The sequence below is a fragment of the Oxyura jamaicensis genome, chromosome 2 (assembly GCF_011077185.1).
Source record: "Oxyura jamaicensis isolate SHBP4307 breed ruddy duck chromosome 2, BPBGC_Ojam_1.0, whole genome shotgun sequence".
NCBI lineage: Eukaryota > Metazoa > Chordata > Aves > Anseriformes > Anatidae > Oxyura > Oxyura jamaicensis.
The window spans coordinates 133,950,760-134,094,938 of NC_048894.1; the positions used below are offsets into that span (position 1 = coordinate 133,950,760).

At 39.7% G+C, this 144,179-nt stretch overlaps 1 protein-coding gene and 1 non-coding gene across 3 annotated transcripts; one reads left to right on the top strand and one right to left on the bottom strand.

The window, feature by feature from the left end:
• Positions 1–21,385: 21,385 nt before the first annotated feature.
• Positions 21,386–83,972, bottom strand: TRIQK (triple QxxK/R motif containing). 2 transcript variants are annotated; one of them, XM_035317833.1, is made up of 4 exons: positions 83,950–83,972; positions 66,639–66,719; positions 35,898–35,983; positions 21,386–26,596 (listed from the first exon to the last, which is right to left on the bottom strand). In XM_035317833.1, exons 2-4 carry the CDS (start codon positions 66,697–66,699, stop codon positions 26,483–26,485), a joined length of 261 nt encoding a protein of 86 aa, XP_035173724.1. In that variant the 5' UTR covers positions 66,700–66,719; positions 83,950–83,972; the 3' UTR covers positions 21,386–26,482. The 2 variants fall into 2 exon arrangements, with proteins under 2 accessions (XP_035173724.1, XP_035173723.1); XM_035317832.1 differs by lacking the exon at positions 83,950–83,972 and adding an exon at positions 83,662–83,813.
• A 36,028-nt stretch (positions 83,973–120,000) lies between these two features.
• Positions 120,001–120,082, top strand: TRNAS-AGA. Its single transcript has one exon. It is a non-coding gene; the product is annotated as a tRNA-Ser (tRNA).
• The last annotated feature ends 24,097 nt before the right edge of the window (positions 120,083–144,179 follow it).

The following is a 144,179-nucleotide window of genomic DNA, read 5'->3' on the forward strand; positions in this document are numbered from 1 at the left end:
ATTTTCGAATATGACTACATATTCAAGGCATTTTTGACATGAGTCTGTTTATTCTCGACCCTTTCTTAATGATTTCAGAGGTATCTAGGCACAGAATTTCCCCCACCCCCCAAAAAAAAAAACAAACAAAAAAAAACAAACAACAACAACAAAAAACAACTGTCAGGCTAATGGAGAAAAAAAAGTGAAAAACAGGTGCTTTATATGACCAGTATTTCAAGCTAAGAAACAGTTGGTAATGCAAACTGTAAAACAAAGTTTCCAGCCTTCTGAAACATTTTTTTAAGGCTCCAGTTGCAGCCTATTCAGGAAGCATAGGCCTGCTGTAATTATAGATGAAATTCTAGCTGTCTCATCTGAAAAAGTGCACAACTAGTTCATTCTAAAGTGATATAAAAGACAAGTCCATGAAAAAAAAAAATAGTATTTTGATGTAATAAAATGATGGCTGCAGTGTTCTTAAGAGAATGCTCAAAAGCAAACAAAAGGTGCTTGGAAATTGGATTTATTTTAATGAGCTTCCAGGATCATTTATGACATATCTACCCGTGACCACAGGTGGATATCTCTGCTGGGTAACACTTGGCTGCTCCTGAATAAGACAGGAGAGAGCAAACAAACAGAAGAAAAGAAAGAAAAAAAGGAAGAGATTTATGCCAGGGTACACTTAATGAACACCTGCACTTCACAGGCCTGGCTAACTATTTACCACCTTCTTCCCTTCAGATAAATATCTACTAGGAAAATGCTCCTCTTTCTCTATCACTGACAAATCAAATGAACCCCCTGAACAGTGCTTGGAGACAACCTATGCATAGGTTAATTTTCTCTTTTTGTAAGCCAGGAAAATAATCATCATGGGAAGACCTAATTAAAAAGGACTTGATTCTTTGTATGTGGTCATGCTGCTTGCCTCATAACAGACTGACTATTGATCTGAACATGGAGAACGCAGAGTTAAACAGCACTTCCAAATTCAGTGGTCCAGCTGCTTGGGATCAGAGCACCTGATCAGTTATCCATCAGGATTTAACCTGTATAGAATTCAAAGTGGATACAGTGAGAGACATGACAAAGTATTTTTACACATTATAGAAATTTCTCAACATCATTTGCCTTACTGACAGATGAGAGACTTGTCCCAGTTGTCCATATTGGCCTTCCTTTCTCTCCTTGTTTGTGATGAGGCATGGGCATGCTGAACCTGTGTGAGACATTTAAAAGCCTAAAGCAAGCTACCTAAAGAGGCAAGTAGCCTACAGCCATTCTCCATTGCATCCTGCAAACCATCTGGTAGCAGTTCGGCAAGGTGAGGCAATAACTTCATCCAGAGCTGTACAGACCAGAAGCTGCAATTCTGGCATATCCAGCATGCTATCGTTCACATTTGGCACAAGCCAAACCTGTCCACAGGACAATGTGCTATCAAATAGTGCTGTAAACCATCAGTGTCTTTGTGGTATGAGAAACATATACGCCAACGAAGGGTGACCTTTTTTCACAGGTGCTCACCAAGGACTGACAGGAATCTGGAATACCTGAAAAAATGAAATTTAATGGCTTAAGGCTGGATTTTAATTAGGTATCTAATCCAAATTATTCATCTGGATATGTCAGGAAATTTATCCCATAGCTTGGAGTCCTGACCACAAGCTGGGATGCCAGTTCCTCTGGAGATGACTTGTTGTTCAATTAGCATAAATGGAAATTAAATATTAGTTTGGAATAGCCATGGAGTAGCAGACTCTTTTCGATTAAGACACTTGCATTTAGGCACCTAAACGTGCATGTATTTATCTCAAACTGAATCCTGCCCTTTCTGGCCTAGTCTAGGAAAATATTGTCTTCATGGGCTGAGGATAAGCTACACCAGGAAGAATCTTCCACAAGATCTGCAACCAAGCAGAAGTCTGTGCAGTAATATATTATATCTTCCTCAGGTGTTAAAATTCTAATATATTTTGTTTTGTTTTACAGAGGAAATAATTTATTTCTGGCAATATTAATGCAATTTCCTTCATTTTTCCATTCTTTTCAGTCCCCTCTTTACTTTCTGCTATACTAAATGATATCATTTTTCTTTATCTTCTCTCCCAGTTTCACAGCCTCAAATAACAACTCCTTTTATGAGTGGTTACACAATCTCCTGCTACATTGCCCTGGATGTGAACAAAACAGACTTTGCATTCTTGATTTTAAAGGCTAAGCAAGGAAAGGATGGAAAAAAAAAAAAAAAAAAAAAAAAGAAAAAGAAAAAAAAAAGAGAGAGAGAGAGAGATGAAAATTATATTTGCAAAAGATTCCTTAGTCAGATTTCTGTATTCTAACTACCAAACACGCATTCACATTTTTTTACATTCACAGCTTTTTGCTACATAGGGTTGGGAGTAAGAGCAAAATACTAAAATAGTAGCACTAGCAATATCACATTAATGTCAAAACAAATGTTCCCTGCTCTGATGGCAAGAAAGTCAGTCCATCACCAAGGGTCAATTGCTTTTGCTAAAGGTGGCTTAGTTGTCATTAAAACAAATACACTGTTGTGACAAAAGCATCATAGGAATTATGCTCTGTGCCCCTTACAAAAGGAGCCTTGACATCCTACAACAAAACTGGACCTTTAGTACAAAAGGCCAGAAGCTTCAAATACTCTGTGTATGACAGAAGAGAACAGGAGAGGTCAAAGTGCACCTCCTGGTGTCTTATGTCCTCATAATAGCAGCTAGTGAAGAAATGGATTATCCTAGGAAATGGACCATATACTACAAAGGCAAAAAAAAAGGCTCTCAATGTTTTTTTGCCAGCCTGACCAAGGGAAACCCTGACCACAAGTCCTGAGTCTGTGAGCAGCTGGGTACCTCCTGTGCCCAGCCCAACTTCCCCCTCTGACTCTGACTGCTGCCAAACTCCAGCAGTGCTGGGAGGCATGTTCAGGAATGTGGGATTCTGTCTTGTCTGAGAAGTGAGAATTTACAAAATCTCAGCAAACATTTTTCAAGATGTTTATCTTACAGTGTGTTGATACCAAAAGATACCCACTGTACCATAGTTTTCATAAACAAGAGAATATATTGCCTCAAACTGAAAAGAAGACAGTAATTCAATAGAGAAATTTATAGACAGCATATAACACTTGAATTCATTTTAAAGACTGCACTTACAGTCCCCTTGGGTTAAAGCTTTTCTAACACATTGGGGAGAATCAAGCAAACAAAGTCTATATTTTTGCATAGAGTGTTTTATGTTCAATAATTCAATATTTATGTGTAGCATTATTTACCCTACACAAAAATATAGGTTTTGTATCTTTCATTTAATCAACACTTCAGAATTGCCAATACCCATGGGTATATTACACCCACAGGTTTATTCCTCTGACAATCCTTACCTCAGGAAAATGAATTTTTTACATTTTAAATTAAAGCTAACTCTAATTTGCAATTGTAATGTACAGTAAGAGATTATTATACAGTATGTGTGCCAAAGGAGCTGCCTTATGCTAGTAAGGTACACTATAGCAAGGGCTGCTGTGAATGAATGTGACACATGAGAACAAGAAAAAAATAAAACAAGTAACTCAGGTTACTAGCTCTAACTCCATGCTGCTAAAGTAATTTCAGATGTGGTTGATAATCTGCTAGAACCCACTAATCTCCCCAGCCTGGCAAGGAAACCTCACACACACACTACTCACCTGCAAAACAAACAATGCCTTTGCATCTATGCAGAAAAAGCCATGCCCACATAGCATCTCTCCTTTTTTATTGCCTTGGCAGTAGCTCTTCTGTTGTAGTCTGTCATATCTAGGACTCCTTGGGGATATATTGCATAACAGAAAATCCTCAGTGCATCAGCTACAAATGTGCACCTTCCTACTCAGCCTAAGTTGATTCTAGGTGTCAATGTCAATGCTTTTTCTTCCAAGAAACCACCCCAAAGCAAAACAGCAAATGCAGCTTCCCAGGTACCTCTGAAGCGCTGACCTGCCAGGCTACCTTTGTGTAATCCCTCTCCCTCACCAAGGAAACTCCTACTTCTCTACAATCCTTCTTTTCCTTCAGCTAGAAGTGGGACACCCAGGTATAGGTTGGTTGTGCCATCTTCAAGACACACTTCTATACTGGGTGATGAAAAAAGAATTCACTGTGGATGACACCGTTCTACCTTATGTAGAGCTGTCTGATATGTATTAAATCTAAATTACTTGTTCCCTGCATCACATTGCTCTACAGCCCTGCCACAGGACACAAGTTAATAAATCTTCAGAGTCCCACCACTTCTCAAGGTGTGGTTGGCTGTCCATAAAGCCACAGGAATGACAGAGCTTGTGCGCCTTGATACTTTAGGAGCCCTACAGTCAGGAACTGCACATCCCTCATAGGGCTTGTGGTCTGAAACGGGCCAGATGTTCACACAGAGCTCTTCCAGGGGCTGGAGGAAGGGGTGCCAAGCTTCCCCTTACACAGGGTATGTGCATCAGCTGGTCTTGCATTAGAAGAGTATCTTAAAAGCCATGTATGAGAACAGAGCCCTTTGCCATCCTACATTTTATTGACAGCCAGTGACTGTACTTTCGAGTTAGTCTCCCTGATGTGGTCTATCAAGTGTAGATAGAACTGTTTAAAACCAATAAGCTGTGAGAGTGTTATTTGTTCCCCCACCTCCCACTTTTTTTAATTTTCACTGCAAACACAGCTTATTTACACTCTGTCTCTTTTAAAAATCAAGTGTCAACCAAGTGCTAAACTGCTGCTATTTGCCAATGTTTCATTAACACCTTATTAGCTTCCAACAGCTGAAGGTGACTGGACCCTCACCTCTGTTTATTTCCTCAAAGTAACAGTTAACTGAAGCATCAGGATAGAGGCACCCCTGTAAATATGACTGAAAACAAATATGCATGCAGAATATAATCACGCACAATTTCAGCCAGATCTGCTAACAGACACATCTAGTTAATTTTATGCACAGTCACATACTATGAAGTTTGGAGCTCAGATTCTCATTAGAGATGATAATAAAGATCTCTGCATTTTTTTTTCTTTTTTTCTTTTTTTCTTTTTTCTTTTCCGTTGTCCATATCAGGCATGGGCTAAAACAGGAATGAAAACCCTGTGCAAATTATGCCACCAGTAGCTTGCTATTTCAGTTTAACTACCAGGTAGGAAGGTGTGATCCTCTTGTCATGCAAATCAGCACAGCTCCACTGCATCACATGAAGCTGTAGTGGTTTACCCAGCAAACCCTCCAGCAAGTGTGTATATACGTTCTTCTGTATTTAATCCCAGTCCATGTAGATAGAAACATATAAATAAATAAATAAATAAATAAATAGTAAGAATAAACATAAATCAGTCCCCTGCATTGTGACTCCCAGGGCAGGAAAACTGGAACAACTTCCCCGCCCCCCCAGCAGGTATCACTGAGGGATTAAAAACTTCCTTTATTTTTCTCCATTCCCTATTCCCCTGCCCTACTCTTTCTCTTTCTCCCCCTGCCCCCCCCCCCCCCCTTTCCGGTTTAATTTGAAAGGAAAGGGACAGGACAGCTTACATATATACATGTTTACTATAGCCCTCCTTCTGTTATTAATTTAATGACAAAAAAAAAATAAAAATCCGCTGCTTTCTTCTCCCACACTTCCAGACTAGCATTCTGCACACGTGGAAAAAGGAACCAACTTGGTGGAGGGCAATTTATAGAGGTTTCTGCTCCCCTGCCCCAATGGGCAGGGTATTTTAAGCTATAAACTGCCAGTTTTTGCTAATGCTGGAGCTATTCTGGTTGTTCTTCAGTTCATACTTCTGTTTTTGATGGTCCATTTCTACAACTGCATTACAAATTCATTATTTAACAATAGGAGTTGGCTGTCAGAGCAGTAGTTACCGCTTTTCACCATCCAAACAGGAACAATTCAAATGTTTCCAATAAACAGCAAATTAAGGGGGGGGGGGGGGAAGTCTCTTCTGTCATAAGAAGCATTCAAGAACTCAAACCAATTTTTTCTGATTTCTGTAATCATTCTCATAACTATAACATTTTTCAATAGTTTTTTTTTTTTCACAAATATAATGAAAAAATGATTTCTGCAATATTATCTTAAAAAATGACAAACCATGAAGAAGCTAAGATTGAAATAGTAAAAAGAAGGAATTGATAAGTATTTAGGAATGCAAGTACAAAGACTCTTATGGGTGATTAAAAACACAAATAAAATAATTGGGATATCACTACCACTAAAACAAGTTAATATACCCCAGTTTTTGCAAGGCTCTGACCTTGAATGATCCTTCTCATCTGAAAATATTGTGTTAAACTAGAACATTTTAAAAGCAATTATTAACTCATCACTTGAGCATTCATGTAGCTCATCTGAAATAATCAGTATTTTTTGCATCTGCCCAGGAATATTTGCAGGATTTACTAGTTTTGGAATTGGTTAGAGGATAAATTTTAATCTGTAATTCTTTTAGTGTACTTTCTGTTTATTCTTATTGTTATGCACAGACAATATTCAAAGATTTAAAAAAGGCTGCAGGGTGGTATATTTTACTCGAGGAATGAAATGAAGCCTTTGCTCTGAGTTCTATCTCTGCCAGTATATTGGACCAGATTTTGGTCTCATTAGCACCAATATAAATCTGGAATAGTTCCACTAGTCTCTGTAATGTTACTCCCAATATGTGCTGATTTAACTGAGATCACAAGCTGGTCCATTGACCTAAGTGGTGTCAGTGGGGATGTACTGAGAAGAAAATTTGATCTACTAAATTCAAATCCTTGAGGTGTTGTTCTAGCAGCCAAGTTATTTAGAAAGAAAACACTGAACTTGAATGTTGACCCTCCATCCCAGCTGGATCTCCATGTAAACTGTGCTCCTGCTGTAGCCTTTTAAATAGATCAGCAATTTACATTTTAAATAGATGAGCAATTCAAATTAGTGAAATGCCAGAATGTAGGTAGCATGGAGATGGGGGGGGGGGGGGGGGGGGGGGGCGGGATTTAGCACTGCCTGAAATTTCATCAGCATTCAACAGTGTAACCCTCCTAACATTTTCTGAGAACAGAGACTGGATGAGCTGTAAGGATTCAATTACTAAATGTTTGTACAAAGCCTGATGGAAGGAAGTGGCTGTTATGTAAAGGATGAGCAGAAGTTCAAACTGACCAAATCTTCAGATCAACTTAGGACACCTGATTTAGGTGTTATAGCATCTAAAAAGCAGGTGTCTTCTCCTTGCTATCCCCAATCTGCTGTTCAAACCCAACAGCAAGAATTGGGCCTGAAGAGGCCCATACAAGCACCTGTAATTAGTATAGATGGCAAGTGTTTTCTTGTTCTTTTTGTTGTTGGTATTATTATTCCTAATTGGGGGGGGGGGGGGGGGGATAAAAGGGAAACACCTGTGAGAGGAGGCCAGGGTCTGCCTTGTGACAGACATAGATGGTTCTAGGCAGCTCTGCAATAGACCCGCCACAGCTGAGCCCATCAGAGGAGTTTGTGATAACTCTGTGAAATCATTTTAAAGAAAAGTAAAATGAATACTGAGAGAAAAGGAACAAGGCCAGAGCAATAGGTTGTGTGCTCCATGATGGAGTAGGTATACCCCAAAAGAAACACATGGACCCATGATGGAGAAGAGAAAAAAGAAGGAAGAAAAGAATGCTAAATAAAGACCAACAGAAAGAATCCTCTACGGACTACTTGTTGCCTTACCAGAAGGACTGAGTGTAACCTGCAGGGGTAATGAGTTGGATAGAGAGTAGGAAGGGGTGAGGAGAGCTGTCTGGAGTAGAGCTGAGCCTGGAAAAGAGGAGGAAAGCTGTTTTCCCTAAGTATTTAGATATTTCCTTCTCTGGTTCCCAATGTCTGAATCAGTAATTGAATATTTGAATTCAATCAAGTTTCCCAAGTCAAGTCTGTTTTCCCTGTAGCAGTAATTGGTAATTTCCTTGTTTTTATTTTGACCTAAAAGTTCTTTCACTCTCATTGTCCCTGTTTTCTCCCCTGTCCCATGGGGAAAGTAGGAGTAGGTGAGCTGCTGAGTAGGTGCTTTTCTGCCAGCCAGGGCCAACCCGGCACAGTATCAGCACAGATATCAGAAAGCAGCCCAAAACCAGAAAATGAGCAGCAAGAGGGATAGATGCACTTGGACTATGGTGAAGGCAGGTTGAAGGAATGTCTCTGCTCTTTCAGTCTCTTCTGAGGCCTTACATCAGGATGCATTACTTAAGATTACATAAGATTACTTAAATAAATCAAGCCATTTTTGGTTTGGTTTGGTTTTTGGCCTGAGGGCAAGTACTGCCATGTAGCTTGTGTCCATTTCAACTCAGCCATCTTCCTATCCAAAAGAGCAGCTTCACCCATAGCATCTGCTGGACATAGCATGTGACTTGTGCCATTCCCAGGCCTTGACCAGACCTTGCCCACCCATAACTGGTGGGCTTGGGCCTAAACCTTGCTGAGGTTTAGGATCCTGCCAAGGAATCAGTCCAGACAACTGTGGCAGGTTCTACCATGCTCTGCCCTGGTCTCGCTTGCTAGCACAAACGTGGTGGCCTACAAGTCCCTGTCCTGGGATTACCTGGGGGGAGCACAGTACAGGGAGCAGGGACACAACAACCTTACTGCTGGTGCTGGGCCCCGAGCCAGCACAAGCTCATGGGTCATTCACACTTCAGTTGCCCTCTGGCAGCTGTGCACAAGCACAAGGTGATGGCTTTGTGATCTGATTGTTGCTCCTTTAAATGCCCAAATGTTTCTGAGAGCAGGAGCTGTTAGTTCCTGTGAGCTCTGTGGTCCAACATGTATGCAGGTGCCTCTAGGGTTAAACAGTGATGGACTGTAGGTTTCTAAATTTGATTCTTGGACTTTAGCACCAAAGTAGGTGGTCTGAATCTCACTAAAGATAAATTACTGGCAGTGAAAGCAAAGTGTAAACATAGGAAAATGTAAAGGCCAGTGTAAAACTGTATGAGTGCATGGCATTTTCTTCTGGAAGCCCTTGTCTAAGTCAATCTATCATACAGTGGCTCATAGGCACTGTCAGACAGATGTCTGTCTTTCCATCTTCCTGTGGAACTGCAAACACAAGAATAGAGTAATTTGTTAATGTGGACCCAAAATATGCTTGTTTCAATGGGTTTGTGGGGTTATTCAGATGCTAGAAGCACCCAGCCTTTCTGAACCGGTTGCAGGAAAATACAAGACCAGCATAATGAGTGAGATTTTAATGAGGGGTTTTGTTTGTTTGTTTGTTTGCTGCCTTTTCTTCTTCTTTTTTTTTTTTTTTTTCTGTGTTTCCTCATTTCTTTTGTCTCTCCATTCAGGTATTTAACCATTGCCACTGGCTACTAAAATGACTTTCAGCTACATTATTTCTACCTTTGACCTTCAGAGGTGGCCTTACTCCAAATTTGTTTTTTTTGAGTGATAAAACACTGCTCTGGTTCCCATGCATGGGATCATTTCCCTCTTAAGCAACAGCAAAGCCACAGTGCTTATGTTCATCTACATCAATTGTTTCACACACACAAGCAGTCTTTAATTGCTGCCACCAATTAAAAACGTGTAACACAGGCATACTCACTTCGTCCCCGCAGTGCTGGGCTCGGCCTCCCTTTCAGCTGCAGCTTGAAGGAATACCACTCTATTTATCTCCCTGACACACAGCAAACGGCAGTGTCACACAGTTCAGTGTGTGCGTGAAAAAGCATCTGCACCGATCACAATGCTATTACTCTTAATCCCTCCGGCCCTGATATTTGTTCACCTCATGCCAGGAGGAAGAATAGGGGGCAGTTGCTCTGGATAAACAGGAACGACCATGGGAGATGCCCTCAGGAGAAGCTCTGTCTTGATGGACCTTCCCCGCTCTGACAGTGCCGTGCAGCCTGTCGGCTCGGCTGCTGCTCCCTGCAAGGGAAGTGGCAGCTTGGCAGGCTGCTAAAGGTGTGATTGATGGGTGCTGTCGGTCCCTACCTGTCACCTCATTGCACTGACAGGGGTGAGCTGCACCCCTGGGAGACAGACTTACATTGTAAAGCCCACCCGTTCCTTGCAGTGAGACCCTAATGTCCTGCTGCAGTGCTCCTTGCAGGTGGCGATCTACTCCATGGGTTGGGGAGGGTTGAGCAAAGAGCTGGAAACCTTGTTTTTGCTGGCAAGGGCAGTGATATATCTCTCAGAAGTACCTGGAGACACTGGAGGAGTGCTGGCTGCTGCTGAGGGCTGGTTCAGCCTGGGGTTAGGATGGATTCAGCCACAGCTGTGGGGACGTCAGTGAGAGAAACTTGTGGGATGCTGGCACAGCTCCACAGCCGTGCATGTGCAACTTTGAACACGTGCAGAGGGTTTGCAGTGTCTGCCCCTGAGCCCAAGGGATGACAGAGGTGACACAACCGTTCACCCCTGCCTGGGGGAGTCCCTTGTGTGTGCACGTGGCCACACTGGCACATGCAGGTGTGAATTCCTCACCCCGCAGGAGCAAGCCTGAACGCCATCTGACTATGTCTCTGGTTTTGCATCAACCTAAATAAAAGCATCCAGTCAGAATAACAATCTTCCCTGGGAATCAGTTGTGTTTTTATTTATTTATTTATTTATTTATTTATTGGGGGGGTGGGGTGTGTGTGTGTATGAGTGTGTTTGCTAGCAGGAGGTTTAAAGCAACTTTTTCCACATTGCAATTTACAGAGGATCATTCTAGCCACAAAGATTATCTAAATCAAACCCCAGACCATTCAGCCAGCATCAACACAAGGAACCAACAGCAGACAAATCCAGCTGCCTTCCAGCAGCCCCTTCCCTCTCTCACTGTCCTGTTCCCCTCTGCCGCAGGCAGCCCCTGATTGACACCTGGGCAGCCCGATGTACCTCTCCTTCCATCTGGCTCACTGCAGCACTGGGGCTATCAGGCCACGACACCCCAGCGGGCCCACCCAAAACCCACTGACGTCAGTGGAAAGGCTCCCACTGATTTCAGGGAAGGTTTCATCGGACCCTGGCTGAAGCTGAGCCATCCCTTCCAAACTTCCACTTGGTAGCTCATAGGCTGGCACTGGTGGCGCATGAAGACTTTGGGGGAAAAACATGCTGCTCCGCTGCCTGCAAGGAGAGCTCTGATGCCACTGCTGGATCATTCCTTTCATCTGATGCCTTGGATAAGAGTGCGTCTCACAGCTTCCCTTTCCCCTCCAAATCAAAGGCAGCGACTGCAGCTGCACAGCCCGGCGGGTCTGTTTAGTTTCTGTGGGCCAACAGCCACCAGCTGTAGAGGCTGCTGTGCTTTTTGCTGGATGGGAGCTTTTAATTCCAGTAGACAATGTGTACAAATATTTCCCATATCAAAATTGTTCCATATCTTCCAAAGTTAATTAAATGCTAATTTTCTAATGAGGTGACAACAATGGCAACAACCTGTTATCTGCATGCTAGCTAGTGCCCGTAACCAACGGGTGAGCACAGAAACCCTGTGCCATTATTAAACTGAATTCCTATATTAATTAATTACTTTTGTGGCTGTATTATTCTAAAGCTGGTCAGAAATGCAGATAGCAATTAAATGTAAAAAAAAAAATTACATTATTTTTGAGATTGCAGAGTTTCTTTGTGGTATTTATTATTTCATGGTGTTGTTATAGAAACCTCTTACACGTTTTCATGCTCATTGCTTGTTAGTTTAGCAAGAAATGCTGGAAGGAAAACTCAGGATAAAAGTGCTGTTCAACATACCTTGAGCACAAATTAAGACATAACAGTTTCCTGAGTTGTGGAATAAAAAGGAAAAAGCCGCTTGGAATTCATATTAAAGGGTGACCATATAGCTGTCTTCACACCCAGAAAATGACTTTGGCACTCAAAATCTCACAGAGGTTGAATTTATGTGCCTACATCCAAAACAGAGATTTTGTTGTCTAATCCAGGAGGTTTCTGAACTCCCCCCAACTTCAGCTGCCAGTTCAGAAGATCCCAGACATCTTAAATCCTGATGATACCCAAGAGCTCCTCAATCTTAAAAAGGTCAATTTGCCAAACATCCAATTCATGCACCAGATTACTTGGGACCCCAAAAATATGTTCCTCCACTTATCTTTCCCCAGGACTGCTTCAAATCCTCTGAAAATTCCTACCAAACAACTCTGAAATTGGATTTTACATAAAACACAATGACAGCTATAAATTTCCTTTGAAATATGCTGGAGTCAAATACTGCAATATTTGAACAGGATATGAGAGATACCTTCAATGCATTACTCTGTCTGGTCAAAACTCATTCCTCTTGTAATACACCCTAGCCAGGAGGCTTCATTTCTCTGGAAGTTGGTGTGAGATTTTCCCATCCCTTTTCAGAGAAAAGTCATGGCAATTTGCATCAGGACTGTGATTTTAGAGACGTGACAGCCACTCCACCTTTGACAGAAAAGGTTTAGGCACCTACCATCGAGAGAGTGTTCAGATGGTGGGGAAAAGGACAAATCCTCATGATGGCATAGAAATTCAAAAGCCATATTGGGGAAGGGGAGGGCATGTGATTTCAGACAGGCTCCTGGCTTCCACTTCTCCCTGTCCTTTGACTGAAATAAGGCACCGGGCTCTGTCCTTGTGAATCTGACATTCCCCATGTGTTGTTCATGGAGTGTGGGCAACCAACCAAAGATCAGGGAACTGAGATACTGAATAGTGTAATGCTAGAGTGTGGCGATAGATGAAACCTTCACTGGACTTGAATCTTCTTAAAATCTGGTGTTTTGTATTTAGGAACTTCCGAATGTTTTTCTGCCATCAGCCAGTACGGTTCAAAAGTACAAAGGACACTTTCCCCCACATTGGAGTACAGATTCTGCTAATGAAGACTGCTCCAGATTTGAGTTGGAATAAGTTGTATACACCATATTTTGATAAACATGTAGCAGAGTTCCATGTAGATAATTTTGTAGCTATTTTTAAATGGTATAAATCTTTTCACAATGAGTAACAGGTGAGATGCACCTGTAAGCCATTTCTCTCAGTGCTTCAACAGGAGGATGTCCTACAAATGAATGATAAAGTCTGCCAGGAAAATGAAGCCATAATGTGAAATTCATGCTCAAAAGTGTTTAAAACAATTTGTTTACTGAATTCAGACAAATACCTCCGAACTGTTTTCATTACATCTAGTGCTAACTGAGCCAAGGCAAAAAATACAACACTGATAATAAGCTACAAGTCCATTCACATTAAGCATTAAGGTAGATAAATACCTTTACTCTATTCCTGTGAGCTTCTTTCTATTCCAAATCTGGACAAATAAATCCTTATTATCCATTCCTAGCATTAGATAATGATGATAATAATAATAATAATAATAATTTACATTTAAATAGAATATTTAATTCATTCCACCTCTGGAATGAATCACAACATCTGCTTAAACACAGATAGTATCATTGTTGTGTGATAGATTAGAATCAGGAGAAGGGGAAACGGTGTAAATAATTTTCCTTTTATTATTATTTAATAGTAAATGGAAAATTATTTGAGTTGAGGTCTGTAGGAAAACAACAGCTAAAAATGCTCACCTTTCAGAAAAGTTCTATAGGGAGTTTTTGGAGATTTGCCTCAACTGAAAGACAAAGTCTTACTCTGTATAGCTATCCAGATACCATAATTAGGAAGGGACTGGGGATGGAAAAACTGCCCATGATGGACCAAACTGTGCAGCTTCCCAGTGACTGTGAAATATGTTCTGAGCAAATCTCAGGATGAAGCCTGCTGTCACCACAAAGTGAGCAAAGTGAACTGCTGTTTAAGATGCCTATGTTCATCCCAACCTATCACATTTATCTTAACGAATTTAGTAGCATTCTGCATCATGGACTTAATTAAAATAAATAAAAGTATTTTAATTATTAAAATATTTAAAATTATTTTAATTATTAAAATATTTAAAATTATTTTAATTATTTATTATTTAATCATTAGAAATAAGTATTTTAGTCTGTGACTGAATAGCATATACAACTGTTCAGTTATTTTTTGGCAATGAGTGCCTAGGTTTCTTTTCCCCACTATAATTTCAATTTAGGACTATTCAGTAGTTGCAGCACCATCTTGGTTTTCTGTGAAAAGCAGCAAATGCATTCCACTTTTTTAATGCAGCACAAGGAAACACCTGTGTGGGAGACAGCAAGTGATACGGCCTTCTGAAGTTCTGCTTAGATCTTGGTCACGATTAGAGATACATCAGTATCTCTACTGATACAGAGATATATCAGTAAAACAAACAAACAAACAAACAAAAAAAACAACACAAATGAACAAACAAACAAAACTCTTGTTGTAATACCCACAACAGCTGATGAATTGCACAATATTATAAATGTTGGGGAATTACAACATTTTTATCCTTGTTTATGTATTATCAAAGTTCTATTTTCCCATTTGCTTCAGGAATTCCTAATCCATTTATTCAACACTCAAAGCAAAGTTCTGTCATGCTTTCAATGCAGGCTGCTTCTCCCTGGGTAGAGCTCTCTCTTCTTCAGCAGGGGTTGCACGCTGTACTGGACATTTCCCCATGTCTTCACTGGCTTCAGAAAATGTTTTGTCAGCAGAATGGGCCCATGCTGTCACCACATGTGATAGAGCTGAGGGTGATGTGAGAGCTTGGCTGAGCCTTGCAGTCCCACTGAGCCCTCCTCAGTGTCCAGGCCTTTGTAACTCTTCCCCTGGGGAAAAGTCTTTGGCTTCTGATTTATCCCCCAAACCTCATTTGTCCTATGCTAGTCCAAAACTACACTTTTTTGCTGGATTGTTTGTGAAAAGCTGGGCTAATGTTTCAGTTGTAAATTTGCCCCCCAGGAGGCTCCCCCTGAGCACCAGGAGCCCTTCTGTGCTGTGCGGGTGATGGAGCCCTGGCACAGGCTGCCCAGAGGCTGTGGGGTCTCCTCCTTGGAGCCCTTCAGAAGCTGCCTGGACGTGGTGCTGGGCACCCTGCTCTGGGTGTCCCTGCTTGGGCACGGGTGGCACTGGGTGGCTCCCAGAAGGTTCTGCCGGCCTCAGACACTCTGGGATTCTGTTACAGCACAAACTTAGATTAACAGAAAATGAATTTATATGGGAACATTGTGGGCTTTGGAAGGAAAGATGGCTTGCTCACTTACTACAAGGCTAGTTCTCCAGTCAGGCTTTATAATGAACATGATGGGGCTACGGTAATGTCATTCATATGTATGTTGCTAATGTATTGCTTTAGGTTCTTAAGTTCTCCTTAAGTCATAGACAAAAAAGATAAAACTATGCTACAGCAAATTTAGAACATTTACATAAAAAGTTGAATTTGTTTGAACAGGCCCAGAGTCTTTCTCAAAACCCTGTACCACCATACAGACAACAGCCACAAGCCACCCTAAGAGCAGTCGGTGGCAGCCCTTCAGAGATCACAGTCCCACAATCCTGCACACACCCAGAAGCAAATTTAGTACTGGCGTGATGTGAAGTGGGCCAGCCTGTCACCAGGTTGTTCCAAAAGTTACCCATGAGGTCCCAACACAGACAAGGGGCAGACAAGCTGGGAGGGCAGCCATCCTTTAACAGCAGGGTCACACATCTACAGCTCCAGACTGTCTTCTACTCCCTAGTGACTTCTGGTGTGGGCAGCTGTCCACTGTACATCCAGATCAGCCAAAAATCAACCCTAAACCAACCCAACGTCTAAGTTCCCTTCATTTGTGACTAGAGTTGGATTTAGACACCATCCTCCTGACAAGTTAGCATACAGGCTTTGTGTCCCTCGAGGCTTCTGCTCATCCTCCCACCTGCATTCCTGTCTCGGTTTTGCCTCCAGGGTATTGCTTGCTCAGGAGTGCTTCAGGGATAAGCCCTGTCAATGCTTAAACAGCTTGGAGGGCTGATGCGACAGCAGGGAGCATCATCAGCCACCCTGGCCCTGCGGGGACTGAGGAATCCCAGAGCAGGCAATACTGTGGGGAGAAGTGTCCTGAGGGCATAACCATGAGCAGACCACTGCCTTCTGTAACATAAACTGCCCTGCCAGAGGTGCTGCATCCATCCCTGTGAGCAACAGCGATCTGCATCAGCCAGAGTGAATCAAGCTACCATCTGTGTGGGCATTTTTTTTTTTTTTTTAATGCAGCTGCCACATATATATAGAAAGCAAATCATTAGGAACATTACGATATTAGACAAATCAGCTTTGTTTTTCAGAGGGATGAAAGCTAGATATGTAATTCACAAATAGTGGGTGTTGGTGGGTAGTAGCATTACACAGAGGCTTTCAAGCTCTTTTCTCCTGTGTGAGCAAGTTTTCATTATTGGAGAGGCATAATGTGTAACTGCTGCTAAGTGGCCATGCAAAGTTTGTTTTTCCCGAGCTCTCAGGTAGGGTGAGCTCGCCAAAGGCTTGGTCTTTGGATGGAGAGGCAGAGCTGCTCCTTTGGGCCATGACACTGCTGTGGATTTGAGGTTCTGCAAGAACCAGGTGATTGCTGGTTGCTGCCCTCATTTCAGGACTGCATATTCAGCCTTACACTTCACTGATTATTCTTCCACTGGGACATACAAGGCCCAAACATTTTTCCATTGTGCTTTCCAAACAGGCACAAGAGCATCTTTTCTGGAGTACTTTATACCAGTTCCACCTTCAAGGACATCTGTGATGTCTGCCTCTAAATGATTAAGACTAGCATACAGCAGAGCTTTTGCAGAATATCCTCCTTTTCTTCCTCATTAGTCTGCAAACTTCAGCTTACAGCCTATGCTAAGGTCAAGGAACACGTTGTGAGAGGAGCAACATAAGACAGAAACTCTCACACATGTGACAGTCTCTGTATTCCTCAAGACTTCTGAGACACAGACCAACTTGACAGCACAAGAAAATGTTGCTGGTGGATCTGTTTTTGATATTTGTCTGTGAGGCACGTAATAGTGGGGTATCTATATAAGCTATAATTTAATGAACTGAGATCTTTATTTCTGCAGCTCTCCAAACTGGGGCAGCTAGGTAGCCTGGTGTTTTGTAATCCTGTTTTACTTAATTAAAGTCTTTGTGTTGGCTGCGTGGAAAGATGTTACCCTGTTACTAGCAGATGATGAAAGGAGGCAGACATCATTAGTGTACATTACTCTTTCCTCAGCCTCCATCAGAGCTGGGGCCTCTGTAGTTCCTCTGGAACAGAATTAACATATTTCTCATTGAAATGTTTCTATTCTCTCTTGTTCAGCTGCATACATTCCCCGTAACAAGTATTAAATTGTTTGGTTATCTGTAATGTGCCCAGACTTTCACAAAGGTTCATTCACAAATGAACTCCTGCTGTTAGGTCAAGAAAGGTCTATTTTAGCACTTGCAGCTCCTATAATATTAAGTTGTTAATGAATTGACCAACTTTTCATCATACTTAGCATGAGGGATGCTTCTTACGGCCTCAACTCTGACTCCTGAAGAGCAAGATTTCACTGGGGTCCTCTCATAAGTTTTCTTGGGTTTATGCCATCGCAGGAGGGAGTGCATAAGAAGTAGCATCTGGCAGTACATCTGCATCCAGTCCCTGATGGCATCCTGAGATCCATCTGCCCAGGCGCGATCCTCCTTTCGTACAGAGCTTGACATATCTGGTACCCCACTGCCAGACAACCTCAGCACATACATCTTGCTCCAAGGGAGGCTGAGTCACTTTTTCAGTGTCTTCATCTTTTGTTGACCTCCTTGCTAACCTGATGTAAGAGTATGTGGTCTCTTTTCAAATTGCTCACCGCTCTCTGGAAGGAATCTGCTGAAGAGCCTTGACCTGAGCAAACAGACCAATGACCCTAAAGTCTTAATTCTTTACAGAAGACACAAAAACTATGATGGTAACTGAAATAAATGTTGATGAGTGTGTGTGACAAAACCCCAGGCTTTGCAAGGAAGCAGCAAGGAAGCAAGGAGGGCCCGTAGGCCTGCTCCACAGTTAGCTGATAAGCTGAAAGTCAGTTGTCATTTCTTTGTTATTGTAAACCATGATGCATTTTACATTATTGTACATATCATCCAGTAGACCCTTTCAGAGAAACCAAATAATTGAATACTTAACAGGGATGCATTAATTTTCTTCACTTCTTGGAAATAAAAAATCATTTTTTATTCTGAGTTGGCAATGAAGGTCCCCAAACTAGTGGCGGAATAGGAGGGATAACAGCTTTGCGGAAGCTAATCTACAGATTTGTAATGTAAGGCAGTGAGTATATGACAAAGGAGTAAGACCTACATTTATCCTATATACATGTGCATTGTAATGAAAACTTCCTTTCAGTATTATATTACTGTTTAAATTTAACACATTTTATGCCCATGCATGTCTCCTGTGCTGCAGCAATGATTACTGTTTCCAAATGCCCTTGCTCACAGGGAGTATTTTTCTTTCTCCTTATGTGTACATTTTACATGAAGATGTACAAAACAGAAGCTATCTTCTGCTGCACACAGTATTCATTTAGTGACATGTCTCTTCTGTGTCTAGGAGCATGATATAGTGTAGCAGAATCAATTGCCACCCAGAGTTCAGGGTGCAGCAATCAAAGGAAACTTTGCAGGTTGTCTCAGATGCATTGCCTCTCCATCACCCTGTACCACCAATACAGTCCAGTCATAGCAGTTTGTATAAAAGAGATTAAACAATCTATGTGAAGAGTCTCATACATATTTATTTTTTTTTTCAGTTGTTTTTCAGGAATTACCCACTCCAACATGATATCAAGCTGAAAATTTCCTATACAGAAGGTAAAATTAGCAGTCAAGGAATAATTTCAAAACCTTTGCTCTTGTTAGAGTTATAGATCTGAATTTTCCAAGAAGAAATTATCAAATTTCAGCATTACAATCTTTGGAAAAAATCATACAGATGACAAGTAATTCCTATTTTGATGCAACCCTTAAGCAAAGAGAGGTAAATTACCATTGTGTAACATTTCAAATAAGATGCTACATTTGACCAAACTGTATCAAACCAAAACAAAACAGCTTTTCTATTAATTAAAGATGATGAATGCCTATGAGAAATAAACAAATAAATAAATCTGCAGTATTGTCATGAATAATACAATCATGTTTTTAGCTTGTCTTACTTTAATGTGAACTCACAATTCTTCATGTATAAGTGTGAAGACTGTTAAATAACATTCACAGGAATACAGCAGGTTTTAAAGGGCTGCTTTTCATACTTGAAATCTGGGAAAAAATAAAAAAATAAAAAAATTTCTAACATAGGTTGCCCAACTTTAAGTGAATTTGTGGCTTTGGTAATAATAGAATCAAGGAATGGTTTGGGTTGGAAGGGACCTTTCAAAGCCCACCCAGTTCCACCCCCTGCCATGGGCAGGGACACCTCCCACCAGCCCAGGTTGCCCAAAGCCCCATTCAGCCTGGCCTTGAGCACCTCCAGGGATGGGGCATCCACAGCTTCTCTGGGCAACCTGTGCCAGGGCCTCACCACCCCCAGAGTGACAAATTGCCTCCTAGCCTCTAATCTAGATCTCCCCTCTTCTAGTTTAAAGCATGTCTAGTTTAAAGCCCCTTGTCCTATCACTATCTGCCTGAATAAAAAGTTGCTCTCCAAGTAAAAGTTACTCTTCAAAGATCTGAAAAAGCCTCTCTACCGTCTCCAACAATCTGAAGAAGCCCCTCTACTGTCTTCTCTGTTCAGCAGGTTCTATTATTATTTGAAGGGCAGAGACACAGTGGCACAATGGTAAAGTAGTGCCTGAGATCAGCAGATTGAGAATAGCTACAGTTAATGAACAAATAAACACAGATACGACCATCTGACTTCTAAGAAGGGACAGTCACAAGCTCATTTGGGCAGCGAGAACCGATGCTACAGTTATTAAAACAGCCCTGCTTTAATTAGAAAACTATAGCACCTTAGCTCATCTTTTTAAATGAGAAGCTAAAGGAAGCCACCAAAAGACAAGAAAGAAGATAATGATATAAGAACTCTTAACTATGTGGGCCAGTGTGAAGGATCCTGAGGTAAGAAAGGCTAAATAAAACCTCCCTGACTTCAGATTTTGCTGTCCTTCCCAAAGCAGAGCAGGTCTTTCTGTATTATAGAGTAATAACTACTTGAGGTCTCTTCAGTTTCAGCCAGGTGAGAGCAGGGCAGGTGGCAGGTCATCCTGCCCTTGCAAAAGGATAATGTCTACAGCTTTCCTACCAAAAGCAGTAGGCATGAGCCTGGCACCCTTTTACTGGAAAGCACTCCCACACTGAGTAAGGCAAACAAATGTGCAGAAACTAGTTTCAAATGGACAACAACAACAACAAAAATAATAAAAAAATAAAATTAAATTAAAAAAAAAAAAAAAAACAAACTTTTTTTCTGGCACCTCCCTGAGAACCCAATAAATAAAAGTATAAAGCCTCAACCTCTCAGCTTCTCTTTATTGTGGTAACAAATCAGGCTCCAGTGATGGTAGGAGACTTGCCCTCTAGGTTAAGCACTGCTCTGTTCTTTTCTGTAGCCTGTCCAAAGCAATCCAGGAGCGCAGTCCACTCCAAACACCAGCAGCTCCCCGCTGAGCAGGGGTGATGCTTGAGGAGTGCAGAATCAGCAAAAGGGTTCCCCGGACATTTCCCTCCCTGTCTGTCCTCTCTGCTGTTCAGATCACAAGAGAAGAAAGTGTCTCCAGAGAAATGAAGACATTGCCAATATCAGTAAGAACATTTACATTTAACTCAGTAGCAGACACACAGAGCTACTCTAGCTTGGCTTTGTTGTTCGTGGTGGTGTATTTAATGTGAAGGTAGTAACAATTAGCCAGGTGTAAATTTACCAAACCCTGCTTATTCCTTACTTAAATATATGAACCATTGAACCTCCGAGAAGCTGTTTCATTTCAGATATCTTCATTTCCTCCTGCTGCCCCCACCCCCCTTTTTTTTTTTCCCTACAAAAAATAAAAAGTTGAGTGAGCTCTGATTTGACATCAGAATTAGCATTTCTTCTACCCTCTTCTCTAGCAACATGGTGACTTGCATGGTGGCTGTCTTTTGGAAGAACTGGCCATTTTCATTGTTTCCTTCCACTCTCATTCCCAGGAGGGCTGTGATAGGACAAAGGCATCAGTTTGTCACTGTACTCCATGCTCACCTCCCGTGCGTCTGCTTTATAAATTCCTACAATTTCCTTTTGAAATGGCAGGCTCCCAAAAATATGTATGCTGATCAGTTTTTCCAAGGTTCAGCAAAATGTAGCTCTTCATATCTCATAATATCTACATCTATAACTAACCAGAACAAACACCTCTTGGGAAGAATTTGGGCAAGACACGAACTATAAACTACAGGGCTGCCAGCTCTTATCTGCTTTTCAGTGACTAAGAATAAGACAAGGGAATCAGGACTCTCGTTTGACTAGTCATGTATTTATTTGTGGCTTTAACATGCAAAACCAGTATAACAATTATAGAAGTTAGAAAAAATATATAGCACTGGAAAAAGTACTCATGCAAAATGAGGCTTCTACTTGAACTATTCTTCACAATCACCAGTTAGTTGATTTGTCCCAATATTTATAGTTCATCGTTAAAACTGCCAAAACTGGCAACCACCAGGATTGTTGTCTCAATTAAGGACAGTAAACAGATTGTCCCATTTTTTTAAATGAAAAAATCCAAAATGTAATACTTCACAGTTTAACATGTTTATTCATTTAAACGAGCTAAAAAATAGTGGTGTGACATCTGCTTGAGAGACACTGGTACCTAACATTTTGGCTGTCTCCCCACCAATTTGGTTCTGATTAAGGAGGGGTGGGGGTGGAAGAAGAGTAGAGGATTCTGTCAGTTAAATGCATTGATAAACTACAAAAAATATTTCTTCACTCTTGGAAAAGTGTAGAAATGCATCTACAAAAGAATGTATTACAGCAAACTAAGAGGATGATGGGGAAAAGGGCTGCGATATATCTGCGTCGGCTCTTTCAGGGAAAAATATTGTAAGCATATGATCACAGACAATCTTTGCCAGTTTATTTATCTCATGGATTCATTTCCCAAAGTGCAGGCATAATCCACCACAAAATCTTTTAAGAAGCAGTTCCAACGTCACATTTCTGCTGTCTTATTGATGTGCCATATTGTTATTTTCTTAGTCATAAGCATCGCTAATTATTATGCTACTGTAAGTAAAACTTGAAATGTGATCAAGATCTGTAGTATCCTGTTTGTTGGCACTCTAACTTGCATAGTCTGCATTTCAAGTACAGTACTTTACAGAAAATTGTCCCAAATACATTTGACCTTCACCAGTTGGCTCAGTTGTGCCTTTTATAGGCACAATCCCATACATCAGAGCAAAATGAATCATCACTCTACTGGGAGCTGCTAGCAACGGTTTCCTCTCCGAAGGGGCAGCATTCAAAACTTGGCCCTAATTCAGCAGAAAAGCCTCTTCCTTGGTAGCAGTTTTCATGGACATGGGATGGGTGGTTTTGTAGGGCTTCTACTGTGCCTTCGTTTAGAAGTTGTTTAGAAGTTGCCTCCAAATATAGCTTGTTAGGTCAACTACTCTAGATTATACCGAAATGAAAGGATGAGTTTGCTGGTGTTGCGCATCTTCGCAGTTATGTACGTGCTGTCCCTGCTACAAACTGGTCTGATGAATGGAAGGAGCTATGACATACCCTGAATCACATGATGTCCATATGATATGCAACAGTGAACTTTAAATAAAGCGTTCTTCAACAAAAGTTTAAATACATCTCTAGGGTCCATTAGGGAAATGCTTAACATGCCTCCTAAGCTTCCAGTAAAATATATTTATGGACTCTAGGAAATGGAGTTAAAGCCTTTCCTTGGCAATGCTCACCAGCAGCACTAGTAAAACTGCTATACTGAGGCTTCTGTCCTGAGATGGTCTACATGCTGGTTCTGCCTCTGTGGGATCAAAGGGAGAAGAAAAAACTGCTGAGGAAATATTTACTGAGCAAAATCACTGCTGGAAGGCTGTCGTGCCTTCCGAGCCAGAGACTCTTCCAGATGGGACATCCACTCCCACCCACCACGCGAGGGCCCAGTATAGGCATCTCCACCACAGCCTCTGCCTGAAAGAAACTCTGTTTACTCCACAAGCAGACTGAAGTCTACTCTGTTCCCAGAGGTAAATATCCTTGAAAAAACCTACTCAGTCAAGCCAGGGCTGCAGTGTAAGTGATTTGAACAGCAATCTTTCTTTGAAGCAAGCGTATAAAAACATTACTTTTATAATAAAGTCATGCTGTCTGAAGTTGATGGGAGCTACACGGAACAAATTTGTCTGCAGAAGATCTGCTGTATTGGTTGGATAAGATGCTAAGGGAAGTCCTCTTTATTGTCTTTTAAGTAGGCTACACTTAATTTGAATATGAGCTCAGAGATTAGAAAGGTATAGAATAATACAAATATTCTAAAGCTGGTGAATATCACTGAGCACACTTGAACATTGTGCTGTCTAGATTGCTTTAGTGTCCTTTAAAATGTATATGTAATTCAATGTGACACCTCCAACATTAATAAGAGCACAAAGATAATACAAATACATTTATTATTAACATAGGCACTAAGCAACTCATACAAAGATAGATGGTCCAAAAATGAGGAGACATATTTCAATCTGAGATATACTTAAGAGCAAAATAAGCCACCTGTTTGCAAGACTCAAATCGGTTCCTATTCTAAATTACCAGGTATGGTCTCTACAGTGCTCTAGAAAGTAAAAATAACTTCAGGTTAGATTACGATCTCCTTTAAGTAAATCAACAGTAATTTCAGTGGATTCATAAATGAGTAAGCTCATAATCCAAACTCATTGTTAATATTGTTGTGCTTGTGCCTTTTAGAAAACCAGGGATGAAAAATTTTATGAAAGGTGGAGGCTTTTAGCTTTAAAAACATATTGACATGGTTCCATTAGAAATTATTGTGCTGATAAGAGAAACAGTGTGCTTGCTGCAATATTTACCAGTTATTTCTGTGTACACTGAACAGAACTCTATCCAGTTTATCTAAGCAACAGAAAATCTTCTCATTACATGACAATATCTTTCATGTAAATGAAATGGCCTAACCTTAACGAAGCCAACAGGCAAACTGGCACTTGTGGGCAATATGGACTGATAAGCCACAAAACAGGAAAGTTGCTTCAGTCACACATTTATGCACTTCAGATTTTGTCTGTGAGTCATAATTACGGGAAATGAGATCTTCATGTTCTAAGAACTTCACGTTCATAAATTTGACAGTAAGAATAGCATGCTTTTTAATGTAACCAATTCAGAAAGCAAGTTACGAGACAACTTGCATGATGGGGATAACCACACATCATTCTGAGACCACATACCTCCCGGGGAGCTACATACACACATTAAGAAAGCAATCCTTCCAGCATTTTATGGAACAAGAAAATTGCTCATGCAAAGTAAAAGGAGAGGTCTGTAGGTTCTGTGACATGTGGTGTGGCACTGGTGAAATGAACGGCATGTCACATCCAAGAAGACAGATTGTGATATGCTTTTCTCTACACTGAAAGGCGGGCCATGTGTCAGAAAATTTTTCACCATAAATTCAACGTGTTGGTAAGCGTTTGGTCACGTATAAGAGTATTAGCCACCTATAAGTCACATGAATGTATAAATGGTAAGATTTTGTGTCTGTAACAGTCATAATTAGAAAATGAGAAATATTTGCATGTATGTATTTTTCCCTTTCGTATTCTTGGAAGACAGTTGTACTCTGAATTTCTAGAGGAGTTGTTTTGCACTGCATAAAGTGAATAAGGAGTGCGAGAGATAAGAAGTGTATCCTTAGAGAGTCATAACGTATATGGTCATAGTTACTGTATGGTTTAAAAATTAACTGCATCGATCTGAGTTCCTTAAGTGGTGATAATGGGACTGTGTCAATTTAAAATAAATATATTTTCCATTATAATAGTTGCTAGGATTTGGTACGCCTTTGTCTTCAAAATCAGCGTATGGAATCTTAATCAGGCATTTCTGGAACAAGTCAGTAAATGTCTCATTTACAGTTAAACCTAACCTTCAGCCCACAAACTGGTATCAAAGATACAACCAAGCTAGTTTGCTAACAAAATTTCAGAATTATAGTATCTTTTCTGGAAGTTAATCTGCCTAACTCATTTGCACATTCAGTACTAATGGCTCCATGCTCTTCTTGGTTTCAAAACGAAACCAAACTAGAGAAAGACTGACCACAAATTTAAAGGATCAAACCAAAACCTTTACAACCATAAGCTCAGTAATATGCTGAAGCTGAAGCAGAACAGTGTAAAAGTAGAATTTAACAGCTCCCTGCATACCAACTTCTTCAAGTTGCTTGTGGTTATCAAAGGCATCAGAAATGTTACCTACACTTCATATTCTGAAAGAGACCTTGTGAAAATTAAAGGATGACACAGAGCCAGGATTTTCCCAATTATTGGAAGTGTACATAAAAAAAAAAAAAAAAAAAAAAAGCCTCTTAATACTTACAACTTCACACATTAGTTTGATTATAAAAATGATTGCATAACCAGAAAGAATTTTTTTACAACATCCCCCTCACAGGTAGAGCCAGTTGATACCACAGACAACAGGAAGAGTATAATTAAAATATAACTTTGACTTTATATTAATAATAGAGCAATACACTAATTAAACCCAACATCGACTGAACTTTCTATTTACACTAGTTCAGACAGCACAGGAGGCAAAGAACTGTGTTTCAGAGGCATATGCGAATGCTAGAGCTTCTGTCATCCAGGTGCCATTTCTGACAGAACACATGTGTGCTGAACAGTTGGCAAAAGAATGAAAAAGATTACTGTAGATATATGGGCACACAGAATCTGGGATGACATAAAATTAAGTCCATATAGGAGGTGACAGACTGCTTCTAAAAAGATAATTTTTTCCTACAATTTCTTCCATCTTTGTGTGTGCATGTGTGCACACACATTTACAAGAAAGATAAAAAAGGAGAGAAAGACTCAGGGTTTTTTGATATACTTTAAATATAAAACAATAAAAGATTATTTTATTTGGTATTTCTGCTTCCTCTTGGGAAAGGGAAAGGAACTTAATTTGGCTATTAGGAAGCTTTGATTCCTAAATTTACTCAAGGCAGATTCTTCTCCTGTGAAGTCAGTATCAATACCCATGATAATAATAGCACCTGTCTTTTGACATCAAAGTTCTCTGCCTGAGAAAAAATAATGTAAACAATAAACTTCATGTGTTGTACTGCAGCTCCTGGCTTCGGTGTTAACCAAATATACTTGCCGGGCATGAGTGTTCTTCCTTTATTTTGGAGATCTGGAATGTAGAAGTAACTGATGTATTGCAAAACTTACTAATTTGGACTGCAAGAAATGGCATTGTTTACTGTCTCACAGTGAAGAGACTGTGTTCCTACGTAGTCTTGGTTCAAGCTGAAGAAATCTTGATGATAGATTCATTGCATCTGCTAGTTTTCATCTGGATCCAGATCAAGGTCAACTTCATTGGAAATGTTAAGATAAAAGAAAGCATAGAAAGCCAACAAAAATACCAATATAGCTGCAAGGACAAGGGCAACTTCCTGTAGAAATAAATAAAAAAAAAAAAGTAAAACAGAAACTGTTAGGAACACTATTATAATTTAAGATAAATAAGAAATAAATGTTACTTCCCTTCTATAACACACATCAAAATAACACCAGATGTAGACTCTACATAACATATCAATACTTTAATGATTTCTTCTTTTTGATTACTGATTCAGAGTGTTATAAAATACATTCACTTAATAAAGATTTTGGTGAGTTTGATACGCTGCCAGAAATAATATACTTGGCTTAAAGATCTTTGGTCTGACCTAGAAATAGGAGCTTTATGTCCTTTTATTATTCATCCCTTCCTTTTTACAAGAAAACAGAATTCATGAACCACAGTTTTGAACACAAATTTAAGTTATGAATTTACACTGTGAATTTTGATGTTTTCTAGCAATATGTTACTGCTTTTTGCCAACAAATTTGTAATTTTTTAATGAAGCAAACAAAGTATGGTGGAAGTCAATGAAAATTGCTACCTCTACCTCCCAACCTCCTGGCATGCATTACAATATGGATCTACAAAATCCCTCAGAATTGGATGAAACTTTTCTTCTTTCCCCTCTTCAATAAGGCAAAAAGCACAACAATTCACACTTGCACTTGCCTCTCTTCCCATAAAATATTGCAACTTGCTGCATCTTCCTTAATTAACATAAAAGAGTCTTCCAAAGTATACATGATTTATAGCAGCTTTCAGAATCAGAAAAAATGTTTTTCTACTAAACGTCATATTCACTATGTGACTGCCTATCATCATATTCTGTCTTAAGGCTGGACTCTGTTAAGCTCCAGCTTTAGCTCTTGGATATAACAAATCCGAATGTGATCATCCTTTTTATAACACTACTTGCAAAGTTGCAGTGTTTCAGCTTTTTAAGTTTTTACTTTCCAGGAAAGCACAGCACACTCCCTTTAGTGTTGACTCCCATTTTGTTAGACAATAAAAGAAGAAATACAAATTTGAGAAAAACCCTTACATTCCTCCAGCTCAGAGTAAGTACCACTTCCACAGCTAACAGCATGCTCATCATCATGAAGGATTTTTAAAATCATGTACTGGGGTACTCATAAGGAACGTGTAAGTTTGCCCACCCCCACAAACCACCTACCCCCTACAAAAAGAAGCAATAATCTCCCCTCAGAATCTCAGCTTCATGTTAACCTACAAATCATCTGTATCAGAGCAACCTACCCATACACTTAAAAGGAGAGAAATACTTTAATACTTTTATAGCAACTAATCTGAATTGATACAGAAGATGCTTACAACAAACTTAACCTGCCAGTGGGACAGAAAGGAGATGCCTACACGTCACCTAGACAATCAGGCAACCTTTTCAGGTGAAAGAGAGGATCTGACCCTCTTCAGTGTAAGATTCCTTGTGTCCTAAACAAGAAATCTAAACGAGGTCACAGGGACACCTAAAAAATACCTATTTCTCCCCTTAGACTATGAGGGGAGTGTAGATGATGGGTCAGGTGCAGAGACCTATACTGCAGGACAAATCCCATGAGGGATTTCCAGATTCGTGGTAGCTTTGTCGCTGACTTTGCATGTCCACTGCCATGAAGGAGTTAAAAGTGTGTTAGCTTCACTCTTTAAAGTCTAGCCCATAATCTGGCATTCTTCTATAGAACAGCATTTCATTTGCATTTACATGAATGCATTATATAGTTTATCAGAATGTTGGATCAATAATTCAACATATGCCATCTAATAAACTTTGAAATACTACTGCCTAGTTGGTGTACGCTTTATACGAGTCTTTGTTCTGTAGAAACCTTTGCTTTACATTTTATATGGATGATTAATTGATATGCACTTTAAATTTATTTTGCATTAAAATCATTCCTGTAAATTTGCTGAGGCTGTTTGCTAAGGATTTCAGCTACATTTTCCTCTTACAGTTATCCCATTCTCTGAGCCTTACCCTCCTGTTTTTATATGATTTGATTAAAAAAAAAATACATCTAATTCACTAATATATTAAAGGAAAGTGATTTTTGCTTTGTTGCAGTTACAACACGTCAGTATCTCACAAAAGGGCATGGCAGCATCAGACAGGTTTCATTTATTTCCTTGTATCCACAGCTGTGCTCCCAGACCCATCTGGCCACACAGCTACTAATCTTAAGAGGATGTAATAAACAAGTGACATACAACTGCAAGCTCCATCTGCTCAGGAGAGTGGACAACAAAACCGTACAATGCAGGCACCGTTCACACTTGACACAGACAGCAAATTCATTCCAGTATTAAAAGTTTTTTCCCTTGTTTGGATGTCACTCTTGCCATGTTTCCTGCTCTACAATCAGGCCACCTTCCCTGTCCCTTCTCCCCAGACTCCCTTATGAAATACTGTGGTAGCAGCAGCAAAACTGGGGGGAATGTTTGCGTTAAAGATTTGTTTTCTGGGATGCGAAACTGGGAAAATCTTGATTTTATTCTCAGGCTGCCCAATAACTTCTTGGGAGCAGATCTTTAATTTCTCTCTGCCTAAGTTTTACAGCAAATAACACCAAGATAACATTACTTTCCTTACACAGGCATTAGAAAGTAGGTGAATAGATCAGTATTTATTAACCCTGGGAATGACAAGCCTTATTGAAATTCCAGACTTGAGAATTATGCAAGCACCTTAATTCTGAGTTACTGAAGAAAGCCAAGTAACAAAAATCTAAAAGAAATGGTCTAACAAAGGATGCCTGGCTCTCAGCTAGGGATATGCAGTCTCCTAAGAATTGTATCCAGTTTATGAACTTTTATAAACATAAATTTTGCAATGTAAGTAGCAAATGAGATGCTACACCACTACACTGTCTTTGCAACAACAGTACATATTGTCATTCTAATTTGTTTTATACTTATCAGGCTTCGCTATTTGTATTTTAAGCCATGCATAGAAATGAAATGTTAAAATACTCCCCGCTTGGCATATATAGCTCCCTTTCTCTTGCACTTTATGGATCATCCCTATCATCCCTCTGCGAAATCCTTTTACTCAGAGGATTTCACCATGAATAATTAACCAATAAGAAGAAGTCTTACAGAAATAAACTTAAAATGATCACAGGGCTTTTTCTCCTTTTTTCTTTTTTCTTTTATAAGATGGTACAGAACACTAGGAAATAAAATCCCTGCTCTCAAATTCCAAAATACAGTCAAAGAAGCTTTAAAAAGGAACACAATTTTCTACTATATTCTCTCAAATTTAGAATAATTTCTGCAGAAATCTATTGATTTCAGCTTAGTTAAATTTCTCAGAAACTTCTCCATAAAGGAAACACATGCCATTGCAGAGTACCGTAGATTTAATTCTATCATTTTTGTCCGTTTTATGTCTCTCATGCCAAAATACTCCAGTAACGTGCTCAGATTCAACCTGATGGAATAAGTTGCAGAGCTGGGATCTAAATGAGATTAATCAGGATACAAAAAAAAAATGGAGGACTAGGTGAGGAAAATATGTTGAAAATAGTTGCACAGATTTGGACACGGTGTATAACAGTATCTTATACCACATATATAACAAAATACCATACTCAGGAAATTTTAAATTTTTTACATGTTAACTTCTTTGTCTATTGTCCTCCAAAAAGAAGTGTGTATATATATATATATATATATATATATATATCTGACAGCATCTTAATCTAGGTGAAAGAGTACCACAAATTTATGTCGTTGAAATTGTAAACTATTCCTAGATATTTTTGAAAAGGGATAAAAAGAAAATCACATGGACCAAGGATATTTGTCTTTTTAGAAATAAAACTTACATGGACTTAAAAATAAATCTTCTTATCCTATATAATTTCTAAGTGGAAGACTTTAGCTGGGCATTCACTGTGACCATTTTTTAGAATTTCAAAAAATAATAATTAAATATGAGGGTTTGCTTGTTAACAAGGCATTTAACATCTAGTCCAAAGTAACAAAAGTAATTTACTGACTTTTATCAGTAATTTTTATGTTATAAACTTTGAACATTAAAATTTTCAGATAGCACAAAAACCATTATGGCCTCAAATAAAGAAAACAAGGTACTACTACAAAGTCATCTAAAACAGATGGTTATATGATCACAAAGCAGGATTCATTTTAACATAGCTAAACGCAAGATAATATATTAGTTATAATTGTAATGCTGTAGTACTACAAAGACACTACTAGATAATATTGTAGCACTTACAAAGGCAGTACTTACAAAGTGGAAGGAAAGCCTATGACTCTAAAAAGGTCTTTCCAATTAAGAGGTGACCACTCCCTCAGCGTGATCTCTAGATGTGGAAGGGGGGATTTCCAGTAAGGAGATGATGGTTATTTATGTTATCATAGAGAAGAATGAGAGGTAGCTTGGTTACAGCATTTAACAATATGGCATATACCTGTATTTAAGTAAGATGCTTCACAGTGTGGGGTCCTTCTACCTTGTTTACAAGAACCTCTCGAGGTCCTGCCGAGGTTAGATAAACTCGGTCTTGAAATAAGATGTAATTTCCTAGGAACAAGAATGAATGAACATTCGTAACCTCTTGGGGAGAATATTGACTTCCATGGCTGAGTCTTTTATAGCAAGGTTTCTCAAAAAATAAATAAATAATAATAATTAGCCATTGGGAAGAATACTTCAACTTGGGCATGTGTGAAAGGAGGTCCTGGCTGCTAGCCCTGGATTTGGTGAACAAAATCCTCCAGACTGCTCCCTTCCTTCAGGGCCTGGGAAGGCTGGAATTGCTTTCATGATCACTGCTACATTCTGAATCCCTGGAGTACCAGATTGTCAAAAATAATGACAGTTCATGCTTCTGTGCTTCAGACTTTTCTATATAGGATCAGAGTAGGAGTTTCCTTCCTTTTCAATAAATTTCCCTTCAATTATATTGATTCCATTACCAGGATATGATGTTTTATTGTTGGACTTCCTTTCTTTCAACTATCCTTTGAAGTGTTAGAGCTTGGTCATAGCCAGATACTAAAGCCTGAGAAAGATGGACTTCTGCTCCAAGATGGTACAGAAAATCCTCCTAAGCTCCTGCCTGGTGCATCTTGTTCACATGCTGAAAGTCACCACAATTATTGTGCTTAAATGTACAGGTCAGGCCAGGGTCAGATGGGAGCAATCTGATTTTGTTTTTCACTTTGTATGCTTTTTTCCCTCTCCCTTCCATTTCAAGGTCAGGGATCAAAACCTGACTGCTGGGAGCTCTGGGAATATATCACACTGTTCACTGGTGTTACATTAAGCTGCCCCGCTCTTTTTGTGAGGCATATAAACTGGTTTGAAGACCCAGTACGTTGGGCCTACAAAAGTGCTTGGATTTCCTAGAAGGTATCTGGATGAAATTTTATGATCTGTAGTATATAGGAGGCCAGATCAAATGATCTAATAGTCCCTTGTGGCCTTAATTTCTGCAAAGCTATGAAACTGTATTCCCAACATATCTTGGCAAACAGACTCCACTAACTTAGCAGATTATGAGCAGCATGAAATCAAAGAACACCCTTTGCCAAAATACACTAGGAATGTTTTGTTATCTCTTCATACATAACTTATTCCAGATGAGATAAACTCTTAATAGACAGCTAGCTAGCTAAACAATAGATTAGGCAGATGTGCGGAAGAATGAAAGACAGTGAGCTTCCACTTCTCTAAGAAACCTCTTTTTCTTAGCTCAATCAATGTGCTATGCTGCTAATAATTCTCTATGGAGTGGTATTCTGCAGCTGATTACATCTTTGCAAGTGGGTGTAAAACGCTACTGTTCAGATTTGTGTCTGCTTTTCAACAAGAGAGAAAAATGTCATCATCTATCCCATGGACCACAGATTCATTCTTGCAGCCTGTGAAAAAAAATATCTCCTGAACAATTCCCATTACTTTTGGCCTCATACAAAATCCAGCTATCTGGGGCTGAACTTGAACACTCCTCAAACCATTTTCCCCTTGCCACCCTCCCACTGGCACCTCCAGGTGGGCTTCCATCAGCATGACCTCTGGGGGCAACAAAACAACCACAAAGAGAAAATTCAGAGGCTCCCTTTTTGGTACTGCTATAAAGAATCTTGTCTTATCCAAAAACCGAGAGACATCCAACATATTGCTTTCTTGAGACAGGGGTCCTGCTTGTCCAAGACACACCATGTATTTTGGCACTGTCTACATTAGTGTCATGTATACAAACAGAGCCAGCACAATAGCTCTTTTACAATATTTAATTTAAAAACATGTTTAAAGAGCAAATATTACACCGAGTACTAGCATGGTCACCCTGCTTGAACTAACTTTTGATAGTTATTAGTGCTTAGCTACTTCTCTGACATTATCAACACGGATAAAATCTCTCATTGGGGAAATTAAAAAGTACTAAATGGCAGTGACTGAAAGAAACTTTGTTACTTTAAACCTTGCATTAAAATGACAAGGCAATCAAAGTTTGACAAGACAAGCTAATTAGTATGCCAGCGATGAAATGTGAAGGATCTCCAGGGGATCAGTTCTCGAAAGTTTTATGTCATTTATAAGGCTTTTTTTTTTTAAAGCAAATGTTGTCAGCTTTTATGGTGAAATACACAACAGTGGGATTTCATTATCTTCATAGATATTGAGGACTACCTCCCTTCTCTGTTTTTCAGTCCTCCTCTTTCCCTAAATACTGTAGTCTATATCTAGTGGTTGTTCTTCCCATGAATTGGACCCCAGTGCAAAACAATGCTAGATGTATCACTGAGTACTCAAAAAAAAACCTATTGTCGTAAATGGCATTTTCATAGATGTATACAAAAGTTCCTCTTTCCTTGGGAGGTTGTACTTCCGTAAGTATGATAAGGTTATATCTCCTCTACTGTATCTTTATTATCTGCAACTTAGCTTTTATAGGAAAGTGTTAATATATTTTGAAGTGCTGCATACTATATCGTGTATTGAAACCTGGATAAACAAATAAATGGAGAGTACACATATGTATGTTTTTTCTCAAACATTTAACAAGAGCCTTGGCCATTTCTATTTAAAGTGCTGCCTACTTATTGCATTGCACTGTAATTGCACCACTTTTCTTTCAACACAAAATGAAGTTAGTCAACTGTCACAGTACAGAATCGGAGCCTACAATTGTATAAAAACACTAAAGCCTCACCCTTAGGAAGGTGAACCATGCTGTTTATCAGCATCAGAAAACTTTGCTAATACGAAGTGACAGCTGTGACAACACCTTCCCAAATGAAGAGCTCAGGCACGCGCAAAGCGCTGAATATTAGGAAACAAACAATTAATGTGCACTTAGCCTCTAAATAGTTTCAGAATTGTACATAGCCTGGTGGGTTATATAAGCTCAGCGAGAAGGATGTATACAAAGGCCTTGCCTTCCTTGCCCCACAAGCACATCCCTGTAGGGAGAAGTGTCCACCTTCCCTTCCCTTTTGCTTAAGCTCTGCCAGCTTTTGTCAGCAATTAGGAAGCAAGGGAAATGACTGAGATCTGTTTGGGGGCAATCAGGATCAGATTTTATAGCCCATGTGTGCAAGAAATGTAACAGCCAGAAGACAATATTTTAAAGTTTTTGTTGTTGTTTTGTTTGCTTGCTTGTTTGTATAAAAGGCAGAGGCAGAATTGCAAACCTCAGACACCTAAGACATTGCAACTAGCAGAACCCCAGGACACAGAACACCCTGTGACCTGGAGAGCACGTGTGCACTTTGATGGCAAAAGTCTTTCCAAACTGCAACAAAGCTGGCATTCTTCAAAAATATTCAGGAACACATTTGTACAGTATAAACTGTTCTCCTTATTCACTAATATTTGGTATTCATTATACATGTGATTACACATATGCTTTTCTATTCTCCATCATTTTAAAGTAATAATTACTCAAGATAAAAATGAAACAAAACATGGTTTGAAGGACATATTTTTCTCACTTGTAAGAGATACACGTAAAACTTGTACATTTCTAAAGAACTAGGCTGTACAGCAAAAGTCTCCAGGTAGAACATCACTTTTAAAAGGTCATGTCATTGAAAGTATAATGAAAAGAAAAAGTAAAATTTAATAAGAAGGGAAGGAAAAAACATCGAACTCAAAAGGTTAATAATCTATCCTTTAAACAAAAAAGGCAATCTACTTTTTCTCATTAAAACCTGACACACAGCACTAACTGAGGAGATTATGTTGTGAAAACATACTGCATCGCACAGTAATGCTTGATCGAGATCAGCAATCAGGAGCAAAAAGAAAGCACTGTTTCGTGATTATAATAGCAAATTCTGGAAGACAACCAAATACATCATCTGGCAGCTCAACAGCTGTTACAGCTTGGTAGTAATACCTTGGCATTTGCTATAAGCTATAACTTGAAAAAATTGATTTCTCATCTGCCAGAAACAAAAAAATGTTCTCCTTTTAACATTTCTAAAGTTCCTTTCACTAGAATACTCAGGTGTCTGATCTTTTAAAAACAAAACAAACAAACAAACAAATAAAAGCACAACATTTTTTAACCTTCCTGCTAAGCTAATTGTATATCACTTTGATTCAAAAATAAGTATGATGGAAAAATACTGGATGCCACCTAAATAAACAATGTACATTCAGCCAAACTCCATTCTGATGGCACAGGATAGAACATAATAGTCCTGATTGCCTTCCTTCTTCATATTCACAGCCATGATCAGCCAGCCATCATTATACTTCATACCAGCCTGGAACAGGGACATTACCAAAACATATTTCAGTCCCTTTCCAAGTGTTTTGCTGTTAGTTAAGCCTACTGTTTTCCAAGTCAGAGGCAGTACACAAGAATGTAGACTGAGATAATAATGCTGTGAATTTACAGTATTTAAGAAGCACTGTCTTTAAATGACATAAGAAACTTATTCTAGAACGCCTAGTTCTTAGAAATGGGTATAGGACAGGAAGAAGAAGGGAGATGTTTTTGTATTGTCACTTCTGTAACAATATAAAATCGTTAAAGCATTTGTTTTGTGCACAGAGTGGCTCACCGAAAAGATCAATTTTCTCAGTATACAATATTTTATTGACATTAAAGTATGCATCATAACAAGAACATGGACTACTTAAAATCCTTTAGCGTTTCATCTATTCTAGTTATCTTAGGGTTAAGTAAAAGCAATCCATCATAAATATTTTAGATTCTGGCATTCCACTTAGATTTTGAAGTGTCATAAACAATATCTCTCAGAAATCAATATTCACACAGTACATCTATGGGGAAAAGAAACAACAAATACACAAAGGTGGTATAAGCTATCAAAGAGAACTCTACCTTCACGCCTAGTGCAGTTTTCTTGGCCTCTGCTTTTAATCTCGTTGCTCTTAACATAGGCCTGGTTTTCTTATAATCTTGTTTTCCTAGAGCAGAAAAACACATTTATTGAAAATGATGGAAAAAAAAAAAAAAAGAAGAATGTCAGCAATTATTTCAGTTTGAAAGTCAGATCTAACATTTTGAAAACATCCCCCCAGTTCAGCACGTTAAACAGAAGCTGCTTTATTTGCCAGGGGCCCAACGAGTGTAACAATGGTCCTCAGCACAGGTGATGATAGCAACAAGCAAGAGTTGATAAATCAGTGCAGAACTTTATTACTCTGGAGAGACATCCAAATACACATACTGACAGCCACCCACTAGTACAATGTTTACTAAATTGTTCTATAAGCATCTGACAACAAATAAGTAGATTAAAGATGGATGACGTTTTTTTCCTTCACTTTTCAATCAAAACAAAATTTTCATTACCATTTTTGTTGGTTAGTCATCTCTAATGCACTTATAAATGTGTAATACGTGACATTCTGGTGAGTGTAAATGTTTCATTATTCTGAACGGGAACATTATTCGTGAGTAGCAGAACTCGGAGACATGCAGGTCAGTCCAAGTAAGCATTAATAAAACCACTGCTTCACACCATCTGCTTATAGAAACACGTTACACAGAATCCTCTGGAAGTGTCTTAGATGAACTTAAAAAAAAAATATGGGGACTACCTCTTGCAGTCACCAAACAGTGCAGCCAAGTGTTTCATTACTGTGAGTCTATATGAACCGAGTTCAGAGGAAGACATGAAAGTACTTAGAAATGTCATAAATCTTTTACCTCAACTTAATAATAAAGCATAAAATACTTGATATCTCTCAGGTACATTTTTCCTACTTAAAGGCCCCACTACTGTTGTACTGTATGCATTAACAATAGCCTCTATAAGTCCACGGAAGTCAAGGTACTGATACAGTCAGCAAAGGAGGAGAAGAAGAATCCTCAAAGAAAATGCTCAGAGGGGAAGAATCTCAGTGAAACCGCTTTGTCTTTTCAAAAAAGTCCTTTCCTCCACCCCCCACCTGCCCCATGCATGCATGCATTTTGTCGTTTTTGCCTATTTACAAAGCTGAGCTGCAATGTTTAAAGCAGAAATCTTTCATTATTTTTCTTTTTTACCACTAGTTTTACATCTAGGTTTCATTGTTGTTACATTCAGATAACTTAACCTTTCCTCTAAAAGAGTGCTCAGTAGTTTTGTGCATGCAACACTCCCATTTAATCTACCAGATGGGGCCTTATGATCACAATCAATAGTGCAATCTTCTCATTTCATTGTCATCTTCAAAATTGGGATATTACAGCGCAGTGGAGAAATTCTGAAACATGAATTGGAAAAGAAAGATCTTCTCCAGCGATACCCTGAATTCATGGAAACACACTTCTACCTTTGTCCACCTTTTCTGTTTCATCTCTCTGCTCATATTCAATGCAGAGCTCCTCTCTGTGTAGAATATTGTGGATGCTGAACTCACATTATAAATTTGCTCTCATGGTATAATCTCTCCTCAGCCCTGGGGATTATATATTGTGAAGGTCTCTGTATTATCCTCTGGTCAGGTATTATTCATAAAAGAACTGAAATAACTTTGAAAATACTCAGTGACAAAAGGAAAAATAACCGAAACCAAGTGAAAAAAGGATATATCCAAAGAGCCTTCTTAGAAGATGGAGTGAAGATGACAACATGACTATTTATGTCTGATGTTCCAACATATTCATCCAGTCAACATATCACATTTACAGGACAGGATGACTGCAGCATTATTCTTCAGAAGTCAATGATATCTGGAAACAGGATGCAACAGAGAGCGGAGTGCTGTAATATTCTGAACAGTTACGGAAAGAATTGTAGGAACAACCCAAATGGCCATGTCATGAGATGAAACCAGCCTGAAAGACCATGCGTTTCTTCCTTCTAAAGTACTGCAGTCATACCTTTGCAATTAAATAGTTAAAGAGCTGTCAGAATTTCCATTATAAATGGCAGGAGTTTATAACTCATAAAAATTCACTCCAGGGTGAAATTTGGCATAGGTATACCCCAGTCTTGAATTTTTTTGTTTGTTTGTTTGGAGCCAACTTTCAATAAAGTGATGCAGCTGTTCTTACTTACTCCTGAACAAACTATAGAAATTTATCCATCTGATATGTTTTAAGCACAACAAATACTTTCGTTTAGAAGTATAAAACTGACAAGGACTAGGTTCAATTTCAGTTCTCATAATTTAGATTTGCTGTTCTCCCATCTGGGGTAAATAAAGCAGGACAGACAGAGGTTTCCCTTCCTGTGATGCAACAGAGTTAGATAACAAAAACTAGAAAGCTTTGTAAGGCCCATTAGGAATGAGAAAAAAAGTTAGATACTGATCCCCACCTCCTCTTCCTCACATTGCCCATTCTCCCTCCTCCTCTCCAAGGACCAACTGTGAAGATGACTAGAGCAAGGGTAAATATGACACAGTCTATTCCTAGAAAAGGGAAAGATTATTGGTGTACCTTCCCTCAGTTTCAAGCATTCTGGTACTGTTTATTCCAGTACTGTCAGTATGGCTAAGACTGGTTTCAGCTTATCCAGAGAATATGTCCAGATTTATATTAAATCTGATATGAACAACTAACCCCCCTATAAAACAAATAGGCTATTTTAATAATGACTCTAGAGCTGGTAGTTCTCCAAATCTATGCACCTGTCATTAATTTACCACTCTCCTTGCTAAACGTGAAAGCCAAAGGAAAATATATATATATATGGTAGGGAAATAGTCTGAGTCCGCGAAGTGCAAAAGTTTAAAAAGGGCATCTGTGAAGTCCTTTGTAATGAAAACCAGATTTAGCTATTGTACTAAAAGACTCTTAAAACTTCTGAACTTTCTGAGGCCTTGGGAAAGACATCTGCATTACAGGACTATAAAGAACTATGAAATGCAAAGCCCCTACCACGTGAACACTGATCATTGCCACCTGGAAAACAAGCAGAAATAAATAAGAATAGCTCCCTATGTTCTTCTGAGTCTGCAATTTCAACCAGTTGGAATACATAGAATCACACTCCCAATTTATTCTAGTTTTATCTACCTCATCCTGCAAACTTTCTTGTACATTTATCTGTCAGGGTCATCAGCTAAAGCTGTTTCTTCTTCCCAGGAAGTGACCGTCAAAGACAGTTAAGATGGACTCATCAAGACAAAGCCTCATTTGTCTGCTCTACCCAATGTCTATTCAAACAGACAGGGAGTTTTCCTGTGGGAACATAGGAAGGCCAGAAAAGAAGCCAAAAACATAGATTTGGAAAATTTCCAGAACAAATCCTATTTTCTGTATTACCTAAGCAAAATCCTTTGCTCTTTTACTTCTTCACATTATCATTCTTATCAATTCTTCATTTCTTCTCTCAAACTCCAGTGCTGACTTTCCTTGTTTTTTTTTTTTCTTTTTGTTTGTTTGTTTGTTTAAAAAAAAAACTACCTCCTTTTTTTTTTTTTTTACAAACTCACCACTTCTTTCTTTACAACTTTTCTGAAGTCACTTTCTTCCAATTTTTAAGGCCAGAGAACTAGTCCATGATAAGGAAATTTTTCTTACTGACTACAGCCATCTCCTCCCTGCTTCTCTTGCACCTTGCCAGTCCCTCCCAAAAGCAGCTGCATGGAACATCCACCTTTCCATTTCAGGGCTTGAAGTTGTCTTCGGAAGCTCTCCAGTGCTCACTCTTTATCCCACCTGTCCTTGTCTGCCCATTTTTTTTCCTGCTCCTTAGGCAAAAGGACCTCAGTAGCAGCTGAACTGAGTTGTGCCCATTTAGAAATCCTGCTTTGAAACTTTCCAGGAGCGGAAATGTACTCTTCTATTAGCTGGAGAATTAGAAAAGCATAAAGATAACAGTGAAAGATGGGGAGAGTTTTTCAGCTACTAAACACAGCTGTATTGTGAAAAAATGCCGAAGTGTTTCCCTCAGAGCAAATGTTAGGTGTTCATACAATATGCAGCATAAAGTTGTTTCTCCTCATGTAACTGGGATTAAAATGCTATGGATTTCACAAGAAATTTTGTGATTTTTCTCTATTCACACTAGAGAACAAGATCCCAAATATCACCTATTCAATAATTTTAATAACAGATTTGAGACTACCCGTTCTGGTATATTCAGTATTGGTATATTCTGGTATATTCAGTATTCTCATTAACTAAACATCCAACGACACTACAATTAATGCAAAACTGAATCTAAGTAACATTTATGAGCTAGATAAGGTCATTAAGTTCTGAGTGACCCTCTTTTTTCTACTCTGAGGAAATACTCTGAGAATGCAACATGCTGAGCACTACATGTTAAGAAAACTGACTACACCTAAGATTTTGATTAAAGATGCTGCCATTTACCTTACAACCTGAACCTATATAATAACTTCTTTTAAAAAAATAGATTCCCGATCCTTCTAGATGTTTACTCTTTCATTCCAACAATAGCTCATTACCGGAATTGAATAACTGACTAAAGACTGCCTCTCTGCTTTTCAATTCATCAGGCTTAAGCAGAAACAGGACTGCATCTTTGGCCTTTGTTGATACTGCTGTCCAAGCTTATTATCATATGAATATCTAGTTATTGTTTTATAAATGTTCACATTTCAGGAGCTCCCTGCTTTCTTTTCTCTCAGTAGACTTTACAATATCCACCTTCATTATCATCATGTGGCAGCACTGCTCTTTGCCTGCATTTGCTACTTTAAAAATTAATGCACTGCTATTTTCTGAATACTGTACTGCGTAAGCTGCTTATGAGTACATTATGCTATCAAGCGAGCACATGCAGAAAAGCTTCCTAAACTGTTATTCTTTCAATGAAAATACAGCTGGTTCTGCTTCAAAGGCACTTCTTTTCACCTGCAAATGGACTTGCTCCTACACTTATTCCTCAATTCATTGTCTTTTATTTGTGTCTGCAAATCTTTAATTGCCTTTAATTAGAAAAAAGTAAATTCAGTGCTTTAATCTTGCAAATACATTCAATCATAATTCTGTCTGGGATGAATACCAAGTTCTATTCACTGACTGATCTTTATAACAAAGGTATATAAATTTATTGTCCGTTTATATAGACCACACCAATTAAGCCACAATGGAAAAGCAAATAGATAAGAGTCAAAATATTTGAAATGAGAAATGTGCAATCTAAATTTAATTACTCAGACGAATTATTTGAAGATGAGTTATTTACAGCATGCCAAAAAACCTGACAGATAGTAAAATTTGCTAATCAACATTACAGATTTAAAATTCCTTTCAACACTTTCAGTATAATTTGTAGCAACCAACAAACTGCTGTCCTGAATCTTTCTGTGCTGGTATTATAGTCATAATCAAAACATTAGTGAGATTTTTTTCCACATAGTAGCAATACATTTCATATGCTAAAGTATTGTTTAAAGCGTAACAAAACTACAGCTACTGTGTAAATTGTAGTTACTGGTAGTAGTTTAATTAAAATACATTAATGTAACTGATGCTGACACCCAGACTAAAATGTATACATAGATAATTAGAGACTAGAGATAGATGGGGGTAAGCTTTACTGTCAAACTGGAAGTGTGAGACAGCTCACCTAGTTAAGCAGAAATCATTGTCATTATTATTACTGGTTTGAATTAGTGAAGGTTCCAGGAACCCTCCTGTGAAATCCTACTGAACAAGGACAGAAGAAAATGGTCCTCTGGACTTTTTAGGGTTTCCACAGTCTGCCTTTGAGCAGCCTCTCAATTTCCCCACTGCAACAGGGGTATCAAAGTAACAAAGGGCCACAAAGATGATGAAGGGCCTGGAGCAGCTCTCCTACAAGAAGCCTAGAGAGCCGGGACTGCTCCGCCTAGAGAAGAGGAGGCTCAGGGTGAATCTTATCACTGTCTATAAATCCCTGAAGGGAGGGTGCAATGAGGGCAGTCAGGCTTTTTACAGTGGTGCCCAGTGCCAGGACTAGAGGCAACAGGCACAAACTAGAACACAGGAGGCTCCATCTCAATATCAGGAAGCGCTTCTTTACTGTGTGGGTGACAGAGCACTGGCACAGGTTGCCCAGAAAGGTTGCCGAGTCTTTTTGCTTGGAAATCTTCAAAAGTCACCTTGACATGGTCCTGGGCAATCGGCACTAGCTGGCCCTGCTTGTGCAGGGGGTTGGACTACATGATGTCTAGAGGTCCCTTCCAACCTCAATCATTCTGTGAAATTCTGTGAATCAGTAATGTAACTGATGTGCACCAAAGGAATTGCCAACATGGTTTCACTAAGGGCAGATCGTGCCTGACAAATCTGGTGGACTTCAACAACAGGGCTACAGCATGGGTGGGTAGGGGAAGAGCAACTGACATCATCCACCTGGACTTGTGCAAAGCATTTGACAGTGTCCCACATAATATCCTTGTCTCTAAACTGGAGAGACATGGATGTGATAGATGGACCACTTGTTGGGTAAGAAATAGGCTGGATGGTCACACTCAAAGAGTTGTGGTCAATGGCTCAATGTCCAGGTATAGATCAGTAACAAGTGGTGTTCCTCAGAGGTCGGTATTGGGACCGGCACTATTTAACATCTTTGTTGGTGACATTGACAGTGAAATTGAGTGCACCCTCAGCAAGTTTGGTGATGACACCAAGCTCTGTGGTGCTGGAGGGAAGGGATGCCATCCAGAGGGACCTGGGCAGGACTGAGAGGTGGGCCTGTGAGAACCTCATGAGGTTCAACAAGACCAAGTGCAAAGTCCTGCATCTGGGCCAGGGCAATCCCAAGAACAAATAGAGGCTGGGTGGAGAATGGGTTGAAGAGAAGGACCTGGGGGTGGTGATTGACGAGAAGCTCAATATAGCCAGGTTGGATGGGGCTTTGGGCAGCCTAGTCTGGTGGGAGGTGTCCCTACCCATGGCAGGGGTGTTGGAATTAATTCATCTTCCAACCCAAACTGTTCTATGATTCTGTGAATTCAATAGGCAAGTTAACTGACTCAGAAGTTCAAGTCAGTTTCTACTTTAAACAATTCCATAATTTCACAGTAGTTTATTTTTTAATGGGATGGAATAAAGTTTATTTTTTTTCCTCTGTGCCCTGAAACTCCTGCAAAGGGACTGACTCAGGAGCAGATATTTTCTTTAAGTACCTTTATTAATGCCAGCAAGTTAGGTGTCCAGTATAGGAAAAGTTTTCTTAAGTGCTTTGTAAAATCTTTCATATCCACAGAGGTATGAATTCAACTATCATCCAAAATGTGTGTACAGAAGTATATGCTTAAATCTTTTCCAGAGATCTTAAACTAGTCACTGTGCATTCAATGAGTAACAGAATTTGAACCCAGTGAAACTCTGTGAAACTCTAATCATAATCATAACATCTATGTCTTAAATGTACATGCATCATCTGTAACTCTACAACTTTAAATTTGGAAATAGCTATTGGTTTGGGAACCTCAGAAAAACAAAATTCCAAAGAAAATTCTGGCCTAACCTCAGTTAAAATCAGACAGCAAATCACTTATCAGTAACAGTATTTGGGTTTTATAATCTACCTTTGAGACCTGGTGCCAGAACTCTAGTTCATATGCATGAAAACAGGACCAAGACCTCAGGTATTTACTATAGTTTTTTGTGGTCTCAATGTCATACAGACTATTCAAGTACCACTCTTTTCCAGAGAAACAGAAAAGAGGTTTTCTTGTTTTTAATTGCTGTGATTACAGAGTTTTTGGAGTCTCAGGTTAACAGAAACACTTTGTTATGTCTTACACATACTCAAGAATATGTGTGTACTCAGAAAAAGCATGAAAACCCCCCACAGCCTCTCTTTTTTATTCTGGTTTAATGGCAGCTCAAATCACTGACCATTTTTCAATCTTGAGAGACAGAACAGCTTGACACTAATAATACATTTGCAAAGGACACATCATCATTTAACACAACATTAAGTGCTCAGGGACAACTTTTTACCGTAGACACAATGTGCTCTGAGCTCAGGGTTGACATTTAATGCTACAAAGATAATCCAACCAGTCATTCATGAGGGGTAAATTAATTTTCAAGTAACTATATTTCAGCTCTAAGCCAACAAGAAGGATGCATTAAAATGAATAAGTTCCTTGTATGCTGTCTGCAAGATTAAAAAAAAATAAAATCAAAATATAAAGCATCCTTAAATATACCAAAACATACCCATTTAATTATTGCTATCTTTCTCCAGTTCCAAAACACAATTCTGGTAATATTTGTTAAATATAATATTCTGACTGGAAATAAAATGCCTTAGAAAATCCCTCAGAATTTGCTCTGAGTTGCCATGAAAAGCAGCATTAATGAAATGCTTTACATTTAAAATCTCAACTAGGGATAGACTGACTGTAACAGGCAATTAAGAAGTATAGAAAGGTGCTAATTCAAATACTTTTTTATGGAATCTTTCAAAAATATACATAAAAATTTAAGAAAAACATTTCAGAAAGCTGGTTATCAATAATGTAGAAAAAATAAATACTTTAAATCAGTTAATTCAGTCATGAAATTTCATTATCTTCAACACCTGCGGAATATTTTCAATTAATTGTAAGACCATAACAAAGGTTATGAAGAACAGCAATAAAAATATTGATGTTTATTAGACAGTTTGATGGGCTTTTTTTCATACATTTCAAAATTAAATAATCTTTTTAAACCTTTTGCTTAAGCCCAACAGGTGTGTGCTGAAAGCCATTAAAAAGTAATAGCTCCATGTAGCAAGGAGTATCTTGAACGCCCATGATGACAGCTCTCCAATTAACCTCTCCAACAATCTCAATAACATTTTTCACTCAGACAACTATGAAAACATTAAATACCTTTCTTAAAAATAAATTAACATAATTAATTCAGAACAGGTCACTGGGTGAGCATTTCGCTTCTTTTCTTCTCCACTTACATAATATATACATGCATTAATGTTGCATATGTAGCTTTGAGCACATTTTTATTACTTTGCTATGGAACAACTACCAGCATGTGCGCTTTCATATAAATAACCATGTTTTAGTACAAATTCTGAAACTGAGGAAAGCAAAACAAGTACCGACATTAACGTGAGTACAAGCGTGCTTTTATCAAACATTTGATTAGATTTTGGGAAGAGAATGGAAACTATCGTATGGTTTCTTTGACGATCAGAGGTGTGAAAAAGGCTGCACAATGTATGGTAAGGGCCACATGGCACACAAAGAATCTTTCTGCGTTTTTGAGACAGGCTGAGCCCTGCTCCAACTTGGCTTACACCAATTTTATTAATTTTGCTGGCTGCAAATAGAGGAAAATGTGATATACCCTGTAGTAAGTGGAAACAGAGTTACAGACTTATGGTCAAAGCTTTCTAGGAAGACAGACACAGCATGCAGCATGATCCTTCCAGAGCTGCACAAGGTCTGCAAGTGCTCCTTTGTTCTTTGCAATCTCTGTCTTTGCAGCCTCAAACTTTCTTTAATATATTTTGTTCAAAGGTACACTCATAGCCTCACCTAATAGGTAAAAAAGCTGAACAAGAGGAGACCTACCAAGTAGAAGCTATGTAGCAAATGCAAGAGAAAGGGAGTGTCATCATCATTGTCACTGACACTCACAGTATCTGGAGGACCTTCCAACAACTATGGTCAACATAAACACAGGAACTACGAGTCACAGAAAACAGGTCTGTAAGGGATCTTAGAAGTTACCTTGTTTGTGTCCTCACCCCAGAGGAAGATGAAGCTTACTTAAGTAATTATCAGTGGATGATGGTCTACATGGCTCTTTCTGCATACGGTAATCTTTTACTCCTATCTCTTTACTTTCTCCCACACTGAATTTGCAAACTAAATTCATCATCCTATTTACAGTTGAAATACTGGGTCCAGAACAGACCTCTATGAACCCCTCATTACACTTCTACAAACAGACACTAAGCCTTAATATCCACCAAGTAGAGTTTTCATAACAATTTGGTACCTATCCTACAGTAGCTTCATATTCACACATCTGTTTTTTTTTATTATTTTTATTATATATTTTTTTAATCAGAATACACTGTCAAAATGCCTTGATAACGTCGAGGCATATGGCACCTCTTCCTTTTCTCCATCCTTAAGATTTGCTATTCTGTCACAGAAGAAAATCAGATTGGATTGACAAATCACATTGGCTGCTACTTACCTCCTGGTTGCGCTGCAGATTCCTACAAGACACCGTGTGTCCCTGTCCTGAAGGGTGTGAAAGATGAGGGAGCTGCGTTCGATCATTTATGAATATTATATGTCCCATCTGTTGGATTGTTATTGTGATGTTGGCTGTGTAATTACTCGAGGTTAGCTCCAGTAAGAGTGAGCCCGTTCTTATGCAGGAGGGCAGAAAATGACTACTAACAGTTGTCCACTGAGAGTATTTAAAGAGGTTAAAGGAAAATATGGAGACTGACGACCAGGTCACCCAATTCAGCTGCCCATAATAAAACATATCTATGTAACAGATGCTCCACAAAACATCTTCCCTGCTCTTCTCACTCCCAAAACTACAGAGACAGGAATTTATCCCACTTTCTTAGATAAAGTTACATTTTTTGACTTTACACAGAATATGAGTGATTGAGGTCACAGGAGAAGTTAAAGATCCCCTGCCAGTGATTTAAAAAAAAAAAAAAAGAAAAGCAGCACATATGCAAATGACTCTAAGACCACGATCTGAAGAAAACCAACATCCCCTCTCCTCTTTCCCCACTGAAGAAAACCTGTTCAACACTCTGAACCAGAAAGAAACTCTTCCAGACAATGTCTCTGGCAATAAGTTTAACCTCTGAGCACTTGAATGGACCAAAGCAACCACTGCCTAAAAAAATGTTTTCAATACCGGTAATGCGAAATTTATCCCCAATTACTCTGGTGTATATCATGCTGGTGCCAGACAACATCACTGAATCACTCACAACAGTGGTTGCTGAATAAGCACCGCAATATCACCACGCACTGCAATATTAAACCTTCTGGATAAAGGGTCGGTGGTGCTTCAGGAGGTCAGCAGAGCTTCTCTCCCCCTCTGCTATGGTTAACCCCTCACTACCTGATGTGTCCAACCGTACCAATTGCATCCTGTCCCTGGGGAGCATCACAGTGAAACAGTGGCACCACACGGATCTGGAAACACCCCTTCACCCATGCCCCTGCCAGTATTAATTTGACCAGTATTAATACATAAGCTGTCATTAAACCCTATATCTGATTTTAGGAAAATCAAAAAAGACTTGCAGCAAAAAAAGAACATTGATAAACTCACATTATGAGCCAGGCAGAGTTGTGTCTCCAAACAGAGACTTGGAGACAGTGCAGCTAAGGAGAGGCTAGGCTGACTTCCTTCTAATGCCTGCTTGATGAAAACATTTTTTTTAACATTTGCCTGTGTCTTTGCCACCAAGACTAAAAACATCCTTTGCTTCAGATTGATGCGCTGGTAATTCATCACCAGTGGTCACAACTCACTGAAGAAAACCTTCCCAACTCTGAACTAAATCATACCTGAATTGGAGCTAGAACATGTGTGCAAAGGACTAAATGTAGAGATTTAGTCCAAGTATGAGATTCATGGATTTCACCTAGGAGAGGAGAAGCTGCAAGACCTGAGAGAGCCACCCTACGAACACTCACAGCCAGGAAAAACACTCGAGGACAACATTTGATCTACAAAGGGACAGAGTGGGGGAAGGAACTGAAGACATCTGCGTGAAGAGACTTGCATGAGGTCAGGCACCAGAAGAATGGCACAACTGTGATCCTGAACGTCTTAACTCCTGATCCACTGTCATATCCAATGGATAATGCTTTTCTCAGAATTGAAAATAAATTGGATGCTGTCTGCCAAGATGCAGTAATTCCTTACTAGTAAGTCATATCATTCTGGACCAGCTGTATATTACAAGACCATCCCAAAATACAAGTTGTAATTTATTAATTCTGCCTAAGTAAAAGGTTTGCAGTAATACTGTCAGCATTTGCAGTTCTCACTTCAATGAAGCATGTTGCAAAGGATGCTTTGTCAGACCTATATATCACTGTCACTCCAGGAGTCAATGCACTGACAGCCTTAGCAGAGGTGGATGTTACAGGATACTGTGAAAGTGATTATGTAAGTTGGAAAAGCAGGTTTCTGGAGCCTCACTCCAGCAATGCAGAAATCAGAGGCTTTTAACGGAATTAGCGGAGAGGGGAACATCTCTTGTATACATCACCATTATCCCTTGAGATCCTAAAGTTACTTGTGAGGAATAATCTCTCCAACTCACTCAGAATTTTAGCACTCCTAAGAACTACATATCTTCAGTTCACCCATAATTTAAACTTCTTCCCTTCAACAGAAACATCACCTGACAGGTCTTAACTAAAAGTGAATGACAGCAATAGCAGCTTACTTATAATGTAAAGAAAATGCATATTTATGAGCTCCCAGAGGAATGGCTTATGGACCTCAGAACTAAAGGTGTAATAATGTCTTCAAGGCACATCAGAAGGCACAATTTTACCTTCAAAAGCCAAACTGGGCTATAGCCAGTGATGAGATCTGTGTTTGTATTAAGATACTAAAGCTTGCTGCTACAGAAAGAAATGATAGAGAAGCCTGTCTGGCCCTTACATTTATCTTTACTTTTCCAGACTTACTATTGCATCTTTCTTTCCCCTTTGTGAAGGCTCATGGAAGAAGAACTCCATGTGTGTGTGCAGTGTATTAGGACATGTAAAATAACAGCACCTTACTCCAGACTTCAGGACTGGACTTGGTGCCTTACAGGAGAATGTCTCATACTCATTCACAAACACTGCACTCACCAATATAGAAACAAGAATAGCTAGGCTTGGCTTTACACCTCCTCTTTAGGCACATACATTTGTTAATTAATTAAAACACCATATTTTTCCAATCACATTGCCATCATAGCGATGGCAATGAGTTTATTTGAGACCTTTTGATTTTATTTCATTATCTCCAGAATCAGCCCTCTGTTGATGTTTTCATGAATCAAGTCAGTCTGTTTCAGTAATGGTTTTATTTTGAACCTGACTTCATTATAAACAATTTAAATAGTGAAAGGCATCTATGAGGGCAGTTTACTCAAAGAAGAAAGGATTGCTCCCAGCACGTTTTTTTTTCCAAAACTTAATTCCATAGGATGATCTTCTAAGTATGTTGCCTCTTGTAGGAAACATAAAAGCTGGAGTGACTGCTGAGGAAAACAGCCTAGAGTCTGGAAAACTATTCTATTAGAGCAGATAGAAGACGGAGCTGCTTTTTATTCCTCAATCTGCCACGGAATTATTGTATAACCCTGGGAAATCTCTTTTCCTTATAAGACTTTGTTACTCATCAAAAACTCCAAGATCCTGGTGTAATGGTGTAATAGAAGTGAAAAACACTCATGAGTGTTATCTGAGATGATTCTCTATTGGCCTATATTAATTTATTTTTTAATATTTTAAAATTACATTTACAAATATAATGAGAAACAATTAAAAAGTACCTGAAAAAGTAACCGAATCTGCTAGTGACCCTTAAAGTCAATTTCTTATTCATTAAAAATGCATGTTAAATATTTATAAACCCATGTGCAAAGCAATTTCAGTTTCTGGAATTAAAAGCATACACAAATACTCTAAATTAAACAGAAAACAAACTTTTACCTTGTGCCTGCTTCCTCAGAAACTCTTACTGTTGACATTGGTCTGATCACAAAGGTCCTAAGTAACATCCCCCCTCTCTTTTTCTCTGCTGAAGAAACCTCTTCATGTAACGTCACAAAGTATGGACTAATGGGCAATATAGACGCAGAATTTCACCTGGGCACTGTTACGTTCAGCCCAGCAATTCAATCCTAGGTGAGGTACAACTGCTGGAGGTTAGTCCTGATGTGCAGCACCAGCAGAGACTCCACCGCTTCCCGTGGCAGGGTGCTCCCAACAGAAAGGACAGGCATTGCTCAAGACAGATGAAAGAGGTTATTTGTAAACTACCAGAACAGTTCTCTATTAACATTCCTCTCTCTGACTGATTCTTTAAACATACCAGCACGGACACATTTATTATACATAGCATGCAGAGTGAAAAAACAGTTGATTCATTTCTTTTTCAATCATTTTTCAGTCCCTCGCAACCTAGAGGTTTGTCTCACACTCAGAGTGAATTGCTTTTGTGAATGTCTTGTTTCACAGATAGATAGATACAGAAACACAGAAAAAAACAAAGCCACACACCCTCCCTATGGCCTGTTTTTGAACAGTTCAGTTCCTCAGAAGAAAAGAGACACAACTTCACTTCCAGTAACAATGCAGTCCTTATGACAAATATGCTTTTCATAGATCCAAGGAAAAGCCTGTGGATTTGATTAAGCCAAGTTCTAAGAATTGAGCAAAGGGATTTTTGTATATGCATAATAGGGACCACTAAATTATTAAAACAAAACTAGTGCAACTAACACTTGTGTGAAAGGTGCATAAAATGAAGATTTCCCTCTGTGGTGGTTTTACCGTGCTGGGCAGCTGAACACCACAACCGCTCTCTCACTCCCCCTCCTCAGATGAGGGGGGGAAAAAGTAAAGGAAAGAACAACTCACGGGTTGAGATCAGGATAACTTAATTAAAGAGAAAAAATATTATTAAGGAAATATTATTATTAAACAATTCAACTAAAGGAAGAAAGGGAAAGAGGAAGAGGGAAAGGGGAAAGGGAATAACAAAACAAAACAAGTAAAGGCGATGTGGAAGTGCAGAGGAAAGAAATTACTCTCTACTTCCCACAAATGAGCAATGCTTGACCACGTCCTTGAAGCAGGGCCTCAACACACATAGCCGGTGTTTGGGAGGAGGATAGATGTTTTCACAACGAGAGCCCACCCCTCCCCTCTTCTTCCTTTTTCCACCTTTTATTGCTGAGTGTGACATGGTATGGAATATCCCTTTGGTTGGTTCAGGTCAGCTGCCCTGGTGATGTTTCTTTCTCACTTTTTGGCCCACCCCCTAGGAGGGTCAGAGAGCGTCCTGATGCTGTGCCAGCACTGCTCAGCAGCAGACACAACACCGGTGTGATACCAGTTCTGTCCTAGCTACAAGTGCAGAGCGCAGCACTGTGTGGGCTGCTGCAGGGAAAGTTCACATCCCAGCCAGACCCAGTACACCATCGAGTAGCTTTGTAGTTCTTTTGGTGCAAAATCCAAAGGAGCATCAGAAATACAATGTTAATTTTAGGTTCATGTTCTAATCTGTATTTTTTTTTCTTATGATAAATGGGCTACAGAGTGTGGCAAAAGAACTCACTGAGAGTTCATTCGGTGTGGCAGTGCTTTATTTTCTACTGGTCCCTCCCCCCAAAAAATAACACATGAAAATTCCCGAGATACCCACCTACCTGTATTTTTAATGCAGATACAGATACTAACAGGTATGAAGGCAGGCACTGAAAAGTCAAAGAATTAACATAAAGTTGTCTGTTCCTAATCTACAGCTGAACACAGAACTCCATTTTACAATAACGGATGCTGTTCAGAAGCCCCTTCCTCTCTCTGTAGAGAAGTAAATAAGGATGATGAGATTAATTGATCAAGTAGCATGGTATGTAACAAGTGAGACAAGGGACCAGAGGAAGATAACAAATGCATTTTTCGTGAGGATAATAGACAAGGACTAGAATCTCTTTTCCTCTCTTGACCACGTTTTGTGTATGACCTTGGACAAGACTTTCAAGTCCTAGATTAGTCTTCCTTCTTTTTTGTAGTAAAAGTGTAAAGATTTTACAAGGTTAAACATATAGCAATGGCCTTATCTCATTCTTCCGAGGCCAGCATACCTCACCACCATCGAATAGCAACCCTAGCTAATATGCTAGTGACCAACAGTTCAAATAAATACATGTACCTTGATTACTGTCTAGTCCAGGGATTTCCCTAACTATAACCCACTTCAGTCAATGCAGCCACCTACTGCAAAATAAACTGGGAATCAAGCTCTTGCAGTGCCCCCCATCATAGTGTCCAGTTCCATGATCGCAACATTTTTATGCTAAAGATTTCAGCAATGTTTAGTGCTGCACACCCACATGAATTTAATTTAAAATATGCTAAGCTAAATTAAAATTGTTCTTGGGAAACAACTGATTTTGCATATACTGTTCAATACATAAATAGATGGATTTACTTCTGAAAGAGAACTCTACATTAAAAAAAGCACTTTAGTCAGTGATGTATGCAGTGGAGACCATCCATATTACCACGCCCTTATTCCTTTGGCACCTGGTATAAACTCTATCCAAGCTCTTCCTGTTTACTTACTGAACAAAATATGTTCCCGGGTTCCTTAAAAACCTACAAATCCTGTGTGCTTCTCTTCTCTGTCCCCTTGGAGATGAGGTATTTGCTAGAAGTATTTGGTATGAACGTTTTTTGTTTGTTTGTTTCCCACTGACATTTTTTATGATGAGAAGGCCTGAGTCACATCCTATTCCTGCCAGCAGGACATCCCACAACAGTTAGGGCCAAGGGATAACAGAAAAGTCTCATCAAAGACATATCTTGGGATTCCCAAATAAATTGTATACTGTAATTACTAATAGACTCTGTCTCTCTCTCAGTACTGTCCTTCTCTAAAATAAAGTATAAAAAGAGCAGCAACATCAAATGTACCTATCAGCTTATCAAAACAAAACACCAGCCACCAAACAAAAACAAACAAACAAAAAATAAGAGAGATGATGTTATGGAAATGCTTTGAAAATTTTACCATATTACACTGAGAGGACAAGCATTAAAAAACAAAATGTAACACGACCACAGACATGTACCCCTTTTCTCATATCTCTCTCCTTCCATCTCAGACTTTCAGTATGAATTTCATCTTCACTTCAACAAGAAGAAAAAAGAGTGTGAAATTCAATATGATCTTTTCAGTTCTCCTTAAATTTTGATTTTGGTGAAAACACCCAGTATTAATTTTTCCGCAAGTGAAACTACAGGCAGAAAGTTATGGTAATCCTTCCAAATGCATTTTCTAGCTATAAATATCTTGGAAAGCTGCTCCACTTCACAGTGAAACTTTGTCCATATGGAACATATGACTAGAAAGGACTTTGTGAACTACTGAAATCCAGTATTCTGTTAGTGAAGGTACCCATATCATTCAGCTTAGTTCAAAACTGATCATAGGAAATGATCAGTTGGAAAGCAATCTAGAGCTCTCTTCTCTAAACTACAGGAAGGACATCACTCAAGAACCTCAGTCTCCCATTGGTAAGAAATCACCGTCTGTTTTCCAGCTGTGTCTCTTTATGGACAATTTAAATTCAGTTACAGACTGGGTGCATATGTACTGCTGTCTTTCCCTAATGTTCACTCCTAAAACATTCACTAAGAGCAAACAAGTTTGTCTTAGCTTGTGTTTGGCTGGGCCAAAAAAAGTTAACTTTAAAATTGTTTTTATTTTCTTGGTAATTGTAATAGTTCTTTCAGCATCTCTCTTTCATTTCACTGATGAGAAAAACAGTAATCAGTACTTCATATGCACCGTCACCTTATCCAATAGCTTTAATATTTCTTATCTCTACATTCAATACACACAATGATAAAACACACTGTTTCATGACTATATTTTGGGTGATCATTGGAAACAAAGGCTCCTATCCTCTCCTATCCTACCCTACCCTATTTCTGGCTGATGAATTCACAGCACTGCTAGAAAGCTGGTCATCAAAGTAAAGATATAAGCCATGCCTTGAGATGTTGACGCAACCCACCCTGATATTCTCACATAGCAATGTCTGACAAGGCTACATCTTTAGTTTTCTGTTTCTCCATCTGCCCAGGCAAAGGAGGGTAGTGAGCAGCCCTGAGGACCTTTTCTGTGTTATAACATTATGCCAGTACCATTCTAAGTAAATACACAATGAATGCATTTCAGAAGCAAATAATCAGAGCAAAGGTCAGAATAATTCAGGCTGGAAGCAACCTCTGGAGCTACCTGCTGCAGCCCACTGTTCAAAGCCAGGCGAACCTCAAAGCTAGATCATGTGGATTGGGTCTTCCTATGTGCCAAAGAATCTCCAGAGATGGAAATTCCACTTCTCTAGGCAACCTCTACCAGTGTTTAGCCTCCTTTATAGAGCAACTTTTCCAGAATTGTTACCAAGTTAGCAATGTGCACAGTTCTTTGATACTATTTTGACAAGAGACAATAAAATCCTAAAGTAACAGAAGCCCTTTCAGTGTCTTAAGTGTTGTTCATGTTTTATCTTCACACTTATGGATTGGATTTTGCTCCTGGTTAAAAGGAAGACCTTCTGAAATAACTTTGCTCAGTTCAATACCTGTCCCAAACCTCCACCAGGGTAAAATCCAACCTTCCAGCCACGGCTTCTTGACTGTAGGAAGTGTTTCTTTTTAGACTATAAATTGCCTAAAACATAGCTATATAAAGCAAAAAAAATAACACTGAACTATGTGTTTCAATTTCTCTTTTTGCATTGGGGGAATGACAAAGATGGGGAAAATGATCCTTCATGAACTATTTTTTTTCTGCTTTAGTTCACAGTGAAACATTTTATTCTCCCTCTCTGAAGAGTATGTAAAAGCACTTCCCTCTCTGTCCCTTTCATGACGATTACTCATTAGAATTTAATAGTTTTCTCTCCACAAACACAACAGATCATATTTGCTTTTTCCATTAAGGCATTTGGGCAGAAAATCTTCCACAGAATATATGCTACGGGGTCTGTGGTTTTCCAAGCTCCCTATCAAGATACACAGAGCCTCCTGTGCTGCAGACAGGAGTCTGATTTTCTTGTACCTCTACCAGTCATTTCCATCTGGTATTGTACTTAACAGGCTGATTTTCTGAGACACTTCACACTATGAAGTATGTTAAGGATTGTACCTTCAGTTCTATTTGATTTGCAATTTATTCAATGTTTCTCCCTGTACACTTCATTCTAGTTTTCACTGTTCCCATCTATTCCAGAAAAAACACAGGACTGCAGTCTAGCTTTTCTGGAAAAGTATTTCTTCAGTGACAATCCCACGAATCATTTCATTCTGTTTCTTCCTAATCTTCAGTAGGTACAATACACTGTACTAGGCTTGAACATAATGAAAAAGGCTGTGCCAAAAAAGAAACACATTTAGGTTTGGTTGTGCCTTCCACACACATGAAAGACAATGTCATTGTTCTCTGCAGAGAGTACAAAATATCTCCCAAAATAGATGGACTGAAATGATGGTATTTGTTATTCATAATGTAATTTATCAAGATCTGACCCAACTGAAATCAAAAGTGATTCCAAGGACATCAAGGAAAGCCTACACAGGAAGCTAATCTTTCTCACACTGCCTCCTAATCTGTCCAATCTGCATGTTAGGTGCAACAAAGGCTCTCTATAGACTGATTCGAGCTGTGGTTTGGCTTTACAATAGGTTCAACAGCAATACCAGCTTATGGCACTTGTTGGCCTGGGTCCTGGCACATGTCTCAGTCCCTGCAGCGTGCCATCCTGCTCTTCAATGCATATGAGCTCAGCTGCATGCAGCCAGATGATGAAGCTGGTAACGGAATTGATTCAACCGCCCAGCACATCTTTTTCATCAAGCTGGGTCAAAACAGCACACGAACAGCTGTGCCATCGCAAACGATGGCGTAATATACACCGTGACATGGGGACAGGAACAAGTAGCAAAATTCAAGTGCCTTAGGTGGGTGTTGCTAAAGGTCACTTTGTAATGTCAAACTGCACCCTCTGGCTATCTGTTTGCAGGTGTACTGCATATTATACAATGCCACTAGGAACTGGAATTGAACTGTCTGCACTATCCAGTTGCTAGCACAGTCCCTGATGCAGTTTGTGCCCAAGGTAAGCAGTTCCCAGGCAATTCCCACACATGGTTCAAGAGTTAATATGGGCCTGGAGCAACTTCCAGGAAGCAGTCTGCATGCAGCCACTCTGTTTTAGGGATAAAGAGTTTAACAGCATGGTCAGGGGCATTCGATGGCAGTTGGCCTCTGTGCCAGAAAGCAGTCCCAGGCTTAACTTACGCATGCAGACATGAAATATCAGCCCAAATTCAGACTTTTCACCTGTTAGAATAAAAGCCTACAGAGATGATTCTTACACCTCTTCACTCAATACCTCCAAAACTCCTACTTACATTCTATCTTAACTTAAAACTCCTTCCAGCTCTTCAGTGACATTGACTGAAGGTCCCTCAGGCAAGACCTACACAAACACTTGCACATTCATTCTGCCTGTGCTCTGAACTGGCTAGGTAAAAGCCATTTTCAAACAAGGTGATGCACTGCCATAGTGAACAGCATCATGGCCGAGTAAATTAAAATCAAAATTAAAATCACAGAATCATCTAGGTTAGAAAAGACCTTCACGATCATCCAGTGATCGTCCTGACCTGCCAAGTCCCATCTCTAAACCTTGTCCTTCAGTGCCATGTCCGTGTCTCTTAAATAACTCCAGGGATGGGGACTCCACCACTTCCCTGGCAGCCTGTTCCAATGCTTGACAACCCTCTTTGTGAAGAAATCCTTCCTAATGTCCAACCTAAGCCTCCCCTGGTGCAACTTGAGGCTGCTTTTTCACGTCCTGTCACTTGTCACCTGAGAAAAGAGACTTTCACCTTCCTTGCTGCGACCTTCTTTAAAGCAGTTGCAGAGAGCCTCTTCTCCCGGCTAAACAACTCCACCTCCCTCAGCCGCTCCATATAACTCTTGTTTTCCAGTCCCTTCATCAGCTTCATTGCTCTTCTCTGCACAATTAGCACTGCTAAGAGGCAGGTCAGCACGTGCGCAATGCTCAAGGGGCCCAAAGCCGAAGGATTTAACACACACTCTGAATTCAGTCTTGCAACAGCTTCAGTGAATCTGGGCCACTCTCTCAACAGTATGCCATAACCTTGAGCTGAAGGGACCATGTCTAATGCTGAGACACTGTTTCCTTCCATATGCTAGTTCATTATCCAGCTCCTCGCTGTTTTGACTGCCAACAAATAATGATGTTTTTCAACACTTCTCCACTAGGAACTGAATGCACAAACATTGCATCATAAATGCCACCCAACATCTGCCAGGCAGTTACCATCTTCCCATGACTATCACCTAGGCTGAACCTGAGCAAGTGATTTAGTGATGAGCTGTGTCACATCCCGTTACCTATTACATCCTAGATCATTCAAACCCCAATTCTAACAAACAAGAAAGGTATTCACAGGCATTTGGTTAAAATACCACAGCAAAATTATTTCTAAACAATTAAACCTGTATTCTAAATTCACTGTTACTTTGTTAATGAAAAATCAGAAGTCATGATTCACGTTATTACTGCTGCTACAAATCTTATAGCATTAATGCAGACATAGTAATAAAGACAAGACATTTACAGAATGTAAACTAAGGCAAAGGTAGCCTTTTTCTACCCTTCTTATTTAACAGGCAGTCAAAACTCTAGAGGATATTATTATTTAATATGTAAGTTATTTTAGAGCAATAGCTTTGCAGAGCTAAATCCACTCAGTCAGTCCAATGTTACACACCTTATCTACGTAGCTGGGACGATTACAAGAAAAAGACATCAAGTAAAATATTTCATAAACTGAACAATAGATCAGTGACTTGCCTTATAGTATCTGTAAATTTATTAATTGCAATCAGAGCACTCAATCAGAGCAGAGTACTGGTATATAACCTACATTCCGCTTCTCACTGTATGGCTCTTTTGTTCATTTCATGGTGCTGTGATCCAACATGGTACCACTTCATGGTACTGATCCAACAGCTACACAACTGAAACATCTCAAAATAACCCTGCCTATGTGAATATTTTCAATAGCACGTAGTTTTGATCAGCCTTTATCATCAAGTAAAAGCAAATGACAGTTGCATCATGTTTGCATTTTCTGTAATTCCAATTCAAATTAAGCAATTGCCTTTTTATATTTTAATTCTAGCATTTTGAGCTCACCAAGATGCTTCTCATGCTATTTCATTTCCCATCCAACACCCAAAGCCTGAAAGTTATATTTAAGACCCAGCAGGCAATCCCATAAATAGTTCAAGACCTTGTAAACCACAATGAAGCCTGGTCCTAACTTCTTCCTTCCAAAATAAGACATTATAGAAGAAAAAGCCTCCACTGAAAAAATATTTCAATGCAAATAAGTTACAGAAATCCCTGTCAACATGCAATTAATGGACCACATGACAACCATCACCAATATGTAAAAATTCATTACAAATTCATCCTGAAGAAACCAGATAGCTGTTCTATGGTCATGCTTACCCAGAACACAGACACCTAACACATTGTTTTATGGCCATAAATAGGTGTGATACCCGCTGAACTGGTTACATCCTGAAGTATGAAATACAAAAGTCCCTCCAGTTAAACCTCTTGAAAAGAACAGAATTGAACCAAGGGTGTATGTGTTTCCTTTTGCTTCAGTGGCCCCTACAAAGCTCACCAGCCTCCTTGCCGCCTTCATTTCTGCTAGCCCAGACACTGAGGGAGCAGAAGAGATTTAATGGACTGCCACACTCCACTGTGGGACAATATCTGGGCAAAACCTAACAACATCAAATAAAATAGCTCAACAGCTTGTTGCATTGTAACTGAAGAAGTGTGGTTACAGCTATGCATTATGTCCATCTTTAGCATCTAGCAAGAACATCTGTGGAAGTATGCACTGACCATTTCATTTTTATACCTTCTGCATTGCTGTCTGATGATAAAAAAAAAAAAAAAAAAAAGAGGAAATCAGATATGTAGTTCATTGCTCAACTCTCCTTGCATTTATATTGAAATATTATTACTTACAAGTATAAGCACATGGAACACAAGCAGAGAATGAATAAATATAAATACTGTATGCACAGAAAAATGATGTCTGAGATTTTTTTAAGAAATGCATCTGAAGTTAGATTTACAGATTCACATTCAGATGTGAGTACTTTGAAGTCTACCCTTCATGCATATGAGATAAGATTTTCAAAGGCTGATATAAGAATTTCTAAAATTGTTAAACTGCTCTGCCTCTAAATGTAATATACACATGCTTATGTGTCTACAGCAAAATTTTTATGTATTTTGGATAAAATGCAAAGAGGTTGTTTTAGGATGATTTTTGACTGCAAAAATGAATCCACTGAAGAATGGATCAGGCAGCTCGGAGAACGTACATGTACAAATATGTATCATTGCAAGAAGCCTGTAGACACCAGCTACCTTACAGGAACTGCAAGTGCTTGAACACCATACTGAAATGCAGCTCAGCAATTGGAAACAGTGAGCCAAATTTCACTGTCATTTACACCTACAAAAAAATTCATAGCGACACCACTCAGTGAAATGGTGATATTGTTGATGAGCTTAAAATAGGAGCAGACTATGAGCCTCCATCTGTATAAAAGTACTAAACATGTGTAGTATAAACGTATAGTAGAAGTAGCATAATCAAACAAGTTCAAAGAAACAACAGGGATTTACTGTGGAGAAAGGATGGAAGCCAAGGGAGTTGGATTCTCCTATGAAGACGGGCTGAGGGAGCCGGGGTTGTTCAGCCCGGAGAAGAGAAGGCCCCGGACAGACCTTACAGAGCCCTTCCAGTGCCTAAAGGGGGCTACAGGAAAGCTGAGGAGGGACTCTTTGTCAGGCATTGTAGGGATAGGGCAAGGGGGAGTGACTTTAAACTAAAACAGGAGAGATTTAGATTAGATACAGGGAAGAAATTCTTCACTCAGAGGGTGGTGAGGCACTGGCACAGGTGGTCCAGAGAAGCTGAGGATGCCCCATCCCTGGAGGTGCTCAAAGCCAGGCTGGATGGGGCTTTGGGCAACCTGGTCTGGTGGGAGGTGTCCCTGTCGATGGCAGGGGTCTGGAATTGGGTGGGCTTTAAGGTCCCCTCCAACCCAAATCATTCTGTAGTTCTGTGATTCCCCACCTTCCTCCTTATCATCATTCTACGCAGCACATGGCATGCTGCAGACCCCCCTCCCGTCCCTGCTCAGTAATATCCACACAAACACAAGTACATATCCAGACCTAGCATCACCTTCTATGCTCTCAGCTAAGGCAATAAAATACAGCTTTACTGCTTTGGACTTAAAAAAATAAGTGATTGCATACCATACGTGCTTAAAATCCATCATCAGTCTCCACAGAACATATTTAAAAACATCCCAATTGACAAAAAAAAAAAAAAAAAAAAAGGTTTGCATTAGTACAGCTAGTCTAGGTTTCACTTCATAGCACTGTTTCCCTCAGCTGCTCTTTAGTTTCCAAGAAGTGATGCCACTGGCGTAAAATTGAAATTAAAGCAGCAATCACTGGCCAAAAGATATAGCTCAGTTTTTGTGACAAAGAAATTCATTCTCCATGGCATCATCTCCCAAACAAAAGAATGACTACACGTGGTATGCATGGCACATCAGCATAAAGTATGAAACTCAACATAAGAAAAGATTGTAAAACTTGCCGACACTCTCACATAATAGCAAAAGGAGTGGTCTTTTTTTTTTCTCCCCTCCGCTTCTCTTTATTATGTGCTTAATAGTATCTTTTTATTTGAAAGTTCAAGAGACTAGAGGTAATTTCATTCCATTGACATCAGTCCTGGTACATATTTGCTTGTCACAAGGGACAGCAATCTCAATTATCAAAATACTGCCTTCTGGTCCTGTGCCTTCTCTTAGCAGACAAAAGATACAGGAATTACTGCTTTGTGATAAATGGTGTTATTTTGAAATTTTCAGTACAAATTCAGTCCAAACATTTTTTGCTGCTGTTGGTGTTGTTTCAGAAATGAAATCTAAAATTTTGATGCTGACAACAAACATATCCTGATCCAAAACAAAACAAAAAAAATCACATTTCACTTCAAAGTACATAATGTATTTCAGAAAAAAAAAATCAAAACATAACAGTTTTTCTTTTTCCGAGCTGAAAATAAAGACAATTAGATTTGAGTACGTATGGCACCATTCAGGCTAAGGAAAGCAGGGGAACATTAATTCTATAAAAACAAACAAACAAACAAAACAATAATGGAAAACAACAAATAAAGTGAGGTGGTAGACAGTAAAGGGAGAGGAGTTTTTTTAACAGCGGGGCAACTGGATGTGGCACCCTGCCATGTGAAGGGCTTCCATCTGGAGACAAGGAGGCAACAGGTCCATGCTAAGGACTGAGCTGGCAGCCAGAGATGGGAACTCCAGAGATGTCCATGCTGCTGCCAGTCACATCCTGCTCTTCCCTCTCTCCACGACCTATTCCTTCGTATCATCAGTGCAACCATATCCGTGCACAAATAACTCCTGGTTGGGGAGGCTGGGCCTGCCCTCCTTTGCGGTCACCCCGCTGAGGTACTCTGTGCTGGAGGCTGGGAGGCCACAGAGTCCGTCCCTGCCCAAGGCACTCATGCAGCCACACAAGCTCTTCTCCATCTCATCAGGAATGTAATCCCTGACACTAGGAGGAGATGCCTTTCTTTTGGACAAGTCTCCAGCTCCCCACACTCGGGAGTTGTAGAAAAGGGGCCACTTCACCCACAGAGCTGTAGCTGTTCAGGCTGATGGCCCTCTCTCCACACCGGTGTCTCCAGGACTCCCACTTCACCACTGCATGGCTGCACGTGTGGTACACCAGCAAGTACCACCACCACCGAGCCATCACTCTTGGCCTAGCACCTTGTGCTTTCTGAGACAAAAAGAGAATTTATTTTCATTCATAACTTTCACTCCTCCCCAGGGGCCGCACAGAGCCTGGCTTACCCCAGAGCTGTGCCTACATGTGTTACAGACATGCAGGATCAAGCCAGCGAGTCCAAGGACTCAGAGCAGACAATAAGCAGACCTTTGCGTCTACGACTTGGAAGTTGAATGATTGGCAAACAACCTCTCCTCATGAAAAATTATGTTACAGCAACACAATAGTAATGTGAGCCAAAAGTATGTCTATTCCTGATTTGTAGACCAGGTTTTAGTTATACTATAATCCTCTCAGTATGCCTGCTTAGGATCCCGCAATCACACGAGTCATGAACACTACCCACAAATCCCGCAGCTCCTATGCTGAGCAAGTGACACACCAGATGAAGAGGGATGGAAAATATACATGTGGAATTGTTCTGGAAACTTAAAGCGCACATAACAGTAAACAAAGCAAATATGGTGCAAAACCTGTTGCTATTTTCACAGCATTCGTGAAGCAAAGCTACGTAGATGCGGAAAGATGCATGCTTCCTCACACCTCTCCTCTGATCCCAGCAAATTAAGCACAGCAGCACAAACAGCAGCAATGATAAATAAATGCTACGCAGAGGAGCGCCTTGTCTGCTGCTGCATCGTCGGGGTGTATATTGTGCATGCTCAGGTATAAGTTTGTGTACGGGAGAGACAGTTGAATAAAGAACATTAAAATCACTTTTCCTCATGCTTCACCTAGCGTGTGGGCTGCTGGATGGTACTGAGCACAGACAAACTCCCATGGTGTTGTCCTTCCTCCTCTCCTCCTTCTCCAGGCACTGTCCAAGTCAGCTTGAAAAGGCTGCTGCTGCCGTCCTCTGCCTCACTTGGGGACAGTCTTCAAGTAGCCAGTGCTAGTTTGGTCTGACAAGCAAAAACTTCCCTTTACTCCCTGTAGAAAAAGCAGTGCCACTGTTGGATACTGGAGCACTTGCAAGCACTACAGGCAAATTTTGGCTGGTGGCAGAGAGGTGGCTGGAAGCCAGCTGACAGAGACAAGCAATATCAGTCTTTATTCTGGGGGAACCCTCTGAAAGCAAAAAGCAACTGCTAATGGCACAGCAGCAAACAAAACACAAGCGATCCCTCACTTGTGAAGGAGAGAAAAAGAAGACTGAACTGAAGCGATCAACATGAACTTAAACCATGGCATAGGGCAAGCATGTGGTGTGCCGTATGGAAACTCAGAACAAAACAGAAAGCTTGGAACAAAATGAAATTAAAAATCTGCTTTTAGTTCAAATTACTCCACTAAAAACCTAATTGAAAATTGTGTTGAAGTTGACATGACTTTGTGACATGTTGTTCTTTGAAGACTGCATTTTCCATCCAAAAAAAGGTACTAAGAATGTTTCAATCTGGCTACCTTCTATTCAGTATGGCTAGGGAACAGTAAATCATGAGCTAAAAAATAACACCGCGCCATTAGTCAGCAAAAGATAGCTGTTCAGCCAGCAGACATCACAATATTTTCAAGAACCTGTACATGCTGAACACCTGGAGACAAAGAATAGCGATCATTCACACGTGGCTTTAGAACTGTAAAGGGACTTGATAAATTAAGTTTTTAAAGACAGGCCGCATGCAGCATCCCCTTGCCCACTGCTTCTAGATTATAACCTATCTGGGAAAGGCAATCCATCTCCAAGACACATGATCCTTCTGTCTCTCTTTTCCTACAGACAAGAATGACCTCCCAGAAGCTACACAGTCCCAGAGAGTGACAGCGTTTGGTAAGCTGGAGGGTCTTCTACTAAGCTGCCTCATACTAATGCATCCCTGCAAAGGTATCTGAGCTGTCAAATCTAGGATTATTTGAAGAGTAGATTTTAAGAGAAAAATGAAATTCTTCTTTTATGATTTTGAATAAGTATCTCAATTAAATCAGGTCATGAAGAAAAAGATTAAAAGGAATTAAAATTAAGAGACTGGAGAATCTCTCCTACCAGGAAAGGCTGAGAGAGCTGGGACTGTTCAGCCTAAAGAAGAGAAGGCTCAGGGGGATCTCATTAGTATATATAAATACCTGAAGGAAGGGTGCAATGAGGACAGAACCAGGCTCTTTTCAATGCTATGCAGTGACACAGGACAAGAGGCAATGGGCACAAACTGGAACAAAAGAAGTTGCATTTAAATATAAGACAAAACCTCTTGACATTAAGAGTAGTCAAACTCAGGAACAGGTAGCTCAGACTGTGGAGTCCCCATTCCTGGAGATACTCAAAAGCCACCTGGACATGGTGATAGGCAATCTGCTCTGGGTGGCCCTGCTTGAGAAGGGGGTTAAACCAGGTGACCACCAGAGGCCTCTGCCAACCTCGACCATTCTGTGATTCTGTGACAAACAGATGAGTTATCATCACTTGTATAGAAAAAATAAATAAATAATGTAGTTTTTTTTTAAAGGAAAGTCTTCCATACTCATTATGGTAAGAAAATATGTTTATTGGACCAGGTTTGCATTTATTGCACTGGTGGGAGGATAAGGAGAACAGAGGGATAGCTCCACTAAGTTCAGTTACCAGGCCTGAAGCTAGCCTAAACTGCCTATATGTAAAACTCAAACACACTTGCAACGTTAAAGTATAAAACCCTACCCATAAATTTTCAGCTCCCCCCTGTTACATTCATTAAGTTCAGTGGTGAGAACAGAGAGCTAATTTCCATTGGCAAACTCTGCGGTTGTATTAGTGAACAACCAGAGTGGGAGCTGAAAAAACTATAATCAGAGCAAAAGGCAATGGATAGTCTATTTCAGTTCTTGCTCTCTGTCCTCTGAGGAATAATACAATCACAGAAACTGGAGACAGAAAAACACCTCGTAGGTTATATAGTTTATTTGCCTGCCAGTGTGAGATTCTTCCCTACAATAATTTTTAACACTTGCCTTTGCCAAGCTAAGAGCAATGCGTCACTTCTAAGGAAAATGAGCTTACTATGAGACCCCTCAGACACCGCACTTTGCAGTACCCAATAGATCACGGTGCTGCATCATGTAACAGGGAAGGTGCCAAATTGTTCAGACAACATGCTGTACAAGCCTAGCCCGAAATAGGAGAGCCAGCTACATAACAGCATCCCTCTGAGTGCTGGGCCCCAGTGTACATTCTCTTGTCTCCTTGCTACAACACAGCGTGCTCTCCCTGCTCAAGTCACCGCGGATCAGTCCTGGCACACAGGTGTGAGACGTGCAACCACGGTGCCGAGTGGTGTTAGCGTGCAAGAAATAGCTAAAGCTTTGAAGTGTGAGGTCATTTTCCAAGTCCCATACTCAGTGGCAGCTTTACCTCCTCACTGGTCCTCCAGTGGTCCAGCCTGGTCCCAGGGGGATCCTGCTGAAGGCAGAGCCTGGGCAGAAGAATTTCCTGCTGAAAGGAAAGAAACTTCACGTACCAGAGTCCTGCCCTGCTGAGAAGCCCTTCAAGATCCCTAGTCTCTTCTACCATGCAGAGGACTTCAAAAAACACAGCTCCAATAGTCACTTGAAGGTGTTCAGAAAAGGAGGAAAAGCACCCTGAAAGAGGTAGCTGGAAAAGCACTGACCACAACAAATAACATGCAGAGATGATGTCAGAAAGCTAATGCAATAAGTCTCTCTGAACACCCAGTTCCATGGGAAACACTGCCCTGAAGATGAGCTGAGGGATTCCCACTTCCTACCTAACCCACTCTGGTGAAATATTTGTGGTCTCACCTTCTCCTAGGTAATAGTTTCCTTTCAGGGTTTTCTAAATTGCCCAAAAGCAGAGAGCCCATCTGAACATTTTCAGTGTATTTGTTTCCCTTTTGTAAGTGTACTTGGAGATTTTCAACCATGTTTCTATCTCAGAGAATTAACCAAAGAAGTCTGTCATACTAACTGCCCTGGATTAGGAAACATAGAGCATTCTGTATCTAGTTACAAAAAAAAATAAATTAAAATAGTCCCTCCCTTACTTTCAACTTTAAGTGCAGAAAAGCCCATTAAAACAATTATATTAAAATATTAAGGTAGCACTAAAAAAATTAAAGCACACTAAAATTACAATTTTTCACATAACCTTAGCTCTTTCACCATGAGAATGTGCATTATAAACAGCCTTTTCTTCCCAGACACTTGCTGTTTTTCCGCATATTTAAACACCGATGTGGGTGCTTAGCAACTGCGAAACAAAATCGTTTACTTAAATAACTAAGTATAGATTAAATTACTTCACTTTATAGATGTATTTTAAAAATACTGTATCTGTTTTATAATAATATTTTACACCTAGAGAGACAGACTCCTCATATATGGATTCCAAAAATTAGTCACTTACCTTCGCGTATCACCTATGAAATAGGGATTTGTGTCTGCTCTGTATCTGTATGAGTGTATGTGTCTGTGCATTAATATTGGCATAGAGGTTACCTACATTTACAATGGGTAGCAACAACAACAACAAAAAAGAACTTACTAAAATGTTAAAAGTATTTGAGTAATGTGAAAATAAATGTAGTTATACCATGTAAAGGTCTGTATCATTCAGCATATCAAAAATTGTTATAAGCATAAACACTTATTTCTTTTAGAAACGTCCATATTTCAAGCTGGAGACAAACAGGAAAATAATGAAAGTTCCAACAGTTCAGAAACATCATGTAGCCACCTAACTGCAGCCTTTCACTACCATTCCTAAACACAGAAGGTGGATTTTTTAAGTTACACAAAACAGAGTCTGTATAAAAGGTTTTGCTGAATGAATTAGTCAACAGCATGCAACATATGTTTTCTTGGAGCGTCCATTATTTTGGATCACTTATTTTAAGCAACACAAAGCTTTTGAGGGAAAATAATACATTTTGTTAAACCAACTAGCGTACCTGCAAAAAAAAAGAGATTTTTTTTTTTTAAGCACACAAAGTTTTCTTCAGATCTCTTACCTATTTGTTTCCTGTATTGGTCAACAGGAGTCCTTGCTGTAGAGGCATCTTTTCTACCCATTGTTTTCAATTTGAAAATCACTGTCAGTACCAAAAAAAAAAAAAAAGAAAAAAAAAAGACATTATTCCTAAATAACTTACTAAGGAAATAAATGATTTCTGACACCAACAGAAACTGTAACAAACGGTATTTACTATATTACACACATACATTGCAGATGGAAGCCTACCCAGAGACACCGAGACACTGAAGTTAATCATCACCATTCTAAAAACCATTAGATAAATTCTAAACATACCTTTTCCCCCACTGCATAGGTTATTAACATTACTAAATGCTTGTTACCTTGAGTTTAAAAATAAATAAATAAATAAACTGATTGTTCTATAATTTAGCTTTCAGTACCACCATTGAATTTCATTCCATGTACATATATAGATATATATATTTAGTAAATCACAGAGTGAATGTGAATGCAGTACTGTGAGCTTCTCCTGTGAGCTTTTTGGCCAGCAGGTCCAGGGAGGTGATCGTCCCCCTGTACTCGGCTCTGGTAAGGCCGCAACCTGAGTACTGCGTTCAGTTTTGGACCCCTTGCTACAAGAAGGACATGGAGGTGCTCGAGCGAGTCCAGAGAAGGGCAACGAAGCTGGTGAGGGGCCTGGAGAACAAGTCTTACGAGGAGCGGCTGAGGAAGCTGGGACTGTTTAGTCTGGAGAAGAGGAGGCTCAGGGGCGACCTTATCGCACTCTACAGGTACCTGAAAGGAGGCTGTAGCGAGGTGGGGGTTGGTCTATTCTCCCACGTGCCTGGTGACAGGACGAGGGGGAATGGGCTTAAGTTGCGCCAGGGGAGGTTTAGGTTGGATATTAGGAAGAACTTCTTTACTGAAAGGGTTATTAGTCACTGGAATAGGCTGCCCAGGGAAGTGGTTGAGTCACCATCCCTGGAGGTCTTGAAAAGACGTTTAGATGTAGAGCTTAGGGATATGGTTTAGTGGAGGACTTGTTAGTGTTAGGTCAGAGGTTGGACTCGGTGATCTTGGAGGTCTCTTCCAACCTAGACTATTCTGTGATTCTGTGATTCTTATTAGTGGTAAACACATCTATGCAATGGGCAGGAGTCTGAGGCAGGACTAGGCAGGGTGTGTGCACCCACAGGTGTACCTAGTCAAAAAAACTAACGGTTTTCTCCCCAGGCCACCTTGAGCAGAAGATAAGAACAGATACCTAAAATACAGCAACCTCTCACTCTCCTACCTTCCTGCCATGGTCTTTAGAGATCCACGAATGGAGAGAATGTGGAGATTGATGGTGAAAGCTGTGAACTCTTCTGTGAACAAACATCACCGAGAAGCAAACGAGCAACCCCCCCAGCACACCCAAGTAACGTGCAATGCCTTACAGGCCATCATTCATACCCTCACAGAGTTGCTACAAATGTCTCAAGAAATACCATAAGAATGTAGAAAAATGCCATTTTCGTCCTTTTTTCCATAGTCAAAAAATACCTGGCAAGTCATGTTCATTGCTCAGAACACTGGTTTTGAAACTTTTCAGCTGGGCTGAGGACATCTCTCATCACAGTGATTATAAATCCCACCATGTGAAGACATCCATCATCCTAGCGATGCCTTCCCAGCCCCGCGTTTGACCATCCGTATGCCACAAACGTCCTACCGTCAAGCCCTGCACACACCGGAGGACTGTCGTTCAACAGCCTTCAACAGCCATGGTATTACATTCTTAACTTCAAACAAGGTTCAAAGTAGACAATCCCAGCAGTGATTTGTGCATTTAAAACCATACAATCTCTTTTTCTGTATTTATCTCTTTTAAACGATTTATTAACATTTAATGTCAGGTGGCAAAACTGTCGTGACAGAGACTGAACCAGGCTCCTTTAATTCAAAGGGTGGGATACGGGATGTGAAATAAACTTTGGTGCTCAAAAATCAGCAACTTTTTCTAAAGGAATGCTGGAGCAATAACAAGATATAAAAGAATACTGCTATTTTTTAATCTGAACTGAAAACTCACTTATAGTGTTCTAATGTTTCCACACATCACTGTGGCTTAATTCAGAGAATATTCTCATTTTATCTAAAATGCATAGGCAGGAAGCTGTAATCCATTGGGGTTTCCCCCCCTGTATTATGCTTCCCAGATATTCTCTTGCCTGATACTCTCACACAGCATTCACATTGTAATAACAAGACTGGAAAATAAAGGTAACACTCCAACTTCCAGCCAGTTGAGGAGATAACAGATATTTTTTGTGCTTCAGAACTAGTTCTTGGCTTGTTTTATGCCACTGCAAGAAACTGTTTTGACTTGCCTTTTGCAATTTCAATAGCCTACAAATGTTTTGTAACAAAATGTCAGCTGTGAAAGATGTTTGCAGTCTTAGCAGTGCCAACAAAACACAAGAAGAGAAGCTAGACAAAAAATTATTTCCCGTTATTTGGGAACACGGCTGGCCTACTTTAGCAGAGCCTCTGCCCGCGTGGCTCGGCACCACGGACCCCGGCATCTAGAACCTGAAAAGGCTGCGGCTCTCCTTTGTTCTTCAAAGCCACGCAGCCATCATCCTGCATTTCCACCGCTTTGATGGTTAGATAGCAAACTCCCGGGAAACCCACGGAGACATTAGCACATACAGCCGCAACGTCTAATAAGACAGCTATTTGCATAAAAGATCAGCCACAATTTAAAATGTGTTGTGATAGATGTGGAAGGGGAATAGCAGATCTATATTAGCATGTACGAAACCAAGCTTGTTTTCACAATGTAATTCCCCGGGGACCATGGCTCATCACCTTCTCTTGCGAAGAATCCTCCATTCCCCGAGGAAGTAACTTGCTACGAGCCCGAGTTAAACTGAAATATGGATTAATAAGAGATAGTATTTATTATGTATGAATCTCGCTGTAGGAATGGCTTCAAAGACAACTTTTCTGATCAGATTTCCATAAAGGAAAAGCCAGGATCCTTTATGACTCCTGAAACCATCTGAAAAGAGCTATTCCCCTACTAGCAGTGGTCATCCTGCAGTAATTGGTCATGTTAAATTTGCTGCAGGAAATTTGTCTTTTTCTGCCATCTTAGGCAGCCCCATCCCCTCCGACACCAGCGGGTGGAGGACCTGGCTTCTTCTCCATCTCTCTGCAGAAGAGGGACCACAAGGAGCAACTTGCGGCAGCCATCGGGTCCCTGGCATGTCAATGATTTTGCGACCAAGATGCAAAGGAGCTGCTCTTTTCACAGCCTACTAAACATACTGCAAGAGTGATTTCAGACCACTTGAAGTCAACGTGAGCTCTCAACTTCCGAGCTTCTTCAAAAGAGGATTTTAAGAAAATGAAGAAAGGTTGACTGGAATGATTATTTGTTTATTGCTATTTCACAGGCTCTACAAGGTCAAAGGGATTTCTTTGTTTTTGTGGTTTCCTTAATTGTTTTCTCACCGTCTTTCCCTTCCCACCTAGTAATTCACTTTTGAAGGCTTACACCCTCAGAAGAACAGATGATTTTTCTTTTCCTCCTGTTCTATTCATTAGCAGTGACTGGTAATAATTAATGCACACAATAAATTGCCTATTATCACCTCCAACCATCAATAGCATTTTGTGTTATAAAACAATTCTGAAAGTCCATTCAGGGGCTGACCACAAGCGTTTAAATCCCAACACACAATTCTTGACCAAAAAAAAAAAAAAAAAGAAAAAGAAAAAGAAAGGTAAAGCCATTATGTTAATGAAACAGAAATATGCTGTGATTGACTTCAAAAATAATAATAAAAAATAAGTGCAGGGACTATATAGCACAAAGACTGCACTTTATGCATTCATGGTGCAATACAAATGATTAATAATAGTAATAAAGCTTGGAGTGTCTATCAGAGAACACACAAAGACCTACATAGGTGCATATGTACAAACTACTTTAGCAGTGATATTTGACAGTCTCCTATGTCTGAATTCTTCAACAATAAGCTGCCTCAATATTAGCAGAGGACACCTTAAAACAATAAAAATAATCTACGGGATGACTATTTTTGTTGCTGAAATACAGCTAGTCAGTTTAAAGAAACACTAGCAAAAAAAAAAAAAAAAAAAGAACCACTGCAGAACAGAAAAGTACTGTGACAAGTTGTAATTGAAAATGCAGGTGAATGCACAATGAGTATCTGCATATATTATGAAACACCTTATCTTTAATTACAAATGGATAGCAAACTTAAAATTCCTTTTTGTTGTCTTTTTGTTGGATGCAATGCAGGTTAATAATTTCATCTCATAACCCAAACCGTTTTTGAATATGATTCAAAGCCTACTGCCAGTGAAAGGACTGTTTTTCATCAGTCACTTCCATAGTCCACAGTTTAATAAATAACAGATATTATGGCTCTTACAAGATACAAGAGATAAAAAATAGCCTTTTAGCCTCCTCAGGTAAAATCCAAGGAAGGCACTGGATTCTCTGTGATCATCAAAGAATAGGTAGCACTGCATTTAAAGTGAGAACAAATATATATTTTGGACATTATCGCTGTTATTTTAATTGGCTTTTTTGTGTACTATCTAATTACAGTAACTGTATTCTGTGTATAGCAATGGAAGGAATTTAATGCAAGCAACCAGCAGCCAAAACTGCAGGAATAACGCAGCTGAATAATTTATTCACACTTTGGTCAGGAATAAGAATTTAAAAAGCTTTACTAGTACTTAAAAAGTATTCACTGGCTGACCTAAACATGTCTTATTCATAAGTCTTACAGCAGTCTTCACTGTTCCTCTGGAAACTTTCTCTCAAAGGATGAGCGTGCTTTTTCAAAGGAAAAAATACTTGCCCATAGTGCTTCTCGCAGAATCTAGCTCTGCTTTCCTTGGGGACTTTTTATTTCCTTTTTTTTTTTTTTTAAATAAAAGGAATGTAATATATTTTTAATTTAATTTGATCTTGGAAGTAGTGGAGATCACTTTAAATTCAATTAAATTTGGAAAAATTATACAAAAAAAAGCCTGAAATGTATAAAGTCAGGTGAAAAAAACGTTGCTCAAATAACCCAAGGTTACATCCATCTAGGAATTAACAACTTTTATTCTGCCATGTTCCAGGCTGTTTGGTAGCTCCATGTAAGCAGTAGGAACAGAACTCCCATTGCTACTTCCAGGAAAACTTCTTTGTGCGTCGGGGAAAGGTGCTGCTCTGCTCTTAGTTACACAACACCTACAAAACCCATGAAATTAGCTCCAAATTTATGTTCAAAGGCAGTAATAATATTCCATATGAACACTTAGTGTATTATCTGGGCCATTTCAAAATCCTGAGCATTCATCATAACCCATTATGAAAAATAAATTCCAACAACAACCCAGATTAGTTCCACCTAATTTCAGGAATGTGACAAACTAAGTTCTGCAGAAAGGCCACTTCAGCTGCCTCTGCAGTGAAAGAAGAGATGCAATGGTAAGGAAACCAAACCTAAATTGCCTCTAGCAGTTCTGCTTCTGGGAGACTATGCTCCTAGATTGCAAAAATTAAGATTTTTTGAAAGACTTCACAATCATGTAAATTTGTGTTTTGTGTTTTTGTTTGTTTGATTGATTGATTTAAAAGCAAAAAGAGACTTTTAAAACTGTTAGAAGTTCCTTCTATGCCCAGTAAAGTTTGTCACAGCTTCTACTGGAAGAAAAAAAATGTACTTGGCTAAAACTCACTTATAGGAACATTACTTGGACAGAAGATATCTGTACAGTAATTGGTTTTATACTACTGCTTATAAAAAGCATGGCATTTTGCAGATGTGTGTTCCTATTTCAGGGATTAAATGCACCTTACATTTACTTTTCATTATTAGGATTTTTTATTTGTCTCCAGAAACAAATTCCCTATGGATTTCAGAGCTGAACAGAGCTATACCATCTGTGAAACATATATATGTTTTAATTTGAAGACAGACCTTCGTCCAACCAGATTTAAAATTGCAAACTTTCAAAGCTGAAAGTTTTTTTTTTGTAAGAATATATGACGGCATTGGTGCGTCAAGAAAATACCCTTGAAGTTCATGAAGGAGAAAATCATCCATGTGGTTCACTTTTGCCTTGCCAGACAGTTCAACATGTAGTATTTCCCAGAGGAAAGAGCTAAAGGGGAAATCACTGCTAAAGGGAAAATTATACAATAAATGACACCATATGCGGAATTTCAGAACTAACGTTCTTCAAAATACCATAATCTGTTTAAACATTTTAGGGGGTTATGGTAGAACTCAGAGGTAAATGGGTGGAAAGAGGCTCAGGCGGGCACCTAGCCCACCCCACGCTCTCTGCCACCCGAGTTAAAACTTCATCAAGTCCAGAGCAACCATGGGAAGCAATTACTTGTTCTGCCTCAGCACGTGAGGCAGCCGCAGAGAAGGTTTTGTGGCTCAGTTAAATACAGGCAGCTTTATTCCCCCTTTGATCGCCAGCACGCACACCTTCAGCACTCATTTCCTTTGATGAAGTAGGGAATAATTTAAATAACAGGTATAAAGCAAGGGGTCAGAGACCTTAAATTTAAAAATCAGCTAAGTCTGTCTAAGCACTTCACTTTTAATATGTTATGAAGTTACAACTCTTGCATTTTGTAGAGCACCACGTGGCTTCACTGAGCTCCTATCCCTAGACCTCAGAAACTCTGCTTTGCCCTGCTGGACGGTACTGTACGGGCACAGCAACTTCTTCCTTCCCTTCTTTGAATTAGAAAATAATCCCTCTATTCTTTGTTGCATTGGTTTTGGGAAGTGACAAAAACCTGATTTTTTCCAGATGTTACTGCTTTCCTGGATTTGCTACAAGCCATAGCTTGCTGGGTGCTTTAATTATACGCACTTTCTAATTCCTCATTTGAAGATCTTAAGCTTATGCTCATCTTTGATGGAAATGAAATTCCTATTTCCTCCCTAAATTAGAAGAAATATTTAGGGAGTAATTATACTCCCCTTCAGCATGTTCACCTTAAACTGGAGGTCACAACCACCCAGAGGACTGAATGTCTGATTTTTGACATTTTCAATGTTGCAAAACGAGACACAACCTTCAGTGAGAATAAAATAGTAACTTTTTGAAGTTATTCACAATAAATAAATCCATATTAATATATTCTTTTGTTTCCATTGTGCCTTTTTTTTTTTTTTTGCTTGTGTAATACCATTAGAAATACATAATTTCTGAGTGAATTATTTTAAAATTAGAACTATTTGAAGAAATATATCAAAATAAGACATTTTGAAACTGCTGGAGTTCTTCCTTGCCTCTCATCCCATATTTCAAAAATTGCTTTTTAAAGTACATTAGGCTAAGTTTCAGCCTATTTTTTCGCATTATTTCTATTACTGATATCCCATCTACTTTGACTTCATTTTCATTGAACTTTGTCTATCGTTCACGGTGAAATACAGCTCTCAGCAAATAGTCCATCCCCTCCTGCCAATCAGCCTAATAAGTAGAAACCAGAAGAAGAAGAAGAGAGAATAGCCACAAATCTGCCACACAGGCAAAAAGCTGGGAGGCAGACAAGCGTGTCCCTCTGGTCCATATTTCACTGCAGTGTAATACAATGTCCCATCACACATGACTTCAAGCCATAATAATTGCTAAAACCGGCCACCACGCGTTTAGTCTAACGATTGCCACACTTCTTACCTTGAGCAAGCACGCAACTGTTGAAAGCAGGCTACAAATGGCAGCAGCAAATAACACTTCAGCACACGTAGATCTAATTGTAACACTTCAGCAAAACTGAATTATTAGCTCCATCGCAAAACTCAGTATTCGAAAGGACTTAATGTTCAGAATAAATGTTTTTGTTTTGGTTTGGTTTTCCTCTGAAACTACTGAAGCTCAATAAGTATTAAATCATTCATCTGTGAATGAAGAAAAATAGTTTTATGCCCCTTTTGTTGTCTCCCATGATATTTTAGGGATTCAGGAAAGCAACTAAGCTTAATATATATTAATGTATATTAATATATATTCTAGTCACTATGTAATAGAACCAGTAAGTGTAAAGAGTTTGAGTTTGGTGGGTTTGGCATCTACATTTTCTTCTATTTTTCAGTAACTGATTAAAGACAGAATAACCTGTTAATTTTCCCCATGAAGACCAGAAGATGAAGCTGCCACGCATTTCCTTAGCCTAAATGCACCACATCATTTTTGCATTTTTTCTTTAAAATTGTCTGAGGTGAAAACCAGTAGAAAATCAGAATCTACAGGATTTAGCACTAACATAGCAAATGTAAAGTTCAGCCCTACAGCACTTAATAATGAGCTTAATAGTCCGGCTTAGTGAACAGACCCATAGATGTTAGCAGCAGCATTTTCAAAACCAAGTCCTACTCGACTGGCTTTGAAGGATTAGGCCATAATTGGGTGCAGAGTTTAATACAGCTTAAATAACATCGGTTCAGTAGGTTCCAAAGTAGTTTGAAACAATAGCCCAAGCACACTCTCTGCAGATTACATCTAAATTGCTCAAGATTTGGCTCTCCTGAAACCTACCTAGACAGCCCATTAAACACAATGATTTTTAAGACAAAGAACAAAGTAATAGTGTACACGATACCATCTCCTGAAGAGGTTTATATTCTATTTGGGCAAAAAAGTGAGCATAAAATCATTGATATCTATCAAAATATGAATCTTGAAGAAAAAAAAATGAATTAAAGGAGTGTATCAACAGCAGGATAAAACCTTCGTATGTGGAAACAGTCAAATGAAAAAAATGAACTCTGATAGACATCAGAAAATGTGTTAAACTCTTTAGTTGCCTTGTTTCAAGGCAAAGAGGACAAGCGTGGAGTGCAGCTGGAAAGAAAAGGCAGCAAAAAGAAAAAACAGCAGACAGAAGAAAAATGGCAATTGGAATAATGGCAGGTTATGCGAACTTTTGAAGGTGCTTGGTGCAATCACTCAGACACATCTACCTGGGTCCTTCCTACAGCCTTCCTTGTAAGACCATGGGATGGGAGGAGACTGTGTCCCTATCTATTGCCAGTATTCCCCAAATCTCAAAGTGTGGGGGTGTGTCACAAGGAAGCAGAAATTTTGCTGCAAATTTCACTGTCCAGGAGAACGCCAAAGGAGAGGATGGCACCAACGGAGATGAACACACAGAAAAAATGCAGTCATTTGGATGTCTGAAGTCACACAAAATTGTATTTATTGTGGAAATATTAGTAGAAAGTTAGTACAAAATTAGGGGGAGGGGGATACACTGCCTGAAACAGAGCCTGGTAGATCACGTCTGACCAACAAAAGCCACGGGAGCATACAGTAAAGCAAGTCCTGACTGGCTTTGGTAAGAATCATAGAACGAATATAGAAGAACAAACATCCAACACCAATAGCAGAAGAAACTTCAGGTCTGTTTTCCTCCTGGTATCAACTAAGCTTTACAGCCATCCTGGTTGTTTCCATACTTTTTTTTAATTTTCTTATAAGGTAAGTTGATGAAAACCTATACTAATATAGTCTAAAACAGTACAAGCATCTTTCCAGCTCTTTGCTCCTCCCAGCACTGACAGTGCTCAGGTCAGGATGCTCAAAAGCATACAAGTTTGGTCAGAGAGCTGTTGCCCTGAGCTTTTTCTTCCAAATACCATTCCCTCCCCTTGATGATCTCCTCGAGGTACAGCACAGATTCTATAGAGTCCTTCTATGGTCAGGATACAGAATTGAACAGAGCCTATACAATATACATTACTTGTGTGCAGTAAATGACAGAATGCAAGTACTTTGGATTCTCCACTCTGCATATATGGCTATGTTTTAGTGCTGTACCCACATTTAGATCATAATTTCCATGGGTATATATAAACACACGTGAAGATAAACAGGCTCACTTCTCATGTAGAACTGGAAGAATTCATCCAGAAGCTTCACTTCGTAAATCACTTCAGATGTATTTTACTGAAGCCATAAAGGATATTAGCAAGTGCACTGGGACCTTTTGTTTTAAATTACTATGATCTGTTACTTTAACAGAAGTTACTAATATTATTTAACCCCACTGGTGTACTTAAAATGAAAATAGTTTGAAGATTTTTTAAATAGGTTTTGTCTCCATAATAATCATTTTTCCAGAATACCCTCTTCCTACTTAGCCTGTAAGTCCATTGCTTTATATACCCAGAAAGATTCTGAAAGAACCCAGACTTACAAATTATCCTATCTTTCAGAATGAAAAGTTAAAAAGCAATCTAAGAATGCTCCGTTAACCTTTTTAATCCAAGCTACAGAAAGATACATTCACAAATCAAATGGTATATATCAGAAAAATCCAAAGAAAGAAACATCCATTTTTGCTTTGACCATTTTATGAACACAGATTTAAAAAAATCCCAAATTATCAGCTGCTGAAATTCTTTGTGGTTCCTCTAAAATCATACTTAGATTTACTCATGCCTAAGTCTAAGGTTGAAAAAACACATTACAGAAAGCTTTCTACGATGCACTCAAATATCAAAAAAGAAACAATGCTTTCCGAATCGTGTGGAATGGAAAGAAATGACAAAAGCACAGGCGTGCCACTCAGGCTTGCCTAGGACACCCAATGCTATGTACATAGGAGGGACAGGTATCTATCATCTTGCTGAAGCCCAGCATGAGTGAGGTAAGGTAGATGTGCGGTCAGAAACATCACGGCAAGCTTAAACCCACTTTCAAGCACACTGCCAAATGCAGGCACCACTACCAAAGCACCACTACCATTAGCAGCAGTAAGCCTGTGTTTTCACCATGTTTGCTATTTCTTTTCCAGATACACTTTTCTGAGAAACTGCAGTTAGAAACAACATTCCAGGACTGGTCTTACCACAGGGATCTAAACCGCCTCCCCCCCTCCAGCCCACCCTATCCTAGGCCGCACCAGCCCCTTTTGCCACTGCCCTGCACCAGAGCCACCTTTGGCTGCAGAGGCTTCCTTACAGACCCTAAGTTGCTCAAGGCCCCAGCTTTTCACCCAGATAAGATCGCTCATTCTGCATATGCATCCAGCACTCCTACTTCCTAAATACATTTGCAGGCGGATCGCATTCTAACAAAGAGACTGGGGCTGTGGTGATCCCAGCCATGCTATCACGAAGAAGCCAGGCCTCTTCGTCAGTCCAGCAGTCGCCAAACCAGCACAGTTTGTCACACTATTCCTTTTACGTTTACTCCCAGACAACTGGCTAAAACAATGAAAAGCATCACACCCGAAACTAACTCTGCTGAGAGCCCCCACAAGCTCTCATCCACTGACAGTGGCCTCCAGCCATTGCTTCTGAGTGCTGGCAGCTACCCAGCTCTTTATCCATTTTATTGTTACTGTACAGTCCTAATTTTTAAATTAATTTTAATCTACTAACAATAAATCAAGGACCTAATCAAATTTAAATGTTAGCTATACGAATAGGGTACTTTCAGTCTGACAGCCAAGACACAAAAACAAAACAAATAATCCATTGCTTCAGGTTAACTGTTTCCTTTTGGCAGGGACATAAGTAATACAAAAATGGTCTTGCAGGAAAGTGATGTAATCTTAATTGCAGGCAGCTTAATCAGCTCCACACACAATGAGTTCAACACTAAAAGTGCCTACTGGACAATTTCTGTGGCATACTCACTGTGTGACCGAAGGATTTATGCTCTCTAAGAAGAGCTTTTGGGCAAAACCGGGAGGTGAGAGTTGAAGAAGAGGTGATGATATGGTAAAGCCGAGCACTGAAATGTCCCCCACACTGATTTGGTAGAGCAACAGGTGGAAAACACGGGTTGTCTGAAAAACAACATTAAAAACACATTCACCTGAAACTACAGGGCCATCTCCGAGGGTTTAAGATGCTGCTGCCCCCAGCAATGTGCTGGGGGTGACCTGCCTGTAAAAAAAGGCAGTGAAGTGGGTTGTATTCTGCTCTGGGAGCCCCGTTCACAGCCCATGCAACAGGTCAAGACACTGAAAAATAGATTTAAGTTAAGGTGAGGGAAGCGACATGCAGCTAGCGCTGACTCTTCCCTACGGGCTGCAACCAGAGCCAGAGACATGGGGAGAAGGCGACCAGCTGGCAGCATCCTCAGCCACCACATCGAAGGCTTCCAGAGCACATCTGTCAGAGCCAGTCATGAAAAAAATCGAGTGCAAGAGTTTGTAGAATTGAGAACTTTATATGCGCAGATTACAATGAAAACACAATAGCCAAAAGCACAAAAACCTACAAAGGCTGATTGATAATGTAAATGTGAGCAGGAATTACCATGGGTAAAGTTAACCTTTTCTTCATTTACATCACACAGCACAGCCAGAAAGAAAACAATCAAAACTTTGAAATCTACTACACTTCCACCCCAATCTGTTTCCCCACTACAAAAAACAGTTCATAACATAAAAGGTTATTCTGTTTCATTATTTATTTTTTTTTTCAGTGGAAACACATGAGGATAAATGTAGCTTTCTGGCTAGAGGCAACCAGCTACAGGCCATGTAACCTGATCTTTTATTTTGTTGTCTGACTTTAGAATGGAAATAACAGCGTTAGTAGCTGACAACAAACTGGTCCTGTGCACAAACTGGTGCGCTTCAGCATGCCCTCTGGATTTTAACTTCCCAATACTATTCTCAACATTAACCTAATGCTAACCTTTGCTCTTTTCCTCTCTCATACTTGCCCTTTCTGGCATAAGTGCCTTCTCCACTGTAAGCTTCTGCTGTCAGAACAGTCCTTCCCCGTTTATTCACTTCACCAGCTCAACAGCTATTTCTGGATTTTTTATTTTACCATTCCTCTCCTGACTGCATCTCCTGACCCTCCTTACACGTGCTCTTGCGCTCACATTCGCTAATTCATCACACTGTGTCTTTCCAATTCTGTCTTGTTTTTTGGTGGTAAACATATTGGATGAAGGATGATGCCAAGAACAATCAAAACACATGAATAAACAATATTTTCTTGGTATATGAATTATCATATTAACATTGAAAAAAGTCCTGGGACACAATAAACTATTGTATAAGCTCCATTGTATCATTGTAATATCTGGTTAGAGGGGCAAAATCAAACTTTAAAACATTACAGCTGTTTTTTAGCCTTGCTGTAAAAATAAATAAATAAATAAATAAAATAGTAGAAAACATTGAAAACAAAGGAATTAGCACCGTCCATGTCAAGAATTTCTGGAGTGTTTACTTAATGCATTGAATTATAGGGGTAACTACACAGAGCCTGTGATACAAAAGTGCTTGGGGTGCCATGACATTTTCCCATGACCTTCAAATGTAAGTCTAGTAAGAAGTAAAAATGTATTGGGAATCATAGGTGTTGCAGACAATTTCGGGATATTAAAGCTGCATTAACGCAAGTCCTCCTTGGAAAAACACATGCAAGTGCTTTTTCTTCTTCTGTGGCAGTACCAATGGCTGTCTACTTCTGTTGTTCCACAAAACAGAATTCCTCTATAAATGGCAAACACTGCATTTTTTCTGGAGCCATCCTTCTTTTTAATCTTCTTTCCAGAGGGGAAAAAATCTTACCTGATTATTCTGAGTGTCAAAAAATACTTCAAGACTGATTATTAAAGAGTTGTAACATAAATTGTGTTTCTTCATCTCTTCTACCAACAACATCATGATGTTTATGTTGTGCATAATATTGCAATGATGTATGAGATCATCAGCTTGCTAACTAAAAACAGTTTCACTGTGCCTGTGATTGATAAACTATGGAAGTATTAAAACATTAAAAATGTTAATCTTTGTAATAATCTCCTGAAAAGTTTTTATATTAATTTAAACCATCGATCACTTTAATATTTAATCATTGCAGACTTCATTTGAAATGAGGATAGCCATTGCACTGAAAAGCACTTCATCTTTCATTTTAAAAAATGATCAGCTTGTATGTATGCCGCTATGCTCTTTACATTTTTTCCTCAAGAAAAAGTAAACCTGTAAGCAAATAAAAAAATCTATGAAAACAGAACAGGAAACTATAAAGCAGACTCAGAAATGTGTACTTTTGCCGTTCTGCTTCCCAGGAATAACTGTATTAAAACTGTAGAATTGGAAGAGGATCAGAGGATTGAAGATGTCTACGTTCCGTTCTTTTTATGTATTTCATAACAAACATAACAATTTACTTAAGAACAATAAGTACTTAACGGAGTGCCTTGGCTCTCCAAGGTGATGTTAACCCATTTTAGTGTTTTTAACTTGTAACTCCATTTTGTAACATTAACCTACATTAGGGATATGGAAAGACTTTCCAAAGTATTCAAACCTCTCCTCTTCTATAATTCACAGCTTGTCTTGCCTAATGAAAATTCAGATTAATATGGAAATATCCCAAAGGAAAACAAAACCAAGAACTTCCTAGTTACAAGAAAAATCTCAAGGAAGCTCTATAATTAACCAGAATTTTAAGTAATCTTTACTATATTCACCTGGTTTCTTCTGAAAGATTAAAAAAATTATTTAAGAAACAAAAATTAATTCATGGTATCAAGGAACAAATTACACAGACAAATCCAGGGCAAATGTCTTCATTGCACTACAAAACAAACTAAAAAACACAAGTCATCATGTTTTCTGGATAGTCCCTATGAAAACTGTTTGTTTCCTTGAGGTATTGCCATAAAGTGCACCGAGCTTCGGTTCTCCTTTCAGACTCAGCTGAAAGATATAGCTGAAATATCGGAACAAAGTAAATCCTGGATATACACTGGGCAGTATAGCAGGTTAATATACTAGCTTACATGACCAGGTCTTCATTCACTGTTTGTGATCAATAGTGGGTTAGAGAATCTTCCCATACCTGCTATAAAACTCACACAAATTGGCTTCCTTTTCTTAAAAAAGCTTCAGTGTAATGGCAAGAGCTATGAAGAACTCAGGGAACAGGTAGAAGTGCATATGGAATCTTCCAACGTCTATAAACCTAGGTTTAAATACCTAGGTATTTAAATACCTAGGTATTTAAAGCCCCCATATGTGTTGAAATAAATTATTTTTTTCTATAGAAAAAATATTACAAATTTTTAGACTAAGAAATCACTGTAAAATATCACTGCAAATTCTTCTTTATTAAATTAATAAACAGAATAACAGAAACCTTGATGTTGGAACAGAGTTTTTGAGGTCAACTAGTCAATGCCCCTACTAAAACAGATTGAGTTAGCAGATAATGAATACAGAGTTATAAAATAAATTATAAAAAGGATTTATATGTTGAAGTAAGACACAGAAAACAGAAAAAAAAAGTGAACAACTGTCAACTCTTTGCACTGATGTGATTAATTGATTTCAAAGTCAACCCTTCATTGTTTTCTTTATGCTCAGAGTACTGACCTGAAGTACGCTTACATCTTCTGGGTTTCCATAAAGACACAAAACAAGTCCTAGAGGGATAAGTTCTACTAATTCACAATCAAAGATAATCATGCCAACAAAAGCACCTGCCAAGTTTTTCCTTTGTGAACAGACAAGCTATTTTCTGAACAACCAAGTTTGTCCCTAGCCCATTTTGTACCAAGAGGTGAAGTGACTCAGCAAAGCAAAACATGCCAAATAGCAATACTTAAGGAATAATTCAAATTTTGCCGTAACTGTAGATCTGCCTTCCTTTTACAGTTTCCCACTATGGAAGTCACTTATCAGTAACTAAGGCTGAAAGAACCAGCCTTTATTAATAGGTATCCTTGCATCCTGATCAGTAAATAGCTCTCTATTTTAGGAGTGAGCCAGATCCCTAACAGCAAAGAACTTGAGCCCCTTAGGATGTCATTGAACTAGCGTCTGTGAATGTGTGCCATACCTACAGCCCAGTTACACCATAAGCACTCTTGGGGTTTTCTGGCACTATATCATCATAACTACGTAGGCTGTTGAAACATGCAGCAATTTTAGAGCCATATGAAAATGCTGGTAAAAAACCCTACTGACTTTGCATTTAGAAATGTTGGGTTCCTGTATTTCTGTCCAAGATCTTCTGAACCAATGCACACCACAGAAAACACAAGAGAGCCCAGCGTCTCAAGAGGTAAACACCCACAAGGTAAATACTGCAAGCTCAACAAATCCGGGTTGTATCTCATTTAGTGCCCGTGGAGAGGCAGCCGATGCAGCCTGCTAACCACGTACAGCTTCATCTACCACGGCGCCAGCTCACGGCCTGTAAGGGACCAGCCTGAACTCACGGTGGCTATTTGTCCCGCTCCCAGCCACCTGGAAACCCCACAGGCAGGTTTTCACATGGGACAGGGTTTTACATGTAGACAGGGTTATACATGGGGACAGGGTTTTACATGCAGACCCAACCAAGCTGCCTCAGTGGGTGCCACAGGGAACGTGGTGCTCTTGAGGGAGCATCACGCAGCCAGTGGTGGCCTCTCACAGACCCATCACAGGCCTCTTGTGAGCCCCACCACCCTCAGCAGCCCCTTGGCCGAGCCAGTGCACACCTCACACCCCTCCCTCATTGCACAGCCCCCCAGAAGGGGATGCGTTTCCCAAAAAAGCAGCCTTGGCCGGCAACCCAGCCTGGCGCCGGCTGCCTGTGGGCACAGGGGAAGCAAGGGGGCTGCCAAGGCGCGCCTCAGGGCAGCAGGAGGTGGCACGGCTCCCCTCAGAAGGAGGTGGGGAGAGGGAGGCTCTTTCTGCCCACACCCAAAATGGCCGCGGCGGCCACAGCCGCTGCCCCTCCCCCGCCCCCCTCAGCCCACGTCCCGTGGGCGGCACCCGGGCGCCGCGCTGGCCAATCGCGGAGGCGAGCGCTTCCTCCCGGCCAATGGCGGGGGGGGGCCCGCGGCGGGCAGCGGGGCCGGCCGAAAGCGCTGCCGGCGCGGGCGCGCCCTGCCCGCAGGCCAATGGCGCCCCCGGCGCCCCGAGGCGGGGGGCGGGGGAGAGGGGGGGAGCGATTGCCATGGCAACCGCGGGCCTAGCGGCGGCGGCGGCCGAGCGTAGCCCCGCGGCCCGCCGCCCACCCCGGGACGCGGCGCGGTACCTGGGGCCGAGCGGCGGAGCTCCGCCTCCTGCCTGCTGCCTGCTCCCTCCTCCGGCGGCGGGGCGGCGTCCTGTGCCGCCGGGCCTCGCCGCCGCCCCCCGCCCCGGCGCCCCCGCCGCTCCGCCTCCCGCTCCAGCCCGCCCGCAGCGCCGGGCAGCGGCCTACGTGGGGCCGGGGGAGGGTCGGGCCCAGCGCTCGGCACCTGCAGGCCGCCCTGTAAAGGGTGCTGGGAGGTCGGCCGGGCAGTGTGACCTGCTCTGACATCCCCTGTTCAGTCCTGCTACCCACCTGTGATTCTGCCAAGCAGGCGGAATCCGAAGCATGTTGGCCACACGCATCACAGTCCCGCCCGCCCCAATAGGGACGTACATTTAAGACCCTAAAAGCACACATATGGCAAGTTGCATTCCCTGCCAGGTAACCTTTCACCACCCCGAGACGATGCCCCTGGCAACACATAATTCATTTACTTGGGTGTGAGCAATCAGCCCGTGCCTTCGAGCGGCTCGCTGATTAGTATGGCAAGTATGCCTCGCTTCCTGCAAAATGGCACTTGATTTTCGAGGGTAACACTCCCCTGGAAGTAAAGATACACAAAACGAAATATTTGCATTTGTTTACCTCTGCAATTTAGGAAGTGAAAGCCCTACCCAGATGAACTTTTCCCGTCTCTCTAGATGACATGAATACAGAGTGGAGAACCAGCCTGAAGAAAAGTTGATTCATCAGAGTTTCTGTCTGGCACGCGTACCAAACCGCAGGATTTTCTCCAGTCAGTTCTGTAGCAAGCTTAATGGATGGCTGAAACAAAACAGCTTTCTTAGAAATACAGCCAACCCTGACTTCAGCTGATGAGACACAAGGCGTTTTTGTACCTTTTCTGCCAAGAATCCTCATGCTAACACTATGTAGCTCTTGGAACAGGGCAGCTCACTGGCCACGTTGTGTTTTCTTCTTAGGGTACCTGCCCCATGTGGGACAGAGTGTGTTGCACCCGCTGTGGGCACAATCTCTGATCTTTCTAACTTCTGTGTTCAGAATTTGCAATGATACTGTATTTCTTTATGCTCTTAGCAAGAACCACATACATGTAAAATATTTAAATATTTTGATTCCATGATTGTTTTAATATGATTCAGTTAAACCCAATTAATGATTATACTCACAAATATTTGAATATAGTAGCGTGTACAAAACGGCGATCATACTCAAACGACTGTTACACATGGTTTTTGACTAGGTAATCACAACCAAAAAGTAAATAAACATGAAGGAATGCCGGAATCAGCATAACTAGTTATGTGGTTTTGTATTATCTGAACAACTGCTGAGGAGTTTGTCCTTGTGAGACCTCATAGCAAAATGCATTCAGTGCTAGTTCAGTTTCACATAATTTCACCTGTATATGGTTTTCATTTCACTATGAAGTTATTCTCCTAAACAATACACCTGTGTATGACCAGCAGCCTTGATACAGAATCCTTAAAGAGGCATAAGGGATTACAACTTCATGAAAAGGATCTCAACAACCACAGAAAAACTTTCGCCATTTTTAATTTCACTGTCCTGAATATGTTTCTGAATATATGTAATCTGTCTCTTACAGGCATAAAAACACAAGAAATAGAATTACTGAATATGTAGCTACAACTGAAATGCATATCAGTCAGGGAGGAATAAGTGGTACCTTTTATTGATGTTACCACACCCATCAATTTGTTGCCATATCCCTTCAGCAAATGACTTTAAAAATCCAAACCTCTTTCTTAAAGTTACATGCTTTTATTTTATCTCACGGATTTTCAAAGAAAATGTATGGGCTGTTGTTTTCAGTGACTGTCTTTTCCTTCAGGTTACTCTGACAATTTAACAAAAATCTGTTCCTTTTTGTTCTCTTTCTATGCAGTAGTTTTCAACTTTATGACTTGTGAAAAAATTTTGAATAGAAGCTGAATTAAGTTAAATTAAGTTGTTAGCATAGGCTTGCTTTTCCTTTTTATCTTTTGTAGAGCTCCTAGAAGCACTCCATGAGCTTCCAGGGCTCAGTAGATCAAAGGCTGAAAAACAGTGCTCAACATCGTTGTTCCAAGCTGACAGCACAAAGTAGACTAGCACACAGAATATGAACTCCCCAAAATGCAAGAACTTTGTCTACTGTCTGACCTGTTATCTCCTCATGTCTAGTCACCAGGTCAAGCTCAAAGATGTAAAAGCATGCTATTAATTCTTTTTGGTCCATTCATTTTGTGATCATTATCAATAAAAGTTATGTCCCATCTCTCATTCGGGACTTTGGCCATTTTGCCAACAAAACAATTTAATTGGTGCTAATATTCAGGCTAATGTTAAATCCTTCAGGTAATACCTTTCTCCAGAACTCGTAAAAGGTACAGTATTGCCCATCCAACCACATACCTAAAACTCTTTTTATGCTCCTGTCACTTCACAACAATGTCATTTTGGGCAGCTTTGACAGATACAGTCTTGCTCTGCTCATATCCAAGCAGAATTGCTGCTGAAAGAAATAATCCCCTTATCTCATTCCTTTGTCCATGTCACTCCACCCCTTGCATCTCTCCAGTGTTCCCATCTGTACGTGGTCTCTGTAAGCACTTTGCCTTCATTCTGAAGGCCTTTATTGTCATCCTGTCTTGTTCCTCACTTAGCTTTAATATCTTGCTTCTCACAACTGACTAACCCAGGAGACTGGATTCCACTGCGCTTTTATTCATTTTGTTTATCAAATCCTGTTGTGCTTCCTCCCGTGTAACAACAGTACTCTCACAGCCATCAAAAACCACAACTACGGCAGAAAATATACTGCAGCTTGATGCTGTTGGTGTGCTGAGCTGCTCCTATCACACTAACTGGTACTGCCTAATTAATTATCCCATATTTACCATTTCTGTCTGCTTGTTCGTGTCTTGTCTTATATTTCAGTTGCAATCTCTTTAGCACAGGTACCTTCCTTGTGCTCTTTGCTTAGTTAGTATTTAGCACCATGGTTCCTAAAATTATACATTCCTAAAACCTCTGCAACATAGCCCATAGCAGAGCAAGCCCCGAAAACTGTCCTTATCCCTGCTCCTCAGGTGAAGGGACTGCGGAGTCCATCCTCTCTCGTTCCAGCCTTCCAGCTGGAAATCTCAACGCAGTGTCAGTCATGATAGATGGTGCATTTTGTGACACAGACAGCCTGCCATTAGGACAAACTCATTTCACTGAAGAGCCATCTGATGGTAATGACTTTCAGTCACAGATTGACCTAGGCCGGCTTGAATCAGTGTGCTGGAGGTGAAAGGCTCCATATTCCATTACCAATCCTCTGAGCCATCAAGTCTACTCCATCCCTCCCCTGCTTAATCTGTATTGATATACTTGGTAGCATTTTCCTAACTGCTATCATCCATACAGATGTCTGCCGTCATTTTGTTGATCCAGTCAATCAATACTACATTAAATGTTACCTTCAGTTTACCCTTAATTGTCTAAAGTAGATGTGGTATTTTCATTATTTATACAGCCATGCCATTAAATTATGCATTCCAGATTAAAAGAATAAAAGACTTGTTTACATTATTATTATTGCTCTGGCATCAAGTTTTGGATTTCTGTGTAAAGAAATTAATCTCCTATCGGAGGGGGAAATGGGGACTGACAAGCACTAGCTCCTGTTGCCTCTGGGACATAATTATGCTTGTAAATAGAAAAACAGAAAAATCATAAGCTTAACACAGTAGAGACTCTTGAAAGTTTCATCTCAGCATGAAGCTATGTTTTAATTATTATTTTTGTCTGCATTGTTCAGATCGACAGTGCACCAACTAGAATAAGTGCTTATCCTAGTTAATTCTTCATGAGGCTTATGTCACTGGTAGATGCATTTAATTTATTTCCTTTTTCTTTTCTTAAGCCAGCACTGACTAAGTGGTTATCTGTAAACATTCAGCAAAGGTTTTACTACTTCAGGGCCAGATCCAAAGCCTGTTGAGTCAGTTGGAAACTTCAAGGGTCTTTGAACAGGCTCTATTGCAAGACAGAGGTAAGCTACGATTTGTTTGGGAAACTAGAATGAAAATAAACTTTTTATATTCTGCTGTATTAACAGATTTTCTATATTGTAGAGATCATCTATTCTTTATCAATGGAGTTTGAACGCTTTAACCACCCCCCTCTCCCAGTACAATACTTTTGTGTGTGCACAGCTGGAAGTTTAAACTAGACGAAGTGAGAATAGAAATAACACATACACTTTTTCTAAACGTGATACTGAATTCTTTGTCGTTTTACTGAATAGCCTCCTCACCACCACCACTCCTCAAAGAAGAAATCTTTTTCTGTGAGGATGTTTCCTAACTTCGGAGAAGCTAAAGAACAAACTTGGGGGTGATAATCATCCCTTTCAGCTTTATACTCTATGTCTCTACTTAGGACACTACAATTAATGAGTGGTTCAGTATTTTATTTATTGTTGTACATTGTTTGGCCTCCCTTTTTTTAGTTACTACTTAGGAGACAAACTCTTTTCTGAATAGTTTATTTGCCTTATAGTTATTCATATCACTCATATTTGAGTGATTCGGAAACAGAAATTAATTAATCTTCATTTTAGACCTATAAGATCGCACGCTAGTGGCAGCACAGTTTTACAGATGGGGAACTGAGGCACAAAGACCAGCTGAGAAGAGCTGGGAAACTATAGACTAGCACATCTGAATTCTTTACCAGGGAAAATGGTTGCAAGTACAATAGCAAATGGAACTGGATGGGTGTCACACACAGAAGAAGATACCCCATAATTTTTGTAGCTGAGGTCATGCCTTCTGCATCTATTAGAGTTCTTTGAAAGACTCAACTAAAAATGTGGATAGAGGTGGCTGATCAAAATATTGTAACTGGAAAGTCAGAACAGCTAAGTTTCTATGGCATAAAAGGGAGGATACTTCTCAAATAAAACAAAACAAACAAAAAACTAACAACAAAAAAATATAGAAATAACACCTCTGTTTTCATACCAATGAGAGATTGACATATTCATAACAACTTCTCCGGGATCCATGCTGTTCCATACAGTCCTAGATGACTCAATATTAAAGCAACATTTTTTTTATTATTATTTTTTTTTTTTTTCTGATGATACAAAAGAATTCAAAGCCATCAAAAGCAGCTTCAAAGATTAGCAGAAGCCTCCCATGATATTCAGGGATTTTATTTTAAAACGGCTGGTAAAATCCAGCAAGTGGAAATGCAAATACACCATGGGAAAAAAAAAATAACTACACATACAACTGATGAAGGTAACACTATGTCGGTACTTATACATTACGTTTACCCAGGACTGTTTTTTGACACTGCAGTCATGGCACATGCCCATTATATTTTAGTTCTTTGAACCTTCTCAAGTAGCGTGGCTCCATTCAGACTACCTGTTAGTGACCATTCCTGGCAGATGATGACTTGTGCTTCAAGAAACCTGAACCATGCTTGGCAATAGTTTGGCAGAGAACTAGCTGGCATAGGCCAATACTGCACTGGGGGCTGTTGTAACTATTTAGTAACAGAGGTGATGAAATGCAAGTGCCCGGGATCAGCCTCTGGCAGGGCTCACTGTACTGTTAGACGCATTGCCTTAGTGAGCTATTACCAGCCAAGAGAGAAATCCTAGAGTCACTGTAAACAGTTCTCTGAAAATATCAGTTTGGTACTTGGCAGAGGTCAAAATACCAAAACAGACTGAGCCAGATTTGCTTAGAAAGGAACAGAGAGCAAAACAGAAGTCATCATTATGCCACAGTACGTAACGACAGAGTGTTTGCGTCTTCAGTACTGTGTCTCATTACCCTGTCTCAGGAAAAACATGTAGAACCAGCAAACATTACAGAGGTGGGTTAACAGGGATGATCAGATTTGGCTACTGTACAAGAGAAGATTAAATAGGTTAAATAAAACCCTGCATCCTGGAAAATAGAAAACATGAGAGAGGCACACAAAGTCATTACTTGCAGAGAGAGCATAAATAAGGAGCAATTATTTGCTGTTTCCCAAAAATCAAAAATGAGAGGGCGCCAAATAAAATAATCAGGCAGCAGGTTTAAAACAAATAGAAAGACCTTCACTTCTGAACAGAACACAATTAAATAGTGGGATTCATTGCCAAAGCTTCCTTTGGTTCGTGCTCATAAAACAGTCAGGAAAGAGGAATCTATCAAAGGCTATTAAGACATAAAAAATATAGCTACAACCTGTGAGTCAGAAGGTCCCTAAACTGCAAACTGACAAAAGCTGAGGACATTTGCTGGGAAAAAAGACTGCTCTGTACTTGCCCTATTACACTCCATTCCTAAGAATTTGGTAACAGTCCCCACTAGAGACAGGATGTTAAAGTGGGTCCTTTGTCTAACTGCAAACAGTTGTTCACATTAAAGAAACGTTGGGTAATTGGATGCCACTTAGGACCTAGATCAGACATTTTGGGGTACACCTGCATTTGGGCCTGTCTCCTGGATGTCCACGAACACATGCTGTAGCCCTGTCTCTGTCTCCGCCACTCATTGTGACAGATCACATGAGTTTCAGAGAAAGTATAATTCATCATAGATACCTGTACAACAGCACTTAGTAGAGATTTCTTACTTTAAGGAATTTCTTTCTTTTTCATATATTTTTAGAGCTGTCTGCTGCAGTCTAAGAGATTTTGCAAAGTTCTTTCTTAAAATATGCATGATAGAAGTGTGTGAATTGCTCCAAAATGGTCCCACCATCAACAAATTCAGAATTAAGGCATGTCATTTAACCCTGACTATTACTCGATTACATGATTTTGTATCCAACAACTGAGTTATGTGCTTTGTCAAGGCTTTGTTTTGGCAAAGTGCATTGAATTGTTTGGAATTAGTGGCCATAATAGTTTCAAAAATTGTTTTTCAGGATAAAACCACTTTTGCAGGTATCAGTTGTAATTATTTTTTTTTGACTTCAATAAAAAGAAATGTTTAATTTCCCTAGATTAGCAACAGATTCTTATCAGTCTGTATATTAACTCCATCCTCAACGTTATTTACTACCTACCAACCTTTTTGACCTTCTCATTTTCAATCAACATTAATTTATTCCATTATTATTCTAGCTGGAGCATTGGCAAAACTCTTAAAGCATGCTATCACTCCCTGCAAAACTTCAGTCTAAGTCTATCTATCTTGTGTAATAACTACTTTCTTGGGTCACCACTTATTTTCTTTGTGTCATTAATGTGTGCTCCAAAAGGAAAGTCACGCTTTACCATCTCTTCCCACAAACACAAGTGGAATGCCTCCTTAGCTTAGCAACAAACCTTAGAAAGAGGGTATTTTAGCTGGACAGCCTGAGTGGCTAGTAGCCTCGTGGCTAGGGGCTTCCAAGGGGCAGGAGCATCCTCCAGGCTGCTCTTGGGGCCATGTTTGCTGCTGGTCCTTCTTTGCTGTCTGGAGGGAAGGTGGTGGTGCCAAGCATCTGACAAGGCTGCATCCCCACACACCTTTTCTCTTTTGAAATGGCAAGTGATTGACACGAGGCAGAAGAATCCTTCCTAGAAAGATCCTGACGTCACCTGCACCTGCTAGAAAAAAACAGATGGGATTTTTTACCTAGTAAATTCAAGGCTAATGTGGTCGCTTTCTCTGTCAGCACTTCAAACCACTTAAGTACAGACATAACTCGTACTTCCTGGCTAGCCATGAGTCCAAATACATAAGATAATTAGTTCCTTAATTCCCCTTGAATGCGATAAGGCTTTGTGAGGTTCATTCTCCTCAATGAAATCTCTATCTAAATGTCATCACAACCAGATTTTGGATGCCTGCCCCTAAATCTCAAGCTCTTAATGGTGGACAGCATTCATGGAGAGCATCCTCATTCTTGTTTTACAGGAGGGGAATAAAAGGGGAAAGACAGCAATCTGGGACTCCTCAAGCCTTACAAATAATTGCCAATGCACTGTTCTATTTAACTGAGGAAATACTGAACTGAAATGATGCACCTTGGCACTGTAATGTTTTATCTCAGCTACTGCATGTTGTGTCTCTTCTTGATGCTGCCCTGCCTTAATGGCTGCGTGGATTCTATTTTTTTTAATGAAATTTATATCATAATAGAAGCTAAAATCACCTGGAAAGGATATTCTCTTGGTTAGTACAGCCAAAATGAATCACATTTTCATTGTCATGTTTAGAGCATTCACTGACTCAATACTTTATTCGGGGAGAACACTTACCCAAAATGAAGGGCACACAGATCTGAATGCAATTGCTGTGTCACATTTTGTAAATACATTATTACTAATACTGCTAATACTAATATGTTGAAATATGCACCGTGTAAACATACAACTCTTTGCCGGAAAATTTCTGAAAATGAGCTTCTTGTAACACTAATGAGCTACACAGTAACAACAAAGTAGTGGACACAGTTTGAAAGGGGGATCATTAGCTTCCAAGGAGCTGTTAAAAATGTCAACATCTCTTTAGGATAAGGTACAAAAAACTGCCCAATAACAAGGCAAGAAGCTCTTTCTTCAATGTTACGTGTAAAACATGTCTTGAGAAACTGGAAATAACTATTTTTTCTGGCACATTCTTGGTTCAAGCCCAACCTGTATTTATAAATAAAAATTGGTTTCATAAAACATCAGAAATTAGGATTAACTTTCTACTGGGAAATCTGTTTCAGGATAATTGAATTCTGTAGTAACAAAGAGGAAGTACATGCAAATAATTAATTAGCAATAATTCAGCATGGAGAATTAATACTTACTCTACATAACAAGGCAAAAGGTATCATAGCTGAAAAACATTATTCTTAGTTATAAACATTTTGTGTTGTTTTTTTATTTTTTATCCAGCATCTAGTCTTTTCATTCTTACTGAAAATATTATTTATTCCAGAGTTATAAGCAAAAGTCCTCATTCTGCAAACATTTATGTATATGCTTGATTTTATACAATCCAGTTCTAAGTCAAGAAAAGTTCTGCCTTCTAGGGACTTCAGTTCTCAAGCACTTCATTCCCTAAATCAGCTTAAAATAAAATATTTTCACCTCCTTAACAGACTGTACATTTTCATGTTAGCAGAATAAATAATAAATTAATGTGACAGGAGGAAGGATAAGTTTGAAGACTGAAATGCTGCAGTTACAACTCTAACCCATTTTGAAAAAAATTTGATCAAAGGCATTTCATGAACAGAAATTTTCCCTTTTGGGGTAAATTGTCTTTACTGTGTGAAGAGAAGCACTACTGGGAGCAGAGAATCTCGTTTTGAAATCTATTTTCCTAGAATGAGTGCTTTACTTTTGCAGTTTCATAGCCGTTAGTCTTTTTCCAGCACTAATCATGCAAGTGATGTCATAAAAAGTAACTTTTATAAGTTTTAATCACATATATTTCAAATCTCAAATAGGCTGTTCAGACAATGCGCTGCTTAGAAGACCCTATTATACCATGCAGTAGTGTGTGATGAGGAGATGCTACATTTATTTTAGGAGAGAAAGAAATCTGTATTTCATTTGTTACACTGCTAACTTCACTTTAGGTAATTGCATTCAGCTTTATTATTGCCCAGAGCAATAACTGATTGTTAGTTATTGAAGTCTGAAATGATTTTCTCATTTCCCAAGGGAATCTGGAGATTTACATGGTGCACAGCAGTAACTAATAGATATAATCTGGTCATAATGTAGCCCTATAATGTGTTATTTACTTGTTGAGAACACGAATGTTGAACATTTTAACATTTCCTCAAGAAGTGTGGCAGATTTTGCTCATGATATGTGAGCTTTAAGTGTGCACTGCTCTTAGTGTCGCAATGGTTGAAATGCCAGCAACCATTAAAATATATATATAAAACACTGGGGATCACACATATAAACAGCTGAACTGAACATTGGACAACTTGTATCATTTTTCCCCCTAAAATGTATAAACATGAATCAAAAATAATCTAAGATATGTAATATTTCATCAAGTATAGATAGTCATTACTTTGTCTTGGAATTTTCTTACTATGTGAAGATAATTGCACCAGTACGTAGTAAGGCTTTTAGGGAGCAGACCTTGCTTTTCTTGCTCTCCTCTGAATTGTTTGCATCTATTTCGGTACCTGTGCATGTGCAACCCTGAGCATTTTCAGTAGCCATGTGCCTTGTTTTATGAATGTGCTGTGGCATTCTGTAGCAAAAGTATATTCAGGGTGTGTTGTCATGAGCAAAATGCCCCTGGTTGTATTCTGGAAGCAGCAGACATTTTGAAGTTGGGATTCGGCTGCCTTACTGTAGGCATCTCGCTCCGTTTTGCATGCCATGGTGTATTCAAGGCTTCCCCATAGGGATGGCACGTAAGGCACAGAGCCTGCAGGACTTTTGGCCTCCTGAAGCAGACAGGTGAAATGCCTTAGTGTCTAATGATGCCCCTTTTTCTTCAATAGGCTGTGCCTCTGGATGCTGGCTCCTTTTACTCAGTGCCCAGCACAATGGACCCCAGCTTTCTTACAACCTTCTGTTAATACAGGAAAATGAACCCTGAATAAGTCGCTTCAAACTCATCAGTTTTCTGGTGCAGATGTCTGCCTTTCAAGCAACATTCAGAAGGAGGATCTTAAAGAAAGAAAAAAGAAAACTTGGATTCGTCCTGGCTTGCTTAGTTAAAATACTCCAATTTGAGGTTACAGTAAAATGACCTGTTAATAAAGAAACCACTAATAGGAAGCAAAGTGATCTTGGCCTTATGATATATACTGGCAATGCATGTGTGCAAGTACGTTATACGTGACACCCAAATAGATAAAATACCAATGGCTGTATTGTATAGTAGTGGCACATGTTTTATTAAAGTAGCTTTTCCTTTCTATCAAATATGAATGTTTTATGAAGGTTTCAAAGTATCCCTCGTGGAAACATTACGGAATCTGTTCTCTTCTCAGCCCACAGGGGATTTGTGACTGTTATTCACATTAAACCTAATGAGAATTGCTGACATAAATACCTGGTGCACCAAGCTACAACAAGGCCCTTTGTCCTTAGCATCTTTATCACTGCACAGGCTCCACCTCTTGCCTTTTTTTTTTTTTTTTTTTTTCCATTCCTATTGCTGTTTTTCTTTTTTTTTTCTCTACAAAATCATTCCTGCTAGCACAGGACTTTTCCCTCTAGCATGGAATATTGCTCGAGGAAAGTCTTCCTTCTTGACTAATCATGTTGTGCCACTTTCTTCTACAGCAGAGACAGACCTTCTACCACGCAGCGAAGGTCTGGATGCCACTTTAAAATTTTATTGGGATTCTTATTGGGTGGGGAGGGGACCAGAGGCTTTTCTGCTCTCTGGATACAGCTCCAGACTGTTTACTGTCTGGATGGAAGATGAAAGGAAAGCAAGAAGGAAGAAAGCAGTAAAGCGAGGACTGCAGGAGGAAAGGGGTGAGTGAGAAAGGACAGGACGGATCTGTGCTCTGATAAAAGCAAAGTACACAATTAAGAGTTAAAAGCCATCCCTTCCAAACAGTGATCAGAAAGAGCAAAATAAATGCTGTCCAAAACCATCCTCCCTTGAAACCTTGTCCCTTATTATTCTCCTTCCCTCCCCAAAACCAGAGCAAACAGCCAGACTGTGCCTGGGAGTTAAGAGGCTCCTTAAAGCCCACAACAGCTTTCAACATGAGCTGCTCAACCGGCAGCTCCCCTCTGTCCCTGCGCACACTCCAGAAGGAAGGTGCTTCGTTTGCTCCTCTCTCTGTATGCTAGCCTAGATTCACTGCCTCAGCTGCACCTGCACACACTATAAATAAAACCACCTGAAGCAAAAAGCCTGGGTTCCAGTGGATAATCTTGCATATTACGCCGTGATGGATCACTGCCGATAACACGTACTAAAAATGTCACTTTTCACACTAAAACCATATATCAGGTAACTCCTGCCGAGGACCGTCAGCCAAGGCCACACATATAATCACTAACAGATTATGGCTTGATTTTTCTTTTTCAAAGGATTTTAGTCAAAATTAAAATATCTCAGTCACCCCAAATCCCGTAGTGCTGTGCATTTTCCTGTATCTTTGTTCTGATCTCCTCTGCCTCCAGTTGTGCTACATGCTCTGCTAGTTCTTTTTTCCCACCTCAGTCACCTCCATGAAACTCTTTTGTTCCTGCACTTGCATATTATAGAGAGGTCATTTGTTGCAGAACCTTTCATGCTTTTCTGTGGACTTTTAGTTAGCTTCGAGTGATAGCTGTCACTGCACTACTTCTGCCCTTTTGCTAATTCTAACAGCCTCAAATTCTTCCTTTAAAATTATACCAGTTTATTTTTTTACATAGGGTTATTTTTTTAGATAGCTAAGAAGTCTATATGTAGAAGATAAGCTTTTGAAAACTTGTCATACAATAGCTTAACTTGTCCATTTATTTTTTCTAATTGCCATCCTCATACAATCGCTGCTATATCCCACCTGTATGTACATCTGGCTAGTTCTGAACATTTCTCCGCCTTTTAATATCAGAATCCTCTTTTCCATGCTAATGATAAATCCACCACTCCACGATGCCTTTGTCATAATTCTGACATTTTGGTCTCTCCTGATGAGCCCACTGCTGCAAGACTTATCACCTGTATTCCAGAAGAATTAGATGAATCTGGAACAGACACTGAAAACCTTTGGATGCTCAGCTGGAAGTGAAATGTTTCCTATGGAAGTGAATTAACATCATTTTGTTGGAATACATGCCACTGGATTTGGAGTGCCTGGTAGGAACTAGTACCAGCTAGATGATAATATTGGTCAAATATCAAAAAGAGTATGGTAATATTTTATAAAAGAGTAATAGAATAACAAAACCAAGAACAAATTTTATCTGATTATTATGAATATTTCTTACCATTTGAGAGCAGAAGGACTGGAGTAGATTTTCAGTAGAAGTATTTGTAGAAAATAAATAAATATATCAATAAACAATCCAATGACTTTTAAGACAGATGTTATGAATTACTTGAAGGAGAGTGCCTGGTGTGGTGCTTGTGATTGCCAGGACATAGACTGAGTGGTCCAAGGGTATTTACTGATGCTTTTTTTTCACTTAACTTGAAAACATGTCTGTGAGTGCTACATCCCTTTCCCAAATGCTATATAAGCAATCACTTCTGCGGTGTAGTTTTGTTGATTCTTTCCAGTCTACACAAAATACTGCTAGCATTTCTTTTTCTGAAGACATTTGTCTGATAAGATCAAAGTCTTTTTTTTTTTTTTTACACATGTTTTAGAAAAACAGACTTGCTTTAGTTGTATTTCTTATCTGCATTAGTAAACAAAGTACGAATCAAAATGTGTGCTCCTTGCTAATATCTTGAAAACCCGACTCTCTAACTTAGTAAATCTGATTTTATTGAAGCCCCCACAACCTATTGGATAAATATGTCAATATTGTACATATCCTCTTTGGCTTGCTACTATTTTCCTGTTTTAGACAGATTAACTCAGCAAATAAACTAAGTACACATTAACTGTATTGACTGCCAGGTGAATAACTTATCAATTATATATACGTAGCTTAGATTGCATTATCAATAAAGAAACCAACATCTATTAAAATAATCTCTTAAAGTTAACTATTTCACTGTTTACTGCTGTTTGGCATTATCACACTGTATATTATATCTATGACAAATGAAGGACAAAGTTTCTTCATTTCCAGAAGACTTTTATTAGGGAAAGTGCTTCCAGTTGGAGGCAGTGGAAGTTTCTACCATTCTGCTGTCCATCAAAGCCTGACAAGCAGATCTTCAGCAGGCTGAGCCTCTGTTCACAATATTTTATGATACCAGTAATTGTTGCTGGTGTTTTAATTTCTCATAAATTGTTTCAACATCTTCTCACATCCCCTTTCCAGACCTTTCTTCTGAACAAAAGAAAAGAAATATTCAAGCAGTTGTTTGTTTATCTGCCCATGCAAAGGACTGAACCTTCTTAAAATCATACCTAGACCTCTTAAACCTTTGTAGTAAAATATGACCACGTTTGCTAACACATATTTGATAGGGACATACAAGGTCATAAAGATTTCCCTAGACCTTGAGACTCTAATGCCTCATCTCTTCACTCTTTATAAAAGCATGTGATAGCAGAAATGCCACTGATTTATCAAAGAATAGGGCTACAAACCCATTGGTATTATTTTATATTGTCTCCCATTAAACCACCAAAACTTTGATCAGGAAAACAAGGTATTTTGAAAGAATGGAACAATAAATTTGGCAATGAAAGGGAAATCACCGCAGCGTTCTTGTAATGCCTTATGGATTAGTAATCTTTATTAGTAATTAGTGGTGCATTCATCAAGGTTGGACCCATCACCAAGGAATATGACAGTGCTTTCAGGAAGGAAGCATCACTGTCCCTGGATACATGGGGCAGATATCCTGAACCACAGCTAAAATTCCTACATAAATTGTTATGCAGTCTTCCTCCCATATTTTACATCTTAGGCTGCCACTGTTTGTTTAAAGGAAAGGATTGCAGTTCTTCTGACTATATCATTTTTAATTGACCAATTTAAGAACAAGGCTGAACTACACAAAAATGTTGTATTTCCAGGCTTTGAGGGATTATTAAATGACCTTGTCAACTACTGGAGGATAACAAAACCAACATTTTGAAGTTAAAGTGAGAATTTTTCCCTGTTGAAAATTGCCTGTTGTTTTTATTATTGTAAGAACTGGTCCACTGAACTTAGCACAGCCTCTGAGGTCTCAGTGAGAATCCTATGATTAATGAGGTAGCCATTAATGTCAGTAGATTGAACAACTGAAATCTGATTATATTAAAGTGCTTCCCAAACATTAGGGTCACATTAACAGTTTATTGAAACAAGCTGATAAAATTTAAAATGGTCATCTAATTCCCTGGGGTTCCTAATTGTTGCATGATAAATCACTCTGTAGAGAAATCTATTACAATGTTCCAAATGAGAAAATGTAATTTACTGTACCATTAGTGGGGTGTTTGAAGCACATCAGTTCTTTCATAGGGGAGTTTTGCCAGAACAAGACAAAACTCTGTATATGGAGATTTTTTTTTTTTCTTTTAGGTCAAGATAACGTTCAGGCATTGAGCTGCCTAAATTATGTAAGAAAAATGAGGCATTTTATGGAAACAAATCATCTGACAGTGACTTGCAAGTCTATTACTAAAGGTCCAGCATGAATGAGCATTCATCTATGTTTATGGTATTACTCTACTTACAAGCACATTTTGCAGAGATTAAAAAGTTTTCATGACTCAATTACGATGGCTCCTTAAAGGGGAAGAATCAGCTTAAAATTTGCATATTTCTGGTTTCAGAATCCCTGTATGCTGAAACAAATATCTGTACAGAAGAGCCAGGTTACTCATATCAATGTCTGCAGAGTCAGTGTCAGTATTGATAGTTTTTTTCTTCTGGTGTTAAAAATGCCCCACTGTCAACTTTGGGGGCAAAGCTGATCATTCCTGTTGGGTTTGGATCTTTCCCAAATTCACGGAAAACTGAAAAAAAGCATTACAAGTAGAAAGGGCTTTCATAATTACAACTGACAAAGACAGGTAGGCAGATATCCCTTTGTCTCAAAAATAGGGATCAGACTGTGGAGAATTTCTATACTCCAAGATATTTTCCCACAGAAGTCTGGAAGGGAGTTGCTGAGTGACTGGAGACCTACTGCTGGGCTACGCACCCTCTTGTTTTCTTCACTCACACTAGAGTAGAAATGGTTCATGGGTAAGGGACAGCATTTCTGTGATGGAGGAGTAACGAACAGCTAAATGATGAGCACTTCCACATATGAGAAGAAAATCTGTAAGTATGCAAAAAATGCATGACATTCAGGACATGATGTTAGCACTGTTTGCAGCTCTGGAAATCTCAGTGACACAGCAGAGTTGTGTGTGGAAGGAGATGCACCAACACAGGACAGAAAGATATGTTGCAGTAAGTTTCAGAGGATAAAAAAGGTATGGCAGGTGGATGTGAGGAAGATAAAAGGAACAGTAAAAGAAGCACCAAAGCAGCAGTCTTTTGTTTGCTGTAGGTTTCACAGAAAAGGAGAATTCTAGGCTGGCTGTACTAATAATGGGGTGCAGCTTTGTGGAAATTTGATTTTCCCAGAGAAAACACATCTGGAAGAGAAATTAATGCCACTGCTTTTGTTTTATGCGGTACCTCAGTGATCAGAATGGCCTCATGGGAGTCTCAAGTGCCATTTGCCAGTCTTAGTGGAGTGGAAGTCAGGATGAAGAGGATCCAAAATTGTTTTTGAACAGAGAGAACCCTAGGTTTTCAAAATGTAAGAAACAAGAAAAGAAATAGGGTTGCAACTGAAGGGCAGACATTTTTTAAGATGCAAACGTTTTGTTTTTATACTAAGAGGAAGGAGCAAGGTGGGGTTAAACAAAAGCCAGGAGTAAGAGAGTGACTTTCAAGTCACTATTATCAGAAGGTCCATGGTGGATCAGGCAGTGGACTTAAAATCTAAACTGTGGAACTCATTGCTACAAGATACTGTGGAGATTAAAAAAAAAAAAAAAAAAAGAGAGAGAAAGAGAAAAAAAAAAAAAAAAAAGTGTACTTTTTTGTTTTGTTTTGTTTTGTTTTCCCAAAATTAGACTTTATTTAAGATAGGTTCACTAGCATCTATTGAATATGACAGAACAGAAGCAATTTTTGACTTAAGAAGTCACTAGAAAATGGTGGGGTTTATTTTCTTTTCCTTACCATCTGCAAATTACTTTGCTTTCAAATACAGGTCACTAAAGTACAGATCTATAAGGCACAAGAAAAAAGAGTCACTAAAAATGATAAACACATACATCTTTAGATGATGATGATAATGAAAACAGCAGAATTTCAAGTGTCCTTTGAAACAGTTGGAATGGTTCTGCCTGATCTTTCTGAGAGGATAAAGACTGCCCCTACTTTGAGTTGTGCCTGACTGTACAAAGCACAGTTCATTTTTAACGTCTCATATCTTCCAATGGCCTGATGGAGCTTGGGGATTCGGCTGCTTTTTCCTAATCACTAAACCCAGGGACATCTCTTAAGTTGTCATCTCTGTTCATATCATCTCTTATCAACTTTTTTCTTTTCAGTGGGTCAGTCATCAGGCCACACTGAAAAATGGGGAAGGGGAAGAAAAAGAGTTAAATTCTGCTGTGGAGTATTTGATAAAATTGTAGAATCATAGAATTATTAAGGCTGGAAAAGACCTCCAAGATCATCTAGTCCAACCACCCCCCTACCACCAGTATCACCCACTAAACAATGACATTGTGTAGCACATCCAACCTTTCCTTAAACATCCCCAGGGACGGTGACTCTGCCACCTCCCTGGGCAACCTATACCAATGCCTAACCTAAAATAAGACACTTCTTAAGTTTGTTTTCTGAGATGAAGAGATGGGATGGAAAGATGGAATAAAATGTGTAGAGATAATATGAAAAACTTCATCTGAAGAAGGAGAAAGCAAAGGCAGGCTAAGGAAAGGAGAAAAATCAAGGGATATGAATCAGCATACTTCTGTTTTTTCCTCGTGCCAATATCATTGCACATGAAAAAGTTTTCCTCTCATTGGAAGCAATATCAACGTTGTGCATCTGGGCAGTCCACCTAGCACTGTGGCTGGAGAATCCTCCACCAGTTTGCCCTCTGCACTCAGATGTTTTGTGTTTGGGATTGGTACTTTGTTCAAGCCTCCTCACCAAACCTCCTACACCTGTGTGCAGTTTTGGGCACCATAGTATAAGAAGGACATAAACTGTTAGAGAGTTGCCAAAGGAGGGCAGCAAAAATGACAAAGCATCTAGAGGGGAAGACTGAGGAGCGGCTGGAGTCAGTCCCTTGGTTTGCTCAGCCCAGAGCAGAGCAGGCTGAGGGGAGGCCTCATGGCGGCCTGCAGCTCCCTCACGAGGGGAGCGGAGGGGCAGGCGCTGAGCTCTGCTCTCTGGGGACAGCGACAGGACCCGAGGGAACGGCATGGAGCTGGGACAGGGGAGGGTCAGGCTGGGGGTTAGGGAAAGGTTCTGCACCCAGAGGGTGGTCGGGCACTGGGACAGGGCAGTGGTCACAGCCCCAGCCGAGCCTGCCAGGATTCAAGAAGTGTTTGCACAATGCTCTCAGATACGGCCTGATTTTTATGTGGTCCTGTGTGGAGTCAGGAGTTTGACTCAATGATCCTTGTGGGTCCCTGCCAACTCGGGATGTTCTATGATTCTATGATTCCATGACCACTGAAGTCACAAGATGGACATAGAGTACTGGAGCTATACAACTTCCCAGAAAATCAAGTCCTTCCTTCCTTGCGCCACACCAGTCAGTAATGTAGACCTAGCTATAGTGTCCTGTCTTTATTTCTTTATATGGTGTTTGTAAATCTTCATCTGTCAAAACACAACACAGAGAGACAGAAAAAAAAAAAAAAAAAAAAAAAAAACTATTTTACCAATGAAATACACTGGTAGAAGTGCTGAGCCCAAGCTGTCACTGATGGAAGTAATGACACACAGCTCCACACAGCTCTCTGCAGGGAAGACAGGATTCATCCTCCACTTTCATCATCTCTGGGCAGTTTTCTCTCCCATGCAGAATGAACAAGAAGCAGGAAGAGGAGATGGAAGGACTGAGAAGCTGCCCCATGTAGCACAGACGTAGGGTTTCATTGCACTGGGTTGTCATGCTTGTTACCTGAAAGTCCTGCCTCTCAACCCAAAAGGACATTACTGAGATTTGCATTATACTCACTGCATAACCGAGTATTCTGAATAATTGGTAAGAAATAAATAAATTAGAAAATAATGTAAGAAAAAAAAAAAATAAATTAGCAGATCATTTCCCTGACAGTGACTGATTTTCTAGTCTATGTCTTAATTCACTGCACAGCTATTGGTTTCGGAAGCAAAAACTACATCACTCACATATTCTCTCTCCCGTTTTTTTATTCTTCAGGAGTTGGCTGACTTTGAATTGAAGACTGCAGAGTCACAGTAGCTGTGGATGTGCCCCCACAGAGTTTTTTTAATACACTATTTTACTGGGAAAAGGTTCTTCAGATGTAACTTGTCTGTCAATTTTTCTCTAATTATTGTTATTACTACAATCTATGAATGATATCTATGAATTTCTGTGGATCTGTGATAACTATGGATTTCTAGGTTTTGGCATTAGAAATGTGAATATTGCCTAATGTGCAATTCAGCTCCTCTGAAGCTGCTGAAGGGTTCCATGCTGGTTTGCAGGGACTGCTTGCACACAACACGTTGTAAATTGGCCCTTTGAATAGTTAGCAGTAGAGTTTTTTGTGATACCCTTTGTGTGAAATTGCCTTCCTGGTTTTGGTAAAACCCGACTGAAGTCAATAGAACTACTGCAGAGATGAATTTGGACCTTTGTATTTTGTTTATTCTTAAAAAGAAAAAAGAAATTAAATTGCCTTTATGGAATAAGAAAACATACATAGTATTTACCTGAAAGCTCTCAAAAGCTTTTTCATAAATACATGTCATATTTCTGTTCCTATAAATGTGTATTTGTATTTTTACAAAAAAACCTACTTATTAGTAGCACAGTTAAATAAGTGTTTTGGATGTGTAGTAGGAGTTTCTTAGCTCAAGCGTGATTTACCTTATCGGCTATAATGACTACCAGGGTAAATGCATATTTTGCTGTAACTAAAAATGCATATTAATAATATTTTTATAATAGTTTACATTTATATATATAGCGCCTTTCATCCCAAATACCATAGGGTATTATATATGTGAATAATCCCATTGAACTGGTGTGAATGGTCCATTGAAACCAATGGGACTATTCACACAAGCAAGACTATTCACATGAATTAGAGCTATAGAGTCTGGCCCTCAATCTATAATGTATTTTTACTCCACAAAATTGACACTCACCGTACACCTTAGTTTTAAATAAATTAATTGGAGAGGAGATGAAATTGCAAATGCTGCTCCTTCCAATATACTATTAGAAATTCGCATTTATGAATAAGGGTAGGAGGCCAAATAATTTAATCTCTCTCCCTCTCTTTCACTCTCTCTCTCTCTCTGGAGTATATTAACATGATAGTTTAGTGCTGATTTAAAATGAAGATGTCTCTTGTTAATGGCTTATCCCCATACAACTTACTACAAATAAAGGGCTTAACCCTAGAAATTTTTACTTAAGGAAGCAATTTTTAATCACATAAAGAACCTTATATCATTCAATGAGATAAAGCACCTGAGTTATGATGCCCAGGTCAAGACTAAGTCCAGATAAACCAGTGGCTAATGTAATTGATTGTTTTTTGATCTATATTAAATAAAAATTTTACACTGAAACAGCCACTTGAGGAATCAGATTTGGGTGACAAACTCTTGGTTTGCAATGCAACTTTCCATCTCAGAGGGCTTGAGATGCTCAGGAGGCAAACTTGTTGCAAGATTCAAGATATATTTTACTTAGCAAGCTCTAACTCAGCAATGTACCATCAATAAAACTACACGAGTGAATAATTTAATTTGGCACCTATTCCTTGTGAAATGATTCTTGCTCTGCTCTGCTCCATGTTGTTTGTTCTTGCCTTTTCAGCACACCCTGGCCTATGTCCAGTCACACAGTTGTGCAGCCACACAGCAGTTAGGTCAAGGACTGATCTGGCTGAAAGCTAAACAACTATATTTTTGGCCAGCTTAGCTTTGGTCCCAACTATTTGCCCAGATTAAGTCCATGACTACAGAAACAGCTGTGGCACTACCAAGGAGAGGGTGATGTTCTTCTTAAACTGTAGAATGGTGGAACCACTTCCTTCAAAATTGACCACAAAACTATAGCTGTAATATATAAAATGTGAGGTCAGGTATCTGAGCATTGGAAAGGCTTAAAATTTAGTGACAATTCAAGTTGGTTTTCCTTCTGGCAGAAATAGAGAAAGGTGCCTTGGAAAAATATCCCAGCACACAGAGGTAGGGGTGGCGATATTCAGGAGAACCCCAACAAAAGAGCTGGGTGTGCTCCTGAAAGAATCTTTTCCACTTCTCTGCTCATAAGATTCTGAATAAGGTTCCTGCACACTGACTTATGGAGTTAGTATCTGGATTTTCATACTTGCCTTTACAGTTCAATGCAAAGCAGACCTCCCATAGGAGACAGTAGAGGAGGCCTACCTTGGAAGGACAGCACTCCCAGGCAGATGGGGGACTCTCCTGGCAATAAGTGAGACCAGGACTCATGTCTCTACATCATGATGAAAACATGATGAGAAGATGATGAGTGATTATGAGAAAAGATTGGACAACCCTGTTCACTATCAACACAGTAAAACTGAGCATATCACCCAGCTAGGCCCTAACGTCCTGAGGCGTGCCCTGTCAGGAGGCTGTGGCAATGAGCACTGGATAAAGGTTTTCAGGAGTGACCGGCGTGTGACTGCTGATGTCCAGATTACCCAGGGGTGAGGGATACAACAGGTCAGTAAGGCTGGCTTGGACTGGACCATTGGCCAGCACTTGATGTCTGAGGAAATAGAGGTGCCTAGGGGATTTGATTGTTTTTGAGGACCTCAGCTTTTCCCACTATGGAAACTAAGTACTTCAAGTGGCAGAGCATTGCCTGAGTCCCTTTATAGATTAGTCCTAAATTGTTAGAGAAAGTGTAATTTATATAATAAATATAATAAATATAATATAATATAATATAATATAATATAATATAATATAATATAATTAATATAATTCTGTGTAATGCCTCCTATACCCTGTCCCAGAGGTTGTATTACCACCCCGAGGAAAGGCCACAGCCATGGGAATATAACAACAAAAATTTGCTTTTCAGTTTAGTATCCATTATTTGGAGTTGTCTATTAGTTCTTAATATTGCATGGCCCAGAAAGGCCATATTCTTGTTCAAAAAGCAAATGTCCCCTCAAGGGCATTTAAGAATCTCTGTTTGGAGGTCACATAAAAATGAAGCAAGTAATCTTTCAAGAAAATTTTTAAGCATATTTAATACTTTGTTTTCCTAAATATTTATTTAAAATACTTCAGATTCACTATGCTTTTAATACTATGTCATACTTAAAATAAATCACAATGTGTACTTCCTGTGATCTTTTCAGAATGCAATAAAACAGATTGTTTTTAATGGCTGTTCCAGCAATGAAAAATATCTGTGTTAGGTGGAAACAACAAATTGATGCTTTTTCAATTCCTTTTAATGGCATGAGGATCTTTGCAACATGCTGTGAAAAATATTCTCTTAATGATAGGCCTGTGGCACAACTTAAGGAGTCATCAAGAAATAAATGCTCTGCTGTCTGGCTGGCAGCTTGGTGTCCCTTAATTGAAGTATTATAAGATTCTGTGCAGAGTAAAGCCTCCAGGGTTTTGTAGCTAAATGGCACGGACACCTCTGATGAGACATGCAGATGAAGATGTGTCAATACAATCTTCACCAATTTGCTGTAATAGCAGAGACTGATTAATTTTATAACCACGGGTGCTTCTATTAGCTAACCTAAGGAATGATTTAGACTTTATTAAGCGACTTATTTCTATCTTTTTCGAGAGACTTCTACAGCATAGTTTATCTTCAAGTGCTAGACAGCATCACTTTTTCTAATAAGGATTCTAAATTTATTATTTAAGGAGGGATCATGAGTGTGACTCAGTTACGTGCAGCTTAGTGCGGGCAAATCTTTGCCACTTGGCAAATCAACTGTATTTAAGTTGGTATTTCTCAGAAAATAAAGTGGCTTCATATCCTATGCAACCGAGATGGCAGCTCCTCTATACATTTTTAATGTACAAAAAGGGAAATTGAAGCAACTAAATCAAAAGTATGTGGCTGTATATTTTTATCTTTCTTTTTCTTTTTTCTAGGCTATAAAACTCCTTTAATATTTTATTATAATTGCTTATGGACAACTAACATAATTTGGTTACCCGTGATCAACCAATAATTTATATTTTAGAACTTTCTTCAATAAAACATAAATTACAACATGGACAATGCATTTCATGATTGCTCGGTACAGTGCTGTCTGTGCAGTCATGCTGCGCTTTCTCTCAGGAATAAGGAACCCAAAATGACTCCTGTACATTCTGGACACAGCAGACAGTTAGGAAAATGGTCTTTCTTGTCTGGATGGAAAAAACACGAATTGATCGCTGTCATCAGTTTTCTTACCCTTTCAGCAGGAAGACTGATGACCGTGTTTTTTCCATTGCAGATGCCAGCATGCCTCCCACTGCGAAAACTGTGCGTTCCACATTGTACCCTAATGCTGCCTCCTGACATGGGACTGCATCCTTAATGTTGAAGGCAAATATTTTGCCATCGAGTAGAGACAAGACTCCCTCCTTGTGGATGTAAAAGTATTACTGAGACGTATTTTTACATCCTTGTGGATGTAAAAGTATTACTGAGAAGAATACTGGAGACAGACCAACCTTGTCATTTTTTTCTTTATTATTATTATTTTTTTAAACTAACCAACTCACATACAAACTAACAAAAAATATGCTGTTCACTAAAGTCAGATCCACACATCAGAAATTACAACCATAAGCATGGGTATGGAGTAAACCACTTCCAGACCATGGGTCAAAGTTGTACTCCTACAGAAATGGCAGAAAAAGCACTTATTTTTCACTCATAATGGTCAAAGGATCTGGATGCAAAATAATTCAGAATTGTGCTTGTTTACTTAAAAATTTAAAATCTGATTCTGGAATGGATATTTACTGCATAAACTCAACTACTACAAGCTAGGAGAGCTGCACATACAATCTGAGATTTACAATTTTTTTCCACCAGCAGAAATGCAAATGTGGGAGGGTGTTTCTCTGGGTAGTGTCTTATTTCTTCCTTTCCCTCTTCCCTACTGCCTTTGTGTATTATTATTATTATTATTATTATTATTATTATTAGGTAAATCACCATTTTTATATATTCACTTCACAATTGTGGCTGACTTCATAAATATATTTCAACATTTATTTGTTTGAAATTTGTTCTCCTTACTTGTTTCCTACAGTTTCTGCTCCTTAACCAACTGATGAAATTATGAAACAGTAGTAGATAATTCCTCAACATTGAACAACAAATTCCACTTTTTCTATGTGTATGTGCAACTCCCTCTAACAGCAAGATTCTTGGGAAATGATACTTCAGTACTTGGTAAGTTCAGCCTACAAAATTTATGGGAATCCCTACTTTGTGACTTGTCTGAGATCTTCTGAAGGTCAAATTATTTCTAAATGTGCATCGGATGGTTTCCATATACATCTTTCTTGTGTATCTGGCAGCCACACGCCAGTGGGTGCCTGCTCTGGTATGGCAGTTGCAAATACTTCTCACTGTAGACACATTCAAGGAAATCAATTTCCAAAGGCTTGTGGGATCCAAAGGCAACTTGCCTGTGAAGAACAGAAAAAACATCCCTTTGGAATCCAAATGAACATTGGTGATCAGTTTCACCATATTCACTTTGTTTTTATTTATTTTTTCTTTTCTACATACATAAGTTTCACCATCACCCTTATAATTTCAGAGTTGTGGTCTCTGACCTGTGTTCAGAGCACTGTTTGAAGTCTGGCAAGGCTGCCTTTGGTCAAGGTGGTACATACCAGCTATATCTAGACTGGTTCTCCTTGTATTTCAGGGGAAAAAAAAATGTTTCTGCAAAGATGAAGAATAGTGCCACTGATTCAGGTTACATTCTTGTTAAAGTAAGAACTTGCACCAATGCTCACAAGTCAAACTGAATACTGCTGTGGCAGCTCCACAGTGTCCGGCCACCAAGGGGTTTTGCCTTTACAGATCTTCACAGGGCATTTACTGGAGATCCGTTCCCTTGGGCTTGAATTGACAGCATGGAGGCACAGGACAAGGGAGACATGGTTGAGGAAAGTTTTTTAAATTATATATTTATATATGTGTGTCTGCATGTGTTTGCATTTACACATCCATCACCACCAATACACCTTAAAAAAGAATTATGCGTGGCCAGATCACTTTCTGAATTAAAACACAGGCTATTACCTCAGCTTATGCTTGTGATTCATGTAATGCCCCTAGCCCCCTGCCCTCAGCATCCTCATGGAGAGACAGGAAGGAGAGCTAAGCTCAGATAGGCTCATTGGCACCATATTACCCACCATATAACCCCTGGAATGGTGCTGCACCTAGCACTGATTGAATCACTAAGCACTATTGATTTCAGCTTTCTAGAGAAGCCATTCATACAGCCTACAGTGTATAAAAGAGCTTCTATTCTCCTTGAAAATGATTTAATATAAATAACTAAAATAAATGTCAGTGGGAGATCTGTGAACTTATTAAGAAGAGGTAGACCTCTTGATGTGCTGCACGTAGACTGAAGGTGTATGCATATAGATTTAAATAATGATACGTGTATTTTCAGTCCAAGTCTGGCACAGCAGCAGAACGGACCTCAGAGCGAGTGCAAATACACCGGGCAAATTACATAATGTGCATCTGCATAGGGGAACCCAGACCACAGACGCACCGTGCAGATTAATCCTCCTCCAGAGACTCCTAAAGGCTGGAGAATGCATGCTCATAAACGTGGACTGCATCCCTTGGTCACAAAGAGGTCTCCAGGGACCCGTTTGCACCAACCTTGGCAAGTTGCATTTGCGTCTTTGAGGGTGACTAGAGAGAATGAACAATTTCTGCCTGTCTTCCAGAAAGGTCCAATTTCTCCCAGTGAGGGTGCCCTGCACCTTCTTCTATTTCTGTCCATTTTGGGCAGAGGAAGGTGACGGCCACACAGCTCTGGCTATGCATCCCCATGGGCTGTGCAGCTCTGCAGCAGAAGGAAACAAAGAGCAACTGCTTTGCAAAGAAGCAATGATTTTTCCCAGCATCTCCCAGTCTTTAAATAGTCTTGTTTGTTTATGCTTTCTGGAGGTGAGGCATGGAAAATACAATACCACGCCAGATCCAGGCATTTCAAGTTAACATTTAAACTCTGATTCATAATCTGCTGCAGGCAGTAAAAATCTCTCTATCACCTTTGATAGAGTCTGAATCAGGCACATATTGAGACCTTAACAGAATCCAAAACTACATATGCACACACACACACGCACAGAGTGCTCGCACAGTACATGCACCTACACATTGCTTTAAATTTTCAGGCTAACATAGCATAACACTGAAATATAGAGCGGGCCATTGCTCTGTTAGCTTTTGGGAGGAAAAAAAAAAAAAAAAAAAAAATTCCCCTAAAAATGGACAAGATTTTTTATATTATATGTTTTTAAGGCATGACAACCATCGAAAGAGCTATTTAGTATGTTACATGGTTTAATAAAAATAACTTGTCTGGCAATGTCTGAAAGCTTTTGCAGCTGCAGGGGTACTTCTTGGAAATAAATTTGTGTTTACACAGGTGCAGCCATATTTAACAAAATTTTTATATGCAATGCAAACAGCTGCCTGTCTGTTTTCTTTGGCAGAGCTCTTTCCAACTGAAACAATTTGTATCAAACATCTCTCTCCGTGATACCTATATAAACAATAGACAGAATTCCTGTAAAAGGAAAAGGTTTGCAATAACGTGTCTTTTAGATAAACTGGAAGGCAGAAGCAGCCTGATTAAAAAAGCTTGGCCCTTCATGAAATATTTTACATTCGAGAAGACCTTGGGAAGCCGCTGAGGAAGTATTAAGCACTCAGTAGGATAACTCAGAGGATTTTATCAAGTTACAGTCAAGCTGAAGGATCCCATGACTGGTTAAAGATGCTTGGGAAATTGGATATTTTCCTTAACAACAGTACAGTAGATACAGAAGTATACTATATTATTCAACTTTTCCATACATTTGTATAGTGTGAAGTCTTTGCCAAAATATTTAGCCTTAAGGCAATTATCTTTTTTTTTTTTTAAGCTATATTTTTTGTATTTTCTCTTTTTTTCCATTGTATAAAAATCCGGTTCATTTAAAAAACTCCCTATAATTTATGAGAGCTGTAGTAACCCTGCACTTTTCCAATTCTTGGCAAATATTCATGCTTTTGAAAGGCTGCCCTATCACCAGCTTGCTTTCTTTCAGTCAAGATTCAGCAGAAGAAATGAAAAGTCTGCATTTTGAATGGCAGTATGGAGTTGGGGTTTCATAGACACCTACCTCAGCCTTCTCTGCTCCTAACCAAAACAATGAATAGGAAAGAAAGATTTCTCCACTTAATTCACCTTGACATTCTCAATTCTTCCCACTATTTTTTCACAGAGAAAGTTTTTTTCTATTTCATTTGCAGCAAATATATATATATATGTGAGTGTTAATATTTATTTCTATTGATTCAAGTGTTAAAAGGTTATTGTACACATACACAAAACAGCTCAGGAATTAAATATTAGTTTATATCAGCATTTATAAGGAATAACTTTATGTCCACAAAGACCTAACTCTCCAACATTACCTTCTTGCGAGTTTTTTCCTTCTTCTATAAGAATGCAGTATTGCATGCAGTATATTTGATCAGTCTTTTTGCTTCTGGGAGGGTGACAATGTTTCTTGCATCCTCTCTACAACAGAAATCAAATGTCTAATTTAAGGTTTTAATAAATTATAGATTTGTATAACTCCACTGGCTTCAACACAGGATCCAATAAATGACCTTTTCTTAACCCTAGGCAAGGCATCTCCGGATCTCTCCATAAGATGTATTCATCTATACATGTTGTATTGCCATATAAAATGACACTTCACATTACTGCTGGTTGGAATTATGGCCACAGGAGAAGATTCTGTGATTGTACGTTTTCTACACTTTCTGAATTGTTTTGGTCTTCTGTTTGAACTTTGTTTTGATGACTTGAGAACCCAAAAGAGGTGTTAAAAAAGTTGTGCTCCATATGTAAAGACTGCTTTATGTTTCCATGCCTGCATTAGCTGCAAAAAGCAGTTAGAAAATGAAATTTCTTTGTGGGTATTTAGCTTCTCTTTCCCATCTAAATGGCATTTAAAGCTTTAACTATGGTGTGATTATTTGTTTCTAGGTTTAAGAGGCATGCTTCTATCAACAGGAATGCCTGCACATTTGGTAATTGTGTAGGCTCTGTGGTTTTGGTAGGAACAGATTTACTGAGTGAATGAGAACTACACATACCCCTTAAGCTCTTAAATTTTCAGACTGAAAGATTTTGCTGTGGTGCTTTTAGCTAAACCTGACCCTAGGCTAAATTAGGAGCACAACTCACTGACAACCAAGAAGTCAGAAAATCCAGTACGTGTGACATGCTTGTGATAACAATCTTTTTCCTAATAAATGAACAATTAGATAAAATATGATGTTACATTATACTGAAATTAAAAGCATTAATAAAAAAGAGATGGAGAAAATTTTGATTCAGTGGAGGAAATTTATTTACACATTAACTTGGGATCTTGTGCTCAAGAGCTATGATCTCACCAGACATTACAACAGAAGCAGACCTGAGTGTGGGACAGCAAACCAAAAGTGTTGAATATAGCACCCCTTTATTTCAGAAAGTACTAACCAGCATTTCTTAGCACTGCTGGAAATGGTTTCTTTTAAACCTGTTGCCTAGCTGACTACATGACCACGACAAGTTTATGAACAAGCTATTCCAATATCTCAGTCAGATTCTAACTTTCTTTCCACCAAAATTCCCTGTTTAACGAGCGTAACCAGCACCTCTCTGTTCAGCCCCAGAATAAAAAATATTAACAGGACCATATAATGGTATGAAGTCTATGAGCACTTGAAGAACCTCAGACAAAAAGGTGCTTTACAAAAGCAATTAATATTACTTGGATAAGCAATTTCTTCATGTAACTTGCTTTATATAGACCTTATCTAAACCACTGTCACGCAATTCATGTTCTTTTTGTTATTTGGTCTCTTAACGTGATACAGCCCAGGCTTGTGTAGGGACAATAAAAGGTGAACTGAAATGCTACAGAAACTGAATTCTTAGCCTTGGATCTGAGTATGAAAATACACCAAACTGAAGATGTATAGGGATATCCCATAATAGTTTAAATGATGCAAATTTTCTGAGAAAATTTTGTCTTTAACATAGATATGCCTAATGGAGACATTAGACACTCCTGATGAAAGGAAGTCTAGGGCAACCACCATGAAAATAAAGAATAAGAATGCAATAACAGCAATAATACTGAATGCGGGTTAAACAAGGCTGAGACAAAATGGGGATACATTAACATCAGACTGTAATATTAAAAAGATGATACTAACAGCCACCTCAGACCTATCAGATAAATATCTTAAAAATGAATAAGGACACAACTATGAAGCTTAACTGCATTCTTTGGTGTAAATTATATCTTGAGTTATGTCTCCAGAACAGAGGCCTGTACTGCCCTACCATGGGTGGTTGGTGAGGAGGCCTTATTCCTTCCTTTGTCATTAGCTTATAAATCACCCTTTGTTCCTTTTGTGCTCTCCTCTTGCCTCCTCTCCTTGAAGGTCCAACATTAATTTAGGTTTGCTGCTATGTGCCCGTCGTGCATAGCTGTGCATTTACACCTGTGCATTTACACCTGTGCATTTACAGCTGTGCAGAGCAGCCCAGTCCGAACTCATGGGATAAGAGTTTCCTTTACAGGTAAATGATCCGTCCTGCTCTGGTCTAATCCAGACAGTAATAGTATCATCCACTTAAAGACACAAGCTAGCGGCAATCATTGTTACCCCTGGTGCCTAAAGATGAAGTTAAGTCATTGGGAATGAATTGTCCCAAGATAACATGGTAAAGCAGTGGTGCAAATATATTATTGCATCAGTCAGATCGATCAAATTATCAATTATCATACAGATAATAGGAAATAAAAGGGGTCAAGGACCCATTTTCTATTTTCCATAATTCTCCATTCTAGCTTTCAAAGCAAGGGGAACATCTCATATCCATATGATTAAATTTAATTTGTATCTCTTCCTATTCCCCAAAAAATAAAACAAAAGTGGTCACGTACTACATAACCCCTGCTGGTAACAATCCTAGTCCCACTCGGTCTCCCACAGCACACCTTTGTATTAGCTGCTCACTGGCGTGTGCTGAAACTGGACTGGGGACTGCACTAACAATAAATAGTACGGACAGCCAGAGGCCATATTTATGCCATGACCATAATTGCGCCATGGGCACCCTGCTTAGCTTCCTGGCTCCATGCTTCATTGGCTCTAAGGCATGTTGAAGGTAAGGGAATATTTTAATTTTGATTGAGCTAAGGACTTAAATAAATCCCCACATTCACCTTAACTTCTAGCATTAGTGCTTACATCTCAGCAGACTTTCAGAATAATGTTATATCACAAAGTCAATTTAGATACAAAAATAAATAAAAGTGTATTAGGAAAATATTTTTAAAGCATACTGACCGGGAAAATATTGCTTCATTCCTGCCTGCCTCTCAAAACCAAACAAAAAAAAATCAAGAGACAAACCTACCACCTTTTTATTAAACATCTCTGTGGCATTCAATTGTTTGTTTGTTTGTTTTGAGGGGGAGAGAATAAAGATTTCTATTCAGTGCATGGCAACATCGCAAGTGAAGTTTGTTATTAAAAACAGATCTATGTCCTAGGACTTGAACCTAAAGTCCCATGAAGCAAATAAAACCTGTGACAGTAGGGATAACCTCTTTTTGCTAAACAGTACAGTCTCATCAGCCAAGTGGTTCTTGGGTTTGAAAGCTAGTGAGAAATCTGCCATCTTTGATCTCCAAGAGGTGTACAGTGCCAAATGTATTTGGCTTTGTAATCAGCAGGTGCTGTGGTAAAAGAAAAGTTCTGAAGGGGTGTTTGACTGCATTTCATCCTTACTCGTCCTTAAGGCAAACACAGGCCACTCAGTACTTCCATCTATTGACTTCAGAAAACAAGCCTGTAACTGCGGTTCTAAATCCCTGTTGCCACTGTCTTTTATTATGTAACCGAGGTTATAATATTATTGTGTCCTCACTCTGCCTGTGATCACAACACCACTTCATTGTTCTGGTCTTTTCTGTTTGAAACAGATGTTTAAAAACATTTGAATAAGATATTTCAGTTTGTAGAGTTCTTGTCATCATCCTGCAAATTTACAACAGTCAGCAATGTAAACACGTACTTGACAAACTCCAGCAGCTTGTAGACTTCAGAGTTCATCCACTCATTTCAGTGAGGCAGATGTTTCATTTTAATACTCTTCATACTATAGATTAGGATTATGTTTTTCCTTTCTTTTTCTTTATTTCTTTTTTTTTTTTTTTTTTTGAAAAGGGAATAAACCTGACATGCTACTAATGTCATTTCACACTGCGGGCCAGATGGCGAAAAATGCAAAGGCTGCAACTCTGTTTATGTATGGGGAAAAAAGGAATTTTGTTCCTGAAAGACTTTCAGCTCAATCATTTGTTACTTTAAACTAAACACTAGATGATGAATAAAGTAGGACTATCTGAACTTCAAAAAGGTCCTTGAGATTAAGTGCTTAACAATGTAATGCATCTGGAGGAAGAGTATTACATTATTCCTGCTGGCTGTGTAGGAAAGATACTGGGAACGTTTTCACTGTTGTGGCAGCCTAAGAGCAGGGTGCTTTAAGACAACATTTGGCAGTCCCTTGGAAATTTCAGGAGATATAAATCATATTTCCATCACTTTTTTTTTTTATTATTATTATTATTACCAAAAGACAGTACTTGAGCAGAGGATTGGCACACTGTCTGTGTTAAAATAGCTTGTTTTATCTGTCATTTCAAAGCAACAAAATGATATATTTGCCAAGAGCTCTGTAAATTTTTCTGCAAAGAAATTCAGCATTATTCTAGGCATTATTTCAATACAGTCTGGGAAATTTTAAAAGGAGAGCATTTTTTTTTTTTACCTCTTCTGTGCTCCCCAACAGGTTTGTATTGATTTACAGATTATCACAGACTTTCTCTAAAATCTGTGATTCTACGTGATTTTGAGAGAAAGCCTGAGAAAACTCTAATTGTGCTTTGATTTGTTTGTTCACAAAGCAAACGTTCCAGAGTGGGAGAGGTTTTGGTTTGGGAATCAAACCATTCTGATTTATTTTTATTTATTTATTTTTTGGCTCAGTGCTATAGCACAATTGTGGTACATCTTGGGTATTGTGGTCCAGTTGCTTCATTCTGCTATGTGGGTTAGTGGGCCAATATTTTCTATGAAGTACCATCATTCTGCAAGAATGGAAGTGTCTCTCATGCACCACTGGAGACTCCAGTTTGCCAGAGAATTAACCCTCAGACAATGGTGGGAACAGAAGGAAGGCAAGCTACAGTTCCAGGTAGGAGTGTGGCATCATATTGAACTCTAAAAACCTGCATTCGAGACAAATTATCTCTCTTTTATTTTATTTTATTTTATTTTAATTTATTAAAACATGTTTAAAGGTTTTTGGTGGTGGTGATGGTGGTAGTTTTCCATGGAGATTTTACATCCCTAGCTAGTTGCAGTAACTCCAAAATAAAGACAGGAGCAAGGAGGGAGTAAGTAAGAGAAAATATTTTGTTCCTTGTTTCAAGAGGCTTTATTTTCATGAATTTCCCTGTGACCATCACAGCCCATGCTGTGTCTGACACTGGACTGTGTCTGGAAGAAGACACTCCTAGGCAGCTTTTCTCAAATGAGTTATGTCAGATTTGTAGAGGAAGGAATTAACTATGTAAAGAAGGGGAACAACCTTTTGAAATGAAAATTGTCTGGATGAACCCAAGAAAAACTCAAATAGAAGAGCATTGACCATCCTGCGACCTCACAAAATTGCTTCTTTCACTCTTGGTTGAACACAGTGATGATATATCACAATGTGCATGAGAATCTGCACATATTTGTTAGTATATCAGGCCCTAGTTAAGACTGAAAGGCAAAGAAAGGATACAAATGGAATGCATCTATCCCCGAAATATTTGCTGCTGCTGTACATGTTACCACATAAGTATTCTCCAGTGTCAAAGTGATCAGGAATAAGAAAGAAAATACATAAAGATATTTACAAGAAGTTCTCAGCAGTGCTTTTGATAGTTCAGCTGAGTACAAAGGTAGCATCAATGGAAATTAACATAAAATTTTGGTTACATCAGATAAATAAATGCAATGAAAATAAAACAACATCAGGTGTAAGTAGACAAGATCAGTTTTAAATTTAGTATATAATGAAATAATATAAACTGTGTTTAAAGTGGATAGAGTCCTAAAGATTCCTAAAGATTATGGTCATAATAGCAAAACACTTATATTACTTAAGGAAACTTCTATCTGAAGATGAATATCTAAGAGATCTAAAGTAAAACTAACTTTAATAATGCTTATGTCTTTATTGCACTCAAAACACATCTTAAAATTTAGAATTAACATGCAAACCAGGATTAAACGAGTACTGAAAACTCTGATTGAACCTCTTCAAATGGCTGAACTGTTTGAATGTGCCTGAATCTAACCCCTCCCCATGCATTTTTGATTCTTAGCCAAATACAAATTCAAAGAGGGGCTTACTTATCATTTTAGATACAACTAAACTTTTCATGTGAGGAACAGACCTCACAAGTTTTCCAGCATTCATACTGCTAGAAATTTCTGAAGAATAACTTGTCATGAAAGTTTTCTCCTGTTGCAGACTAGCAAATCCTAATATAGTCTCTAACTTAATACAGCTTCCACTCTATATCCAAACTCCAGTCTACACCTAAACAAGATCGAAGTGCTTGCTGAATCAAGTTTGGCTATTTTTTTTTTTTTTTTGAAGTCTGAAGTATTAATAAGGAATTAATCTACTGTCAATCTTCCATCAGTCTTTTATATTGTCTATCAAAACTGAAACGGAAGTATTTTGATATATAGAGACTCCATTACAGAAACAATACTCTGCATTATGACTAGGAAAGTCTTATAAAATCTCTCTGTGTTACTTAATTAAAAGATAATGGGCAGAAGGGATAATAGGTTGTTTCTCAAATTTTAATGAATTTTATCATCATAATGATGATTACCAAATGTCTATATTTGCAAAAGAACAGCAGTTCATAAATATCAAATTTGTGCTATTATTAACATGCAGAATGTGCCAGTTTTTATCAATATAGGAATCTGGTAATTATCACTACAGCTATTCATTAAAATTAAGAAGTAACTAAATAAGGAATGGGAATGCCATTTATTTCTTAACATCCAAAGAGCAGAAATATCTACCTATTATCCTTTTCAGGCATCTGACACTGTGACAATGGAATAGAAGGTTGTCACGGTATAATAGTCCCCAGCTGCTGGGTGGATGTGAGCCGAAGCTGAGGCATTTATCAAAAGTAAACACTGGGGGAAGCCGGGAGACATCAATAGCGGGGCAACGCTCTGATAAAATGATGGCATTTCTCTTCCAGCCAGTGGGGATGCAAGCACTCGGTCTGTGAGTGTGGATATGACCCAACAGTCCTGCTCACCACATCATGAGGGCCATGTGGTGATTGGTATGGGGAGCAGGGGCCAGCATTGGAACCCAACTGAGGAGAGCAAGGAAGCCCATTCCTCTGCAAGGAAGCCCACCCATACAGCACATTCATACAGCCAGGCCAATGGTTAGCACACACCTCCAGGAGAACAGTGGCTGAATGCCTGGGCTGTGTGCCCTCCAAGCCAAGTCTGATGTCTGAGGTATGGAAAAGGGTGCTGCTGGAAGGGGCTTCAGTCATGATTAGAAAGATATTAGTACTGGCCAGCAAGCCTCAACTGCATTGAGCAAAAGATTTTGAAGCAGACATGGTCTTCCAAGGCAGTGAAGGAGGAAGTAGAAAGGTTACATTTTAAGGCAAATACCAGTTACCTCTGTTTCAAAAAGGGCTTTCTGCTCTTCTGGCATTGTTATACATCTTCAGCCTCACTCACTGCCCCCTCCTGTGTAAAATTTACACAAGCATTGAAAGATTGTGGAATACCCAAGGAAATCATTTTTCAGTCGATTGAGTTCTTAATGGAAAAACCTCCCTGAATGCTATCTTACAAATTAGAAGATCCCCTGCTTTCTAAATAGTTCAATTGAAATCAGCTTTTGTATTTATCCTTCAGGTCATTCAGGCTCAAATGTTGTTAGCTCTGAGTCAAAAAGTCAGATTTTTAAAGGGAAAATGTCAAGTCCTTTTAGGCTTCAACTGACCTTTTAAACCAGATTAGGGATTTGAAGCATTACACATGGATTTCTACATTTTATATCACAGTATTTAACAAATGATCAAATACAACTCCCAAGAATACTATTTTTACAAGCTTGACATTTCAGGCCTTAAAGGATGTTGCTGGTCTTTCTTTTACATAAAATTACCCTGGAGAAATTCAGTCTGTTTTCTGCTCTTCCATGTCTATTTCATAAGAGGGGAAGTTCTGTGGATTTTATTTCATACTGTTGTTCTCTCTCTGGCATCGCAAGCAGCAAAATATCATGATGAAATGCTTGAGATATGTTCAAAGCGATTGCTACAATAAATTCACTCAGTGGGTGTCACATGTGGTTAGAGCACAACTAGGGTAGTTATAGATGCCAACAGGGCCCTAGGAACAGGTCTGACCTTACGTTTATGCCTGTATGCCTGGAATGACAGATCATGCCACTAAAAATGAACTAAATATTCCTGGGAAGTGACAATGGAAACCGTCCTTTGGTTCCAAGTGCTTCCCACAGGTGGGACAAGCAAGCTGAGAGGCAGAATGGGAGTGTGGATGTATGAGAGGACACTCATGAGGTGAAGGAGCAATCTTGGTCCAGTGCCCTAAGCTTGCAGACACAGTAGTAACAAGAGTAGGAGTCTGAGTATTAGCTACTGAGGACTGTAATGGGTCTCTGACAAGACCCTTACAAAAATGAACGGGACGGTCATGGTCATTTGGGACTTCTAGATGGAGATACTTTTATGGAGAAAATAAAGACAAAGTAAATTTCCATTCTGCTAAGGTTCAAGTGACCTCTCCTCTCCTATCCCACATAGCCATTATGGTTCTCCTCAGTGATTTGAATCCAATAAAGACAAAGCAACATTTTGCAACACACTGCAGTTCAAAGGGGTGAAAGCACAAGAGGTTGTTACCAGTCATCCTTTGATAAAGAAAAGGAGTTTAAAGATATTTTTTTTAGACCAAAAAAAAAAAAAAAAAAAAAAAAAAAAGAAAAGAAAAAGTGCAGAAAATAACCTGAAGTTGCAGCCCTGTGTTGGCAGCATTTAACACAAGTATTTTTGTATATTTGCCATGGGTGTTTTTGTATTGTATTCATGTAGTTATGGCCAAATAGTGCGTAGTCGTGGCCGAGTGGTTAAGGCGATGGACTAGAAATCCATTGGGGTGTCCCCGCGCAGGTTCGAATCCTGCCGACTACGACTCCATGTGACTTTTGAAGTGGTAATGACAGACAGACATGGAGAAGGCTGAGGTATGCAATGACTTCTTTGCCTCAGGCTCACTGTCAGTCAGGTTTCCCAACTTTTTAGTTTTCCTGAACCCGTAGATGGAGGCAAAGTCCCACCCACTATGAGTGAAGAGCAGGTACGAGACTGCCTGATGAATATAAACAGATACAAGTCTATGGGACCTGATGAGATGAATCCCAGGGTCCTGGAGGAATTGGTTGATGTAGTTGCCAAGCCTTTCAGTACTTAAAGAGAACTTATGAAAAAGGTGGAGAGGGGTTCTGCTCAATCATATAATGACAGGACAAGGGGGAATGGTTTTAAATGAAAAGAGGGGAGATTTGGATTAGAAATTAGGAAGAAATTCTTCACTCAGAGGGTGGTGAGGCACTGGCCGAGGTTGCCCAGAGAAGCTGTGGGTGCCCCATCCCTGGAGGTGCTCAAGGCCAGGCTGGATGGGGCTTTGGGCAGCCTGGTCTGGTGGGAGGTGTCCCTGCCCATGGCAGGGGGTGGAACTGGGTGGGCTTTAAGGTCCCTTCCAACCCAAACCATTCTGTGGGTCTGTGATTAACAGGCAATTACTGTGCAGACCACAGTGCCTATGTGTAATTAAATACTGGCTTTAACATCTATACATTTTAAGTAAACTCTGTAGCTTACATTCTGAAATAGAATTTTAAAGTTTCAATTGCAGAAGTTACTGGTGTGTTGGAAGGGACTGAAGTGGTAAGTTTTGTTAAATCATGCTGACTTTGATTTACATCTGGTAATTTCTAACAATAAAATAAACACCATTCTCTGTACAGAGTAACTGTATATCCCTGTACGCTTTGATACTTTCTGCATCATGACACTAATATTGTCATTATAAGATCAGGATAATTCACTTTTCCCAAATCCTACATTTAAAGGGAGAAATATAAATGGAGCAATCAGCAGCTCTGTGCCTGGGATGCAAATCCATTATAGTCTGAATCTAATGGATCAGAACTGGTTGGAGCAATTATTTATAGTCCTTAATGTTAGTTTTGCTGGTGATTTAACTATTTTCAGCTTTTTTTTTTTTTTGGGGGGGGGGGGATTGGTTTATAAAGAATTCTGTTATTCAAAATAATATCTATAACACAGAAATAAGCATTTTTTTTCCTTATAGGCAGATGTAGAAAGTCATGACAACACCTAATAATAAAATTACCAAAGACATCTGACAGATGCAATCTTTTTGATGCTATTGTTTTTTTTCTAAAGTAAAATAAGCAGCTATGCAGCTGTTTTAAAATGTTTGTCAGACTTTATCAAAATCATTTACCTATCACCATATATTTGTTACTTGTAATAGAAAATACCTGTAGTATGACAAGAAGATGAGGTTAATCTGAAGCAAATCAACATGATAGTTTTCCATTATTGGAACTCAAACAGGCTTGTCAACAAGGGATGACACAGAATAACAATGCTGCTGCTGTTGTACATACAGGCATTCACAGAACAAAGAGTATTTTGAGATACATTTTTCTTCTTATTTGGCAACATTATATCATGAAAATGAGGCTATTCTGTTAAAGCTTGGGAAGGCAAGCCCTTTTGAAATGACATGTTCTTCTCAAAGGTTTTACTTTGCTCAGGTTTGTCTCCTTTCCTGCCACACAAAGGAGTTTTTCATTGCTCTAGTCATTATTATAAAGACGGAATTAAGACGAGCTTGCCAGAAACATTAGGATTCATCATGTGCTCCAGTCTTAGAGGGGAGTAGCTTGTTTCTGATACAAAAGGTGTATCTACTTAATTTATAAATTTTACAGGACAGAACTTATGGTCATCTGTTACTTCTTTGGAAGCAATTATACCTGGAGCCTTTTTGAACTCTCTGTCTGACTGGAGAGACTTGTTTATGCCAGTCAGCTCTGTGCACTAACAATTAGATGTTCATTTGAGTTGTGTCAAAGTGCTCGCAAAATAAAACTCCTAAAAAAAGGATATTGCCCCCATAGCTCCCATTCACAGTGCTCTGGACTTCTTTCTTCCATTAACCAGATGTGGCAAGGAAACACCACCTCAAAAATGAAATGGTTAGTTACTAATGATAACTTAATCGATATAGCATCTTGCTTTATCTCCAGTTTGGGGGACATCTTGTCACAACAGACTTCTATACTAGGTGATGAGATTCAATGAATTTTGCAGAACTTAAGGGGCAAAATATTTTTAGAGTTACAAAGCAGGAAGACTATCAACTGGAAACATTGTCTGATGGAGAAGAAGGTCTGATAAACACCCTACAATTTTGGAGACTGTTGTTTCTTGCTATTAAAAATTGCAGAAGCCTCAGTTGTTGTTTCAGACAGTCTGTCTGCTCTCTTAGATATGCTGCAGCAATAATTTTTAGCAATTTGTTTTGGGAACAGCCTGACTGATGAGGAACAGAGTCATCTTTCTAAAGCAAATGTATCCCTGAAGTGCACTGGTAGAGCTACTGGTAACCACTGGGCCATGGTCCTGTCCACACTGTGCAGCAGGATGTGCTGCGGAGGTTCCTGAACAAGTGCCAGATATGATGGTGAGCCTGACACCATGTCAGTGTGCCCAAGTCAACCATAGCATGGCATTTCTGATTTGGGATCTCAGCTGCTCTCTGTGCAGACAGTTCCAACAGCAGCATGGACCAGGTTGCTCAGGTGTCTCTAACACAGTGCCCCTTGTACTCTGTGACATTCCCACATCTACCAGTTTTGTTCAAAAGTTAATATGTCATGCTTCCCCTTCTTACTCCCCTTTTTTCTCATTTCCCCAGTTTGAGAAGCCACTCCTCTCTCCCTCCTGCCCCTGCTCCAGGAGCATTGGCAGAAGCTGCCCGAGTGTTGTCCCCTGCATTCATCCTGCCCTCTGCCTGGGAACAGTCCATTGGAATGATGCTGGGGCTTTGGGGGCAGGAAAAATGTCAAGAAGGCCAAGAGAGAGTGGGATAAGATACATGTAATATTAGAATGAATCTGCATTCACCTCTGGGGCCCCCAGCACAAGAAGGGCATGGACCTATTAGAATGAGTCCAGAGGAGGACCACAAGGATGCTCAGAGGGCTGGAGCACCTCTCCTGTGAAGACAGGCTGAGGAAGCTGGGGTTGTTCAGCTATAGGAAAGCTGGGGAGGGACTCTTTGTCAGGGGGTGTAGGAATAGGAGGAAAGGTGTTAACCTTAAAAAAGGGGGGATTTCAATTAAATGTTAGGAAGAAGTTCTTCACTCAGAGGATGGTGAGGCACTGGCACAGGCTGCCCAGAGAAGCTGTGGACGTCCCATCCCTGGAGGTGCTCAAGGCCAGGCTGGATGGGGCTTTGGGCAATCTGGTCTGTTGGGAGGTGTCCCTGCACATGGCAGGGGGCTGGAATTGGATTGGCTCTGAGGTCCCTTCCAACCCAAACCATTCTGTGATTCCTTTATAAGCCCAGAGGATGTTTCTAGGGCTGTACATCAGCTGAAAGGTCATGATGAGATTTTCAGAAGCACATGGTTGCCTTGTTCCCATTTAATGTGTGCTTTTACCAGACTAAACTAGCCAGAACATGAAAATCTGGCAACCCTTCCTTCTCTGGGGTTCATGCTGTTTTCCCGCCACATAAACTCACACATTGCACCACTCTGTGTGTGCTCTCTCCCTTCCAATTCACTCCTTTTTTTTGCAGTCACCTGCTTTTCCTCTCTCTCCTGCTAAAGCACCCTGCTTCCTTCCCCTAAACTCCAGCTTGGGCTTCATACTCCAGTTAGCAGCTCAGTGCCTCTATGTACAGAACTTCTCCCAGCACCCATACTTTGGGGCATAAAGCTCTTTGTTTGCCTGAGAACGCTTTCCCTTGCCCTTGACTTGTAGGCAAAAAGACTTTTCTTTGCTAACTGTTACTTTACATTTATATTGGGTCTATATTCTCAGAGTACCCCAAAGCACTTTACATACTCTATGCAGGAATCAGTGGAGGGTGACGGCATTGGGGCTCTCTTGTTATTTCTGTATTCTTAGTTACAGCACTCTGTGTCATGGAAGCTGACTTGGTGACTGACAAGGTTAATTCTGCTTTGCCTAATTCATTCCGGTAGAAAAGCCATGAAAAAGTAGATTTTAAGTGTGTAGCATTTTAAAGCGAATATCAAGCACACTTCCTACACTGTTTTAATCTTTCTCTAAGGGAATATATAAGAGGCATAGTTGATAGGAGAGAGTATTTACATAATTTAGATTACTCCAGAGCACTTCATTATAATACCTAGAAAGAGTGGTAAGGACAAGTCTTCTGGATCTGGGTGTCTGGGCATCAGAACCATCAGAACCATCCTTAGCCAATGATACACATCAGCCCTTTCAGCAGTCAAGGAGACTAGGGTTTGGGTGATGCTCATCAGAAAAGTGTAAAACACATGAGTAAGGAAAAACTATTTTACATTTCCAATGACATGTCTCTATCTGATATATTTCAGCCATTAAAAAGAAAAAGCAACCACAGGTTATGCAGCATGAGATGCTGCTCTCACTGCTTACTGGGAAAACACATGTTGGTATAACTGTAGTCTTACAGGGACAAAATGTAGTCACATATTTTAAGGCTTTACCGCCTTGAAAGAACAGTGATTTCCCTACTCACTTTGGAACAAAGGAGGAAGTATGAGCATGTTTAAACTTAAGAAATCAATAATTCACATTTAAGGAAGAGAGAAATATGGTATTTCATATAACAAGAAAATTCCTTTTTTGGATTAATAAAAGGAGTGTAGTATATTAATTTTGAAGGTGACTTTTAGAAGGGTAGAACACAACTGATAGTAGTGGCATTCCATATGGAAAGTGGTGACACAGCAATCACAGGATATGAACAGTGAACCCTCTTACCTTGGGGAATCACAGATGCATAGCAAGCACTTAAAGGGTACCTTTTTAGCATGGTCTGTGCAGCTGTCCTCACTCTCTCCTCTTCCTGGTTAAGGTGTGACACCTCCTTGTACCCACTTCCAGTTGTTTGCCACGTGATAGATGATCACAGAACAACCTCAGGTTGAAACTGCCAGCCACACTACTGACAATGGAAAGGATGCAGCTCACAGCATGGAGAGCTACTTCATTTTTCAGTCACCTGGCCAAAATTTAATGAATAAAACCCTGAGGCATATCCCAGAAAGAGAGGCTTTAGGAAGGTCACCCTGCATTCACAAGCATTCACAAGCACAAGCATTTCAGCATTTCAGTGAAAGGTCTTCTTCCAAAAGGCTGTAGAATCAAAGAATAGTTTGGGTTGGAAGGGACCGTTCAAAGCCCACCCAGTCCCACCCCCTACCATGGGCAGGGACACCTCCCACCAGACCAGGTTGCCCAAAGCCCCATCCAGCCTGGCCTTGAGCACCTCCAGGGATGGGGCATCCACAACTTCTCTGGGTAGCCTGTGCCAGTGCCTCACCATCCTCTGAGTGAAGAATTTCTTCATAACCTCTAATCTAGATCTCCCCTCTTTTCATTTAAAACCATTCCTCCTTGTTCTGTCATTATCTGGTGAAACAGAGTTGCTCTCCATCTTTTTTATAACCCCCTCTCTGAATATTGAAAAACAGCAATAAAGTCACCCCAGAGCCTTCTTTCCTCCAGGCCAAACAACCCCAGCTCTCCCAGCCTTTCTTCACAGGAGAGGTGCTCCAGCCTCCTCTGACATCTTTGTGGCTCTCCTCTGGTCCCACTCTAAGAGCCCCACATCCTTCTTGTGCTGGAGACCCCAGACCTAGACTCCAGGTGGGGCCTCACAAGGGCAGAGCAGAGGGGGAAAATCACCTCTCTCACCCTGCTGGCCACTCCTCTGCTGATGCAACCCAGGATGCAGCTGGCCTTCTGGGCTGCAAGCACACGCTGCTGGCTCATGTTAAGCTTTTTGTCCACCAGAACCCCCAAGTTTTTTTTCCCACAGGACATGAGTTCTTCTCCCAGTCCATATTCATGTCTGGGATTGCCCTGGCTCAGGTGCAGCACCCTGCACTCTGACTTGTTGCACTCTGACTTGTCTGACTCATTAGGTTCACATGGGCCCAATTCTCAAGCTTTTCCAGGTCCCCCTGAACGGCATCTCTTACTTCTGCTCTACCAACTGCACCACTCAGCTTGGTGTCATCTACAAATCTGCTGAGGGCACATTCAAACCCAATTGTCTATATCATTGTCCTGGTTTCAGTTAGGACAGAGTTATTTTTCCTCCCAGTAGCTGGTAGGGTGCTATGTTTTGGATTAGGATGAGAAGAGTGCTGATGAGAAGAGTGCTGATAACATGCTGATGTTTTAATTGCTGCAGAGCAATGCTTACACTAAGCCAAGGAATTTTCAGCTTCTCGCTCTGTCCTGCCAGCGGGCAGGCTGGGGGTGCAGCAAGAGATGGGAGGGGACAGACCCAGGACAGCTGACCCAAACTGGCCAAAGGGGTATTCCATACCATCTGACGTCATGCTGAACAATATATAGGGGTGGCTAGCCGGGGTGGGGGGCCGGCTGCTTGGGGTTGGGCTGGGCATTGGTCAGCGGGTGGTGAGCAATTGCATTGTGCATCACTGGTTTCATACACACTATTATTATTATTATTATTATTATTATTTCCTATCTTAATAAACTGTCTGTATCTCAACCCACAGGCTTCACTTTCCCGTTTCTCTCCCCCATCCCAGAGAGGGAGGGGGGAGGGTGAGCGAACGGCTGTGTGGTGTTTAGCTGCCAGCTGGGTTAAACCACAGCAGTCATTGATAAAGATATTAAACAGTACGGGTCCCAAGACAGACCCCTGAGGGACACCACTCATCACTGGCCTTCACTTGGACATAGAGTCACTGACCACCACTCTCTGGGTGCGACCTTCAAGCCAACTCTTTATCCACTGAGTGGTCCACCCAACAAATCCATATCTCCATTTTTGAGAACAGGATATCATGCTGAATCTGTGAACACCTCCAAATTCCACTTGGCTGGAACTGCTCTAAAATATGGCCTACATTTACAATGAATGTTGTGGTCTTGTTGACTGAAGTTGTCCCAACAATTCTGAAATAACTGAGAAAACCCATTCCCAGCAAGTCCCTGGACTTGTGAAAACTAGTGTCTCTTGATGCCTGGTTCTACCCATAGAGTAGGGCACTCCCATGGCAGAAATCCAGATTTGCAGGATTGTGGAAGGTCACTGAGTCTGGTCTAATGGCTTCTGCCTGCAATTACGATCAGATGAACCGATTGCTAATGATAATGACTGCAAGTTCACTGTGCCCTACACCTTGGATGCCCAAGAATATCAAGAGCTAAGCAATGACTTTGACAGGAAAAACAGTGACATATTCTTTCATATTGGCTGAAAGTCTCTCCATCAGTCTGCACCTAAAATCCCTTTTATAAAACCCAATTCCCTGTGTAAACCAGGAATGAAGGTGATGGATAGAATACCTGGAAGAGACTTCTGACCATCTATCATGGTCTCCTGATGGTGTCCCAGTTGTGCTTTTCTAGAATTAAAACTATTTCTTCATAGATGGTTACTGTGTTCCAAAATAGATCACCATTAAAAAAAATAAAATGATTTTTTGTTTTCTAATTACTGAATTACTAGAAAGGAAATTAAATCAAAGTATGTTTAAATAATCTCGTGATCACCTCATAAGGTGATCATTAAACAGTTCTACACATGATATGGCTTAGTATACACTTATTTCTTTCTGGTTTATCCAGTGTTCCATACATGCTCTGGCATTTCATCAATAACACTGTCAGGGATAGATAAGCTCATGGTCATGAATTTTGATAACTTTATTTTTCTGAATCTGAACTTCTTTCTGACTAACATATCCCTGTGGTGCTAAAGCATTTCAATAAAAACCCCAAATGATGCTCAATACAGTGGAGTTCCTTTTCTATGCCACCTGCTTCGACAATTGCAGTAGGAAGACAAAAAACAGTATGTGCCATCATGGCATGGGCAGCTCTTTTAAGTATTCACGAGTACATTGATTTTGATTTCACTAAGTTTCCTCAAGGCAATTCAGCAAAGATTTTTCAAAGGCAGTGCTTTACTATTCTTCGAAAAACAACAAAATTGACTGGATAAATGAAGCAGTGTCTGCTTTTAACCAGTTTAAAGAGCTTTCATTATCTTGCTGTGTCCAGACTGAACAAAACCCTTCTTTGTAAAGATGAATACATAGAATTATAAAATTGGACCTGACCTTTTGTAATGCAAGAACCCCCAAACGAACACTGTTTGTGCACGTTCAATTCCCACAGCAAGAAGTGAATATGAAAATGGCAAGGAAATTCAGGCACCAAGTAGCCCTTCAGGCAATGACATTGTGGTTTAGAAGGTGAACAATGTCTGATTCAGGTTTTCATTAAACGTAAGAATTTCAAAAACCTCCAAAGACCCTTGATCCAATACTAAACTCAAGGGTCATTTTTCTTCTCTAAGTGCATTTTCACGCTGTTGCCCTGGTCCAAGCACAGTAGTCCCAGTGCACTATTCTGTTAGGATGAATACCTTCACCCAGAAAGCACCTTTCAACAGCTTGCAATTATTTTATGATCCTTCCATTTTGTCAGTGTCTCCATGATCTGTAATGCAATATCCTATATTAAGGCAATATCATGCCAAGATCTGTTTTCCATTGAAATGTGTCAAGGAAAATCCTGGTCTTCATTCAATATTTCAGATCAAGAATGGGCTTGCATTCTTCAAAAACTAATTTTACACTTGGGACAAGTAACACCACTGAGTTGCTAAGACGATGCCAGTCCTCTGAGAAGCAGCCACCTTGGACGTTTTGAACATACGAGCACCTATCTCTTCAAGTCACGTTTTAAAACTTCACAGTCTGTGTGCCGGTGGTGTTGCTGATTAGAGAGCTCACGTTGCATCTCTTTCCTGGCAGGCAGAGATGGAGATGAGTCAGCCCACGGCTCCAGCCCTGCCTGGGACCCCGTTTCCTGCTACGTGGGAAGTTCACATCTGTTCAAATATCATGGGAGAGGCCGAGGGACCCTGTGGGATCCAGAGCAACTACTAATAAGAAGTAACTCCTCCAGAAAGACACCCACCCTCCATCCCATGCTGTTTGACCCCTGGGAAAGTAGGAAATAAAAGCAAAAAGCCATGCGTGCTCTGTGTGCACAGGACATCTGGACCTTGCCAGAGGCTGAACCACCATGTGCTGCCCTTCTCCACAACTGGAGGGAACCCACCCAGCAGGGAAGGCTGGGCAGCCCTGGTCAAGAGCAGGCCTTTTAAACAGCAATTAGGGAAACATTTAACTTTCAAGTGCTGCGATACTTGCCTCACAGCAGAGCTTTGGGCCCTTTCCCCTTGCCTTCAATTACTTTCACGTAACTGTGTCCTTGCCCATGCAGGGAGGCTCCTCTGCCTTTCCCTTAGGCCCATGGAGGCTGCCTCCATGGCCCCAGCCCAGCCTGGGCCTGCTTCCTGAAGGCACCAGGCTTCGGAGCTTTGTTGTCCTGCTGTCTCGGGCTAATTGGCTCTCTGAGACCTGATATTCTCCAGAACTCTTCGCACAGACAGCCCGGGAAACTTAGGGGGATAGAAAGGGCCTGGGGGTGAAGCGCTTACTCTATTGAAGTAAGAGGCAAAGCTCCCTTTGACTTCAGCAGGGTCAGAGTTTTTCCCTGTAGCTTTAATTAGCTGGCATTGTTGTAATTGTCTTGTGTTGTCTGCTACATGTGGAATGTAAAGCATGGTATGTTCAATGGTGGTGTACACATAAATGATTTAAGAGGATATTAAAGCGGAGGAGTGCATTTAAATGGAATGAAGTTACAGGAGCAGGCTTGTTTAAACACCACCTACTCTGTGCTTCATAATGAAACTGAAATCTACATGAAGCCCTGCGCTTCAACCAAACAAACTGGCTCCCCAGAAAGCTACTACCTGTGAACCACTGGGAAAAATGTCACAGAAAATGATCCGACAAAAAAATCACCTATAAACCATTCAGAGTGCCCCTTCTGAAGTTTTCATACAGACTTTTGGGCTTTAAGCAGGATGAGCTGGCTGCCCTGTCATGGAGAGGAAGGAAGACAAATCTCAGCCATCTGCAGAAAGGAAGGGGGAGTGTGGCTGCAGGATGCTTAGCATGCTGGAGCGCAGGGGACGCGTGTCAAGGTGTCACAAGTTGTGCACGGTGGCCAGAGAGACGAAGTTGGAGAGTGACTGATATTTTGACAGGAGCCGGTGTGCAAAGAGTGTTCTATGCAAATGGCGTGCCTTGGATAATGAATAGGATAATTTTTTCCTCTTCTGAGAGTTTCAATGGAAAGGACACCTGGATTTCACAGAAAAGCCCCCACAGAGGAATTAAAAAAATGTTTTATTCATTCATGATGCAGACTCTGTCTTGTGTGCAGATTTTATCATTTCATTGTCTCTGCTATCTCAAAGAAGAACAAACAGCTGGGTCCTCACTAGATGCCTCCATAGAGAATTCATTTTATTTATTTTATTTTATTTTATTTTATTTTATTTTATTTTATTTTATTATATAATTTCTTTTTTCTTTTTTTCCTTTTTTTTCCTTTCCCACAGGAAAATACTAGTCTATTTGTACAGGAAAGAAACAGGCAATGCTTCCATATTTCCAGTTTCTTACCTATGCTAAGTGAAGGGTCAGTCCAGCTTGGGAGAGTACAACAGCGAGAGCCACATCCTTTTCTGATATTTTGGAGTCCTTCCTCATCAATAGGTGGAGTTGATCCAAAGGAGGGATCCAAGTGCTGGAGCGAGGAGAAAGCACTACCACTGTCCTGAAAAGGTGGGCACAGGGCTTCAGTTTAACAGAAAGTCTGCAGTCCAGGAGTCTGCTCCTGTGTGTCATCTGTGTTCAGCTGTTGTTTCTATGACACAACTACACACAAGATACCTGAAGTGAATCATCTCATCTGTTTTTCCTTAGCCTCCCCCAAATCTTCAGTCTTTGGAAACTTGCCTTTAGACATTTCTTTGAGGCAGGATGATATCAGGCACCCTTCAATTAGTAAAAGCCTGTGAAGTACAGGTTGAATTTGCTTCTCGAGTTGCATTCTGTCAGGCCATTCCGCTCTGTGCTTCAGTTGCACAGGTTTGCTCCAGGTCTTATTTACGCTAACAAATTTCAACGTCCTAACGTGCTATGTATCATAAATTTAATACTAGTAATTCTGATTGCTTTGCATTGTATTTCTAATTGCTTACATGATAGCTGTGAGAACAGAAAATATAACTCAGTGTGTTCTGAATTCTCTTAAGGGAAGAAAAAAATTCTTTCCATCTCCTTTGTTATTGCTATAACTATATTCTTTGCTAATGCTGTTTACAACTGAAATTTAATGTTTTACTCCATAATTTTTGCTAGATTTTACATTGTGACTCTTTTCCTTTTAGGAAACTCTGGGGAGACAGCATGTCTCTATCAAGAGAATTCCCTACATAAGGGAATTAAAAAAACAACTTGTAATGAAATATGCTAGCATTTGTATAAAAATACATTGTGTGGGACTTTTGCCTGTGGCAGTATGTACGCACATGAATGACAGTATTGTGTGAGACAGAGCATTGTGTTGTTCAGTGCCAGTGTATAAAGCTACACTCATTTTGCATAAATATTTGACTGCTTTCTGGGATGTCTGGGATATATATATATATATATTTTTAAGTAATGTTCCATTTCTTTCTCTGCAACAACTACTTGGATTTGCATGTCTCAACTGTGGCTGTCACAATGGGGAAATGTTCACATGTCACTTCAGTAAATTTGATCAAATCGGGGAGGGGAAGAAGAGGGAAGAAAATGTATACCTTGAAAATCAACAAAATCTTACCTTTTGTGCATAAATTATGCAATAAAAATCATACAAAAGAGAATTTCTTTTAGGCAGAAAATCTTTTATTTATTTATTTATTTATTCTTTGCAATGTTCCACAAACTTAGGGGCTACAGCTATAACACCATGGAAAGCCAGACGAAGCCAGCGAAGGATGTGGTACTATTATATTTACAAGTGTTTCTGTTTTAGTATTTCAATCACATATAGACACATGCAATAAAGTTTTTTCTCTATTCTGGTGCTTCAAAGCAGTCATTTCTTATGTAGTTCATATCATGATGACAGTAAGTCACAATAAGATTGATCTGGACTGCTCACTTATGTGAATCCACTGTTTTATAGCCTACCACAAATGTATACATTTAATGAGCAGGAAGGTTACATCTGCAATATGAGAGATGACTCCTTGGAAACTAGTCGTTCAGAATAACATTGAAAGAAAGGAAAGGGCAAAAAAAAATCAACATGAGCATTGCAATGAGGAAGCTAGTTTCAGCTTTGTAACTAGGTAGGCCAAAGTGCTGATAGCACACTGGAGAGGTTAATGGTGGGACAATTTGTTCAGATTTATTTTTAACTTGGAAATTTGGAGTTTGAAAAAAAAAGTCATTAATTTTATGGGAAGGCTAGGGAAAATGCTTTACAAATAAAAACAACTCATTCAGATTCTTTAACTTATTAAAACATAGACTGAGAAATGGCTTGGCTGAAGTAGAGAGATGGTTGGATGGTGAATCCCAAAGGACCTTAAAGTCCCCTTTATTCTAAGAGAAAATTGGCTTACGTCAAGATAGATGTTATAGATAATACAAATGAAATAACATTTAACAGTGTGAATTATCAAACTACCAGGGCACAATCTCCATCTCTTGGAAGTTTAGTCAACACTGGCTTCCTGGAAGGTGCTGGTTACCCACCCATAAATTATGTTTAATTTCATAAATGGTAGTCAGCCCTCAGAATAATAACTGGGTAAGTGATAACAGACCATGTTGTCCAGGAGATCCATGAGATAATCTAATGTCTGCACACCTGAGTAGCTCAAAGGAAGCTCTTGCAAGGTTGGGTCAGGATTAATAGTCCTCCCATTGCTCGCATTTTGCTACCGTTGCCCAGCTAGTTCACTCAGCAGTTGCAAATGTCAGCTGTGACACTTCCCATAGACATCAGTGTAACCAAAACTGAAGGGAAGGAAAGAATCAAGGGCAGCTCAAAGCATCGCCTATTAACAAGTTGGCAAACAGAGTTATCATGTATGCTACCACTCCAGGGCAACTGCACAAGTGCAAATGGCTTTTCAGCCCTGGGTATCTCACAGAGAGCAATCCCAAGGGGTTCCCTGACTCACCCAGCATCCAGTAAATCTAACCCATATCATTAGGCCTGACTAATTTTTATATGTACTAGCAGGCACTTGAAAACACTGCAGAGGACTTGCCTCACTGTACAGCCCATTAGTAAATTTTCTGTCACCTTGTGTCTGTGGCCTGGGCTACAGGACTGAAAGAATGATACCCAAGTTTTCAGCCTATACATTTCTGTTATTTCTGTTTCAGATGAACTCAGAGTATTTAAGTAGCATTAAAAAAATCATTATTTTTTTTTTTAATAAACAATGTTGTAATTTCTTATATACTTAGGTTTGAAAAAGTCATAATTCAAAAGCAAATATAAATCTACTTCATAGTATGTCTGACTATAAATAAATAAATAAATAAAATTGACAAATTCCATTATAGTGTAATATGCTTTAGAAAGGAATTCAAGAAACCCATCTCAGATGGGAGAAAGGCTGAGATCATGAACAAGCCACAGAACATGAAGGTATTTTTTCCATGTGCTGTGTCAGGAAATAGGATTGACAGAGGGCTCAAGGAGCCAGTCTTTAATTTGAGTCTGTGAGACTGGCAAGACTTGAGTCATACTCTGCTAGTCTACGGTCACAGCAGGAGCAACTTATGCCTTCTGCATATGCTACACTGCTGTTCTGCAGTCTGTAAAATTTGACACCCTGCTGCTGTGAAAAAAATTCCTACATGGGTCTCAGCAAGGTAAGAACCTCCCAGAATGACCACCCCTCAACCAAGCCCAGAGCCTCCATATGTGAACAGTCCTGACACTCTCTGCTCATCTCCGAGAGGTGTCATGCTCTAGCAGTCACCAACCCTTCACCAAAGCTGCTACTATCATTTAAGCTTAAATGGATATTAATATCTTAAATGGAGAATGACTCATGCAGGCAAGATATAGTAAAGGTAAAGGCAGTGATCCCCTCTTTGTTCAGATAGACTTGGATAAAGTGAGCTCCTCTGGCATTGCTCCATTCTTCCAGGGTGCTAAAGTACGATGGAGTGGCAGAAATGTCCTGCGCGGCCTGTGCAGGTCTCACCTGCGAGGTGGCACTGAACAGCCCCACATCTCACTGATGAATGAAGCCTACTGTCACTGTGCTCTGCCTTACCTTGAGTCCTGAGTGGTGGCAGATACCCATTCCTCTTTCTTAGGCTGCTCTCAAGGAACAGACTAAAGTAGCCAACAGGGCATTGCAAGAAACCTCATGAGCAGCCAGTCAGCTATGACTCGATATCCCGTTAAAACAAATCGGAGCACAGCAGCGAACCACATCTCCTCTCACTCTTCTTCCCCAGAGGGTTGAAAACCTTGAACTTCAAGATGCAAGGACCTGGCTTTAGACCAACTCCGTGCATGCCTGGTGAATTAGGAGGCAAAGTTAGACTCAAACTGGGACCAAATCCATAGCACAGACTGTTCCAACAAGCCTTAATGCCTGTAGACCTCAGAGCACCTCCCACAGGGTTGTTACTCTTCTGCATGGTTTCCCATCCAAAAGAAAGATTAATATCTTAATAATGGCAACAGCCACTCGTAATGTTCACCTGCACTGCACAGGCTGCATCTCTTCAGAGGGGGAGGTAAAATTTTGATATCTCTGTGGAGAAAGTGTGGAAATCATTATATATATATTGGTCTCACCAGGTAGCTCTGACTGTGAGCAGAACTTGACTGTGCAAAATATCCTATACAAACACAAAAGACAAAATTTCCATAATTTTAACCAGCCATATTGAAAGGGGAAACAGAGGTGGAGAGAGGTCAAGGTACTTAGTTCAAGGGCAGTCATCAGATCAGTGATAAAGCCAGGGAAGGCAGTTGCCTTACATTGTCTCTCCGAACAGATAAAGTAGTACTGTGAGAGTGTCCATATTTGATAACATCAGATATTTTCATTACGTTTCTATTGAATTTTCCTCGGCAGGGGTTCTTCATGTTACTGAAATCTGGCCACATTCTTCTGAAAGAGTGATTTAGTTCCTGTAGGTTAATAGATGTGGTTTTTACTGACACAGAGAAAAGCCACTATTTTCGGTACTTCAACAAAGTTGTATTCTGGTGAAGGAGGTGAAACAGCTGAAAAAACTTGCCCAAATTACTGCACTTGGTCAATGGAAAAATCAACAGATGACAAAAGTTAAAACATGTTGCAACAAAGTGCAATCAACTACAGTTTGTCTTGGGGATTCATTCATACCATGTTAACCCTACGTGAAAGGAAATCTGATAGGTTTTCCCTATTGCAAATGACTCAATAATAGAATTTGTCAACTATCCCCATGTTAACTTCTCATTCCCACATTGCTGCACTGAACAATACTGAACATTTTTTATAGTTCGTGATCTCACAGTTTTCTAAAAGAAACCATCATATTTAAAGTTGAAAAAATAATATTATATGAAAAAATAGAGAACTAGATCTTTTTTTCAAACTTTTTAAGCAAAGAAATTCATTGAAAATGAATTGCTTTATTATTGAAAAAGGAATCAACAGCTTTATGTCCATTTGTATGAAATACTTAAACAAGCAAATACATATTCTTTTGCTTACTTTCATGTGAGCACCCAGAGCAATTCAAGAGTTTTTTCAATAAAATGTTTTCTGACAGAAAAGCAGTTTCTGCAAAATCAAAATTTCCACAGGGAAAATTTATCAAGTTTTCTTTTTCTCTGGGGAAAATAGAATTTAAATATTTAGTTCTGAAACATGCTTTGAAGTGTGTGAATTACCTCCAAGCTGAACACTCCACTTTCTTGCATCCATAAATAACCAGTGTGTCTCTCAGTCACGCATATTGGTGATGCTAGCAAGCAGTCCAGTGCCTAAGCACTTACTCCTGAAGGGCACAGAAAAGCATCCATTCTCACTTAGTCTGTGTTACAAACATTACCAAATGCAATTATCAATCCTCTGAGAGACTGTGCAGAGGGGAAAGCATTTTACATTCTGTATTTTCAGACAGAAGTGGTAATAGCTGGGAGTGTGAAAGAGTTTGGTAGCATTTAATCCCATGGCACTCCCCTGTCGATGAGGTTTCTTGTTACATCGCTCCACTGCTTTGTCCCAGAAAGTGATGACCAGCTCAACACAGTGCAATGCTGTCTGCAGTTCACAGCATGGGCAGAGCCCCATGGCAGCCCAGTACGATTCCAGATTTTTTTATGGTCTTTGGTAAAAAAAAGTTGCTAAAGTATGAAGGAGAAATTAGAGACATTTGGACCAGAAAAGTGAGTTTGCTCTGCATAAATTCAGGCTTAATCATTTATTGTATTGTTATTTTCATTATTTGTTATCAGCTATTATTTAGCTATTGCATGCTAAGATTATATGTTACATTCATTATTTTGTCTGCTATCAATGGCTGTTTTGTAATCTGAATAGTCTGAATCTCCGTGGCAAGGAAGATGACAAAAACATATGCAATAATAGAAACACAAAGGTTTTTATTAGGTTTAAATTATAAATTATTGTAAATAAATAATATGAATATTCTTAAATTGTATACCAGAACTGGAAGGCAGTTAAGTGGAAATAATACTGTTAGTGTGGGTCTGCCAGCCAAATGTTAAGGTAGTATTCTTTTTGGTTTTAAAGGGCACCTGGTAACCTTGCTACTTAATTCTCCTATCCTGAAGAGTCATGTGCTCCAGTTAACAAAACCAAAAACAAACAAACAAACAAACAAACAAAAAAAAACAAACAGCACCTATATGTTTTTGAAATAAGCTTTCAGTGACTGTCAGATTACAAAAGCAGATGTACAATTAGCAGAGTTCAGTATCCCACATATGACAATGAGGATAAAACAACCTCTGCAAATGGTGAATGCAAAACTGTGTTCTCCAGGACTCTTATGTAAAACCCTAAAATGGAGACTAACTTAAAACCAATGTCTGAGATTTTATATTGTTCCAGAAGTAGTGTGACAGAACAGCACTAAAGGTGTTAATGTTGGAAAATGAGCTATCTGTGATAGCTGTGTTATTTGTGTTTTCCATATCCACGCTATCCCAGGCCTCTTTCACCCGGTATGAAGACAAAGCTTATATAGGGCAGAAGTATTCTCATGAAAGCATTGATTTACGCTGCAGTATATTACCCACATAATTCACCACCCTGTTTTGGACATCCTAATAACTGCACATTAAATCGAGGTCTTCATTGTGTGTTACCTGATTTTACCTATCACAAAACCCAATTAGTCTACAACTTTTTAACCAGGAGGACAAATCCAGGTTTATAGTACCGTGATTTTGGTTTGTCCTTATAGAAGAGAACCATAAATATCTACGAATAACAAGAACATCCAGAGTTGTATCTGCAGGGTTAAAGCTGAACTGATTTCTATGCGGTCTCTTCTAAAAACCAGCAGAGAGGCAGGACAGCAGGAGGCAGAGCTGGGCAAGGCACAGTTACAACAGGTCAGGGGCTGATGGCCCTGGGCTGAGCTGAAGCGGGGTCCTGGTCCATGGCCATGGTGGGGAGAAGACCCAGGGGAAGATGGGCAGAGCCAGGAAGGGCTTATGGTGCCCCTGGGGCAGATAACTTGGCTGGTATCACCCCTATCTTTCCCTTGAAAGTCTGTGAATGATATTGGCAGTGAAGAAAAGGCTCACAGAGTGTGAGGGAACAGCAAGGCTTTCAGAAAACTTGGAATCCTCAGTGAGATGCAGTTCTGGAAAAGACTGTCCTTTCACGGAGCTCTTCATACTTGTAAAACCCACCTCCTGCCAAAGGTAGCAGGCCCTTTAATGAAATGATAGCCTCTGTGTGAAGGTTTCATGAAGGGAATATTTTAAAATAAGTAAATAAATTGCCCCACTGAAATAAAATAAAATAAAATAAAATAAAAAAAAAAAAAAAAAAAAAAGCTGCTCCAGAGGTGTTAGCTTTGCAGGAAATCCTGTCTCACTTGGATGGATATAGAGAGCCTGAAAAACAGCAGAACCATTAGGTAGCAGAGGTGAGAGAAAGAGGGTTACATACACACTTTACAAAGGGACACTATTCACCCTGTGTGTACACGGACTGCACATACAGAAGGCTGCACTCTTTAACAGAGATGTAGAAAATCCCTGCACAAAGTGCTCTTTCTACAGCTGTCCTTGAGACAAGCCACAGTGCATCCCTGTTGCTAGACAGATGCTAAGCTGATGTGTGTCAGCCAGTGTATCGAAACCTGCCTCATCAAAGCAAGAAAGCCTTTTTTCCATCACAATAACCACCACTGAAAATAAATAAATAATTATAATAAAAAGGAAAATTAATATTTGAGGGAAAGAAAAGGAGTCCCGAAGCTGATCTTGAGAAACAACAGACCTGGGATCTGTTAAAAGAGAGGGTGAGAAACTAGTTCCAGGTGATGCAGCTACTTTTCTTGAAGTTGTCCTGCGCCGAGACGCAGGTGTGGATTTCCAGAGGGCCCGGCAAGGAGGGTGCACTTTGACACCACCCTCACTTACAGATCATACCAGATGGTTAGCTGGCAGTTGCACAGTTGCAAACCCATCCCATGTGCATTCACCCCCAGCCAGATGCACACATCAAGTCTTGTCTCTTTAGATGCTGTATCTGCCAAGTTGAAAGGCAATGAGCTTATTAATATATACAGCTTTCAAAGCAGGATGGGCCTTATTGGTCAAAATTAACCCAGAATTAATTGTGCCCAAGACCAAAGTTTTAGAGAAGTACACGTTATGACCTCTGCTAGGAGGTCTGTAGACATGGGTTAATACCTGGCGAATGCCAGGGTTAGGGACAAAGAACTTCACCTGTTTAATTCAGATCAACTGTTAAACAAATCCTGGGCTTGAGCAGAGGCAGTTCAAGGTCAGACAGTAAACCTGACACTGGGTTTTGCTCTGCGTGGGACACCGATGGTTTAAAGCATGGGAAGGTAAAGATGGAGTAGCAGTGACCCAGAGGACTTCTTCAGCTTCATATTCCCCTTTGCTTGCTATTTTGGATTAAAGCCTGAATGATGCAAGATGATGCAAGGCAGCACTTTATTAAGAAACACTTTTTTTTTTAATTTTTTTTTTTTTTTGTGGACAGCCAGATGAGTTTTTGGGGCCAGCTTTTATCTGTCATCAATCAGTATGCAGCACTCAGGGAGGAGTGTAATAAAGCAGTTCATCAGAGTATGATTTGCAATAAGGTGAAAGTATTTAGATTCAGATGTCTCTGTTTGAGTGTGTGATGTTTCTGCCTACTGTCCATAATGAAACCCAAATGCAAGAGTGAAGCGTCTATTTCTGCCCTTGGTATTCAAATCAGTAGAGCTATATCCTTTTATCCTCCACAATTATGGCAAGTTTCTTGCTAATATCTACTTTGTACTATTTTACACCAGCATATATATATATATATATATATATCATATTGGTTTAATAACCAGAACCCTAAAAGAATTTTCCACAGCTAAAAGGCCATTGCTGCCTGGCTTTCTGCTGCACGGATAAGCTTTGCCTCCTGTATGGCAGTAAGTTATTCTTACTGCAGTGATTGTCAATATTCTAGAAAAGCAAGGCAGTGGACCATATCCAAGCACTCAGAAACCTCAGTGATAACAAAGAATTCGTACGTAGAGAAGGAGATGTACAGTTCTGTGCCATCTGTATATCACCGGCTTTTAAACTCAGTTCACTCAGTAGCTGGATGCATGTAGACATTGAAAGGGACTAGAAAAAGAATGGGTCTTTGTCTAGTTGAAGGGTTACTTTGGATTCATGCCACCTGTCAGACTTGACATAAGGTCAACAGTGCCACACACTGCAAAGATATTAAGGAGAATAAGAATGGATCTCTCCCTTGTATCCATTGACAGCAACAGCCCTTCTGTGCCAGTCATCCATCAGTGCCAGGAAGACAGATTCAGCTCCCTGCCCTGGCCTGTGTCTGTACCGCCTGTGACCCTAGATTAACATGAATAAACTTGTAAGTGGGCTCTCTATGAGCTTGCCTGAGAATACCAAGTTTGATGGTAGGTGGCAGATGAACTGAAATGATGTATTCAGGATAGATTATTGAGGAGAAAAAAACTGAGGTTGGGTATTGCCAGAAATACTGAGATTCCCTCCCTGAATTAAGCATGAGCTATTTCTGCCTGGATGATAAAACTGAATATATAATGATAACACGAGTCCCCAAGTCTTTGACTCCTTGTCTTGTGGATGTAATGTTAAAATAAATTAGGAGGCTGTCTAATTTGCTAGAGCCTGGGAATCTGTTCCGTGGTACTGGGACCACCAAGCTCAGGGATAGCCAGGGAAATCTCCATGGAGGACTGCTGCACAGGCACACGAGCACAGGAGACCTCTGTAACACCTGTTAGTGAAGTTTTATATATATATATGCAAATTAGTTAAATGTTGCAATTCAGACTAAGCCCAAAAAGACACATATAGGGAAGAGTTACAGGGTCGCTCACAGATTACCACTTGTAATAGTTGTCCCTGTTATTCTTTTTGCACCACACCATCCTCTCTAACCTCGATTGCGTTGTGTCACCATTAACACAGAACAACATAGAAATGTTTTACCAAAGTCTCTAAAGCTCCTGTGGGATGCCACCCACTATTCCCAAAGAAAAAGCATTTGCTGAAAAAAAACAACATATCACCTTCATGTTAAGAGGTTGGATAGCACATATAGAAGGAATAGACCAATAAGACTGCCTTGTCCAGGTCACAGGCAATCTGAGACAGCCTGATTTGTGTTTTGAGGTTAGACTAGTATAGATGGCCCAACCTTCAAGCAAACTGCTAAGAATTGGCCAACAAAGTTGTTTTATCGTTTGTGATGCCATGAGTGCACAAAAACCAACAAGCAAGCAAACAAAAACTAAACCAGAGTAACACCACTGAAACTGGAGGGGTACAAGATATCAAACTTTTCTCCCTCCTTTAGGTAGGTATTCAGTTATGATCAATACAAGAACCACAAATTAAGTGCAGGGGACCCTATCCACAACAGAAGGCTCCCCCTGATTTCAAATGCAGGTGTTTTTTTTTTTTTTTTTTTTTTTTTTTATGCTCTATTTGACATATCAAAGGATCAAATAATATTAATTTCAAGTCATCTAGCAAAGTGTCTACATCTCTTGCAATTACACTGAGAGTTATGAATATAGGAATACATTAAAATGACCAGATTTTAATAGATTGGTTTGGAGACCAAGTGGACTTACAACATCTATGCCCATTTTCTCTCAATTTAACTTAGCTGAAGAATCACTCCAATCCTAAAATTAAATATTCACATCCATTATTATTCTCGGACTAGGGACAATAATTTAAATTAATATCAAGATGCATTTTTAAAAATCATCAATCTGCCATCTTAACTACATTATTTTGTACCTTCAGGCACTTGTTGTAGTTTTTATGAACATGATTCAAATAAATTGGCTCTTTTTCCTCGGTGGCTTCTTTAATTACTTTGTTATTATCCAAGGAACTGGTTTAATTTAAATGAACACAGTGTTCCTGCTACTACTACCCAGAGAAAACACAGACTAAGAACATGCTGTTTTGTAGTTACAGTGTATGGCTCTGCATGTGGATGCCAAAACTGGTCTGGTCTTACCCAGTTACCTGCCTTGTGTGATCCAACAGGCTCCCACCAGCCCAGCATAATCACTTGTCCCGAACACCTTCTTATGAGGCTTTCCAGATAAAGAGCAAAGGTAATTAGGCAATTAGATTAAAGGACATTTTTACAGAACATTTATTTCATGCCCAGACTACACGGTTACTTCATTTTACCTAGGGCAATGTTCTTTTACCAAATATTTGTGTATTTTTAATCAAAGAAATGTGCCTAACAAATAAACACAAGAAATTAACAGTTACGTCCCTATATTCCTGTTATAATAATACAGGTTGGTAACCCAGTTCTGCACATAGGTGTAAGATCCCTCCTCCCCCTCCTTTTGGTGTCTTTCCAACTAAAGTACATAATAAAATACATAAGAGGGTGTTTAAAAAAAATACAAGCAAACATTGGTACTTCATAAAATATTTAAAGACCTTACAAAAACGCAAAACTGTATTTCATTTCCTGAAATAGTTATAGTTTCAAACTCCATCTATTTCTTTTAAACCAAACCCATATGTGTTTGAGGCAGTTTTAATCTGTGGAAATACTTTATTTCTGGCTGTCTGCATGAGGGAGCATTAAGTATGAAGCAACTAGTACAGCAAGTCAGGATATTGGGAATAAATTGTTGTATCTCAAAAAGCAAATTGTTAAAATCTGAGCAATTTCACTGTTTCCCCCCTCGGTTAAATATGAGCTACATGACAATATTATACAGACATGGTCTAGGTAGCTAGCGTATTGTGACTTTTCTGCATGTTTTAATGATGACACATCTTCCCCCTGCCACACAGCTGCCATTTTGTGTTCCTTTACTTGTGTCTTGTGTACAGAGGAGATGTGCAAGGAGATTTTTTTAGGACAGCATGCACATATGTAGCATGGGGACCAAGACTCCCCACTTTTGCCTTTCCCCTATCCCTTTCTTAACACTAAAAGGAGCCCTCAGAGACGAGGGCTTGTTTCCGCAGGGAGGAGCACAGACACCTTGGGAAGTCGTTTACAGCAAGGTGAAACGCGTCCTCTGCTTTAACAGCATTTCACACCACTCTTGTACAGGCAGAAACGATTCTCAAAACACAAGTCAGAGGAGAGCTGGCCCCAGCAGCTCTCTGTACTCGAGCTGTGCTCACTCCAGATGACAACCCTGGTTGGCCCTGATGTTTCTCCAACATTTGATGTGAATTTTGTTGCTGTTAGTCAATTAATATTGTCATCACGAAATCAGAGGGAGAGGCAAGCACAAGAAAGACTACGCGATTATTTTCTTTTTTAATGTGATCTCTGCTGAGCATAAGGTTTATATTTGCTTAATTAGGGCTTCACTATAAACATTAATGACCCTAAGGCCAACCTGATTTGTTTGAGAAAGGTAATAAATTATCTGCCAGAACAGTTTGATCTCTGTGTAGAAGTCTTGCTCCAGCTGGAGCCTGCCTACATCCCCAAGCTCCCCATCAGTTCATCTCACACGTCTTTTTACTGCACCACAATTCCTCTTGCAGCAGCCTCAGACATGTCAGCTAGGAAAAATATAAAAAGCCCCGTCTTTCCCTTTCAGATGGATGCTCTGCTGCCCACCACAGAGCTGCGTTCGGAACAATCATTGCTTCTTGCAACTACCAGGAACGTGTCAGGATCTTGAAAGAAATAATTAGATGCCAACTTTGGATAATAGAGTATTTAAAAATCAATTAGCCTTAATGGGAATACTTCGCAAGTTTTCTCATGATTCTGCCATTTGACACAATGTGTTGAAGTGTGTCTCACAGACAAGTAATAGCCCAGTATCTCACGGGAAAGTGAAGCCTCCACTGTGATGTACTAAGAGTGCATTTTACTGCTTCTGGAGTCCATTCATTTCTTGCCATCCCGGCGTCAATGAACTTCCTAGCTGCTGTCAGCGTGCTTAGTGCACATGTCAAGCCAGCACTGTGCTGGCCCTGACATCAAACAAACTGGCGGCAATCAAGATATTACCTCGAGCTGGCAAGGAAGAAAAATAACAGGACCCTATAAAGAGCAATAACCGAAACACTTTCTTTATCGACCACCCCAAGTTTCCTGTAATCTCGTGGCCATAGCATAATTAATCTGCTACAGATGATGGCATGAAGAGTGTTGAGAAGAAACAAATTATATCTTCTGCTTCACACTCCATGAAAATGTCATTTTAAAGCTGATGTTTGGGGGGGGGGGGAGCATGTTCTGCTTTCTCATTTCCCAGGGTCTGCCAAGGAGCCAGTCTGGTCCAAT

Bases quoted from the DNA above. Each gene is read 5' to 3' on its own strand.
- TRIQK (XM_035317833.1), bottom strand. From the start codon at position 66,699: ATGGGTAGAAAAGATGCCTCTACAGCAAGGACTCCTGTTGACCAATAC. The intron at 35,984-66,638 runs GTAAGAGATCTG...TTTCTGCTCTAG, and splicing joins CCAATACAGGAAACAAATAG to GAAAACAAGATTATAAGAAA. The intron at 26,597-35,897 runs GTAGAGTTCTCT...TTATTTCTACAG, and splicing joins AAACTGCACTAGGCGTGAAG to GAAGTTGCCCTTGTCCTTGC.